The sequence below is a fragment of the Salvelinus alpinus genome, chromosome 29, assembly GCF_045679555.1.
Source record: "Salvelinus alpinus chromosome 29, SLU_Salpinus.1, whole genome shotgun sequence".
Classification (NCBI taxonomy): domain Eukaryota; kingdom Metazoa; phylum Chordata; class Actinopteri; order Salmoniformes; family Salmonidae; genus Salvelinus; species Salvelinus alpinus.
Genome location: NC_092114.1, coordinates 47,314,425 through 47,458,281, shown reverse-complemented (window position 1 = coordinate 47,458,281; position 143,857 = coordinate 47,314,425). Strand labels below are relative to the sequence as shown.

Sequence of the window (143,857 nt, the reverse complement as noted above, 5' to 3'; positions counted from 1 at the left end):
AATCCAAAGGTCTTCTAACTCCTGGAACCTCCCTGGTTCTGCTGGAGGCTCAAGCTGCCACTGGATTTGTCATTGACCCAGTGAAGAACAAGAAGCTCTCTGTAGAAGAGGCAGCCGCTCAAGGTGTGGTTGGGAACGAGTGGAAGAACAAACTGCTTTCAGCAGAGAGGGCAGTCACTGGATACAAAGATCCCTACACTGGAAACACTATTTCCTTGTTCCAGGCCTTGAAAAAGGATCTAATTGTCAAGGACCATGGAATTCGCCTTCTTGAGGCACAGATTGCAACTGGTGGAATCATCGATCCAGTGTACAGTCATAGAGTGCCAGTAGAGGTGGCGTACCAGAGAGGATACTTTGATGAGGAAATGAACCAGATCCTCAATGACCCTGACGATGACACCAAGGGCTTTTTTGACCCCAACACACAAGAGAACCTCACCTACCTGCAGCTTGTGGAGAGGTGTGTGACAGACCCAGACACTGGCCTTAGCTTACTCGTAATTGTCAAAAAAGGAGAGTTTTACTTCTTCATTGATGAGCAAACCAAGAACATTCTAAAGGCTATGACAACAACTAAGGCCGGAGGCAAATTTCAAGGACAGAAAGTGTCTCTATGGGATCTCCTCTACTCAAAATACATCACAGAGGAGAGAAGGAGAGAGCTTGTGCAGCAGTATAAATCTGGAGCAATCCCTATTGAACGCTTCATGGAGATTATCCTAGCAAATATTCAACAAAAGACTACCACCACAATAACCACAACATCTTCAGTGACAACATGTACACCACCACCCGAGACAAAGTCAGAGAAAACAACCATTACCACAACAACCACAGAGACAAGCTTCCATGGTATCAGGAAGAATGTCACCGCTGGCGAGCTGCTTGCCTCAAAAATCATTGACAAGAAACTCTATGAAGACCTAAACACAGGAAAAGTCACAGTGAACCAAGTGAGTGAAATGGACTCAGTACACAAGTACCTGGAGGGAACTAATAGCATTGCAGGTGTATATGTTCAGTCCACCAAACAGACCATGAGCATCTACGAGGCCAAATCCAAAGGTCTTCTAACCCCTGGAACCTCCCTGGTTCTGCTGGAGGCTCAAGCTGCCACTGGATTTGTCATTGACCCAGTGAAGAACAAGAAGCTCTCTGTAGAAGAGGCAGCCGCTCAAGGTGTGGTTGGGAACGAGTGGAAGAACAAACTGCTTTCAGCAGAGAGGGCAGTCACTGGATACAAAGATCCCTACACAGGAAACACTATTTCCTTGTTCCAGGCCTTGAAAAAGGATCTAATTGTCAAGGACCATGGAATTCGCCTTCTTGAGGCACAGATTGCAACTGGTGGAATCATCGATCCAGTGTACAGTCATAGAGTGCCAGTAGAGGTGGCGTACCAGAGAGGATACTTTGATGAGGAAATGAACCAGATCCTCAATGACCCTGACGATGACACCAAGGGCTTTTTTGACCCCAACACACAAGAGAACCTCACCTACCTGCAGCTTGTGGAGAGGTGTGTGACAGACCCAGACACTGGCCTTAGCTTACTCGTAATTGTCAAAAAAGGAGAGTTTTACTTCTTCATTGATGAGCAAACCAAGAACATTCTAAAGGCTATGACAACAACTAAGGCCGGAGGCAAATTTCAAGGACAGAAAGTGTCTCTATGGGATCTCCTCTACTCAAAATACATCACAGAGGAGAGAAGGAGAGAGCTTGTGCAGCAGTATAAATCTGGAGCAATCCCTATTGAACGCTTCATGGAGATTATCCTAGCAAATATTCAACAAAAGACTACCACCACAATAACCACAACATCTTCAGTGACAACATGCACACCACCACCTGAGACAAAGTCAGAGAAAACAACCATTACCACAACAACCACAGAGACAAGCTTCCATGGTATCAGGAAGAATGTCACCGCTGGCGAGCTGCTTGCCTCAAAAATCATTGACAAGAAACTCTATGAAGACCTAAACACAGGAAAAGTCACAGTGAACCAAGTGAGTGAAATGGACTCAGTACACAAGTACCTGGAGGGAACTAATAGCATTGCAGGTGTATATGTTCAGTCCACCAAACAGACCATGAGCATCTACGAGGCCAAATCCAAAGGTCTTCTAACCCCTGGAACCTCCCTGGTTCTGCTGGAGGCTCAAGCTGCCACTGGATTTGTCATTGACCCAGTGAAGAACAAGAAGCTCTCTGTAGAAGAGGCAGCCGCTCAAGGTGTGGTTGGGAACGAGTGGAAGAACAAACTGCTTTCAGCAGAGAGGGCAGTCACTGGATACAAAGATCCCTACACAGGAAACACTATTTCCTTGTTCCAGGCCTTGAAAAAGGATCTAATTGTCAAGGACCATGGAATTCGCCTTCTTGAGGCACAGATTGCAACTGGTGGAATCATCGATCCAGTGTACAGTCATAGAGTGCCAGTAGAGGTGGCGTACCAGAGAGGATACTTTGATGAGGAAATGAACCAGATCCTCGATGACCCTGGCGATGACACCAAGGGCTTTTTTGACCCCAACACACAAGAGAACCTCACCTACCTGCAGCTTGTGGAGAGGTGTGTGACAGACCCAGATACTGGCCTTAGCTTACTCGTAATTGTCAAAAAAGGAGAGTTTTACTTCTTCATTGATGAGCAAACCAAGAACATTCTAAAGGCTATGACAACAACTAAGGCCGGAGGCAAATTTCAAGGACAGAAAGTGTCTCTATGGGATCTCCTCTACTCAAAATACATCACAGAGGAGAGAAGGAGAGAGCTTGTGCAGCAGTATAAATCTGGAGCAATCCCTATTGAACGCTTCATGGAGATTATCCTAGCAAATATTCAACAAAAGACTACCACCACAATAACCACAACATCTTCAGTGACAACATGCACACCACCACCTGAGACAAAGTCAGAGAAAACAACCATTACCACAACAACCACAGAGACAAGCTTCCATGGTATCAGGAAGAATGTCACCGCTGGCGAGCTGCTTGCCTCAAAAATCATTGACAAGAAACTCTATGAAGACCTAAACACAGGAAAAGTCACAGTGAACCAAGTGAGTGAAATGGACTCAGTACACAAGTACCTGGAGGGAACTAATAGCATTGCAGGTGTATATGTTCAGTCCACCAAACAGACCATGAGCATCTACGAGGCCAAATCCAAAGGTCTTCTAACCCCTGGAACCTCCCTGGTTCTGCTGGAGGCTCAAGCTGCCACTGGATTTGTCATTGACCCAGTGAAGAACAAGAAGCTCTCTGTAGAAGAGGCAGCCGCTCAAGGTGTGGTTGGGAACGAGTGGAAGAACAAACTGCTTTCAGCAGAGAGGGCAGTCACGGGATACAAAGATCCCTACACAGGAAACACTATTTCCTTGTTCCAGGCCTTGAAAAAGGATCTAATTGTCAAGGACCATGGAATTCGCCTTCTTGAGGCACAGATTGCAACTGGTGGAATCATCGATCCAGTGTACAGTCATAGAGTGCCAGTAGAGGTGGCGTACCAGAGAGGATACTTTGATGAGGAAATGAACCAGATCCTCGATGACCCTGACGATGACACCAAGGGCTTTTTTGACCCCAACACACAAGAGAACCTCACCTACCTGCAGCTTGTGGAGAGGTGTGTGACAGACCCAGATACTGGCCTTAGCTTACTCGTAATTGTCAAAAAAGGAGAGTTTTACTTCTTCATTGATGAGCAAACCAAGAACATTCTAAAGGCTATGACAACAACTAAGGCCGGAGGCAAATTTCAAGGACAGAAAGTGTCTCTATGGGATCTCCTCTACTCAAAATACATCACAGAGGAGAGAAGGAGAGAGCTTGTGCAGCAGTATAAATCTGGAGCAATCCCTATTGAACGCTTCATGGAGATTATCCTAGCAAATATTCAACAAAAGACTACCACCACAATAACCACAACATCTTCAGTGACAACATGCACACCACCACCTGAGACAAAGTCAGAGAAAACAACCATTACCACAACAACCACAGAGACAAGCTTCCATGGTATCAGGAAGAATGTCACCGCTGGCGAGCTGCTTGCCTCAAAAATCATTGACAAGAAACTCTATGAAGACCTAAACACAGGAAAAGTCACAGTGAACCAAGTGAGTGAAATGGACTCAGTACACAAGTACCTGGAGGGAACTAATAGCATTGCAGGTGTATATGTTCAGTCCACCAAACAGACCATGAGCATCTACGAGGCCAAATCCAAAGGTCTTCTAACCCCTGGAACCTCCCTGGTTCTGCTGGAGGCTCAAGCTGCCACTGGATTTGTCATTGACCCAGTGAAGAACAAGAAGCTCTCTGTAGAAGAGGCAGCCGCTCAAGGTGTGGTTGGGAACGAGTGGAAGAACAAACTGCTTTCAGCAGAGAGGGCAGTCACTGGATACAAAGATCCCTACACAGGAAACACTATTTCCTTGTTCCAGGCCTTGAAAAAGGATCTAATTGTCAAGGACCATGGAATTCGCCTTCTTGAGGCACAGATTGCAACTGGTGGAATCATCGATCCAGTGTACAGTCATAGAGTGCCAGTAGAGGTGGCGTACCAGAGAGGATACTTTGATGAGGAAATGAACCAGATCCTCGATGACCCTGGCGATGACACCAAGGGCTTTTTTGACCCCAACACACAAGAGAACCTCACCTACCTGCAGCTTGTGGAGAGGTGTGTGACAGACCCAGATACTGGCCTTAGCTTACTCGTAATTGTCAAAAAAGGAGAGTTTTACTTCTTCATTGATGAGCAAACCAAGAACATTCTAAAGGCTATGACAACAACTAAGGCCGGAGGCAAATTTCAAGGACAGAAAGTGTCTCTATGGGATCTCCTCTACTCAAAATACATCACAGAGGAGAGAAGGAGAGAGCTTGTGCAGCAGTATAAATCTGGAGCAATCCCTATTGAACGCTTCATGGAGATTATCCTAGCAAATATTCAACAAAAGACTACCACCACAATAACCACAACATCTTCAGTGACAACATGCACACCACCACCTGAGACAAAGTCAGAGAAAACAACCATTACCACAACAACCACAGAGACAAGCTTCCATGGTATCAGGAAGAATGTCACCGCTGGCGAGCTGCTTGCCTCAAAAATCATTGACAAGAAACTCTATGAAGACCTAAACACAGGAAAAGTCACAGTGAACCAAGTGAGTGAAATGGACTCAGTACACAAGTACCTGGAGGGAACTAATAGCATTGCAGGTGTATATGTTCAGTCCACCAAACAGACCATGAGCATCTACGAGGCCAAATCCAAAGGTCTTCTAACCCCTGGAACCTCCCTGGTTCTGCTGGAGGCTCAAGCTGCCACTGGATTTGTCATTGACCCAGTGAAGAACAAGAAGCTCTCTGTAGAAGAGGCAGCCGCTCAAGGTGTGGTTGGGAACGAGTGGAAGAACAAACTGCTTTCAGCAGAGAGGGCAGTCACTGGATACAAAGATCCCTACACAGGAAACACTATTTCCTTGTTCCAGGCCTTGAAAAAGGATCTAATTGTCAAGGACCATGGAATTCGCCTTCTTGAGGCACAGATTGCAACTGGTGGAATCATCGATCCAGTGTACAGTCATAGAGTGCCAGTAGAGGTGGCGTACCAGAGAGGATACTTTGATGAGGAAATGAACCAGATCCTCGATGACCCTGACGATGACACCAAGGGCTTTTTTGACCCCAACACACAAGAGAACCTCACCTACCTGCAGCTTGTGGAGAGGTGTGTGACAGACCCAGATACTGGCCTTAGCTTACTCGTAATTGTCAAAAAAGGAGAGTTTTACTTCTTCATTGATGAGCAAACCAAGAACATTCTAAAGGCTATGACAACAACTAAGGCCGGAGGCAAATTTCAAGGACAGAAAGTGTCTCTATGGGATCTCCTCTACTCAAAATACATCACAGAGGAGAGAAGGAGAGAGCTTGTGCAGCAGTATAAATCTGGAGCAATCCCTATTGAACGCTTCATGGAGATTATCCTAGCAAATATTCAACAAAAGACTACCACCACAATAACCACAACATCTTCAGTGACAACATGCACACCACCACCTGAGACAAAGTCAGAGAAAACAACCATTACCACAACAACCACAGAGACAAGCTTCCATGGTATCAGGAAGAATGTCACCGCTGGCGAGCTGCTTGCCTCAAAAATCATTGACAAGAAACTCTATGAAGACCTCAACACAGGAAAAGTCACAGTGAACCAAGTGAGTGAAATGGACTCAGTACACAAGTACCTGGAGGGAACTAATAGCATTGCAGGTGTATATGTTCAGTCCACCAAACAGACCATGAGCATCTACGAGGCCAAATCCAAAGGTCTTCTAACCCCTGGAACCTCCCTGGTTCTGCTGGAGGCTCAAGCTGCCACTGGATTTGTCATTGACCCAGTGAAGAACAAGAAGCTCTCTGTAGAAGAGGCAGCCGCTCAAGGTGTGGTTGGGAACGAGTGGAAGAACAAACTGCTTTCAGCAGAGAGGGCAGTCACTGGATACAAAGATCCCTACACAGGAAACACTATTTCCTTGTTCCAGGCCTTGAAAAAGGATCTAATTGTCAAGGACCATGGAATTCGCCTTCTTGAGGCACAGATTGCAACTGGTGGAATCATCGATCCAGTGTACAGTCATAGAGTGCCAGTAGAGGTGGCGTACCAGAGAGGATACTTTGATGAGGAAATGAACCAGATCCTCGATGACCCTGACGATGACACCAAGGGCTTTTTTGACCCCAACACACAAGAGAACCTCACCTACCTGCAGCTTGTGGAGAGGTGTGTGACAGACCCAGATACTGGCCTTAGCTTACTCGTAATTGTCAAAAAAGGAGAGTTTTACTTCTTCATTGATGAGCAAACCAAGAACATTCTAAAGGCTATGACAACAACTAAGGCCGGAGGCAAATTTCAAGGACAGAAAGTGTCTCTATGGGATCTCCTCTACTCAAAATACATCACAGAGGAGAGAAGGAGAGAGCTTGTGCAGCAGTATAAATCTGGAGCAATCCCTATTGAACGCTTCATGGAGATTATCCTAGCAAATATTCAACAAAAGACTACCACCACAATAACCACAACATCTTCAGTGACAACATGCACACCACCACCTGAGACAAAGTCAGAGAAAACAACCATTACCACAACAACCACAGAGACAAGCTTCCATGGTATCAGGAAGAATGTCACCGCTGGCGAGCTGCTTGCCTCAAAAATCATTGACAAGAAACTCTATGAAGACCTCAACACAGGAAAAGTCACAGTGAACCAAGTGAGTGAAATGGACTCAGTACACAAGTACCTGGAGGGAACTAATAGCATTGCAGGTGTATATGTTCAGTCCACCAAACAGACCATGAGCATCTACGAGGCCAAATCCAAAGGTCTTCTAACCCCTGGAACCTCCCTGGTTCTGCTGGAGGCTCAAGCTGCCACTGGATTTGTCATTGACCCAGTGAAGAACAAGAAGCTCTCTGTAGAAGAGGCAGCCGCTCAAGGTGTGGTTGGGAACGAGTGGAAGAACAAACTGCTTTCAGCAGAGAGGGCAGTCACTGGATACAAAGATCCCTACACAGGAAACACTATTTCCTTGTTCCAGGCCTTGAAAAAGGATCTAATTGTCAAGGACCATGGAATTCGCCTTCTTGAGGCACAGATTGCAACTGGTGGAATCATCGATCCAGTGTACAGTCATAGAGTGCCAGTAGAGGTGGCGTACCAGAGAGGATACTTTGATGAGGAAATGAACCAGATCCTCGATGACCCTGACGATGACACCAAGGGCTTTTTTGACCCCAACACACAAGAGAACCTCACCTACCTGCAGCTTGTGGAGAGGTGTGTGACAGACCCAGATACTGGCCTTAGCTTACTCGTAATTGTCAAAAAAGGAGAGTTTTACTTCTTCATTGATGAGCAAACCAAGAACATTCTAAAGGCTACGACAACAACTAAGGCCGGAGGCAAATTTCAAGGACAGAAAGTGTCTCTATGGGATCTCCTCTACTCAAAATACATCACAGAGGAGAGAAGGAGAGAGCTTGTGCAGCAGTATAAATCTGGAGCAATCCCTATTGAACGCTTCATGGAGATTATCCTAGCAAATATTCAACAAAAGACTACCACCACAATAACCACAACATCTTCAGTGACAACATGCACACCACCACCTGAGACAAAGTCAGAGAAAACAACCATTACCACAACAACCACAGAGACAAGCTTCCATGGTATCAGGAAGAATGTCACCGCTGGCGAGCTGCTTGCCTCAAAAATCATTGACAAGAAACTCTATGAAGACCTCAACACAGGAAAAGTCACAGTGAACCAAGTGAGTGAAATGGACTCAGTACACAAGTACCTGGAGGGAACTAATAGCATTGCAGGTGTATATGTTCAGTCCACCAAACAGACCATGAGCATCTACGAGGCCAAATCCAAAGGTCTTCTAACTCCTGGAACCTCCCTGGTTCTGCTGGAGGCTCAAGCTGCCACTGGATTTGTCATTGACCCAGTGAAGAACAAGAAGCTCTCTGTAGAAGAGGCAGCCGCTCAAGGTGTGGTTGGGAACGAGTGGAAGAACAAACTGCTTTCAGCAGAGAGGGCAGTCACTGGATACAAAGATCCCTACACAGGAAACACTATTTCCTTGTTCCAGGCCTTGAAAAAGGATCTAATTGTCAAGGACCATGGAATTCGCCTTCTTGAGGCACAGATTGCAACTGGTGGAATCATCGATCCAGTGTACAGTCATAGAGTGCCAGTAGAGGTGGCGTACCAGAGAGGATACTTTGATGAGGAAATGAACCAGATCCTCGATGACCCTGACGATGACACCAAGGGCTTTTTTGACCCCAACACACAAGAGAACCTCACCTACCTGCAGCTTGTGGAGAGGTGTGTGACAGACCCAGATACTGGCCTTAGCTTACTCGTAATTGTCAAAAAAGGAGAGTTTTACTTCTTCATTGATGAGCAAACCAAGAACATTCTAAAGGCTATGACAACAACTAAGGCCGGAGGCAAATTTCAAGGACAGAAAGTGTCTCTATGGGATCTCCTCTACTCAAAATACATCACAGAGGAGAGAAGGAGAGAGCTTGTGCAGCAGTATAAATCTGGAGCAATCCCTATTGAACGCTTCATGGAGATTATCCTAGCAAATATTCAACAAAAGACTACCACCACAATAACCACAACATCTTCAGTGACAACATGCACACCACCACCTGAGACAAAGTCAGAGAAAACAACCATTACCACAACAACCACAGAGACAAGCTTCCATGGTATCAGGAAGAATGTCACCGCTGGCGAGCTGCTTGCCTCAAAAATCATTGACAAGAAACTCTATGAAGACCTCAACACAGGAAAAGTCACAGTGAACCAAGTGAGTGAAATGGACTCAGTACACAAGTACCTGGAGGGAACTAATAGCATTGCAGGTGTATATGTTCAGTCCACCAAACAGACCATGAGCATCTACGAGGCCAAATCCAAAGGTCTTCTAACCCCTGGAACCTCCCTGGTTCTGCTGGAGGCTCAAGCTGCCACTGGATTTGTCATTGACCCAGTGAAGAACAAGAAGCTCTCTGTAGAAGAGGCAGCCGCTCAAGGTGTGGTTGGGAACGAGTGGAAGAACAAACTGCTTTCAGCAGAGAGGGCAGTCACTGGATACAAAGATCCCTACACAGGAAACACTATTTCCTTGTTCCAGGCCTTGAAAAAGGATCTAATTGTCAAGGACCATGGAATTCGCCTTCTTGAGGCACAGATTGCAACTGGTGGAATCATCGATCCAGTGTACAGTCATAGAGTGCCAGTAGAGGTGGCGTACCAGAGAGGATACTTTGATGAGGAAATGAACCAGATCCTCGATGACCCTGACGATGACACCAAGGGCTTTTTTGACCCCAACACACAAGAGAACCTCACCTACCTGCAGCTTGTGGAGAGGTGTGTGACAGACCCAGATACTGGCCTTAGCTTACTCGTAATTGTCAAAAAAGGAGAGTTTTACTTCTTCATTGATGAGCAAACCAAGAACATTCTAAAGGCTACGACAACAACTAAGGCCGGAGGCAAATTTCAAGGACAGAAAGTGTCTCTATGGGATCTCCTCTACTCAAAATACATCACAGAGGAGAGAAGGAGAGAGCTTGTGCAGCAGTATAAATCTGGAGCAATCCCTATTGAACGCTTCATGGAGATTATCCTAGCAAATATTCAACAAAAGACTACCACCACAATAACCACAACATCTTCAGTGACAACATGCACACCACCACCTGAGACAAAGTCAGAGAAAACAACCATTACCACAACAACCACAGAGACAAGCTTCCATGGTATCAGGAAGAATGTCACCGCTGGCGAGCTGCTTGCCTCAAAAATCATTGACAAGAAACTCTATGAAGACCTCAACACAGGAAAAGTCACAGTGAACCAAGTGAGTGAAATGGACTCAGTACACAAGTACCTGGAGGGAACTAATAGCATTGCAGGTGTATATGTTCAGTCCACCAAACAGACCATGAGCATCTACGAGGCCAAATCCAAAGGTCTTCTAACTCCTGGAACCTCCCTGGTTCTGCTGGAGGCTCAAGCTGCCACTGGATTTGTCATTGACCCAGTGAAGAACAAGAAGCTCTCTGTAGAAGAGGCAGCCGCTCAAGGTGTGGTTGGGAACGAGTGGAAGAACAAACTGCTTTCAGCAGAGAGGGCAGTCACTGGATACAAAGATCCCTACACAGGAAACACTATTTCCTTGTTCCAGGCCTTGAAAAAGGATCTAATTGTCAAGGACCATGGAATTCGCCTTCTTGAGGCACAGATTGCAACTGGTGGAATCATCGATCCAGTGTACAGTCATAGAGTGCCAGTAGAGGTGGCGTACCAGAGAGGATACTTTGATGAGGAAATGAACCAGATCCTCGATGACCCTGACGATGACACCAAGGGCTTTTTTGACCCCAACACACAAGAGAACCTCACCTACCTGCAGCTTGTGGAGAGGTGTGTGACAGACCCAGATACTGGCCTTAGCTTACTCGTAATTGTCAAAAAAGGAGAGTTTTACTTCTTCATTGATGAGCAAACCAAGAACATTCTAAAGGCTATGACAACAACTAAGGCCGGAGGCAAATTTCAAGGACAGAAAGTGTCTCTATGGGATCTCCTCTACTCAAAATACATCACAGAGGAGAGAAGGAGAGAGCTTGTGCAGCAGTATAAATCTGGAGCAATCCCTATTGAACGCTTCATGGAGATTATCCTAGCAAATATTCAACAAAAGACTACCACCACAATAACCACAACATCTTCAGTGACAACATGCACACCACCACCTGAGACAAAGTCAGAGAAAACAACCATTACCACAACAACCACAGAGACAAGCTTCCATGGTATCAGGAAGAATGTCACCGCTGGCGAGCTGCTTGCCTCAAAAATCATTGACAAGAAACTCTATGAAGACCTCAACACAGGAAAAGTCACAGTGAACCAAGTGAGTGAAATGGACTCAGTACACAAGTACCTGGAGGGAACTAATAGCATTGCAGGTGTATATGTTCAGTCCACCAAACAGACCATGAGCATCTACGAGGCCAAATCCAAAGGTCTTCTAACCCCTGGAACCTCCCTGGTTCTGCTGGAGGCTCAAGCTGCCACTGGATTTGTCATTGACCCAGTGAAGAACAAGAAGCTCTCTGTAGAAGAGGCAGCCGCTCAAGATGTGGTTGGGAACGAGTGGAAGAACAAACTGCTTTCAGCAGAGAGGGCAGTCACTGGATACAAAGATCCCTACACAGGAAACACTATTTCCTTGTTCCAGGCCTTGAAAAAGGATCTAATTGTCAAGGACCATGGAATTCGCCTTCTTGAGGCACAGATTGCAACTGGTGGAATCATCGATCCAGTGTACAGTCATAGAGTGCCAGTAGAGGTGGCGTACCAGAGAGGATACTTTGATGAGGAAATGAACCAGATCCTCGATGACCCTGACGATGACACCAAGGGCTTTTTTGACCCCAACACACAAGAGAACCTCACCTACCTGCAGCTTGTGGAGAGGTGTGTGACAGACCCAGATACTGGCCTTAGCTTACTCGTAATTGTCAAAAAAGGAGAGTTTTACTTCTTCATTGATGAGCAAACCAAGAACATTCTAAAGGCTACGACAACAACTAAGGCCGGAGGCAAATTTCAAGGACAGAAAGTGTCTCTATGGGATCTCCTCTACTCAAAATACATCACAGAGGAGAGAAGGAGAGAGCTTGTGCAGCAGTATAAATCTGGAGCAATCCCTATTGAACGCTTCATGGAGATTATCCTAGCAAATATTCAACAAAAGACTACCACCACAATAACCACAACATCTTCAGTGACAACATGCACACCACCACCTGAGACAAAGTCAGAGAAAACAACCATTACCACAACAACCACAGAGACAAGCTTCCATGGTATCAGGAAGAATGTCACCGCTGGCGAGCTGCTTGCCTCAAAAATCATTGACAAGAAACTCTATGAAGACCTCAACACAGGAAAAGTCACAGTGAACCAAGTGAGTGAAATGGACTCAGTACACAAGTACCTGGAGGGAACTAATAGCATTGCTGGTGTATATGTTCAGTCCACCAAACAGACCATGAGCATCTACGAGGCCAAATCCAAAGGTCTTCTAACTCCTGGAACCTCCCTGGTTCTGCTGGAGGCTCAAGCTGCCACTGGATTTGTCATTGACCCAGTGAAGAACAAGAAGCTCTCTGTAGAAGAGGCAGCCGCTCAAGGTGTGGTTGGGAACGAGTGGAAGAACAAACTGCTTTCAGCAGAGAGGGCAGTCACTGGATACAAAGATCCCTACACAGGAAACACTATTTCCTTGTTCCAGGCCTTGAAAAAGGATCTAATTGTCAAGGACCATGGAATTCGCCTTCTTGAGGCACAGATTGCAACTGGTGGAATCATCGATCCAGTGTACAGTCATAGAGTGCCAGTAGAGGTGGCGTACCAGAGAGGATACTTTGATGAGGAAATGAACCAGATCCTCGATGACCCTGACGATGACACCAAGGGCTTTTTTGACCCCAACACACAAGAGAACCTCACCTACCTGCAGCTTCTGGAGAGGTGTGTGAGGGACCCAGACACTGGTCTTAGCTTTCTGTCTCTGAATAAATAAGCTTATAAGGATTTGTCGTAAAATCGTCATCAAAGATGTGCAGATATAATTCTGAAGTATTTTCATTAAATTTTATATGCATTCCATTATATTTTATTACATGTAATTGCTTTCGGTGTTGATGGGGAGAATTATTCTGAATATCATTTAATAAAAGTGATTTTTAAAGTGAATTTTGTTATTGTGAAGTAATCCACAATTTAATTGTACAGTGCCTTTGGAAAGTTTTCATACCTCTTGACATTTATTCTAAAATGTATTAAATCTTTCCCCCCCCTCATCAATATACAAACAATACCCCATAATGACAATGCCAAAACATTTTTTTTACATTTTTGCTAATTTAAATTAGAAAAAAAAAACGTAAAAATTTCATTTACATTATTATTCAGACCCTTTACTTAATACTTTTTTGAAGATCGTTTGGCAGCGATTTTAAATCTTCTCAAGATCTGTCAGGTTGGATGGGGAGCGTTGCTGCACAGATATTTTCAGGTCTCTCCAAAGATGTTCGATCGGGTTCAAGTCCGGGATCTGGCTGGGCCACTCAAGGACATTCAGAGACTTGTCCCGAAGCCACTCCTGAGTTGTCTCTGATATGTGTTTAGGGTTGTTGTCCTGTTGGAAGGTGAACCGTCGCCCCAGTCTGAGGTCATGAGCCATCTGGAGCAGGTTTTCATCAAGGATCTCTCTATACTATGCTCCGTTCATCATTGCCTTGATCCTGACTAGTCTCCCAGTCCCTGCCATTGAAAAATATCCCCACCACCGTGCTTCACCGTAGGGATGATGCCAGGTTTCCTCCAGACGTGACGCTTGGCATTCAGGCCAAAGCGATCAATCTAGGTTTCATCAGACCAGAGAATCTTGTTTCTCATGGTCTTAGAGTCTTTAGGTGCCTTTTGGCAAACCCCAAGCGGGCTGTCATGTGCCTTTTACTGAGGAGTGGCTTCCGTCTGGTCACTCCACCATAAAGGCCTGATTGGTGGAGTGCTGCAGAGATGGTTGTCTTTCTGGAAGGTTCTTCCATCTCCACAGAGGAACTCTAGAGCTCTGTCAGAGTGACCCTCAGGTTCTTGGTCACCTCTCAAGTCCCCCGATTGCTCAGTTTGGCCAGGCGGCAGCTCTAGGAAGAGTCTTGGTGGTTCCAAACTTCTTCCATTTAAGAATGATGGAGGCCCCTTTGTTCTCGTGGACTTTCAATGCTGCAAAAATGTTTTGGTACCCTTCCCCAGATCTGTGCCTCTACACAATCCTGTCTCGGAGCTCTACGGACAATTCCTTCGACCTCATGGCTTGGTTTTTGCTCTGACATGCACTGTCAACTGTGGAACCTTATATAAACAGGTGTGTGCCTTTCCAAATCATGTCCAATCAATTGAATATACCACATGTGGACTCCAATCAAGTTGTAGAAACATCTCAAGGATCATTAATGAAAACAGGATGAATCTGAGCTCAATTTCGAGTCTCTAGCAAAGGGTCTGAATACTTGTGTAAATAAGGTATTGTTTTTTTTTTTGCTTTGTCATTATGGGGTATTGTATGTAGATTGTTGCCCCCCAAAAATGATTTAATCAATTTTAGAATAAGGCTGTAATGTAACAAAATGTTGAGAAAGTCAAGGGGTCTGACTACTTTCTGAAGGCACTGTATACTGTATTCTTGTCAATGCCATCCTATTCAACTATTGCTGTATATATGCTATTCTATCCTACGTATTCTACAGATATAATAAATATTCTATCCACATACTGTCCATAATGTATATACATCCCATCACAGATAGATATATATTTATATTTATACTCCGGACTCCGACATTGCTCGTCCTAATATTTATATATTTCTTAAATCTATTCTTTGACTTTTAGATTTGTGTGTATTGTTGTGAATTGTTCCAGACATTTCGGCTTTTAATTTTGTATTAATTTGTACGCATTTCTAAAAACCAAATTGCACTTTGACATGATGGGGTATTGTGTGTCACAAAATCTGATTTGAATCTATATTAAATTCAAGCTGTAACATAACAAAATGTGGAAAAATTCAAGAATTGAATGTATTTGTCGTTGAATTTTTACACATTTTGTTGTGTTCCAGCCTGAATTGAATATAGATTAAATTGAGAATTTGCAACTATCTACACACAGTAATCATCATCTGGCCTACTATGGTGCAGTATTTGGACCTTTGTGTGCTATAGTGTGAGTGAACCATCATTATGTCTATTGACATGCTCTTTGGCCTACCTAAGAGTAGTGGACGTTAATACTATCCAGTTACCGACAGCTGCCACTAAGGCTCTGAAAGGCCTTCTCCGTCACGCCTGTACAGTATGACAGCTTGGGTGAGCGGTGATGCGGGCAGGACTGGGGCACAATCTGTTAGGTTTACAGTGGGATGTTAATAATGATAATGAGAACCTGACATGCAATCAGACTTCAACAGGAAATAATAACTTCTGCTAATGTCATACTGACTTTCACAGTGTGAATTTAATATCAAACAATTAACAGTGATTGAATGGAAAAGTATGTCAAACTAGTCTTAGTCTACATTCAACATTAGTAAAGTGCACGGATCCCCAAAAAGGTATGAGGCAACAACATTAGGCTAATGGTGGCAGTAAATGGCAAAATAAACACTCATGTCACATTTGTATTCTGTACACTAGATCTTATCTCTATAACATGGTCAACATTATTTTTCCAGTGATTAAGAGAAGTTTCTTAGTTGGGAGAATAATCAAAACAAAATAACAGAAATGGACCATTGTTACTTATTTATACAGGCATAGTTAGTAATCAGTTAATGTTCCCTTTTCAATTACTAAATTGTTGTAGGGCCTAGAATACATTTACTCTATGGGTCTGTCGATTTCCTGGACACAAATTAAGCCATGGACTGAAAGTGCCTTTTGGTCCATGATAAGGCTTAATCAGTGTCTGTGAAACCCCAGAACTAGCCTATCCAATCCACATTTTACTTAGTAGGCCTACATACAGAGTTTCCCACCCAGCAAACATATTGCCGGCGGGCCAGTAGCGGTCCACCGGTGGCAAAGTTAGCGGCCCACCAGTGGGCACCGCCTGCGGTTTGTCGGCTTTTTGTTCATCGTTTTTCCAGCGGACCACCAGCGGCAGCCGGCACTTTTCCGACAGAGGTCAACTACTGGGCCGCTGGTTCATAATAAGTATTTGTTGGCGGTCCATGGTCGGTCCGCCGTTCATATTTTCAGTATCTTTCCAAACAATAATGAACCCAAAATAATGTACACCACTCTCAATAATCGTTGCAAATTTATTGTAAAACACATTACAATATAAAAATATCTGCATTGAATACATGGTAATGATGAATATGCATTTTATACATTTCATTAAAAAATGTATAAGTGATATACAATTAGAAATAATAATAAAATAAATATACAGTTGAAGTCGGAAGTTTACATACACTTAGGTTGGAGTCATTAAAACTCATTTTTCAACCACTCCACAAATGTATTGTTAACAAACTATAGTTTGGCAAGTCGGTTAGGACATCTACTTAAAGCATGTCACAAGTAATTTTTCCAACAATTGTAAACAGACAGATTATTTCACTTATAATTCACTGTATCATAATTCCAGTGGGTCAGATACATACATACACTAAGTTGACTGTGCCTTTAAACAGCTTGGAAAATTCCAGAAAATGATGTCATGGCTTTAGAAGCTTCTGATAGGATAATTGACAACATTTGAGTCAATTGGAGGTGTATCTGTGGATGTATTTCAAGGCCTACCTTCAAACTCAGTGGCTCTGTGCTTGACATCATGGGAAAATGAAAAGATATCAGCCAAGACCACAAGTCTGGTTCATCCTTGGGAGCAATTTCCAAACACCTGAAGGTACCACGTTCATCTGTACAAACAATAGCCCACAAGTATAGACACCATGGGACCACGCAGCCGTCATACCGCTCAGGTAGGAGACGCGTTCTGTCTCCTAGAGATGAACGTACTTTGGTGCGAAAAGTGCAAATCAATCCCAGAACAACAGCAAAGGACCTTGTGAAGAAGCTGGAGGAAACAGGTACAAAAGTATCTATATCCACAGTAAAACGAGTCCTATATCGACATAAGCTGAAAGGCCGCTCAGCAAGGAAGAAGCAACTGTTCCAATAGCCACTGCTCCAATCAATCCCATAGACAATTTGTGGGCAGGTATGCAAAAGCGTGTGCCAGCAAGGAGGCCTACAAACCTGACTCAGTTATCCCAGCTCTGTCAGGAGGAATGGGCCAAAATTCACCCAACTTATTGTGGGAAGCTTGTGGAAGGCTACCTGAAACGTCTGACCCAAGTTAAACAATTTAAAGACAATGCTACCAAGTACTAATTGAGTGTATGTAAACTTCTGACCCACTTGGAATGTGATGAAAGAAATAAAAGCTGAAATAAATCATTCTCTCTACTATTATTCTGACATTTCACATTCTTAAAATAAAGTGGTGATCCCAACTGACCTAAAACAGGGAATTATTAAGAGGATTAAATGTCAGGAATTGTGAAAAACTGAGTTTAAATGTATTTGGCTAAGGTGTATGTAAACTTCCGACTTCAACTGTATATACACTACAGTTCAAAAGTTTGGGGTCACTTAGAAATGTTCTTGTTTTTGAAAGAAAAGCAAAATGTTTTTTCCATTCAAATAACATCAAATTGATCAGAAATACAGTGTAGACATTGTTATTGTTGTAAATGACTATTGTTGCTGGAAACTGATTATTTTTTAAAGGAATATTTACATAGGCGTACAGAGGCCCATTATCAGCAACCATCACTCCTGTGTTCCAATGGCACACTGTGTTAGCTAATCTAAGTTTATCATTTTAAAAGGCTAATTGATCATTAGAAAAGCCTTTTGCAATTATGTTAGCACAGATGAAAACTGTGTGTGATTAAAGAAACAATAAAACTGGCCTTCTTTAGACTAGTTGAGTTTCTGGAGCATCAGCATTAACATATGACAGTGCGCTAGTTATAAACTTTGGAAACCTATTCCTTTCTATTCCTATTCATTTTTCATCAATCCAAGATGGCATTGCAGTCAGACGTCCTTTGTCCTTGTCTTGTCGTGTCCCGTGTATATATATATTTACAACTTTCTTCGCATTTCTTTATATATTTTATTTTCCAAAAACTCAACTTCAAAACACTCTCCTGCAACCCGCCTCACCAATTTAAAAAAAAATGTATTATTTACCTCAAATCTGGAATCCACAATAGAAGCTAGCCAGAAGCTAACCAGAAGCTACCCAGAAGCTAACCAGAAGCTAGCCAGAAGCTAGCCAGAAGATAGCCAGTTTACTGGCTAACGTTAGTATTCAGCTAACCACGGTTTGTGGTCATCAGCTATCCTTTAGCTCGAAAAGCTATTGCCAGTTTTGTACAACGCGACTCAGACCAGAACATACCGGACCTATTTTTCTCTCCATATCCCCGGATTTCAACCGCAAGCTCTGGACATTTACACCTGGATCTCACAGTAGGCTAGCTGCTATCCGTGTGACTATTGGCTTACGTCGATCCCAAAGCAAACATCAATTATTCCGGAGCTAGCCAGCTGAAGAGTTCCATCAGCCACTCCTGGGCTACAATCACCTATCCGGACCCGTTTTACTGCCAATGCGGAGCCCCACCGGGCCTTCACGACTGGACTACCGACGTTATCTGCCCGAGAGAGTTATCCAACTGGCCCCTCCGTCGCGACGTTACCTGAACACCCATCTGCGGCTCGCTAATCGTTAGCTGCCTTATCGGCTACTATCTGAATAGGTCTATCGGACAATTTTTCTTGGGTCACTATAACTATATCTATTTTGCCAATTGGATTGATCCCCTCTACCACACGGAACCCCACTAATCTACCGACGGAAACGCACAAGGTGGCTAAAAACAGACCTCCATCCTATGCTAGCTTGCTACCGATGGCCCTGCTAGCTGTCTGAATCGCCGTTACCCCAACCAACCTCACTACTCACTGGACCCTTATGATCACTCGACTAAGCATGCCTCTCCTTAATGTCAATATGCCTTGTCCATTGCTGTTCTGGTTAGTGTTTATTGGCTTATTTCACTGTAGAGCCTCTAGCCCTGCTCATTATAACTTATCCAACCTTTCAGTTCCACCACCCACACATGCGATGACATCACCTGGTTTCAATAATGTTTCTAGAGACAATATCTCTCTCCTCATCACTCAATACCTAGGTTTACCTCCACTGTTTTCACTTCCTACCATACCTTTGTCTGTACATCATACCTTTAAGCTATTTTATCGCCCCCAGAAACCTCATTTTACTCTCTGTTCCAGACGTTCTAGACGATTTACCCTTATCCTACTCCTCCTCTGTTCCTCTGGTGATGTAGAGGTGAATCCAGGCCCTGCAGTGCCTAGCTCCACTCCTGTTCCCCAGGTGCTCTCGTTTGATGACTTCTGTAACCGTATTAGCCTTGGTTTCATGCATGTTAACATTAGAAGCCTCCTCCCTAAGTTTGTTTTATTCACTGCTTTAGCACACTCTGTCAACGTTCTAGCCGTGTCTGAATCCTGGCTTAGGAAGACCACCAAAAATTCTGAAATCTCCATCCCTAACTACAACATTTTCAGACAAGACAGAACTGCCAAAGGGGGCGGAGTTGCAATCTACTGCAAAGATAGCCTGCAGAGTTCTGTCCTACTATCTAGGTCTGTACCCAAACAATTTGAACTTCTACTTTTAAAAATCCACCTCTCTAAAAACAAGTCTCTCACCGTTGCCGCCTGCTATAGACCACCCTTTTCCCCCAGCTGTGCTCTGGACACCATATGTGAACTGATTGCCCCCCATCTATCTTCAGAGCTCGTGCTGCTAGGCGACCTAAACTGGAACATGCTAAACACCCCGGCCATCCTACAATCTAAGCTTGATGCCCTCAATCTCACACAAATTATCAATGAACCTACCAGGTACAACCCCAAATCTGTAAACACGGGCACCCTCATAGATATCATCCTAACCAACTTGCCCTCTAAATACACCTCTGCTGTTTTCAACCAAGATCTCAGTGATCCGTAATGAGTCAGCGGTCAAACGACCTCCACTCATCACTGTCAAACGCTCCCTGAAACACTTCAGCGAGCAGGCCTTTCTAATCGACCTGTCCGGGGTATCCTGGAAGGATATTGATCTCATCCCGTCAGTAGAGGATGCCTGGTTATTTTTTTTAAATGCCTTCCTCACCATCTTAAATAAGCATGCCCCATTCAAGAAATGTAGAACCAGGAACAGATATAGCCCTTGGTTCTCTCCAGACCTGACTGCCCTTAACCAACACAAAAACATCCTATGGCGTTCTGCATTAGCATCAAACAGCCCCCGTGATATGCAATTTTTCAGGGAAGCTAGAAACCAATACACACAGGCAGTTCGACAACCCAAGGCTAGCTTTTTCAAGCAGAAATTTGGTTCCTGCAACACAAACTCAAAAAAGTTCTGGGACACTGTAAAGTCCATGGAGAATAAGAACACCTCCTCTCAGCTGCCCACTGCACTGAGGACAGGAAACACTGTCACCACCGATAAATCCATTATAATTGAGAATTTCAATAAGCATTTTTCTACGGCTGGCCATGCTTTCCACCTGGCCACCCCTACACCGGTCAACAGCACTGCACACCCCACAGCAACTCGCCCAAGCCTTCCCCATTTCTCCTTCTCTCAAATCCAGTCAGCTGATGTTCTGAAAGAGCTGCAAAATCTGGACCCCTACAAATCAGCCAGGCTAGACAATCTGGACCCTTTCTTTCTAAAATGATCTGCCGAAATTGTTGCAACCCCCATTACTAGCCTGTTCAACCTCTATTTCGTGTCGTCTGAGATTCCCAAAGATTGGAAAGCAGCTGCGGTCATCCCCTCTTCAAAGCGGGGGACACTCTTGACCCAAACTGCTACAGACCTATATCTATCCTGCCCTGCCTTTCTAAGGTCTTCGAAAGCCAAGTCAACAAACAGATTACTGACCATTTTGAATCCCACCATACATTCTCCGCTATGTAATTTGGTTTCAGAGCTGGTCATGGGTGTACCTCAGCCACGCTCAAGGTCCTAAATGATATCTTAACCGCCATCGATAAGAAACAATACTGTGCAGCCGTATTCATTGACCTGGCCAAGGCTTTCGACTCTGTCAATCACCACATCCTCATCGGCAGACTCGATAGCCTTGGTTTCTCAAATGATTGCCTCGCCTGGTTCACCAACTACTTCTCTGATAGAGTTCAGTGTGTCAAATCGGAGGACCTGTTGTCCGGGCCTCTGGCAGTCTCTATGGGGGTGCCACAGTGTTCAATTCTTGGACCGACTCTTCTCTGTATACATCAATGATGTTGCTCATGCTGCTGGTGAGTCTCTGATCCACCTCTACGCAGACGACACCATTCTGTATACTTCTGGCCCTTCTTTGGACACTGTGTTAACAACCCTCCAGACGAGCTTCAATGCCATACAACTCTCCTTCCGTGGCCTCCAATTTCTCTTAAATACAAGTAAAACTAAATGCATGCTCTTCAACCGATCGCTGCCTGCACCTGCAGGCTCGTCCAGCATCACTACTCTGGACGGTTCTGACTTAGAATATGTGGACAACTACAAATACCTAGGTGGCTGATTAGACTGTAAACTCTCCTTCCAGAATCACATCAAACATCTCCAATCCAAAGTTAAATCTAGAATTGGCTTCCTATATTGCAACAAAGCATCCTTCACTCATGCTGCCAAACATACCCTTGTAAAACTGACCATCCTACCGATCCTCGACTTCGGCGATGTCATTTACAAAATAGCCTCCAATACCCTACTCAATAAATTGGATGCAGTCTATCACAGTGCCATCCGTTTTGTCACCAAAGCCCCATATACTACCCACCACTGCGACCTGTACGCTCTCGTTGGCTGGCCCTCGCTTCATACTCGTCGCCAAACCCGCTGGCTCCAGGTCATCTACAAGGCCCTGCTAGGTAAAGTCCCCCCTTATCTCAGCTCGCTGGTCACCATAGTAGCACCCACCTGTATTACGCACTCCAGCAGGTATATCTCTCTGGTCACCCCCAAAACCAATTCTTCCTTTGGCCGCCTCTCCTTCACGTTCTCCGCTTTCAACGACTGGAACGAACCACATAAATCTCTGAAACTGGAAACACTTATCTCCCTCACTAGCTTTAACCTGTCTAGCCCCCGGGTAGCGGATCCCCCCCCCACATTCCACTGAAAAGGCAGCGCGCGAAATTCAAAAAATATTTTTTTGAAATATTTAACTTTCACACATTAACAAGTCCAATACAGCAAATGAAAGATAAACATCTTGTGAATCCAGCCAACATGTCCGATTTTTTAAATGTTTTACAGCGAAAACACCACGTATATTTATGTTAGCTCACCACCAAATACAAAAAAGCACAGACATTTCTTTCACAGCACAGGTAGCTTGCACAAAACCCCCAAATAGAGATAGAATTAGTCACTAACCAAGAAACAACTTCATCAGATGACAGTCTTATAACATGTTATACAATAAATCTATGTTTTGTTCGAAAAATTTGCATATTTCAGGTATAAATCATAGTTTTTCTTCTAGCCATCATTGATCTATTTTTCATTTTCCATTGGTTTTGTCTTGTCTTCCCACACACCTGGTTTCAATCCCATTCATTACCTGTTGTGTATTTAACCCTCTGTTTCCCCTCATGTCTTTGTCAGAGATTGTTTTATGTCAGTGTTGTTTCTTGTTGTATAGGTGCGCGACGGGTCCTCGTACCCATGTTTATTTTATGTATGTACATTTTAGTGTTTGGAGCATGTTAAGTGGACATATATTAAAAGACTCCATTTACACTCCGTTTGACTCTCCTGCGCCTGACTACCCTGCCACCTATACACACGACTCTGACAGTTTTACATTGCAGCTACAATCACAAATATCACCAAAGCAGCTAAAACAATTACAGAGACCAATGTGAAATACCTAAATACTCATCATAAAACATTTATGAAAAATACATGGTGTACAGCAAATGAATGATAAACATCTTGTGAATCCAGCCAATATTTCAGATTTTTTAAGTGTTTTACAGCGAAAACACAATATAGTATTATATTAGCTGACCACAATAGCCAAAAACACAACCCATTTATCAGCAGCAAAAGTTAGCGATCGCAAAAAACCAGCAAAATATATATAATTTTTCACTAACCTTGACAAACTTCATCAGATGACAGTCCTATAACATCAGGTTATACAATACACTTATGTTTTGTTCGAAAATGTGCATATTTAGAGCTGAAATCCGTGGTTATACATTGTGAAAACGTAGCAACTTTTTCCCAGAATCTCCGGATATATTTCTGACACTCACCTAATCTGACCAAATAACTCATCATAAACTTTACTAAAAAATACATGTTGTACAGCAAATGAAAGATACACTAGTTCTTAATGCAATCGGCGTGTTAGAATTCAAAAAATAACTTTAGTACGACATACAGCTTACGTTATAGCGAGACAGCGCCTGCAATGAGGGCGGAAAATAGTACTAAACATTTTCCACAGAAATACGAAATAACATCATAAATGGTTCCTACTTTTGCTGAGCTTCCATCAGAATCTTTTACAAGGCGTCCTTTGTCCAGAACAATCTTTGTTTGGTTGTAGAATGTCCTTTTCTCCTGTCGAATTCGCGCCACAATGCTAGCCAATGTTGATGAGGTTCCCATTTTCTCTCGACGCAAAGAACGGAAAACTCCAAAAGTCCCAATAAACGTTGAATAATGATAAAACTCGGTTGCTAAAACATACTTTACGATGTTATTATCACATGTATCAAATAAAATCAGAGCCGGAGATATTAGCCGTGTATACCGAACGCTTATCAGAAGACAATATGGAGGTCCTTCGCGCCCCTAGGTAGAGAAAGGAAATTCCTGACCTGCCACTCCAAAAGCTCTTGTTCGACCTCAGATCAAGCTAGACACCCCATTCTACCTTCCACTGCCTGTTGACATCTAGTGGAAGGCGTATGAAGTGCATGCATATCGATAAATATAAGGCAATTGAATAGGCAGGCCCTGGAACAGAGCATCGTTTTCAGATTTTTCACTTCCTGTATGGAAGTTTGCTGCAAAATGAGTTCTGTTTTACTCACAGATATAATTCAAACCGTTTTAGAAACTTGAGAGTGTTTTCTATCCAATAGTAATAATAATATGCATATTGTATGATCTAGAATAGAGTACGAGGCCGTTTAAATTGGGCACGATTTTTTCCAAAGTGAAAATAGCTATTGACAAGAAGTTTTAAGCGTGTACTGTAAATGTGGTAACGGTTTGATATCTGTGATATTCTCTGAAGTTGCAGATCCAGAGGACTTGAGGCCATGTGCCACCTCAAGACAGAGTGACAGTACGTATCCAGTTGTAATTTGTTAGGGTAAACAATTGAATTGTATGAAGTATTATAGCTTTACAAACCTTTCAAAGCAACTCAATAGAATACAATTATCATCACATTTTTACATATTAGGTTATTTAAAGTCTTATTACTACTTGGTGCATAATGTTCGAACTTTCCAAATACTTGTATGGGTGAAACTTGTACTGACAACAGTAGTGAAATCACCATATTCTTCTGGGGTAAAACACAAGTGTGATGCATTGCTTGTAAATATCTGTATTTATTTGCCATCAAACTAAAAGCATTAGTTAAAAAATTATTCTTAGGATTTATTTGTTGGGATTCATTAACCTTTCCACTGAGCTCCTGACTGACATCCCTTCACTTTTTGTGCTGTGCCAGTTTCAAAAGCATGCAAAGTATGTCTTAATTATGTCCAAGTGCCAGTGAGGAAGAAGCTGGCCAAGACAGAGAATCAGAATCAGGTTTCTTTAGCCATCAAGATATTGATCTTGAAATCGTAAATGTAGAAGGTTTAAACAACAGCATGCATTTTTACTTATATTTTAGTGCAAGATCTGCCATCCCTGCTTGATGAGCCCGTGACTTCTGAGATGCCCACTGGAAACATTAAAGGTATATTATATTATTCTAGCCTATATGTTATAAAATGTTGCTTCTCTTTTATTATCAACATCAATTCCATATTGTATGGCTGTCAGCAGCTAAACTCAGCAAAAAAAGAAACCTCCCTTTGTCAGGGCCCTGTCTTTCAAAGATAATTCGTACAAATCCAAATAACTTCACAGATCTTCATTGTAAAGGGTTTAAACACTGTTTCCCATGCATGTGCAATGAACCATAAACAATTCATGAACATGCACCTGTGGAACGGTCGTTAAGAGACTAACAGCTTACAGACGGTAGGCAATTAAAAGGTCACAGTTTCGAAAACATAGGACACTAAAGAGGCCTTTCTACTGACTCTGAAAAACACCAAAAGAAAGATGCCCAGGGTCCCAGCTCATCTGTGTGAACATGCCTTAGGCAAGGAGGCATTAGGACTGCAGATGTGGACAGGGCAATAAATTGCAATGTCTGTACTGTGAGACGCCTAAGACAGCGCTACAGGGAGACAGGACGGACAGCTGATTGTTCTCGCAGTGGCAGACCACCTGTAACAACACCTGCACAGGATCGGTACATCCGAACATCACACCTGTGGGACAGGTACAGGATGGCAACAACAACTGCTCGAGTTACACCAGGAATGCACAATCCCTCCATCAGTGCTCAGACTGTCCGCAATAGGCTGAGAGAGGCTGAGGGCTTGTAGGCCTGTTGTAAGGCAGGTCCTCACCAGACATCACCGGCAACAAGACAGGACTGCCAAAAAGTGCTCTTCAATGACGAGTCGCGGTTTTGCCTCACCAGGGGTGATGGTGGGATTTGCGTTCCTTGTTTCTTGTCAATCATTGGCTTATTGATGAAATCAGCAGTCAGACAATATCTTCTTTAACTAAATCAATCAAATCTTTATTTAATGCAATTGCAGACAGAAGTTGACAATGTAAACATAGCGTGTATGTTTCAGAGTAAGTTCTGCACCCCACCTAAGGGCGCAGCTGATTTTATACATGTGATCACTCCCTAGTGGCATGATCACCTACGTCAATGTATGTGTGTATCAGTAAGCGGAGGTTACCTTATAAGGCAACCTAGTACAGTAGCTTCTCTGAACATATTAGCATTGTCCACTGTCACACAAGATCAAAATGTCAAAACCAGACAGTGGTTACTTCTCTTTATCTAGTATAGGTCTGACTCAGACCTAGTCTGCAAGCACACTCTCGCAACAGCCAGGGCTTAATTGAAACTTCTTCAGGCTAGAGTTGTTATCAAGATATCATATGAATGAAATTTTGCAATCGTGCAATTTATCCAGGATGGTATTTTGGCCTTAATGATATTTCTTTGAGTCATTCCTTATGTATAATGTTTTCCTAAGATTTTTTTTTCTAGATCTTTTGTTACTACATTCAGGAAAGTTTTGCCTAGTCCTTTGTGTAGTTTGGTCAACATTCCAGGAGATAGCGCTATATAGATAAAGTAAAAGCACTGCCTGGCTTGCTTTATTGCTTTGGTACATTTTTCACATGTGTTTATGAATTACATTTCAAGATCCATCACCAATTGAACTTCCTCTGCAAAGCAGTTTGTGAACCAAAGAGAAAGTGAAATGAGTGAAGTAATTAAGTATTACCTCAATAAAAGTTAAAGATCAAACCATTTAAAAAACGAATTTGAGCTCTGGAGAAATGAATGGAATTTGTTTGTGTACATGGAAAAACAAAACAAATTGTCCGTCTTCCAGTTTAGCTAATCCCCTTTAGCTCCTTAGATATAATTACAGAGATGTTTACATACAACAATGTGTTGACTGAGCTATAACAAGTTGAAACGAAACATTGAAATTGGTGGTGTGATTCTTGTGAATAATTACATGTGATGTCCTCAAATGTGCATATTCACTGTGGATGAAATATGTGCCTTGGTTGGTTATCAATTGCACACCCATCAAGGAATGGGGCTATAATCCCCAGGTTCCCTCAGAGTAATCCCTCACCGCAAGATTCATACATAGGACTTTGGCTTCTCTGCTCTGCTGAACCTCTGACTGAACTCCCTGCTGTCTATGTGCACAGATGCATGCTATCCTCTTCTTAATGTTAACTTTAAAAAATAAGTGCACAATCTATTTTCTTGTGGTTTATTTTGAGCACAATGCAAAGTTGTGAAATATAATTCAAAGATATGGAATATATTTAGAAATACATATTTTTTTTTTTTATTATGATATATGCATATGGTCAAGTCCTTTTTCATATATGATATGCGTGATGTGTTTTTTTTGTACTTTTGAGTAGAATGTACTATTTTTAAATCCATAAATCCTTCCCAAGAGACGGTCACCCACCAAAACTCACGGACTAGGCAAGGAGGGCATTAATCAGAGAGGCAACAAAGAGACCAAAGATAAACCTGAAGCAGCTGCAAAGCTCCACAGCGGAGATTGGAGTATCTGTCCATAGGACCACTTTAAGCCGTACACTCCAAGGAGCTGGGCTTTACGGAAGAGTGGCCAGAAAAAAGCCAAAGCCTGAAGATAAAAGTAAGCAAACACGTTTGGTGTTCGCCAAAAGGCATGTGGGAGACTCCCCAAACATATGGAAGAAGGTATTCTGGTCAGATGAGACTAAAATTGAGCTTTTTGGCCATCAAGGAAAACGCTATGTCTGGTGCCAACCCAACACCTCTCATCACCCTGAGAACATCATCCCAGGCCTCCCGTGTGGCACAGTGGTCTAAGGCACTGCATCGCAGTGCTATCTGTGCCACAGAGATTCTGGCCCATGGGGCGGCGCACAATTGGCACAGCGTCGTCCCGGGTTAGGGAGGGTTTGGCCGGGAGGGATATCCTTGTCTCATTGCGCACTAGTGACTCGTGGCGGCCGGGCGCAGTGCACGCTGACCAGGTCGCCAGGTGTACGGTGTTTCCTCTGACACATTGGTGCGTTTGGCTTCCGGATTGGATGTGCATTGTGTCAAGAAGCAGTGCGGCTTGGTTGGGTTGTGTTTCGGAGGATGCGTGGCTCTCGACCTTCGCCTCTCCCGAGTCCATACGGGAGTTGCAGAGATGAGACAAGACTGTAACTACTACTAATAGGATACCACGAAATTGAGGAGAAAAAAGGTCTAAAAAAATGTATTAAATAAATAAATTAAAGAGAATCATCATCAGTAAAGCATGGTGATGGCCATCATGCTGTGGGGATGTTTTTCATCGGCAGGGACTGGGAAACTAGTCAGAATTGAAGGAATGATGGATGGCGCTAAATACAGATAAATTCTTGAGGGAAACCTGTTTCAGTCTTCCAGACATTTGAGACTGGGACAGAGGTTCCCCTTCCAGCAGGACAATGACCCTAAGCATACTGCTAAAGCAACACTCCAGTGGTTTAAGGGGAAACATTTAAATGTCTTGGAATGGCCTAGTCAAAGCCCAGACCTCAATCCAATTGAGAATCTGTGGTATGACTTAAAGAGTGCTGAATACCAACGGAACCCATCCAACTTGAAGGAGCTGGAGCATTTTTGCCTTGACTAATTGACTAAATCCCAGTGGCTAGATGTGCCAAGATTATAGAGACATACCCAAAGAGACTTGCAGCTGTATTTGCTGCAAAAGGTGGCTCTGCAAAGTATTGACTTTGGAGGGGTGAATAGGCATGCATGCTCAAGTTCTGTTTTTTTTGTCTTATTTCTTGTTTGTTTCACACACAATAAATATTTTGCATCTTCAAAGTGGTAGGCATGTTGTGTAAATCAAATGCTACAACCCCCCCAAAAATGTATTTTAATTCCAGGTTGTAAGGCAACAAAATAGGAAAAATGTCAAGGGGGTGAATACTTTCGCCAGCCACTGTAATATGTACATTAATGTATTGTTAAAGTGACTATGCATAGATGATAAACAGAGAGTAGCAACAGCTTAAAAGAGGGGCGGAGGGTGGCGGGACACAATACAAGTAGTCTGGGTAACCATTTGATTACATGTTCAGGAGTCTTATGGCTTGGGGGTAAAAGCTGTTGAGAAGCCTTTTGGTCCTAGACTTGGTGCTCCAGTACTGCTTGCCATGCGGTACCAGAGAAAACAGTCTATGACTGTGGTGGCTGGGGTCTTTGACAATTTTTAGGACCTTCCTCTGACACACCTAGTATATAGGTCCTGGATGGCAGGAAGTTTGGCCCCAGTGATGTACTGGGCCGTAAGCACTACTCTCTGTAGTGCCTTGCGGTCGTATGCCGAGCAGTTGCCATACAAGGCAGTGATGCAACCAGTCAGGGTGCTCTCGATGTTGCAGCTGTAGAACCTTTTGAGGATCTGAGGATCCATGCCAAATCTTTTTAGTTTACAGAGTGGGAATAGGCTTTGTCGCGCCCTCTTCACGACTCTCTTGGTGTGTTTGGACCATTCTAGTATGTTGGTGATGTGGACACCAAGGAACTTGAAGCTCTCAACCTTATCCACTACAGCCCCGTCGATGAGAATGGGGGGGGGTGCTCGGTCCTTCTCTGCAAACTCAATGATGGTGTTGGAGTAGTGCCTGGCCACGCAGTCATGTGTGAACAGGGAGTACAGGAGGGGACTGAGCACGCACCCCTGAGGGGCTCCAGTGTTGAGGATCAGCGTGGCGGATGTGTTGCTCCCTACCCACACCACCTGGGGGCGGCCCGTCAGGTAGTGCAGGATCCAGTTGCAGAGGGAGGTGTTTAGTCCCAGGATCATTAGCTTAGTGATGAGCTTTGAGAGCACTATGGTGTTGAATACTGAGCTGTAGTCAATGAATAGCATTCTCATGTAGGTGTTTCTTTTGTCCAGGTGGGAAAGGGCAGTGTGGAGTGCAATAGAGATTGGATCTGTTTTTGGGATATGCAAATTGGAGTGAGTCTAGGGTTTCTGGGATAATGGTGCTAATGTGAGTAGTCATTTAGGCAGGTTACCTTAGTGTTCTTGGGCACAGGGACTATGGTGGTCTGCTTGAAACATGTTGGTATTACAGACTCAATCAGGGACATGTTGCATGCCCTGACCTTAGAGATCCTTATTATTCTCTATGTTTGGTTAGGTCAGGGTGTGACTCGGGTGGGAAAGTCTATGTTTTCTATTTCTTTGTTTTTGGCCGAGGATGGTTCCCAATCAGAGGCAGCTGTCTATCGTTGTATCTGATTGGGGATCATATACAGTATATGTTGTCATTTTCCTTTTGGGTTTTGTGGGATCTTGTTTTCTGTTTTGTTTTCTGTGCCTGACAGAACTGTTCGCTTTTGTTTTTTGTCTTTGTTATTTTGTTTTGTGTCATCAATAAAAATACAATGTACGCCTACCACGCCTACCACCAACGAGAGCCGTTACACATGTTGAAAATGTCAGTGAAGACACCTGCCAGTTGGCAGTGTGGTTGGAGCCTACATCATGGGCATGGCCGTGCTGAGTCCATGTTCTCTGCTGGTCAATGTAACTACAGGAACTTCCCTCATTGTAAGTTTCACAACATATGTTCATAGATGAAAGCATAACATAGAGCAGGGGTAGGCAACTAGATTCAGCTGAGGGACGATTGTTGTCGGAGCGGATGGTGATTATAATAGAACATTTATAATAATGTGTACACTGCAAATTGACCACAACTAAGCACAAAAGGAGATTGTATTTGAAAATAACAATGATTTCATACCTTGATATCATTGAGACATGATCATGTCTGTTTTTTGATTGTGGGAATAGTTGGTGAACAGATTTCCTCAACGAAACCCATTTTTAGCTGAATTCCTGTTGATTTGTCTTTTTGACCAAAAACTCAAATCCTAATATTAACTAAACTAAAATATAAACCCATCATGTTAAGCATTGGACCAATGTTTCATGACTTGAAATAAAAGATCCCAGAAATGTTCCATACGCACAAAAGCTTATTTCTCTAAAATGTTGTGCACATATGTGTTTACATCCCTGTTAGTGATCATTATAAAGTTGCCTCTTGTGCTGGGGAAAATAAAAGGCCGCTCTAAAATGTGCAGTTTTGTCACACAACACAATGCCACAGATTTCTCAAGTTTTGAGGGAGCGTTCAGTTGGCATTCTTACTGCAAGAATGTCCATCAGAGCTGTTGCCAGAGAATTGAATGTTCATTTCTCTAACACAAGCCGCCTCCAACGTCATTTTAGAGAATTTGGCAGTACGTCCAACCGGCCTCACAACAGCAGACTATGTGTAATCATGTCAGCCCACGACCTCCACATCCGGCTTCTTCACCTGGGGGATTGTCTGAGACCAGCCACTCGGACAGGTGATGAAATTGTGGACAACCGAAGAATTTGCTCACAAACTGTCAGAAACCGGAACGGTTTTGGTCTGCGGGCTGGCTGTTGTTGACCCCTGAAATAGAGGACTCCACATCTCATGTAAATAATTATATTACATTTACATTTACATTTAAGTCATTTAGCAGACGCTCTTATCCAGAGCGACTTACAAATTGGTGCATTCACCTTATGATATCCAGTGGAACAACCACTTTACAATAGTGCATCTAACTCTTTTAAGGGGGGGGGGGGGGTTAGAAGGATTACTTTATCCTATCCTAGGTATTCCTTAAAGAGGTGGGGTTTCAGGTGTCTCCGGAAGGTGGTGATTGACTCCGCTGACCTGGCGTCGTGAGGGAGTTTGTTCCACCATTGGGGTGCCAGAGCAGCGAACAGTTTTGACTGGGCTGAGCGGGAACTGTACTTCCTCAGAGGTAGGGAGGCGAGCAGGCCAGAGGTGGATGAACGCAGTGCCCTTGTTTGGGTGTAGGGCCTGATCAGAGCCTGAAGGTACGGAGGTGCCGTTCCCCTCACAGCTCCGTAGGCAAGCACCATGGTCTTGTAGCGGATGCGAGCTTCAACTGGAAGCCAGTGGAGAGAGCGGAGGAGCGGGGTGACGTGAGAGAACTTGGGAAAGTTGAACACCAGACGGGCTGCGGCGTTCTGGATGAGTTGTAGGGGTTTAATGGCACAGGCAGGGAGCCCAGCCAACAGCGAGTTGCAGTAATCCAGACGGGAGATGACAAGTGCCTGGATTAGGACCTGCGCCGCTTCCTGCGTGAGGCAGGGTCGTACTCTGCGAATGTTGTAGAGCATGAACCTACAGGAACGGGTCACCGCCTTGATATTAGTTGAGAACGACAGGGTGTTGTCCAGGATCACGCCAAGGTTCTTAGCACTCTGGGAGGAGGACACAATGGAGTTGTCAACCGTGATGGCGAGATCATGGAACGGGCAGTCCTTCCCCGGGAGGAAGAGCAGCTCCGTCTTGCCGAGGTTCAGCTTGAGGTGGTGATCCGTCATCCACACTGATATGTCTGCCAGACATGCAGAGATGCGATTCACCACCTGGTTATCAGAGGGGGGAAAGGAGAAGATTAATTGTGTGTCGTCTGCATAGCAATGATAGGAGAGACCATGTGAGGATATGACAGAGCCAAGTGACTTGGTGTATAGCGAGAATAGGAGAGGGCCTAGAACAGAGCCCTGGGGGACACCAGTGGTGAGAGCACGTGGTGCGGAGACAGATTCTCGCCACGCCACCTGGTAGGAGCGACCTGTCAGGTAGGACGCAATCCAAGCGTGGGCCGCGCCGGAGATGCCCAGCTCGGAGAGGGTGGAGAGGAGGATCTGATGGTTCACAGTATCAAAGGCAGCCGATAGGTCTAGAAGGATGAGAGCAGAGGAGAGAGAGTTAGCTTTAGCAGTGCGGAGCGCCTCCGTGACACAGAGAAGAGCAGTCTCAGTTGAATGACTAGTCTTGAAACCTGACTGATTTGGATCAAGAAGGTCATTCTGAGAGAGATAGCAGGAGAGCTGGCCAAGGACGGCACGTTCAAGAGTTTTGGAGAGAAAAGAAAGAAGGGATACTGGTCTGTAGTTGTTGACATCGGAGGGATCGAGTGTAGGTTTTTTCAGAAGGGGTGCAACTCTCGCTCTCTTGAAGACGGAAGGGACGTAGCCAGCGGTCAAGGATGAGTTGATGAGCGAGGTGAGGTAAGGGAGAAGGTCTCCGGAAATGGTCTGGAGAAGAGAGGAGGGGATAGGGTCAAGCGGGCAGGTTGTTGGGCGGCCGGCCGTCACAAGACGCGAGATTTCATCTGGAGAGAGAGGGGAGAAAGAGGTCAAAGCACAGGGTAGGGCAGTGTGAGCAGAACCAGCGGTGTCGTTTGACTTAGCAAACGAGGATCGGATGTCGTCGACCTTCTTTTCAAAATGGTTGACGAAGTCATCAGCAGAGAGGGAGGAGGGGGAGGAGGGGGAGGAGGATTCAGGAGGGAGGAGAAGGTGGCAAAGAGCTTCCTAGGGTTAGAGGCAGATGCTTGGAATTTAGAGTGGTAGAAATTGGCTTTAGCAGCAGAGACAGAAGAGGAGAATGTAGAGAGGAGGGAGTGAAAGGATGCCAGGTCCGCAGGGAGGCGAGTTTTCCTCCATTTCCGCTCGGCTGCCCGGAGCCCTGTTCTGTGAGCTCGCAATGAGTCGTCGAGCCACGGAGCAGGAGGGGAGGACCGAGCCGGCCTGGAGGATAGGGGACATAGAGAGTCAAAGGATGCAGAAAGGGAGGAGAGGAGGGTTGAGGAGGCAGAATCAGGAGATAGGTTGGAGAAGGTTTGAGCAGAGGGAAGAGATGATAGGATGGAAGAGGAGAGAGTAGCGGGGGAGAGAGAGCGAAGGTTGGGACGGCGCGATACCATCCGAGTAGGGGCAGTGTGGGAAGTGTTGGATGAGAGCGAGAGGGAAAAGGATACAAGGTAGTGGTCGGAGACTTGGAGGGGAGTTGCAATGAGATTAGTGGAAGAACAGCATCTAGTAAAGATGAGGTCAAGCGTATTGCCTGCCTTGTGAGTAGGGGGGGAAGGTGAGAGGGTGAGGTCAAAAGAGGAGAGGAGTGGAAAGAAGGAGGCAGAGAGGAATGAGTCAAAGGTAGACGTGGGGAGGTTAAAGTCACCCAGAACTGTGAGAGGTGAGCCATCCTCAGGAAAGGAACTTATCAGGGCGTCAAGCTCATTGATGAACTCTCCAAGGGAACCTGGAGGGCGATAAATGATAAGGATGTTAAGCTTGAAAGGGCTGGTAACTGTGACAGCATGGAATTCAAAGGAGGCGATAGACAGATGGGTCAGGGGAGAAAGAGAGAATGTCCACTTGGGAGAGATGAGGATCCCAGTGCCACCACCCCGCTGACCAGAAGCTCTCGGGGTGTGCGAGAACACGTGGGCAGACGAGGAGAGAGCAGTAGGAGTAGCAGTGTTATCAGTGGTAATCCATGTTTCCGTCAGTGCCAAGAAGTCGAGGGACTGGAGGGAAGCATAGGCTGAGATGAACTCTGCCTTGTTGGCCGCAGATCGGCAGTTCCAGAGGCTGCCTGAGACCTGGAACTCCACGTGGGTCGTGCGCGCTGGGACCACCAGGTTAGAGTAGCAGCGGCCACGCGGTGTGAAGCGTTTGTATGGTCTGTGCAGAGAGGAGAGAACAGGGATAGACAGACACATAGTTGACAGGCTACAGAAGAGGCTACGCTAATGCAAAGGAGATTGGAATGACAAGTGGACTACACGTCTCGAATGTTCAGAAAGTTAAGCTTACGTTGCAAAAAATCTTATTGACTAAAATGATATAGTACTGCTGGCTGGTGAAATAGGCTAGCTAGCAGTGGCTGCGTTGTTGACTTTGTTTGAAAGTGTAGCTGGCTAGGTAACCTCAACTGGCTAGGTAACCTCGACAATTACTCTAGACTACACAATTATCTTGGATACAAAGACGGCTATGTAGCCAGCTAAGATCAAACAAATCAAACTGTTGTACTGTAATGAAATTAAATGTAATACTACCTGTAATACTACCTGTGGAGCAAAGCGGAATGCAACTACTCGCTCCAAACCAAACCGGAAGTGCGTATCGTAGAGGGAGAGGCAATAGAAGTGTTGTTTCTTGTATTATTGTCTTTTGTGTCTTTAGAGGACTGCTTCACCTTAATTTTCCCCTTTCCCTTTTCTTCTGTCCTTATTTTGTCCCACTTTGTCCCTTCTTTGTCCCTTCTTCTCTTCTGCCAACTAGACACTCCTTGTTAGCTAGCTAGCTTCTTTCAGGAATGTCCCTAGCAACTGCCTAGCAACAGGTAAACAACTTAGCTAGCTAAGAAAACGGTATAATTTTATGAAAAATTGTTACTTTTTCAAAAGCCTTTCTTCTTTGTTTGCTGCTTGTTTGGTCTCCTATTCAGTTTGCAGTTTTCTTTTGATTTTTTTTCGATGTACTTTACTCTAAAAAAACATTTAAATTTCAATATTTGTAGGAGCTCATCTTTTCAGCTGCTGCTGCTTAATTTATGTGAATTATTAATAGATAATATTAATAGTATATTAATAGTTAATATTATATAATTACACATACGATATATAGTGAACATTACAATGGATTGAATAAGTACATTTTATACTTGTCTCTAATCTCAGGTGTGCTCCTGCATGTGAAGGTGATCATTGGCGTTATCCTCTGTGATGAAGGCCACAGCGCGGTCGTGTGGTGGGGAGCAGTGGTGTAGTTGGGCTCCTTGATGGGTGCCGTCACCATGTTTCCCTTAGTCAGTGTGTATAGTTTATTTTTGTCAGGAGACCCATGTAACACAAAGTGCCCTTGAATGATGCTCAACAAATAAGGATGAAGGGTGCTCAACAAACAACCAGGCATATTCTAAGGAAAACACATTTAATGAATTCTTCGGAACTGTCCAAAGCATGTCTACTCTATTAGTAAAATGCAGTTGAACAACTAACCAGTGAGCTGAATTCAACCAAATTGTCATAGTACAGTACAGTAAGTATATATAAGGTTCAGGGTGATTTACTATTTGTACAACAACCTCCAAATATCTTGTCATGTAACATTGGTGCTATTTGATCAGCTACCATGGGAGTCTATTTTCACTCACTAGCAGCTTGTGGATAGTACAATTAGGGACTGTTGTCAGTGCATGCAAATAATACCAGGTAAAGAGTAAGCACATATCAGGTAAAAATAAAGAACATTCAGCTCTCAGGGGGGTCAAATTCTAGCTTTTTGTAGTAGACACTACGTGTAGTAGACACTAATGTAACTACGTAACATTCCGTGTCTTATGTTCATGTGCACACAAATCCATAACAATAAATGCAATTGCAGAATCGAATGCTTCTAATCAAAAGTCACCTTACCTTCATTCATAAAACCTAAATTGATACTGTCATTAACGTGGTTCTTCAGTAATTATGCATAATACTTGGTGGATGTAATTTGGTGTCCAGCTGATTAGTTAGGCCTACACCATGATATTTTCACACATCATCTGATCTAGGAAGGAACAGATAGCACATTGGATCTAATATCCTCTAATATCCTTAGCGAATTGATGTTGATCATCTGTTTTTTTATGCTTGATTTACATCAGGGTCTAGTTAGATTTAAAAGAGAAAACATCAAGGTAATGTGTTCATGTTTTTGTGCCTCGGATTAGACACAGTATACTGTGCGCAATTGTGTAGGATAGACTATTGCCCACTTCCCAACGCTATTCCTATTAATTATTCTGGATATGACAACAAATGACATAGCCTAGTGGGTTTATTCATAATGTAATGACAAATACATTTTGTTTTCCATGTAACACTTGCAATTTTAAACAATACAAGGGGCTTGAAGCAGCCTACTTGAATTTGGAGCTCAGAAATTCAAGTAGACTAATGGAATAGGCCTACCTTGAAAATCAGACATTTCCTGAATTTGGTACTTGAAAAGTCCTTGTAATTATTGTAGCCAATTTATAAGTTATCTTGCTCCCTTAGAATTATCTGTGATTTAATTTTTGATCAGTTTTTGTGAGATATGTGGCAACTTTTGTTTGTTTCCTGCCGCTTCAATTGAAGGTTGTTGCACTACTCTGTTGTGGTAAAAACATGTGTGGTTATAATTAGGATGACATCTAATGTTGGTTCAACTTGGCTTTCCATACAAATCCTTCCTTTAAAAAAGGAAGCTGGTTTTTGGTCACTTTCTCATTATAAAAAAACGGCAATGGTGAGATTTAAATCTTGTGAGATTATTGCTACCGCTATTCATAACTTGCCTGTGTCGGCTAGAAAAATAACCAATCTATTTAGTTAGGCTGTTCTCATATTATTCTCACATATTTTAGAATGTAACAATAATTTGAATATCAATGCATTGGCAAGGCCTAAAAAATGCATTATTCTAAAAGTGGTAATGGACAACTTTTTTGACACATTTCGCATGCAAATTTTCTTTTTCTTGGGGAGTGTTCTATATTAGGCTCTATATGTACAGTTATATAAATTATACAATGGTTTAAAATTGAGGTCCTTAAATTGCTTGAAAAGAGCTTGAAACGTCAATGAATTTGACTTACCAATGTGTGTATGAGAACCCTGCTTAAACAATGTATAGTCCTAAGCCTATGTTGTTGTGGGTCAATTTGCATATATTCCATGAAATGTAATATATATATATTTTTGGGGGGGGTGGTTGGGGGGTAGATAAGCTTAATACTGAAGATAGATTGTAGCTTCCATCAATGTAATTGTCTGCATCATTTCCAATCCACCATATATTTTTTTGTAAATATATAATGTTGAAGTCGGAAGTTTACATACACCTTAGCCAAATATATTTAAACTCAGTTTTTCACAATTCCTGACATTTAATCCGAGTAAAAATTCCCTGTCTTAGGTCAGTTAGGATCACCACTTTATTTTCTGAATGTGAAACGTCAGAATAATCATCAGATCATCCTGCCTACTCTGACCTTGATTCTGCATGCCCTTCGGTACCTTTTGGATCTGAACTGGTTTTGACCCTTTTGCCTGTCCACGACCATTCTCTTGCCTTACCCTTTTGGAATAATACATATTGTAAGACTCCAACCATCTGCCTCCTGTGTCTGCATCTGGGTCTCGCCTTGTGTCATGATAATATAGCCTATATATTATATGCAGTACAAGTCAACTTTGGACACAAGGGTTTTTATATATTTTTACTACTTTCTACATTGTAAAATAGTAGTGAATACATCAAAACTATGAAATAACACATATGGAATCACGTAGTAACCAAAAAAGTGTTAAACTGCCTTGACAGCTTTGCACACTCTTGAAATCCTCTCAAACAGATTCATGAGGTAGTCACCAGGAATGCATTTCAAGGTGTCCTATGTTAATATGTGGAATTTCTTTCCTCCTTAAAGCTTTTGAGCCAATATGTTGTGTTGTGACAAGCTAGGGGTGGGGTACAAAAAATAGCCCTATTTGGTAAAAGACCAAGTCCAAATTCTGGAAAGAACAGCTCAAATGAGCAAAGTGACACGACAGTCCATTACTTTAAAGACATGAAGGTCAGTCAATACGAAATAGTAAATGTACAAATATAAACACTGTCTCATTCCCTATATGCAATCCAGATGTAACGATGTTCTTGTTTTTTTTAATGTACAGATAGCCAGGGACACATTGCAACACTGACATAATTTACAAACAAAGCATTTGTGTTTAGTGAGTCCGCCAGATCAGAGCCAGTAGGGATGAACAGGGGTGCTCTCTTGATAAGTGTGTGAATTGGACTATTTTCCTGTCCTAATAAGCATTCGAAATGTAACGAGTACCTTTGGGTGTCAGTGAAAATGTATGGAGTAAAAAGTACATTATTTTCTTCAGGAATGTAGCGGAGTAAAATAAAAATATATAAATAGTAAAGTAGAGCTGCCGCAAAAAAACTACTTAAGTATTATGTCACGTTCTTCGTCCGACGAAAGAGAGGAGGACCAAAATGCAGCGTGGTGTGTATTCATTTTAATTAGAATACTTGAAACCAAGAACAAAACAATAAACCGACAAATGAACGAAGACGCAACAGTCCCGAATAGTGAACACCGAACACAGGAACAGGAACAATCACCCACAACCCACAATACAAAACAGGCTACCTAAATATGGTTCCCAATCAGAGACATCTACTAACACCTGCCTCTGATTGAGAACCATATCAGGCCAAACACAGAAACAGACAAACTAGACATACAACATAGAATGCCCACTCAGATCACACCCTGACCAAACAAAACATAGAAACATACAAAGCAAACTATGGTCAGGGCGTGACATATTACTTTAAAGTATTTTTACTTAAGTACTTTACACCCCTGGGTGGTACACAGAAGATTGTCTTTTACCAAATATGGCTAAGTCCATATTATGGCAAGAACAGCTCAAATAAGCAAAGAGAAACGACAGTCCATCATTACTTTAAGACACGAAGGTCAGTCAATACGGAACAATTCAAGAGCTTTTAAAGTTTCTTCAAGTGCAGTTGCAAAAAACATCAAGTGCTATGATGAAACCGACTCTTATGAGGACCACCACAGGAAAGAAAGACCCAGAGTTACCTCTGCTGCAGAGGATAAGTTCATAAGAGTTACCTGCCTCAGAAATTGCTGTCCAAATAAATGTTTCACAGAGTTCAAGTAACAGACACATCTCAACATTATCTGTTCCGAGGAGACTGCGTGATTTAGGCCTTCATGGTCGAGTTGCTGCAAATAAACCACTACTAAAGGGAACCAATAATAAGAAGAGACTTACTTGGGCCAAGAAACATGAGCAATGGACATTAGACCGGTGGAAATCTGTCCTTTGGAGCCTGAATTTGAGATTTTTGGATCCAACGGCCGTGTCTTTGTGAGACGCAGAGTAGGTGAACGGATGATCTCCGCATGTGTGGTTCCCACCATGAAGCATGGAGGGGGAGGTGTGAAAGTGTGGGGGTGCCTTGTTGGTGACACTGTAAGCGATTTATTTTGAATTCAAGGCACAGCATGGCTACCACAGCATTCTGCAGCGATACGCCATCCCATCTGGTTTGCACTTAGTTGGACTATCATTTGTTTTTCAACAGGACAATGAACCAAAACACACCTCCAGCATGTGTAAGGGCTATTTGACCAAGGAGAGTTGAGTGCTGGATGAGATGACCTGGCCTCCACAATCACCCAACCTCAACCCAATTGAGATGGTTTGGGATTTTTATAAAAATTTTATTTCACCTTTATTTACCCAGGTAGGCTAGTTGAGAACAAGTTCTCATTTGCAACTGCGACCTGGCCAAGATAAAGCATAGCAATTCGACACATACAACAACACAGAGTTACACATGGAATAAACAAAACATACAGTCAATAATACAGTAGAAAAATAAGTCTATATACAATGTGAGCAAATGAGGTGAGATAAGGGAGGTAAAGGCAAAAAAATGCCATGGTGGTGAGGTAAATACAATATAGCAAGTAAAACACTGGAATGGTAGATTTGCAGTGGAAGAATGTGCAAAGTAGAAATATAAATAATGGGGTGCAAAGGAGCAAAATAAATGAATAAATACAGTCGGGGAAGAGGTAGTTTTTGGGCTAAATTATAGATATGCTATGTACAGGTGCAGTAATATGTGAGCTGCTCTGACAGCTGGTGCTTAAAGCTAGTGAGGGAGATAAGTGTTTCCAGCTTCAGAGATTTTTGCAGTTCGTTCCAGTCATTGTCAGCAGAGACCTGGAAGGAAAGATGACCAAAGGAGGAATTGGCTTTGGGGGTGACCTGTGAGATATACCTGCTGGAGCGCGTGCTACGAGTGGGTGCTGCTATGGTGACCAGTGAGCTGAGATAAGGCGGGGCTTTACCTAGCAGAGACTTGTAGATAACCTGTAGCCAATGGTATGTACAGTTGGATGACTTGGACCGCAGAGTGAAGGAAAAGCAGCCAACAAGTGCTCAGCATATGTGCATATATGGGAACTGGGAACTCCTTCAAGACTATTGGAAAAGCATTCCTCATTAAGCTGGTTGAGAGAATTCCAAGAGTGTGCAAAGCTGTCATCGAGGCAACGGATGTCCAAACTTTTGACTGGTACTGTGTATATATACACGAACGTTCAAAAGTTTGGGATCACTTAGAAATGTCCTTATTTTTTAAAGAAAAGCAAAAAAATGTGTCCATTAAAATAACAGCCAATTTATCAGAAATACAGTGTAGACATTGTTAATGTTGTAAATTACTATTGTAGCTGGAAACGTCAGATTTTTATGGGATATCTACTGTACAAAGGCGTACAGATGTCCATTATCAGCAACCATTACTCCCGTGTTCCAATGGCATGTTGTGTTAGCTAATCAAAGTTTATCATTTTAAAAGGCTAATTAATCATTAGAAAACCTTTTTGCAATTATGTTAAAACAGCTGAAAACTGTTGTTCTGATTCTTTTTTATCTAGTTGAGTATCTGGAGCATCATCATTTGTGGGTTCAACTACAGGCTCAAAATGGCCAGAAACAAATATATTTCTTCTGAAAATCATCAGTCTATTCTTGTTCTGAGAAATGAAGGCTATTCCATGCAAGATATTGCCAAGAATCTGAAGATCTCGTACTACTCCCTTCATAGAACAGTGCAAACAGTCTCTAACCACTATAGAAAGAGGAGTGGGAGACCCCGGTGCACAATTGAGCAAGAGGACAAGTATATTAGAGTGTTTAGTTTGAGAAACAGACGCCCTCAACCGTCCTCAAAAGTCCTCAACTGGCAGCTTCATTAAATAGTATCCGCAAAACACCAGTCTCAACGTCAACAGTGAAGAAGCGACTCCGGGATGCTGGCCTTCTAGGTAGAGTTGTGAAGAAAAATACATATCTCAGACTGGCCAATGAAAATAAAAGATTAAGATGGGCAAAAGACCACAGACACTGGACAGAGGAACTCTGCCTAGAAGGCCAGCATCCCGGAGTCGCCTCTTCACTGTTGACGTTGAGACTGGTGTTTTGCAGGTACAATTTAATGAAGCTGCCAATATTTAACACTTTTTTGGTTACTACATGATTCCATATGTGTTATTGCATAGTTTTGATGTCTTCCTTATTATTCTACAATGTAGAAAAAAGTACAAATAAAGAACAACCCTTGAATGAGTAGCTGTGTCCAAACTTTTGACTGGTACTGTATACTAAATATGACTGAGCGTATAATTATTTAACTAAAGATAACTTTGTAAAAGCTAAACTACACGTATGCACATTATTCGATGCAAATAATTGAGACTATAATTCAAAAAATAGTATTTATTGACAGTACATGAAGCAGAATTGGAGCCCACAAAAAAACTTTGAACAATTCATCTACATATCTGAACAATATAATTGTCATTTTTCAGTAAACATGGCTCTATGGCTTTTAAGTTTGTGGATTAAGACTTAATATAAATACACATAAACATATGCAGTTCTAATAAGGGAACTTGTGCTAGCTAAAGATACAATCAAAGCTGGAAGTATAAAGCAACAAAAAAAATGTTTCACGTATTCAGTCTAGCTATAGTGCATTCTACAAACGGAATATTGGTATTGCAGTGTATTATACAGTTAACCATTTGGTAATATGAGGAGCAACATGAAACACTTGAATAAACAGAATACATGCTATAAGAATAAATACATAAGTTCATCTCGGAGGTTTTTGATCTCCAACATGAGAATGTATTGCTTTTCACAATTGTTACCTATTCTTCGGATTAAATAGTTGTGCAGAAGAGACAAACCTTTTCCTATTACAATCTTAAATGCATACATTCTTTGAGAGACAAACGCAATACCTGCATACTGCATAGGTATCAAGGTATTATTTTAGAATTTACAATTTTAACCAAAGTGTGATGATTCCTTTCCGTTCATATCAATGAAATAATTATTGCTAATGTACGTATTATCAGCTTCCCCCACTGTCTGTACCAGCAAAACAAACCTAACAAAACTGAGTTTCAGGGATGGCATAATTAGCGTGGAGAAAACCTGCTGCAGTTGCTCTTTCCCATTCACTTAGTTTTCAAGCATAATTCTTTCCCTTAGTATCTTGTAGACAAGAAATACACAACTATGTAACAACTATGTAAAGGCAATACATTTAAATTAGCATATGGCAACCATATGAAGCATATGCAAATCAAGCATTAGCCAGTAAGCAACAGTGTTACGATCACAAACTGACTATTAGCTAATCAAGAATATGAAATGCAAACATTCCATTGTTCTAACAGGACAGAGGCAGCACTGGTACTTGCGATGAAATTTTGGCTTTCCAAAAGGCACTAGCTTGGTTGAATATCTTCAAAATCCTCTTAGCAACGCATTGCCATAGTTTTATTTCCTTAAAATAAATATACACCTGAACAGATTGAGGTCTCTGTCTTTTTCAAGGCATGTGCTTTTAATTCGCTATACTCAAGGACTCAATGTAGATGCCATTTCTAAGTCCTTAGGCCACTTGAAGAGATGACTCAAGCCACAAACATACAAAGCTGTACAAAACAGATCAAAAGTAAAATGTAACACGCAAGTAAAGCTATCAGTGGTGAGTGTGAACAAGTGCTTAATTCTCACCATGAATGAAAAAACGTGACCTCAAATTTGGTTAGTTTCCCTATACTCATTTACTTCCAGTCAAAGGCACTTCTTTTGGCTGAAATTATCTCATTGTAAAGCCAAGAATGCAATCTGAAGCTCTGTACACAAAACACACACTTAGGCATTCAATAATTTACAATATCTGCAGACAGAAGTTAAAAAACACTCCTTGGTCAACTGAAAAGCATACTTCTTGGAATTGAGCCTGGAAGGGTGCGGTGCTACATCATTTTTTTTCTAAGAGGTCAGCCATTTAATTACATTTTCAATTTCTGTACACTGGAAAATCCTCTGAAACGGAACCTTCTGAAAGGCACACATTGGATTCTGATCTTCAGGATGCTGAATCTCTTGTTTGTTCCACATAGTTGGTTTTTGGGCAGACTGTAGTCCAAGCATGCAGATGATGTAAAAATTATTGGTATGGTATTTTCCTCTTTCTTCCCCCTCAGTCCTTCTGTGTCCATAATGAAAGTGGTGCTACGCATGACTTTGGACGGAGATGCTTGAGAGGTCGTTCCTGATGATCTCATTAACTGTGAAGAAAGGAGAAGAAAGATGTCAATATCTCACAATATACATCAAAGCATCTCCGGTAGAGTTCATAGTATTTGAGAGCTATAGGTGTTTTAGCAGGTAATACGTCAAAATACGTTCAATGCGTTCAGTGTGAAAAATATAGTCATTTGTTCAAACAGCACAAAATAAATGGAGCCATGTTAACACAGATGAACAGCAGTCTCAGACGGTTTGGTTTGGAGAGGATGCAGCTTCTTGCCCTCTACAAAAGATCCAAATGCACTTGTCTCTCCTCTTTTCCAGCCTACTGCCACTCTTTCAGTGTTCGCACACTTGAGGAGCCCTGTCCCCTTTAATCAGCTGTGTTCTTTGGCTGATGGGAGGAAGTGACCAAACACCAAAGGGACCAACTGGAGATAAACAAACAATAAATGTGCCAGTGTGGGCCTTCTGATCAAGAAGAAGATGGCAATGGCAGCCATCTTGATTGAGGAGTCCACCATGAACCGCTCACCAGGAGGACCTTGCTCTCCCTTACAGTGCTGATTTTCTGGCAAGCCTTATCAGCTCTATAGAGGAGTCTGGCAATATTTCACAATCTGGTAAAACCTGAAAAACCAAGAGTTTGTAGTAAGAAAGGTCTCCTTTGTATTAGAATAAGCTATGCCCCTTTATTACTTATAAGACCACATCCCTTCAGCTGTGTTATAGTTGCTTCAGTGTCTGTATAAAAACAATACATTATTTTCCTATGACGATGATAGGATAATGGGTCAATGGTACAAGGCACTTTTTTAAATTTACACAGATGCCTGATTGAGGAGCTCTAAAATGCCTGATATATTCTTTATTTATTTTTGGGGGCCCTGGTCAAAGGTATTGCACTATATTGGGAATAGGGTGTTATTTGGTACTGAGCCTCTAACTGCCTCAGCAGCAGGTCCTCCTGGACTCAGATCTAGCAACAGGCCCAGGATGTCTCACTGCTCCACCAGAGAGCAGCCATATAGGAAATGGGTGAGAGGAAGACCCCTGGAGCCTGGCAGCGGAAGCCAAGCGCACAAGCTTACAGAGGAATTCCCTCTGACCGAACACTGGCTCTGCGGCGTTAGCTCGCTCCCGCCGCAGCCAGGAGCTGGGGCCTGGAAAAGCAACCTGGAAATGTGAGATTCCCTCCAAACAATGGAGTGGTGCTTGTTCATTTGAGGTTGTGCGGTGCAGCTGTTCCCTGTGTGACCCAGCACTGACACAGCCACTTCCTCTCAGCGTTTTTCCTTCACTTCCCTCCACAAGAAGAGTGGCTGGGTGTGCCTTGCAGTGTTTGGCTGGTCTCAGAGGACAAACCCCGGAGGTGTTAACATGGAAGTCTTTGTGGTCCAAATCATGTGCAGGTCCAACTAATTTGACATGGTCGCCACAGCTGAATGTGAAACATTAAAACCACATAAGCAACCAATAAACTAAACTAAATAACTAAAGAGGTATTCCATAACATGTACAGGGATCTCGAAGGCAAATCACTAGAATTTTGAAAATAGTGAAGTTATTTTATTTTGGCTACAGAGTACAGTACAAAACTTCCCTCTGAATCTGATCTGTGTTTGGTTAGCTGATTGACTGCTATTAATAAAGAAATAGGATCGGAGTGTTGGCTAAATGAAGGAGTAGAGTTCTCACACGCTTGTGTCATAGAAACATAAAAACACAGACACACTGAACCTATAATGTGTCGTTGAGGACAGGGGTGTATTTCAATGTGATACGACTTCATGAGTAACTTGGCAAGAGCAGATACTTGTCAGTAGAGTTACAACATTTATATTCAGGTGCATTAAATCACCTTTTCTTGATCTGTCATGATATGGTATTTAGAAAAAATGGATGACTATTCAGTTTCCAATGGTTCACCTCAGTGCTACAGTTTAATCTGTGTAATACATCATCAACAGACGGTTTCCAAGCCCATCTTTCAGATATGAATAAGGTATGTGCTATGAGAGCTGGGGCTTTTGTGAAGAGCAGACTTGCCATCTGAAGCACAGATCTTCAATCTTATTGATTGGGAATAGTCCAAGGTCTCTTTCAACAGTGTGGAAAATGTACCATATTAGGACTTCAATTTTATTAACATCTTTAGCTCTATTGAGGTATAGGTACATTATACACTGCTCAAAAAAATAAAGGGAACACTTAAACAACACAATGTAACTCCAAGTCAATCACACTTCTGTGAAATCAAACTGTCCACTTAGGAAGCAACACTGATTGACAATAAATTGCACATGCTGTTGTGCAAATGGAATAGACAACAGGTGGAAATTATAGGCAATTAGCAAGACACCCCCAATAAAGGAGTGGTTCTGCAGGTGGTGACCACAGACCACTTCTCAGTTCCTATGCTTCCTGGCGGATGTTTTGGTCACTTTTGAATGCTGGCGGTGCTTTCACTCTAGTGGTAGCATGAGACGGAGTCTACAACCCACACAAGTGGCTCAGGTAGTGCAGCTCATCCAGGATGGCACATCAATGCGAGCTGTGGCAAGAAGGTTTGCTGTGTCTGTCAGCGTAGTGTCCAGAGCATGGAGGCGCTACCAGGAGACAGGCCAGTACATCAGGAGACGTGGAGGAGGCCGTAGGAGGGCAACAACCCAGCAGCAGGACCGCTACCTCCGCCTTTGTGCAAGGAGGAGCAGGAGGAGCACTGCCAGAGCCCTGCAAAATGACCTCCAGCAGGCCTCAAATGTGCATGTGTCTGCTCAAACGGACAGAAACAGACTCCATGAGGGTGGTATGAGGGCCCGACGTCCGCAGGTGGGGGTTGTCCTTACAGCCCAACACCGTGCAGGACGTTTGGCATTTGCCAGAGAACACCAAGATTGGCAAATTCGCCACTGGCACCCTGTGCTCTTCACAGATGAAAGCAGGTTCACACTGAGCACATGTGACAGACGTGACAGAGTCTGGAGACGCCATGGAAAACGTTCTGCTGCCTGCAACATCCTCCAGCATGACCGGTTTGGCGGTGGGTCAGTCATGGTGTGGGGTGGCATTTCTTTGGGGGGCCGCACAGCCCTCCATGTGCTCGCCAGAGGTAGCCTGACTGCCATTAGGTACCGAGATGAGATCCTCAGACCCCTTGTGAGATCATATGCTGGTGCGGTTGGCCCTGGGTTCCTCCTAATGCAAGACAATGCTAGACCTCATGTGGCTGGAGTGTGTCAGCAGTTCCTGCAAGAGGAAGGCAGTGATGCTATGGACTGGCCCGCCCGTTCCCCAGACCTGAATCCAATTGAGCACATCTGGGACATCATGTCTCGCTCCATCCACCAACGCCACGTTGCACCACAGACTGTCCAGGAGTTGGCGGATGCTTTAGTCCAGGTCTGGGAGGAGATCCTTCAGGAGACCATCCGCCACCTCATCAGGAGCATGCCCAGGCGTTGTAGGGAGGTCATACAGGCACGTGGAGGCCACACACACTACTGAGCCTCATTTTGACTTGTTTTAAGGACATTACATCAAAGTTGGACCAGCCTGTAGTGTGGTTTTCCACTTTAATTTTGAGTGTGACTCCAAATCCAGACCTCCATGGGTTGATAAATTTGATTTCCATTGATAATTTTTGTGTGATTTTGTTGTCAGCAAAATTCAACTATGTAAAGAAAAAAGTATTTAATAAGAATATTTCATTCATTCAGATCTAGGATGTGTTATTTTAGTGTTCCCTTTATTTTTTTGAGCAGTGTATATCATGACATTTTCTGATACATACAAGGTGCATAGTTTACTTTCAGCATAATCTTAAATTGAGAGCACCACATTAAGTTTCTTAGTCTTTGTCAGCAAGAAAGGTGCATCTGTGTGATGATCATGCTGTTTAATGATATGCCACACCTATCAGGTGGATGGATTATCTTGGCAAAGGAGAAATGCTCACTTACACGGATGTAAACAAATTTGTTCACAACATTTGGGAGAAATAAGCTTTTTGGGCGTATGGAAAATTTATCGGATTTTGTATTTCAGCTCATGAAAAATGTGACTAACACATTACTTGTTGCATTTATATTTTTGTTCAGTGTAGAAAGAAAGTTGATTAAATCTGTAAAAACACATTGACAGAAGTTTACATGAATCAAAATGTAGGATTGATTATTTAAGAGTAAGTGTTGAGTTTAACACCAACTATATTGGTGGAAGACTCTACAGCGCTGTAGCAAGTACAATGTCCCCTTCTCTGAATCAGTGCTGTTCATTCTGACTCTGCAAAAGCAGGCTGACCTACTGACTACAAGCAGAAAACATGGTTTACCCCCACTGAGCCCATATTGTTGTCTGTATACTTACGTTGCCATGGACTACATTTCATTCTGTTGCTACATTTCATGTGAGGGATCTAATTAAAAAACGCTAGCCGTTGATCTGTGTATGTTTACGGATGACTCAGGCTCCCCGCCCTCAGCATAACACAAAAAATTGCCTCCCGTACCAAACATCAGTAGCATGTGGATCTGCTTACTTTGATGATGTTCAATACAGAATCTGGCGATAGAGACATTTAGAAAAACGATGTGTTGTCCAAACACCCCAGATGGGAATTTGTGTGAATGGCAAGGACGGCTATTGAAGGAATGGTGCAAAACGATGACTCTGCATGGCTAGAGAAACTAAGTCAGTCACTCTATTCACAATTTGTCACACCTGCTCCCGCTCTCCCTCTCTGGAGCTCGAGGGTGCGCCAGGCTGCCTTTCATTACGCACGGCTGTCACCATCATTACGCGCATCAGCGATCATTGGACTCAACTGGACTCCTTCACGTTTGGATTATTTTGGTTATTAAGTGTTCACTCCCTGTACCTGCTTCTCGTCTCCAGTGTCGATCCTTACAGAATGCTGACACCACTATACGAAGCATCAGGGAGGTTTTTGTTTTTTGTTTTGTTGGTGACATCGGGTCCGTGCTGCTGCCGCAAATGGTGCCTTAGCTGGCTCACCGGGCTCTCACGCCTTAGCTGGCTCGAGAGGTTTCCTTTACCCGGTTGGGTCGGCAGGCTCCCATCCCCCGTCATGCCTTAGCCGGCTCGTCAGGCTACTACGCCTCAGTCGAGCTCCCACGCCTCAACGGGATCGTCAGGCTTTCACGCCTCAACGGGATCGTCAGGCTTTCACGCCTCAGCGGTATCGTCAGGCTCCCACGCCTCAGTCAGATCGCCTGGCTCCCACGCCCCAGCCGGCTTGTCCAGCGCCCATGCCTTGGACGGCCCATCATGCTCGCCCAGGCGCCCCCGGGAGGGGGGGGGGTTACTGTCACGCCTGTTCCCGCTCTCCCTCCTTGGGGCTCGAGGGCACCAGGCTGCCTTTCATTACGCACACCTGTCGCCATCATTATGCGCATCAGCGCTCATTGTACTCACCTGGACTCATTCACGTTTTGATTGCCTTCCCTATATCTTTCTGTTTCCTCTGTTTCATCCCCGTGTCAGCATTATTGTCGTTTCGACTGGGGACTGGGGACCGTCGCTGGAGGCTCCGTGCCCTGGATATTTCACTGTAGGCTCCGGGCCATGGATCATCACTGGAGGCTTCGTGCCATGGATCATCACTACAGGCTCCGGGACATGGATCATCACTGGAGGCTTCGTGCCATGGATCATCACTACAGGCTCCGGGCCATGGATCATCACTGGAGGCTTCGTGCCATGGATCATCACTACAGGCTCCGGGACATGGATCATCACTGGAGGCTTCGTGCCATGGATCATCACTACGGGCTCCGGGCCATGGATCATCACTGGAGGTTTCATGCCATGGATCATCACTAGAGGCTTCGTACGTGGAGCCGGAACAGGTCTCACCGGACTGAGGAGACGTACTGGAAGCCTGGTGACCATACCAGGCCAACAGAGATAAAACACCTAGATAGGAACACCCCCCTAGTCACACCCCGACCTAACCAAAAGAGAATAAAAAGGCTCTCTATGGTCAGTGCGTGACATACACTTAGGTTGGAGTCATTAAAACTCGTTGTTCAACCACTCCACAAATGTCTTGTTAACAAACTATAGTTTTGGCAAGTCGGTTAGGACATCTCCTTTGTGCATGACACAAGTCATTTTCCCAACAATTGTTTACAGACAGATCATCATCATGTATGACAAATCCAGTGGGTCAGACGTTTACATACCCTAAGTTGACAGCTTGAAAATTCCAGAAAATGATGTCATGGCATTAGAAGCTTCTGATAGGCTAACTGACAACATTTGAGTCAATTGGAGGTGTACCTGTGGATGTATTTCAAGGCCGACCTTCACACTCAGTGCCTCTGATTGACATCATGGGAAAATCAAAAGAAATCGGCAAAGACCTCCAAAAACAAATTGTAGACCACCACAAGTCTGGTTCATCCTTGGGAGCAAATTCCAAACGCCTGAAGATACCACGTTCATCTGTACAAACAATAGTACGCAAGTATAAACACCATGGGACCACGCAGCCATCATACCGCTCAGGAAAGAGGCGCGTTCTGTCTCCTAGAGATGAACGTTCTTGGTGCGAAAAGTGCAAATCAATCCCAGAACAGCAGCAAAGGACCTTGTGAAGATGCTGGAGGAAACAGGTACAAAAGTATCTATATCCACAGTAAAATGAGTCCTATCGATATAGGACTCATTTTACTGTGGATATAGATACTTTTGTAATAACCGACATAACCTGAAAGGCCACTCAGCCACTGCTCCACTGCTCCAAAACCGCCATAAAAAAAGCCAGACTACGGTTTGCAACTGCACATGAGGACAAAGATCGTACTTTTTGGAGTAATGTCCTCTGGTCTGATCAAACAAAAATAGAACTGTTTGGCCATAATGACCATCGTTATGTTTGGAGGAAAAAGGGGGATGCTTGCAAGCCAAAGAACACCATTCCAACCGTGAAGCACGGGGGTGGCAGCATCAGGTTGTGGGGGTGCTTTGCTGCAGGAGGGACTGGTGCACTTCACAAAATAGATAGCATCATGACAATGAAAATTATGCGGATACATTGAAGCAACATCTCAAGACATAATTCAGGAAGTTAAAGCTTGGTCGCAAATGGGTCTTCCAAATGAACAATGACCCCAAGCATACTTCCAATGTTGTGGCAAAATGGCTTAAGGACAAAAAAGTCAAAGGTATTGGAGTGGCCATCACACAGCCCTGACCTCAATCCTATCGAACATTTGTGGGAAGAACTGAAAAAGCGTGTGGGAGCAAGGCATACAAACCTGACTCAGTTACACATGCTCTGTCAGGAGGAATGGGCACAAATTCACCCAACTTATTGTGGCAATGCTACCAAATACTAATTGAGTGTATGTATACTTCTGACCCACTGGGAATGTGATGAAAGAAAAAAAAGCATAAATGAGTCACTCTCTCTACTATTATTCTGACTTTTCAAATTCTTTAAATAAAGTGGTGAGCGTAACTGACCTAAGACAGGGAATTTTTACTAGGTTTATTTGTCAGGAATTGTTAAAAACTGAGTTTAAATGTATTTGGCTAAGGTGTATGTAAACTTCAACTGTATATATACAGTGAGGCAAAAAAGTATTTAGTCAGCCACCAATTGTGCAAGTTCTCCCACTTAAAAAGATGAGAGAGGCCTGTAATGTTTATCATAGGTACACTTCAACTATGACAGACAAAATTAGAAGAAAAAAATCCAGAAAATCACATTGTAGGAATTTTAATGAATTTATTTGCAAATTATGGTGGAAAATAAGTATTTGGTCACCTACAAACAAGCAAGATTTCTGGCTCTCACAGACCTGTAACTTCTTCTTTAAGAGGCTCCTCCTGTCCTCCACTCGTTACCTGTATTAACTGGCACCTGTTTGAACTTGTTATCAGTATAAAAGACACCTGTCCACACACACTCAAATAGTCACACTCCAACCACTCCACTATGGCCAAGACCAAAGAGCTGTCAAAGGACACCAGAAACAAAATTGTAGACCTGTACCAGGCTGGGAAGACTGAATCTGCAATAGGTAAGCAGCTTGGTTTGAAGAAATCAACTGTGGGAGCAATTATTAGGAAATGGAAGACATACAAGACCACTGATAATCTCCCTCGATCTGGGGCTCCACGCAAGATCTCACCCCGTGGGGTCAACAATGATCACAAGGAACGGTGAGCAAAAATCCCAGAACCACACGGGGGGACCTAGTGAATGACCTGCAGAGAGCTGGGACCAAAGTAACAAAGCCTACCATCAGTAACACACTACGCCGCCAGGGACTCAAATCCTGCAGTGCACAGCACGTGTCCCCCTGCTTAAGCCAGTACATGTCCAGGCCTGTCTGAAGTTTGCTAGATGAGCATTTGGATGATCCAGAAGAAGATTGGGAGAATGTCATATGGTCAGATGAAACCAAAATAGAGCTTTGAGGACTAACTCCACTCGCAATGTCTGGAGGAAGAAGTATGAGTACAATCCAAAGAACACCATACCTACTGTGAAGCATGGGGGTGGAAACATCATGCTTTGGGGCTGTTTTTCTGCAAAGGGACCAGGACGACTGATCCGTGTAAAGGACAGAATGAATGGGGCCATGTATCGTGAGATTTTGAGTGAAAACCTCCTTCCATCAGCAAGGGCATTGAAGATGAAACGTGGCTGGGTCTTTCAGCATGACAATGATCCCAAACACACCGCCCGGGCAACGAAGGAGTGGCTTCGTAAGAAGCATTTCAAGGTCCTGGAGTGGCCTAGCCAGTCTCCAGATCTCAACCCCATAGAAAATCTTTGGAGGGAGTTGAAAGTCCGTGTTGCCCAGCAACAGCCCCAAAACTTGCACAATTGGTGGCTGACTAAATACTTTTTTGCCCCACTGTATATACAGTGGGGAGAACAAGGATTTGATACACTGCCGATTTTGCAGGTTTTCCTACTTACAAAGCATGTAGAGGTCTGTAATTTTTATCATAGGTACACTTCAACTGTGAGAGACGGAATCTAAAACAAAAATCCAGAAAATCATATTGTAGGATTTTTTATGAATTTATTTGCATTTTATTGCATGACATAAGTATTTGATCACCTACCAACCAGTAAGAATTCCGGCTCTCACAGACTTGTTAGATTTTCTTTAAGAAGCCCTCCTGTTCTCCACTCATTACCTGTATTAACTGCACCTGTTTGAACTCGTTACCTGTATAAAAGACACCTGTACACACACTCAATCAAACAGACTACAACCTCTCCACAATGGCCAAGACCAGAGAGCTGTGTAAGGACATCAGGGATAAAATTGTAGACCTGCACAAGGCTGGGATGGGCTACAAGACAATAGGCAAGCAGCTTGGTGAGAAGGCAACAACTGTTGGCGCAATTATTAGAAAATGGAAGAAGTTCAAGATGACGGTCAATCACCCTCGGTCTGGGGCTCCATGCAAGATCTCACCTCGTGGGGCATCAATGATCATGAGGAAGGTGAGGGATCAGCCCAGAACTACACGGCATGTCCTGGTCAATGACCTGAAGAGAGCTGGGACCACAGTCTCAAAGAAAACCATTAGTAACACATTACGCCGTCATGGATTAAAATCCTGCAGCGCACGCAAGGTCCCCCTGCTCAAGCCAGCGCATGTCCAGGCCCGTCTGAAGTTTGCCAATGACCATCTGGATGATCCAGAGGAGGAATGGGAGAAAGGTCATGTGGTCTGATGAGACAAAAATAGAGCTTTTTGGTCTAAACTCCACCCGCCGTGTTTGAAGGAAGAAGAAGGATGAGTACAACCCCAAGAACACCATTCCAACCGTGAAGCATGGAGGTGGAAACATCATTCTTTGGGGATGCTTTTCTGCAAATGGGACAGGACGACTGCACCGTATTGAGGGGAGGATGGATGGGGCCATGTATCGCGAGATCTTGGCCAACAACCTCCTTCCCTCAGTAAGAGCATTGAAGTTGGGTCGTGGCTGGGTCTTCCAGCATGACAACGACCCGAAACACACAGCCAGGGCAACTAAGGAGTGGCTCCGTAAGAAGCTTCTCAAGGTCCCGGAGTGGCCTAGCCAGTCTCCAGACCTGAACCCAATAGAAAATCTTTGGAGGGAGCTGAAAGTCCGTATTGCCCAGCGACAGCCCCGAAACCTGAAGGATCTGGAGAAGGTCTGTAGGGCCAAAATCCCTGCTGCAGTGTGTGCAAACCCGGTCAAGAACTACAGGAAACGTATGCTCTCTGTAATTGCAAACAAAGGTTTCTGTACCAAATATAAAGTTCTGCTTTTCTGATGTATCAAATACTTATGTCATGCAATAAAATGCAAATTAATTACTTAAAAATCATACAATGTGATTTTCTGGATTTTTGTTTTAGATTCCGTAGAGACCTCTACATGCTTTGTAAGTAGGAAAACCTGCAAAATCGGCAGTGTATCAAATACTTGTTCTCCCCACTGTATAAACACACACACACTACCAGTCAAATGTTTTAGAACACCTACTCATTCAAGGGTTTTTCTTTATTTTTACTATTTTCTATATTGTAGAATAATAGTGAAGACATCAAAACTATGAAATAACACATATGGAATCATGTGGTAACCAAAAAAGTGTTAAGCAAATCCAAATATATTTTATATTTGAGATTCTTCAAATAGCCACCTTTTTGCCTTGATGACAGCTTTGCACACTCTTGGCATTCTCTCAACCAGCTTCACCTGGAATGCTTTTCCAAAAGTCTTGAAGGAGTTTCCACATATGCTGAGCAGTTGTTGGCTGCTTTTCCTTCACTCTGCGGTGTGACTCATCCCCATCCATCACAATTTGGTTGAGGTCGGGGGATTGTGGAGGCCAGGTCATCTGATGCAGCACTCCATCACTCTCCTTCTGGGTCAAAAAGACCTTACACAGCCTGGAGGTGTTTTGGGTCACTGTCCTGTTGAAAAACAAAGAATAGTCCCACTAAGCCCAAACCAGATTGGATGGCGTACCGCTGCACAATGCTGTGGTTGCCATGCTGGTTAGGTGTGCCTTGAATTCTAAATAAATAACAGATAGTGTCACCAGCAAAACACCCCCACACCTCTTCCTCCATGCTTTACAGTGGGAAATACACAAGCAGAGATCTGTTCAACCACAACGAGTCTCACAAAGACATGGGGGTTGGAACCAAAAATCTCCAATTGCTCATGTTTCATGGCCCAAGCAAGTCTCTTCTTATTGGTGTCCTTTAGTAGTGGTTTCTTTGCAGCAATTCGAACATGAAGGCCTGATTCACACAGTCTCCTCTGAACAGTTGATGTTGAGATGTGTCTGTTACTTGAACTCTGTGAAGCATTTATTTAGGCTGCAATTTCTGAGGCAGGTAATTCTAATGAACTTATCCTCTGCAGCAGAAGTATGTCTGGGTCTTCCTTTCCTGTGACGGTCCTCATGAGAGCCAGTTTCATCATGGTTTTTGCGACTGCGCTTGAAGAAACTTTCAAATTTATTGAAATTTTCTGCATTGACTGACCTTCATGTCTTAAAGTAATGATGGACTTGAACTATTCTTGCCTTAATGATGGCACTTGGTCATTTCACTAAATTGGACTAATTTTTGTATGCTGTTCTTGCCTTGTCAATACATAACTGACTTGGCTCAAAATGATTTACCAATGATAGAGGTCCATAAATTAACTTTTAAGAAGGCACACCTGTTAATTGAAATGCATTCCACTATCTCATGAAGCTGGTTGAGAGAATGCCAAGAGTGTGCAAAGCAGTCATCAAGGCAAAAGGTGGCTATTTGAAGAATCTCAAACATAAAATATATTTTGATTTGTTTAACACTTTTTTGGTGATTCCATATGGGTTATTTCATAGTGTTGATGTCTTTTAAAAATAAAGAAAAACCCTTGAATGAGTAGGTGTTCTAAAACTTTTGTCTGGTAGTGTATAGATATTTTTTTTCCTGAAGGAACGCAGTACGGTATTAAACTTACTCTTGAAAGTTGTAATAGTTAGAACGCACAAGGTTCAATTTCGAAATTGGGTAGTGCATCATCAATTCCTCTTGTCATGTTAGTCATTGCATACCTTAGAGAGCTCTTTATAATCTGTCAGAAATGTCCAGATCAGCAAGCCCATATCAGCTAACTTTTATTTTTATAAAATGTTTTAATAAAATGTAGCCCATAGATTTAGCTGTATTAGACATTAGACATAGCTAAATGTATAGAATGGCAGAAAATGTTTTGTAAAACTGCACGATTTTCTTTGAACCCCATCACAAAATGTGTATAATTACAGGAAATAAACTTTAAACCTGCAAAATTCTCTCCACCAACAAAAGGGGTGTGAACAGTTTGTGTCATGAACAATGCTTGTGCCCATAGAAATAGACGTGTGTGCGTGAGATGTTCCCCAATGCTGGATGGGGGGCCCAAGTAAAACATTTGAGAACCCATGCTTTAATCTACTGTATCTCACCATTTTAAAATAATACAAATCCAGGAAGCATGACTTCAGCAGCCAACTCTAATGAGAATTTTCACAAATCAAATTTCCTGTTAGTGCTGAATCAAATAAGTTACTAGCCCATGGACAGTAGGATTCTCTGCACAAAATAAAACGCTTTCTATTTGTTTATGTGGGCTTCAACATGTATGGTCGACAATGAATTAACATAACACCACACCTGAGTGAGTCTATAAAATACAAATCCACATGTAACCGTGCCAAAAACATTTGCTGAAGTGAGAAGCCACATTTGATTGGAACGCCTAGTGTTTCTAAAAATCCTATTTGCCAAAATACACTGTGTAATTGGGAGGCCTTTCTCCTCAGAAACTCACATCCTGTTCTCACATCCTGTCCAAGTATACCACTCCTGGTCCAAATCCACCATTGCTCACTAAGTATACAAGAGAAGCACAAGTCCTGATAAATGTGGTTAGTGATGACATGATTATTAGATGAGCAATGTAAATAACCTACCACAGCATGAGCTCTGCTGCTCGATTTTCCCCAGACAGACAGAGCAGGCTAACAGAGCTTCAGTCAGTGTGTTATTTACCCAGACTGTTAGCAGGAAGGGGACCATGAGAATGGTTGGACCGTAGCGCCAGCATAATAACCAATCCACCAGGGCCAGGAAGCCCCAGCCCAACATTTGAGCTCAGTTCAGTGGGGGGTGGGGTCTGGTCAAAGAACTCTAATTTCACTGCTGCTGATAGCTGCTGGTTAGCAACTCCACATCTCCAGCTCTGAAGGATGGTTTCCTCCAAGTGATTGATATTGGGACAGGCAGCACTGTTGTCTAGCTAACCCCAGGGAAGAGAATGTATTCCATGTATTTCAAATCAGCAGCACACAGCCCAGAACCCTTAGAGATGGTGAATGCTGGAATCCTAGACCAGTGAGATCATAATTCTGGGTTTCTAAAAATCCCCAGCTTGCAGTCTACTTGGGAGGAATAAAAGAGGTAGAGGAGGAGAGATGTTTATTTTATCAGGGCTTTTAAAAGGCCTGGCCATTATTCATGGGGTTCAAAGTACAATATTTCCATCACAGACCTACCAGGGTTCTATGATTTAACTGTAAATGCCTGTTCTAGTCAGCTGATAGCAGTGGGAGGACAAGGACCAGAGGGTGTTAATCATAAAAGCCTTTCTCACCAAGTTCATGAGAAGGCAATTGCTGTAAATAGTAAAAGAGAGTAGAATAACATAGTATTGTATATCAAGTGTGCATTTAGGTAACTTCTAAGCACCTGGCTTTACAAGAAATAATTTACCATATGACAAGAATATGACTTACTGTATGTTTCAATAGTGGCTTTGATTGTCACAGTGATCCACAATGCAATAGGATCATCTGGAGAGGTGTATGATTAATAACTCACCATCATCTAGGTACATCTGGTCCAGTTCCTGTGGCTCCTGTTTGATGTTGATAGCCAGCGTGGGGCTCGACGAGCGGCCGCCTCTCTCTGGCACTTTGGGTAGCTGTTCGGTCACTGGGCTAGAGCTGCTACTGATGGGCTGGGGCGGCGTCAGGCAGTGGGTGGGGGAGAATGGGGCTTCTGGGCCGCTGGTGCCAGGGGTAGAGGGCTGCGAGCCTGGGGAGGATGAGGCACTACTGGGTGGGTAGAGGACAGGTTGTGGCTGGTAGCGTCCAGGAGTCTCCTGGATAATGGAGACATGTGGGATCGGAGACTGGGATGGGCCTGCTGACAGGCACTTGGAGAAGGGCGTGGTGGGTGACAGGTCATGCAGTTTGGGACTGGTGCTGGGGGAGGATGAGGAGGACAGTGAGGAAGGCTTCCCTCCCAGTCTCTGTTGGCAAGCGGGGTAGGCACCCCCCATGCACGGCCGGAGTTCTGTGGGTATCATGGAGGTCATCACCTGTGGAGTGTAGTAGGGCTTGGGGTGTAGCGCCAGGCCAGGGCAATGCTTGGGACACACCTGAGGGGGGTCGCAGTCATCATGCGGCTCCATTTTTATCATTGGAACTGAACAAATTAGAAAAAGGAGAGGAAAAGGAGAAAATGTATAAACATGCGGTTCGATCTCCTGTCGAGCGTGAGCGGGTGAGAGAGTGAGCAAGTGTCCGTGAGTGAGTGAGTGAGTGGGTTTGTGGCTAGGATACCCACAGACAAACAAACACTCTCATCAATGAGACTCTGTGTCTGGGCCTAAGCGCTCCCACCCTGCTGAAAATATTTTTACAAGAAAAAAAGGGATGAATCATCACCACAAGAGACTTCCAGCTGGTTCTATAATAAAAAGGCCTATTTTCCTTGGATCTGACCCAAGCACTAGTATCCTGTAAATGTGACCGATCGGCTTGATTCGGTATTATGTATCAAAGTTTGAAATTGTGTTTTTTTACATTGGATAAAAATATAGTCAGAGCTAGAACATTGTATATCATACACTACAGTTGAGGAACAATAGGGAAGTAATTCTGCTTTGAAAGTTAATAAACTTGTAACCTCAATTTTGAAAAAATGGCCTTTGAATGTTTTGGTACACCTATTCAGCATCACTCTTAAGCTTTAACCCTGGCCATCTCTTTAAGGATTCAGATGTGATGACATATACTAAACAACCAAAGATTTCAAGACTAAAGGCTGGTTTACACTACGGCAGTGGCGACCCGTCATTCCGGGCAGGTGGGGCAGAGCCCCAACTGTTTTGAGCCCCACATTTTTGCCAAAAATGGGCTTGCCTGTTTTGCATGTTATTTTGGCATTAACTTCTTTGGGACAAGGGGGCAGTATTGAGTAGCTTGGATAAAAAGGTGGCCAGAGTAAACTGCCTGCTACTCTGTCCTAAAAGCTAGAATATGCATATAATTAGTAGATTTTGATATAAAACACTCTGAAGTTTCTAAAACTGTTTGCATGATGTCTGTGAGCATAACATAACTGATATGACAGGCAAAAACCTGAGAAGAAATCCAACCAGGAAGTGGGAAATCTGAGGTTTGTAGTGTTTCAACTCTTTGCCTATCCAAGATACAGTGGAAATGGGGTCATGTTGCACTTCCTAAGGCTTCCACTAGATGTCAACAGTCTATAGAACCTTTTTTGATGCTTCTACTATAAAGGAGGGGGGAATGAAAGGGAATTGAGTCAGAGGTCTGGCAGAGTGCCACGAGCTGGCCATGCGCATTTACATGAGATGTAGCTTGCGATCTATCGCATTTCTGAAGACAAAGGAATTCTCCGGTTGGAACATTATTGAAGATGTATGATAAAAACATCCTAAAGATTGATTCTATACTTCGTTTGACATTTTTCTACAGACTGTAATATGACTTTTCGTCTGAACTTTCGCCTGGACCTGCCAGTGCGTCGTCAGTTTGGATTGTGTACTAAACGCGCGAACAAAAGGAGGTGCTTGGACATAAATGATGGACTTTATCGAACAAATCAAACATGTATTGTGGAACTGGGATTCCTGGGAGTGCATTCTGATGAAGATCATCAAAGGTAAGTGAATATTTATAATGCTATTTCTGACTTTGTTGACTCCACAACATGGCGGATATCTCTTTGGCTTGCTGGGCTCTGAGTGCTGTACTCAGATTATTGCATGGTGTGCTTTTTCGGTAAAGTTTCTTTGAAGTCTGACACAGTGGTTGCATTAAGGAGAAGTTTGTCTAAAGTTCCATGCATAACACATGTATTTTCATCAACATTTATGATGAGTATTTCTGTAAATTGATGTGGCTCTCTGCAAAATCACCGGATGTTTTGGAAGCAAAACATTACTGAACATAACGCGCCAATGTAAACTGAGATTTTTGGATATAAATATGAACTTTATGGAACAAAACATACATGTATTGTGTAACATGAAGTCCTATGAGTGTCATCTGATGAAGATCATCAAAGGTTATTGATTCATTTTATCTCTATTTATGCTTTTTGTGACTCCTCTCTTTGGCTGGAAAAATGGCTGTGTGTGTGCTTTCGTCGTAAAGCCTTTTTGTAATCTGATACGTTGGCTGGATTCACAACAAGTGTAGCTTTAATTTGGTGTATTGCATGTGTGATTTCATGAAAGTAAAATTTTTATAGTAATTTATTTGAATTTGGCGCTCTGCATTTTCACTGGATGTTGGCCATGGACGCTAGCGTCCCACATATCCCAGAGAGGTTAATACATGTCACATATCAGTTTGCAAACAATGTAAATATATATATATATATCACTGAGTTAATAAAGCCGCATACAAACATCGTCTCTTTTGTTTTTTGAGTAAGGCAGTTCCAAAATACAGGTGTTTCAACCTACCTCAGTGCTTTCTGTGGTGGTAGGGCAAGTCAGCAGAAAATACATAGCATTGGCTCAGTGTGATTGGCTCAGTGTTCTGTCACTCATGGGGACACTACATCACCGCAAAGTTTAAGGGTAGAGCTTGAAAATTCAAACCCCTTGGGTGCTGCCATAGATATACAATAGAAGTGCCCATCCAAGAAGGCTCAAGGTCATTGGTCACAGATAAATTACGTCAAATCACAGTAGCTACCGTTATATCTACGGTAGCTCATACTTTCTAAATCTCAGCTAGCAGTCGTCATTATGAATCAAGTTGACAATCTACTGGCAAATCCTTGTTAATCCTTGTCATATGAAGAGACATAATGAAGAGAAATTATAGATAAAACGTATTGGTGCTCATACAAAAACATTACACAAGTTGGAAATCGCAAATTCAACAATGACTGATTTGGAAGGAATCAGTGGCGAACTGCAAGCTTTGCAAAGCAATTATTAACATGCTATTCAGTAGAGAGGCTGTGTGGTCACAAGTCTAAGATTAAGGGTCTCTTTTCCTAGTTTAAAATTATTAGCATTCAACATTGGCCATGCTGTCAATGAGCATGATTTGTGCCGCGCTCAAAACAACTGTTAACTCGGAACTACAAAATCTGACTTTAGTGAGTTCAAGACAACTGGGAACTCTTGCCTCTTTCTAGAGATACGACCTGAAGATCACTGACATCATCATGATTCAACCTTTTTTCAGTTGTCTTGAAAGCACCATAAATCCAGAGAATGCCAGACTTTGATGACAAAGTTTGCCCACGAAGGACCGCCGCGCCACCTTTAAGTGAGCAAAGCACAACAAGGTAAGTTCAAAAAGGTATTGTATGCTGCTGCATAAATGATGTAATATGCCAGGGAGATATGTATACTGTAGCTAAGAAAGTAATAATAAGTGTATGTTGTGTAGTAAGCTGTTAGTAGCTGACCCTAATAATTTGGTCTATTTTCACCTCTTAATTTCGCCTACTGTTCTGATTTGGTGGTGCACATGTTTTTGAGAAATGTAATAATTTTGTATTGTAAGAGCTTTCATCGTCTGCTTATATGTCCCCTTTATTTATCCTGCGGTTCTGAATTGGTGTACAGGTAGAACACTGTAAGAACGGCCCATGTTCTGAATTCTGTCTCTGTACAATTCAAAAGTGCCGAATAAATAGTTAATGACTACGTCTGTCCTAGCTCGCTCATTAACGTCTTAATCGAAATTACGAATTTCCACTTATCCGCTTGTCATCCTCTTATGCCAAAGTTTGTACATCTCAAATGTCAGTAGAAACCACATTTGTTTAAGCAAGTCAGCCATATTAGCTATGTTTTTTGAAAAGGCAGTAAACAAGACTGAATGAACAGTTTCGCTGCCAGACAAGGCTCTGCTGATAGCCAGGTGTAGCAGTGGTATAGTGCAATCAATGTATTGTTTAGTGTTGTGTAGTGACTTTGCTGGTATGCATCCCACATTTAAAAATATTTGCCGCAGCGAGATTTACATGCTAAAATCACCACAGACTACGGGTGTGTTCGTAAATTTAATCTGAAGTGTCAGAGTGTGCTCTGGGCATTCGTATCACAGCATTGTCATATTGTCCGTTTGTAAATTCAGAGCATTTCGCTGTCGGAGCACTCAGAGTGCACACTGGACGCCTTGGCTGAGGAGTAGGGTTAATCTGAGCATTCTGTCCTAACAACAGCAGTCAATCACCCAAGCTAACTGGCTAATGTTGGCTAGCTTGCTAGCTACTTCCAGACACAAATGAGAGAACAGCTCACTCTGACCATTTTACTCGCACTAGCAGAGCTGGTTATGCTGTTTTTATGTTATCCAGAGCATTGGTGACTGCAACTGTGCTGCTGGCAACAATTTAATTATGCTTTTTTCCAACGTTTATTCACACCGGCTATATTCAACGGACGTTGGACATTCGTAAATGTGTCAGTTATTCTGTGCTCTGGCACATTCAGACAAGAGTGCTTTGAAATCAGAGTAGATAGACGTAGCTGGTAAGTTTACTCTGGCTATCAACAGTTGTCCCAGTAACATCATGAACATTCTATTCTATTTTTAAGAGAAGTAGCTAGCTAGCTAGCTAAATACTGAATGGATGGACGCTACTCCCTCTCTGTTACGGATGCCATGGTTGCCATTAGTTTAAAGATGTTTTTTATTTTCTTTAATTTCATGTTTATTTAACCAGGTAGGCCAGTTGAGAAGAAGTTCTCATTTACAACTGCGACCTGTCCAAGATAAAGCAAAGCAGTGCGACAAAAACAACACCACAGAGTTACACATGGGATAAACAAAAGTACAGTCAATAACACAATAGAAAAATCTATACACAGTGTGTGCAAATGGAGAAAGGAGGTAAGGCAATAAATAGGCCAATAGTACCGAAGAAATTTCAATTTAGCAAATTAACACTGGAGTGATAGATGTGCAGATGAGGATGTGCAAGTAGAAATACTGGTGTGCAAACAAGTAAATAAAAACAATATGGGAATGAGGCAGGTAGTTGGATGGGATATTTACAGATGGGCTGTGTACAGCTGCAGCGATTGGTAAGCTGCTCAGATAGCTGATGCTTAAGGTTAGTGAGGGAGATATGTCTCCAACTTCAGCGATTTTTGCAATTCGTTCCAGTCATTGGCAGCAGAGAACTGGAAGGAAAGGCGGCCAAAGATATGTTGCCTTTGGGGATGACCAGTGAGATATACCTGCTGGAGCGCATGCTACAGGTGGGTGTTGTTATGGTGACCAGTGAGCTGAGATAAGGCAGAGCTTTACCTAGCAAAGACTCATAGATGACCTGGAGCCAGTAGGACTGGCGACGCATATGTAGCGAGGGCCAGCCAACGAGAGCATACAGGTCGCAGTGATGGGTGGTATATGGGGTTTTGGTGACAAAACGGATGGCACTGTGATAGACTGCATCCAGTTTGCTGAGTAGAGTGTTGGAGGCGATTTTGTAAATGACATCGCCGAAGTTGAGGATCGATAGGATAGTCAGTTTTACGAGGGTATGTTTGGCAGCGTGAGTGAAGGAGGCTTTGTTGCGAAATAGGAAGCCGATTCTAGATTTAATTTTGGATTGGAGATGCGAGTCTGGAAGGAGAGTCTGGAATGACAGTTTACAGTCTAGCCAGACACCTAGGTATTTGTAGTTGTCCACAAGTCAGAACCGTCCAGAATAGTGATGCTCGTCAGGTAGGTGCGGGCAGCGAACGGTTGAAGAACGCGCATTTAGTTTTACTAGTGTTTAAGAGCAGTTGGAGGCCACAGAAGGAGTGTTGTATGGCTTTGAAGCTCGTTTGGAGGTTTGTTAACACAGTGTCCAAAGAAGGGCCAGATGTGTACAGAAAGGTGTCGTCTGCGTAGAGGTGGATCAAGGAATCACCCGCAGCAAGAGCGACATCATTGATATATACAGAGAAAAGAATCTGGAGACTCTCCATCTCCTTAGCTATCATATTCTAATTCCACTGATTTCATAAACTCAGTCCTCCAGAAAGTGGAGAGCAACACTTATGCAGTTCTACTACGTGATATCTTTCAAAAAAAGCTACACATACTGACCAGCTCAAATAGAAAGAAGCCTGCTACACGGCAGACCAATCTGAACTCATCTCTTGGAATGTCCAGCCCACTCATTATCTCAGCCAATCGGGTTGCTGTCTTTTTCTTTTGCTAAACCAACTAGGCTTGTAATTCAACAATTTCATTCATATTTACAGATGGAATACACGTTTGTTATTAAGGCACATGAAAGTTCACATGTTCCAATTGACATTTCTGCCAACAAAAGCATTTAGATAAAAAAAATAAAAAAAGACATACACCTAGTATCCTGAAACGAGTCACAAATGTGCATTATGAAATATGTTGCTGCTGCAGAAGCTTCATACTGTACCTCACTGAGATCTACAACTTGAAATAAATGACTGCGCTCTCAAAAACACACAAAAAACGGTTTTACTCAATATACTACATAGTGCTGTGCTCCTTCAAACGTGACAGACCACACTGCTTGTTTCGTGAAGAGACTCTAGAGTCTAACCCTTTAAGAGATACTGACCAGGCCCAATGTCACCTCTCTCTCCCCTCTCTGACTCTCACCCGAGGCTGAGGACAATGCTGCACTTTCAGAGGGGACAGAGACTGAGCCACATCAGTGCCCACATACAGGGCTGGGACCGCAGTTAAATCAGAGCTTTGAACCACCCACTGGATGCTAGCTAGCTCCAAGCCGGCTACAATTAGAAGTGTTTTATTTTTATACAATGGAGCTGGTGTGGCTTTTTCATTTAGTCTGGCAACAGGTTGGCTAGTCAAATAACACAGCGTTCCCATATCCCTTCTCCACCCTGGTGCAGTTCACTCCATGTGTTCTTATAGCTACAGGTATGGAAAAGAATAGATTTTATTGAGGTGCCTTTTTACAATGGGAATAACTCAAACCATCACTTTGTTCCACACTTGAACACCACCAGACAAAGAGGGAATACAGAATGTTTGTGTTCTTTTCTTCAGATGTAAAAATTGGTGCTTAAAGTTGTATTATTGGTCTGGGATATGAAAGGACAAGGATAGACAAAAAGAGGAGTAGGGGATAGGGTGATGGTAGAGAGACACAGAGAGAGAGAGACGGAGACAGAGGGAATGAAAGAGAGTTTACCATTGGCAGGCACATAGGTGAATCCCTGGTGCTGGCTCCTTTTCCTCTTGCCATTGCACACATAGAAGTTCACCTGAACAGGACTGGATATCCTCTGGTTCCGATAAGGAGGGATTTCAATGCGAAGAGATGTCTGCAATGCAAAGTCAAAGGCAATGCCATCCATAGTGAGACACAACCGAGACCCATATACAGGCACAGAGATGCAAACAGAGACTGTTAGTTACGCATACATTCAGACACACAAAAATGATCAGATATTTTAAAAGATGTATTTTGCGAACCAAGGACACATCTGAGATGTGTCACAGGTTTGCCATCAGGTGTCTGTCTTTAACTCATGCTTTTATTGTGTTGGCACAACAGCCATTTTATTCTGCACTGTCATTTTATATCCCATTCATGGAGTGCATGTGATACTCCAGTCCAGATGGGGAATACAGTGGCAGCCCGTACGTGAGGTAAGCTTAGACAGTAAACCACGGTTGTTTTTATGGTGAGTAACTATAAATTCATCCAGGGAGTATCCAGATGTTTCATTTCCCCCAGCACTGCTCCCTGCTGTCTACGAAGTGAATGCAGGCCAGAACTGAACGTGTGTGATCGGGTTCAGCTCAGTCTGTGACGAGACAACAGTGCTACGCTGCATGGAGTTTTACAGACCTGGGTTCAAATACTATTTGGAATCATTAAAATACTTGTAGTGTTTGCTTTAACCTACCTGGAGTGCCTAATGGGTGGGACTGGTGCTGGTGCAGTTTTGAGACAATTTTATTGGATCCATTGCACCAGGAAAGCTCAGTCAAGCCCAGCTCAAGTATTTGAAATGAATTTGAATAGAATTTGAACCCATGTCTGGAGTTTAACTCAATCTATTGCAGACTGATGGAGGTGCTGAGCAGTAGCCAGACTGGAAGTTATTTATTCTTGGCATTAGGCTTTGGAGGAAGGCTGGGCCTGACAGGTTCAGGTGAGGCCTGACACACTTTATATTAAATCAGTACAGCCGTAAACTAAAGTAAAGCCAGATGAAGCACTTCTGTTGCATAGCATGATCCGGCTTCACTCCGCTCTAGCCTGGTCCACCCTGATAATACATCAGAGGACTAGTTAATGAAAAAGGGTCAAAATAGAGTTTACTGTTTTAATCTATCATACTTTCAGTCGTGAACTGTGTCTGGGAAGCTAGGGACCGTGGACAACATTTATTTCATAGTGAGGGTGGGAAACAATAAGAACGTTAGCAGGGAGGTAGTTATTGAGAGAAACAAAAACATACACATTAATTCATAATATTTTCATTCACATTCCTACCAGATTGCTATTGCGCTACAACCACTACTTTTCTGTTTGTCAAAAAACTTTTGAGTTAATCGGCAATGACATCTTCAATTGCACACCTTATACCTAATTTGAGTAACTCCCGTCACAAAAGAAAATTGTCTATATGACTAACCCTAGACTAAACAGTGACATAGCCGAGATGGAGAAGTTAAAATAGGCCTGATCATACAATTATTCACAAGTAACACGTCTAAATTATGGTTTATTCCCTTAGGGGAAGGCAGGACATTGACTGATGCGGTGACGTGTTTAAAATTCCTCAGTGCTGAATGTGCCGTTTCGTAGCTTTGTAGCACAATAGGCAGAGGTTAAACCTGGCCAAGGGTCTGTCGGTGTTTAGAATGGGACTGATCCAGCATTCTGGCCTGTAAAGAAAGACCCTTGTTTATTTGAGATTCACACAGATTTGTCCCAACAGCAACAGTGAGCGTGTGCCCTACTGAAAAAAACTGCATAAACCAGCATAGGCTGGTGACAAGACTTCACTGTGTTTTCTCTGGTGACCAGCCTTCATTATGTTTTCGCTGGAGACCAGCCTTCACCTGCAAAACCAGCATCAAGTCACATAATTATTATTCTTTCCTTTATTTAACGGAGTCACCATTTTCAGAAGGGAGCCCTGCCCGATACAATTCACAAGATAACATCAAATCTAAATCAGATATAGTGCAAAAACAAACTAACATATAGCACAACACTGGCTTGCAAAGTGATGGCTAATTCCTATTTGAATCAAACCTGAGTGGAAATATTCAACAATTGGAACATTTATTCACCGACAATCTACAATCAGAATGACTACTCTTCTTCTGTGGGTTTTATGGTGGACAACAACCCCAAAAGGTGTATTGCCACCACCAACTGGATGGGTTGAAAAAACAAAACAAGGTAAAAAGAAAATCCATACGTGATAGGGAAACTAACTTAATCCACCCAAATAAAAATTGTACATTGAAAAAACCAAACCTAAACTCACACTTCTTCCTTCTTTCAAATCTCCATATCTCCCTTCTCAGGCTCCAGGGCCTGAGAGGGTGGTATGACTTGTGACAATATTCCATGTAACTCCTCCGCTGAGAAATCTTTCAGTCCCAGGAACCGCTCCACCCGATCCACAATGATATCCATCTTCCTGGACCTTCTCTCCACCTTGGCAGTGCCATCAATCAGTATAGCTATAAAGGCCACAAAGTCCACCTTCTTAACCTTTAAAATGTCTCGGCTTCTCCCTTCTGCAAACACTTGAAACATGATCAAAAACTTTACAATGATCACACTGTATTGGTCTTAGGATAAATGCTCTGAATCTGTAATTTATATACCCCAACTGCACTTGAGTAGGGAGAGACTCCATATCAAAAAACAAAAAAACAGATAGACTTTTCTTCATTCACCACATTCACTTTTTCTTCATTCACCACACGATTCATCCAACTTGCATCAATCACTCCAGGAATATTTTTCATTTCTTCAACATCAACTTCCCACGAGATGCCAGATATAATTCCCTTGACGGGTGCTCTGTTTCAAAGAGACACACACAACACTTCAAACGTATCGAATCGAGTGAGACGCAACACACGTTCCTTCGGATCCGCAGAAGCACAAAATATCTAAACAAGCCCGCCTCTCGTGATCCTCACAGCCTTCACTTTACCCAGCACTCTCTCCACCAGTTTGGATAGCTCAAATGGATTCTTTAGGATTGGTAATCCGATCAGCTGCTCCTCATTAAAAAAAATACTCCTACAAGATACGAAGGGATATTGTACACTACTTTTCTCCGTTTTCCATTCTTTTGGACAATATTCTAATTCACCTTGATTCTACCACCATTAGATTCAGAATCTACTTCATCATCCTCTTCCACCATCTTTCTCCCGACGAGAACAACTGCGCTCAAATTCCTCTAGCGCGTTCAAAGAAACCACTGGCAAGTCGCAATCAGAATGATTGCCAGGGTTAGACAGATAAATTAATGAGACTAGCTAAACCATCTAAACTGGAAAAAACATTTCAGTAACGGATGCAACTAACAGATTGGATTAGTTTAGAAAAATGTATGTTATCTATCTGTTTCTAGCATAAGATATATTAATTGATTAATGAATCAATTAATGTGCATGCCAAAACATAGATATGGACACAAACAATTCTAAAAATCAAACTTCAATAGAGCATGCTGAGAAATACAATAATAATGGGCGTGGTTTTGCAGACCAGTTTGACCAGACCATGCTGGACAAGCATACACTCAGCATACAAAAAAATTCACAAAAATAAAAGGTTCTTGAGGGGTGAGGGTCAGGGGTGAGGGTGATATTTGTAACAATTTTTTATTTGCATTTCAGTAAAGGTTCTTTACTGCTTTGATGGTTGTGAAGAACCATCCTGTGCTTTCCCTCTCCTCTGTGTTTTCCTTTTATACAATAAAATGCTACACTGTTAAAACATTCCTGTATTTTTAGGGTATACTACAGGCTATTGGTTGCAGTGAAAGTATGGAAAACAACAACACATTACTGAATTTGTAAAGCTGAATTCAGGTGTTATTTCTGTAAAAGGCAGTATGCTGCTGAATGCTGGTTACTTGAAACTATACCTCATTTAGGATTTGAATTCACAACCTCTTGGTTGTTAATGTCCTGAATGTCATCCTACGCCACCAGGTCTGTGGGCATGACAGAGATTGGCCACAGATTTAATGGTAAAAATACATTTATACACTGCTAAAAGTTGCCCAGAATCAAGTCAATAATTGTCAGAATATCTGACAACACCAACACCAACATAAAAAATTGCAGTGCTCAGGGACACTTGATGTAAAGCGTTCTTAACTTCTTATGGCTACAGGGGCAGTATTGAGTAGCTTGGATGAAAGGTGCACAGAGGTGCCCATATTAAACGGCCTGCTCCTTAGCCCCAGTTGCTAATATATGCATATTATTATTCATATTGGATAGAAAACACTCTGGAGTTTCTAAAACTGTTTGAATTATGTCTGTGAGTATAACAGAACTCATATGGCAGGCAAAAACCTGAGAAGTTCCACTTCCTGTTTGAAATGTTTCTGAGGTGTCAGATTTTCAACCATGCTCTCAATTGAAATGACAGCGAGATATAGATGAGTTTTCACTTCCTACAGCTTCCACTATATGTCAACAGTCAACAGAACTTTGTCTGATGACTCTAATGTGAAGGGGGGCCGAAGGAGACAGGAATGAGTAATCACTTCCACGAGCTGATCACGCATTCACCATGCGCCTTCACATGAGTAGGACGTCCGTTCCATCGCTCTTCTGAAGTCAATTTAATTTTCCGGTTGGAACGTTATTCAAGATGTATGTTAACAACATTCTAAAGATTGATTCAGTACATCGTTTGACATGTTTCTACTGACTGTTACGGAACTTTTGGACATTTCGTCATGTTATAGTGGAGGTGCTTTCTGACTTTGGAATTGTTTACCGAAGGCGTGAACCAAAGTAGCTAATTTGACATAAATAACGGACATTATCGAACAAATCAAGCATTTATTGTGGACCTGGGATTCCTAGGACTGCATTCTGATGAAGTTCATCAAACGTAAGGAAACATTTATCATGTATTTTCTGGTTTCTGTTGAGTCCAACATGGCAGCTAATTTGGCTATTGTTCTGAGCTCCGTCTCAGATTATTGCATGATTTGCTTTTTCTGTAAAGCTTTTGGGAAATCTGACACAGCGGTTGCATTAAGGAGAGGTATATCTATAATTCCATGTGTATAACTTGTATTATCATCTACATTTATGATGAGTATTTCTGTTGAAACAATGTGGCTATGCACTATCACTGGATGTTTTTGGAACTAGTGAATCTAACGCGCCAATGTAAACTCAGATTTTTTGTTATAAATATGAACTTTATCAAACAAAACATGCATGTATTGTGTAACATGAAGTCCTATGAGTGTCATCTGATGAAGATAATCAAAGGTTAGTGATTCATTTAATCTCTTTCTGCTTTTTCTGACTGCTATCTTTCGCTGGAAAAATGGCTGTGCTTACTGTGGTTTGATGGTGACCTAACATAATCGTTTGTAGTGCTTTCGCTGAAAAGCATGTTTGAAATCGGACACTTTGGTGGGATTAACAACAAGAATACCTTTAAAATGATATAAGACACATGTATGTTTGAAGAATCTTAATTATAAGATTTCTGTTTTTTGAATTTGGCGCCCTGCACTTTATCTGGCTGCTGTCATATCGATCCCGGTAGCGGGATGCAGCCATAAGAAGTTTTAATGTGGACCTTAGTCATAATAACCAGCTGAGACTAGTAGGAGTGTATCGCTCTCCTTCTGCTCCCTCATGTGTGAGTAACAATTTATCTGAATTGCTATCTAAGTCTGGTAAATCTGAACTATTTATTATGGGCAATTTTAATATTGATTGGAGGAAGCCAGTGAACATGGCCGAAAATCTATTTTTAGGCCCTATCCGGCATGATGATATTGATATTGATATATATATTAATGATATTTGCTCTAAACTAAACCTGTCTGAGCTGAGCCAACACGGCTGAATCCTAAATATCCATCGAAATCTACCCTGACTGATCTTATGTTGACAAATACGTTGCTAGTGGGACTTTCCCAACTGAATTTTACTGCCCAGTTGTCTGTGTCAGCGATGTGAAAATGCATAAATCTAAGCCTTATGTCATCACTAAGAGGAACTTTAGTGAACAAGCTTTTTTACATGACCTTTATATTGATTATATCTCTGCTATCCCTGAATGTGATTTAGCTTTAAGATTTTTTTGTAATGTCTTCAATACTATTGTAGATAATCATGCCCCCTTCAAAACACATCGTTCCATCTCCAGGCTTCCATGTCTAGCCAAGATTCTCAAAACTTTGATAAATAAGCAACTTTGCTTTTTTATTATCTTCATTTTTTATATCAATCAATCTGGGCTTAGGCCAGGGCACAGCATTATCACAGCAACCATATTGGTTGTTAATGATATTTTCAATGCTTTAGATGATAAAATTAATTGTGGTGCCTTGTTTGTAGACCTGTCAAAAGCGTTTGAAACTGTTGATCATGATATTTTATTGAACTATTTGTCCTCGATTGGCCTGGGCTCCTACATCTGCTCTTGTTTTCATGATTATCTTAGTAGATTAAAAAACATGAGCTGGAGCACACCCAGAAAGATGTGTGTGGAGGTGCTGACTAACGGCGAATAAACTATCAAAATAAAGAAAGTTGCACACTCCATATATAAACTCCCAGCAATTTAATGGGTATTTACCAACGTTTCGGCATCATTGACCCTGAGGAAGGCACAGTGATGCCGAAACGTTGGTAAATACCCATTAATTTTCTGGGAGTTTATATATATGAGTGTGCGACTTTCTTTATTTTGATAGTTCATGATTATCTTAGTGACAGAACTCAGGCCATCGTGATTGATGGGGTTAAGTCTGAATTTGTTGAAATACATAAAGATGTTCCGCAGGTGTCTATGCTAAGACCTGTTTTTTTTTCAATATTTATGTACATGCTATTGGTCAATCTGTTGAAAAAAAATATTTAACATACAGTGGGGAGAACAAGTATTTAATACACTGCCGATTTTGCAGGTTTTCCTACTTACAAAGCATGTAGAGGTCTGTAATTTTTATCATAGGTACACTTCAACTGTGAGAGACGGATACTAAAACAAAAATCCAGAAAATCACATTGTATGATTTTTAAGTAATTAATTAGCATTTTATTGCATGACATAAGAATTTGATCACCTACCAACCAGTAAGAATTCCGGCTCTCACAGACCTGTTAGTTTTTCTTTAAGAAGCCCTCCTGTTCTCCACTCATTACCTGTATTAACTGCACCTGTTTGAACTCGTTACCTGTATAAAAGACACCTGTCCACACACTCAATCAAACAGACTCCAACCTCTCCACAATGGCCAAGACCAGAGAGCTGTGTAAGGGCATCAGAAATAAAATTGTAGACCTGCACAAGGCTGGGATGGGCTACAGGACAATAGGCTAGCAGCTTGGTGAGAAGGCATCAACTGTTGGCGCAATTATTAGAAAATGGAAGAAGTTCAAGATGACGGTCAATCACCCTCGGTCTGGGGCTCCATGCAAGATCTCACCTCGTGGGGCATCAATGATCATGAGGAAGGTGAGGGATCAGCCCAGAACTACACGGCAGGACCTGGTCAATGACCTGAAGAGAGCTGGGACTACAGTCTCAAAGAAAACCATTAGTAACACACTACGCCGTCATGGATTAAAATCCTGCAGCGCACGCAAGGTCCCCCTGCTCAAGCCAGCGCATGTCCAGGCCCGTCTGAAGTTTGCCAGTGACCATCTGGATGATCCAGAGGAGGAATGGGAGAAGGTCATGTGGTCTGATGAGACAAAAATTTAGCTTTTTGGTCTAAACTCCACTCGCCGTGTTTGGAGGAAGAAGAAGGATGAGTACAACCCCAAGAACACCATCCCAACCGTGAAGCATGGAGGTGGAAACATCATTCTTTGGGGATGCTTTTCTGCAAAGGGGACAGGACGACTGCACCGTATTGAGGGGAGGATGGATGGGGCCATGTATCGCGAGATCTTGGCCAACAACCTCCTTCCCTCAGTAAGAGCATTGAAGATGGGTCGTGGCTGGGTCTTCCAGCATGACAACGACCCGAAACACACAGCCAGGGCAACTAAGGAGTGGCTCCGTAAGAAGCATCTCAAGATCCTGGAGTGGCCTAGCCAGTCTCCAGACCTGAACCCAATAGAAAATCTTTGGAGGGAGCTGAAAGTCCGTATTGCCCAGCGACAGCCCCAAAACCTGAAGGATCTGGGGAAGGTCTGTATGGAGGAGTGGGCCAAAATCCCTGCTGCAGTATGTGCAAACCCGGTCAAGAACTACAGGAAACGTATGATCTCTGTAATTGCAAACAAAGGTTTCTGTACCAAATATTAAGTTCTGCTTTTCTGATGTATCAAATACTTATGTCATGCAATAAAATGCAAATTAATTACTTAAAAATCATACAATGTGATTTTCTGGATTTTTGTTTTAGATTCCGTCTCTCACAGTTGAAGTGTACCTATGATAAAAATTACAGACCTCTACATGCTTTGTAAGTTGGAAAACCTGCAAAATCGGCAGTATATCAAATACTTGTTCCCCCCACTGTATATGTGGATGATACTATTATGTAAACAAGTGCTGAACTGGCTGGCTACAGGATATTCAGCTTTTAGTTTTCATACTCCACATGTTTGGGATGACCTCCACAATACATTTAGAATAGATGGGTGTGACCCTAGGACAGTTCAGTCAATGAACAGAGTCTTTTTTATAATGAAGAATGTGTTTGTTTTAGTTGACTGTGTTTTGTGTATATTTATGTTTGTCTGTGCAATATGTGTTGTGCTGTATTTGATACATTTTATATTGTCTTTTTTAAGTATTTTATGAAATTGTATATGCAGGGCTCCCTTGTAAAAGAGACAGTGGTCTCAATGGTAATTCCTTGATTAAATAAAGGTAAATAAATGCTTTGGAGATTTAAACTTGCAAGCTTTTGGGTGGATGTGCATGAATGTTTCAGCAGTGCCACCAGGTAATCTTTATTACCAAGAACATATAGTATATCCACAAAATCTCAAAATTAGGGTACAGTGTTGTTCCCTAGGGTACATAAAGGTCAAAGGTACACACAAGGTACCTTCAGATGGTATTGGTCAGTTCCTTTTAGGGTACATGTGCAGATAATGTAGCATAAATGGTACATTTTTCTACCCAATATTTTGAATATACGGTAAAATTATCACTGTGTTTTGAAATGTACACTAACATTCAAATGTTTGGGGTCACTTAGAAATGTTCTTGTTTTTGAAAGAAAAGCACATTTTTGGTCCATTAAAATAACATCAAATTGATCAGAAATACAGTGTAGACATTGTTAATGTTGTAAATGACTACTGTAGCTGGAAAGGGCAGATTTTTTATGCGATATCTACAGTACATCGGGGTCCCGCTAGCGGGACAACTTCCGGTGAAATTGGAGAGCGCATAATTCAAATAAATTCTAATATTTATATTAGATTGTAAACATTTAGGTACACATACAGTTTACATACACTTAGGTAGGAGTCATTAAAACTCGTTTTTCAACCACTCCACAAATTTCTTGTTAACAAACTATAGTTTTGGCAAGTCGGTTAGGACATTACTTTGTGCTTGACACAAGTAATTTTTCCAACAATTGTTTACAGACAGATTATTTCACTTATAATTCACTGTATCACAATTCCAGTGGGTCAGACATTTACATACACTAAGTTGACTGTGCCTTTAAACAGCTTGGAAAATTCCAGAAAATGATGTCACGGCTTTAGAAGCTTCTGATAGACTAATTGACATCATTTGAGTCAATTGGAGGTGTATCTGTGGATGTATTTGAAGGCCTACCTTCAAACTCAGTGCCTCTGTGCTTGACATCATGGGAAAATCAAAAAAATATTAGCCAAGACCTCAGAAAACAAATTGTAGACCTCCACAAGTCTGGTTCATCCTTGGGAGCAATTTCCAAACGCCTGAAGGTGCCACGTTCATCTGTACAAACAATAGTACGCAAGTATAAACACCATGGGACCACGCAGCTGTCATACCGCTCAGGAAAGAGGCGCGTTCTGTCTCCTAGAGATGAACGTAATTTGGTGCAAAAAGTGCCAATCAATCCCAGAACAACAGCAAAGGACCTTGTGAAGATGCTGGAGGAAACAGGTACAGTTCAGTCAATGAACAGAGTCTTTTTTATATCCACAGTAAAACAAGTCCTATATCGACATAACCTGAAAGGCCGCTTAGCAAGGAAGACGCCACTGCTCCAAAACCGCCATAAAAAAAGCCAGACTACGGTTTGCAACTGCACATGGGGACAAAGATCGTACTTTTTGGAGAAATGTCCTCTGGTCTGATGAAACAAAAATAGAACTGTTTGGACATAATGACCATCGTTATGTTTGGAGAAAAGGGGGAGGCTTGCAAGCCAAAGAACACCATCCCAACCGTGAAGCACGGGGGTGGCAGCATCATGTTGTGGAGTTGCTCTGCTGCAGGAGGGACTGGAGCACACCACAAAATAAATGGCATCATGAGGGAGGAAAATTATGTGGATATATTGAAGCAACATCTCAAGGCATCCGTCAGGAAGTTAAAGTTTGGTCGCAAATGGGTCTTACAAATGAACAATGACCCCAAGCATACTTCCAAAGTTGTAGCAAAATGGCTTAAGGACAACAAAGTCAAGGTATTGGAGTGGCCATCACAAAGCCCTGACCTCAATCCCATAGAAAATTTGTGGGCAGAACTGAAAAAGCGTGTGCGAGCAAGGAGGCCTACAAACCTGAGTCAGTTATACCAGCTCTGTCAGGAGGAATGGGCCAAAATTCACCCATCACATTGTGGGAAGCTTGTGGAAGGCTACCTGAAACATTTGACCCAAGTTTAAATTGTTTAAGGCAATGCTGCCAAATACTAATTGAGTGTATGTAAACTTCTGACCCACTGGGAATGTGATGAAAGAAATAAAAGCTGAAATAAATCATTCTCTCTACTATTATTCTGACCTTTCACATTCTTAAAATAAATTGGTGATTCTAACTGACCTAAGACAGGGAATTGTTACTCGGATTAAATGTCAGGAATTGTGAAAAACTGAGTTTAAATGTACTTTGCTAAGGTGTATGTAAACTTACGACTTCAACTGTAAGTGTCTTATATCGGCTGAAAGTTTAAATTCTTGTTAGTCTAACTGAACTGTCCGATTTACAGTAGCTATTACAGCAAAAACATGCCAATGCACCCAACATCAAAATATTTTTCCACCGGCACAGGTTTCGTACATACACATATAAAGATTAAATATCCCTTCCATTAAAAATCTGCCGTTTCCAGCTACAATAGTCATATACAACATTAACAATGTCTACTCCATATTTCTGATCAATTTGATGTTATTTAAATGGACCAAAAATGTGCTTTTATTTCAAAAACAAGGACATTTCTAAGTGACCACAAACTTTTGAACGGTAGTGTATGTGTGTATGCATCTTTGTGTGTATGAGTGTGTGTGTCAGAAAGAGAGAGTGAGTGTGTGTGCACATTTGTGTATGTGTGCACATTTGTGTGTGTAGGACTGTGTGTGTGTGTGCGCACATGTGTGCTTGCATCTGTGTGTGTGCGCATCTGATTGTGTATGTGCAGGGGAGAACATGGGGAGCAGGTGCACTACCTCACATATAAATATGCTCTAATCCCCCAGTCTCAGACCCAGTCTCCCTGAAGAACAGAGTGCTCTGGGTGACTCACCCGGTCCAGAGAGAGAGAGAGACGCAACAGAGTGTCTTCCAACTAATACAAACATTGCTGTAAAATACCTATAAAAAAATGCAGAATGTCATGCTTATAAGACTTACAGATTTGGAGGAGTCCTTGTCAACCTTGGCCTCTGTCTCCCATAGGTGATGACCATCTATAGAAGGGAGAGTAGAGAAGAGTGAGGGTGATCATGTGGGAAAATAATTTGTGAGAAATGTACCAGTATTCAGACTTCCACAAATGAGTAACCACCAAAAATAGCTAGACTAATGAGATCCCTCATGTCAATGTTGACATATGATGCTGTTAACAGTGTGATTATTAGCTCTGTCTGACATCAGTAATCTATAAAACAGCTCCAACAGAACCAAGGTTATCACCAACATCAGTTGAGACTGATGATGAGCTCATATCTTCAGTCTCAGTCTAGGCTAACCCACTCGGGCCGAGGGGGCCGATCTGATGCAACTCTGAGACCTGATCCATAGGCCATACCAAAGGGATGAGTGACGTCTTTGGTCGATGAGAGAAACCCTGACTTCATTCCTTTGTGGAATCCCAAACGGAATGACCAATTGTGACTCGCGTGCTTGTTAATGAAGTTAAAAATCCGGGGTTCCTATAACCAGTGGGCTGTGAATAACTGAAAAGTGAAGCCTTGGCATAGTCTCCCTCCCTAAGCCACCGTCAGTCTTTTCAAATAGCTGATTTTTAAATATCGGTCCTTTTGTCATGCTCATTAAAGTATTATTAAATGTTTTATTTGTTTTATATTCTGTTAATACACTTTAACTTTGAACTTGTCGTAACAAACTGGCTACCCATCAGGCAATAAAATAGGGCATCACAGCTGTTGAAAACAATGGTCCTAAAAAATATCCTATTTTGCTATTCTTCTATGAGACATCAGCAAAAAGTAATTTTCACACAGTTTATAAGAAAAAGGGTAAGCACTGCACTATTTTCTCTTACACCAATGACTCGTTAACAAAGCCTGAAATAGAAATTAAATCACATAAAAAATGTCCTTGGTGAGAATGAAACTTTCTACGAAGTCCCTTGCTAACAATTCTGACCATTCTTAAAGCTGAGATATGTGAAACAGCGTCACAGGCCGCCACCCCACCACCATTGTTATTGTTTTTATTGCTGAGTTGAGGAGTGTCTCGCAGCATGGTAAAATAAATTGCAGCACAGTGGTTCGTCATTTAAAAGCTGCAGCGTACTGCGGCACTGCTTGCATGGTGCCGCAGAATTCTGTGGCAAGTTATTTAAGTGCCAACCACTGGTACCATTAATGCTAGTTAGTGCTAGTTTGACCACCAGAGGGCATCTTTGAGAAGCATTTGATAGCCTTCAATAGTGGCTGTACTACAGAATTTAAAACCTTTTTTTGTAAGAACATAGTATATGGGATTGATTTTAAGAAATGTTGCTTAATTAATTTGATTAATATTATAGTGTTTCTATAAAAATATAAATAAAACCCCTCTGGGTTTCCGTTAGGATGGAACGGAAAATATGGCGCTGTACAACATGACGGTCGGGAGTAGGCTACAGTACTGGGCTATTTAGCTAAAGTATCCCCGTATCGTACGGGCACGAAGGAGACCGGGGTTCAATTCACCGACGGGGAGGAAGGAGTAGGCTGTCCTTGTAAATAAGAATTTGTTCTAAACTGACTTGCCTAGTTAAATAAAGTTTACACTAAGAGCATAACATTTCTACACCCTAATTGTAGTCTAACCAATACCCAAACGGAGATTCAGTGAAAATAACAATCTCATTGATTTATCAAGACCAGTCCCTATGCTTGTCTCAGAGCAGTGCAAAACAGTGCTAAAATAGTTGTAGGCTATTGCTTCAAATCCTATTGCTTCTAACTTCAATTTGCTCTTTAAATAAATAAGACTTACACCACTAAATTTTACCCCCTTTTTCTCCCCAATTTTCGTGGTATCCAATCGCTAGTAATTACTATCTTGTCTCATCGCTACAACTCCCGTACGGGCTCGGGAGAGACGAAGGTTGAAAGCCATGCGTCCTCCGAAGCACAACCCAACCAAGCCGCACTTCTTAACACAGCGCGCCTCCAACCCGGAAGCCAGCCGCACCAATGTGTCGGAGGAAACACCGTGCACCCGCCCCCCTTGGTTAGCGCGCACTGCGCCCGGCCCACCACAGGTGTCTCTGGAGCGCGATGAGCGCAAGGATATCCCTACCGGCCAAACCCTCCCTAACTCGGACGACGCTAGGCCAATTGTGCGTCGCCCCACGGACCTCACGGTCGCGGCCGGCTGCGACAGAGCCTGGGCGCGAACCCAGAGACTCTGGTGGCACAGCTAGCGCTGCGATGCAGTGCCCTAGACCACTGTGCCACCCAGGAGGCCCCACACCACTTTTAACAGCACATCATTCAACACTAGTGAGACTCATGTCGCCTACGGTAGGCCTACAGTAAATCGAAAAATATGATGTGACTCTCCGACAATAATTACATAGAGGATTGGAGGATATTTCTGTAATTCAGTGACATTTATTCCCATAGTAATTAGTTATGGATCCATAACTAAATAAACATCGGCATTTTGAAAGAGTATTTTTATCACTATTTTATTAACGAAAGCATAAAGATGCCATTATTAGTTACATTGTTTTAGTTTGAACGTGCAGACTGGCACTAAGAACAGTGGGAACGTTTCCCTAGTCAGCGCCAAGGGGGGGTCCACCCCCCTTCCTTCTCCTTCCTTCCCCATGGGCTAGGTCTGTCTTCTGTGCGAGGCTCTGCGGCACATCCCGTGCCCCCTGCCCTTGTGCCTTGAACCTCGTGTGCTTTCAGTGGATACAGCTGGAGAACTGCATTGTGCGCCACTCGGGAGCCATGACCAATATGACCTGTTAATAATATGACAATATCCAACAGGCTTTTATATAGTTCTAAATGAATAATAACAAAAAAGCTTTGTTTAAAAAATAACAATATTTTTGAGATTATTTAATTTTCAAATAACGTAAAATGAGTGAGAAAAAGGTCATTCTTGAACATGGGGTGAGACTTTGTTACTAATTTATAAACAAAGCCGGTTTGTTATTTAGAATCACTTATTTCGGTTTTTAGAGGGAGAGAAACCAAAAACCTAATGTCATCTCATGGGTCTCCCAGTCGAGGCCGGCACGGGTATTGAACCAGCATCTGCATCTGTAGCAACACGGTTTGCACCTGCTATGCTGTGTCTTAGACCGTTGCACCACTCAGGTGCCGTACAACATGACCGGTCGGGAGTGGGCTACAGCTCTACAGTAAGAGCAAAATAATCCTAACAAAATAAAATAATAGAAACCTTAGTGTAACAACAGTTTTAGTAAGTAATACTGAAGTCGTGCACAATTATCAGGTTCTATTTAGGTTTATAATCGCAAAACTTTCAGTGGAACAACCACTGAACATATTGTGCTCTTCTATTGCATGTGCAATGTGTTCGATGCTTGCTGTAACTTTTGTTGTTGTTGTAATATTGCAAACGAACGTGGCAGTTTTATCATTAAGGATTGCAGCTTTCTTTAACATCACATATAGAAGCACTCTTGATTAGGTCTATATTACGACAGGTTATCTTGAAGGCTGTCTGGTCTTATGAATTGAGACTGAGACTGAGAGGTAGACACAAACACAGGCTGGGAAGAAGACAGCCCATTGCAGACAAGGCACCCTTGGTCTGGGTCTGCTAGGGCTGTGATGTGGCAGAGGAAGAGACTGAAGCTGACACTGATGCCCAATGCCTCCCATTATATCTGGAGACTAGAGGCAGGAGGGAACCTCTCCGGCTCCATCTCCACTCACTCGCTCTCTCTCTCTCTGGGAACCACTCCAAAATGGAAACCTTAGAAGGCTACGTCAACCCGCCACCAGAGATTAAAAAAAACTATTTCAGAACTCCCCGTCTCCCCCCGTCTCCCCTTTCATAATTATTTTTTTTTTTTTTTTACTTGCTCTCTCTTTCACTCACTCTCTCAATTTTGTTTCACTGGCCACACATTCATGCAGAGACAAAACATTAAATTGAGCAATTTGTTGTTGCCCATTTGCCAGGAAATGTTTCTACAGAGCATCACATGTACCTTTACTTTGATGGCGAGAGGTGTTGTGCAGAGTGTACTGAGGAACTGATGACCACAGAATGTTCCATTCCATTGGGCCTTAACAACATCTGCACAATTCCTCTCACCATCAAAACCCTTGGCAACAGTGCCAACCAGACCAGACCAGTCCCTCTCCTCAACAAACCCAGAACCTCTCACAACTCCCCCAACCCTTTTTCTTGGCTTGATTCCAACATTGCCAAAGTTAGATGACCAGTCGACAACCCTCTCTCTAGTTGTGGTCTACAGGAGTAATTACCTTTCATAAGGCAGACATAACACAGGGTAGCCAATAGACACAGCACTGGTGGTGTACTACACTGTTACGGCAGCCAGAGTTGGGTCAGAATAAAGTAGTATACAATACAGATATTTGTTATGCAGAGTTTATAAAGGGAATCAAACAGCTCCTTGTGCTCTTTAATTGGGGTGGGGTGGAGTAAAACTCTAGTGTCCAAAGCCAAACAGCGGGGTGGCGTATACCCAAAGCCCTCATAACGTACTGTAAATATACACACATGCGCTATCCAGGCCCATGTGGAATGGTGAAAGGGAGCCCTTGTCCTTGGTCTGATGACTGTAAGTTCTTCCTCCCACCGCTACCCCCAGAACACGTGGATTGTGGGTATTGCATGCAAGCGTACTGTCTCAGGGAAGGGCAGAAATTGAGGGAAGCCATCTATTCAAACTGAATCAATCAATGGCTGATGGGGGGACACTGTATTTGCTAAAGTGAAGTTCACAACTCAATAGAACACAGTTTTGAATCCTACATCTGCATCTCAGCACAGCACACCGCCTGTCTTCTAAACACAGCAAAAAAAGAAACGTCCTCTCACTGTCAACTGCGTTTATTTTCAGCAAACTTAACATGTGAAAATATTTGTATGAACATAACAAGATTCAACAACAGACATAAACTGAACAAGTTCCACAGACATGTGACTAACAGAAATTGAATAATGTGTCCATGAACAAAGGGGGGATTCAAAATAAAAAATAAGTCAGTATCAGGTGTGGCCACCAGCTGCATTAAGTACTGCAGTGCATCTCCTCCTCATAGACTGCACCAGATTTGCCAGATACCCGCCATGTTGTGGAGTCAACAAAAGTCAGAAATAGCATTATAAATATTCAGTTACCTTTGATGATCTTCATCGGAATGCACTCCCAGGAATCCCAATTCCACAATAAATGTTTGTTTTGTTCGATAAAGTCCATCATTTATGTCCAAATACCTCCTTTTTGTTCGTGCATTTAGTCCAGTAATCCAAATGCACAAGGCGCGAGCACTAAGTCCAGACGAAAAGTCAAAAAAGATATATTACAGTTCGTAGAAACATGTCAAACGATGTATAGAATCAATCTTTAGGATGTTTTTATCATAAATCTTCAATGATATTCCAACCAGACAATTCCTTTGTCTTTAGAAATGAAAAAGAACGGAGCTCGCGCATGACTAAACTCAAGGCATTCTACCAGACCCCTGATTCAAACAGCTCTTATTCGCTCCCCCTTCACAGTAGAAGCCTGAAAGTTCTAAAGACTGTTGACATCTGGTGGAAGCCTTAGGAAGTGCAATCGGACCAAATTTACACTGTATATTGGATAGGCAATCACTCGAAAAACTACAAACCTCAGATTTTCCACTTCCTGGTTGGATTTTTCTCAGATTTTCACCTGCCATATGAGTTATGTTATACTCACAGACATCATTCAAACATTTTTATAAACTTCAGAGTGTTTTCTATCCAAATATATTAATGATATGCATATCTTAGCTTCTGGTCCTGAGTAGCAGGCAGTTTACTTTGGGCACACTTTTCAACCGGACGTGAAAATAGCGTCCCCAAGCCATAAGACCGACAATTCCACAAGTGCATGTTCATTAATTGTTTATGGTTCATTGAACAAGAATGGGAAACAGTGTTTAAACCCTTTACAATAAAGATCTGTGAAGTTATTTGGATTTTACGAATTATCTTTGAAAAACAGGGTCCTGAAAAAGGGAAGTTTCTTTTTACATTACAATAGTTTACATTACAATATATCACTTTACACTCTGTGCCATCATCAGTTCTCTGGTTTTCCTCAAATATGTTTTTATGAACAGTACGCTGTAATTTATAAAACATAAACTCCCTGTTTATGTGCGCGTAATTGATTTGTTTATGAAACCAGCCACAGTTCTCTGAAGTGTCGAGGCCGGCCAAACTGCTGAACGGTTTCAAAGTGGAAGTCATTATTTTGTAAATGCAATGAATTGGATCCAGAAGCACTGACCAGTCATGTAACACAGAGTAGAGCACCCCTCCCACAGCTAACCGTTACTTGGAGAAAGACCCCTGAACCGCTAACCAAAAAAAATACAATTAATCTCTGTCGAAAGAAACACTATTCACTCCACTTTCATCCTCCTCAGGCACTTTCAGATTTCCCTTCTATAGACGGATGGTTATCTATCATTTTCTTGGGTAATTCCACCACCTGGCAAGGTTCTTGAAGTTTGATCATTCTCACAAAATTCTATTTGGAGGTCCTCAATCATACTGTAGACATAATAGACACCTCTGGCCAAGAACACCCAGGCCTGTGTAGGTTTGTTGCCGTTCCAGGGCAGGTCTGTACAGTACCTGGTTGGACTGACTCTCCTCATTGGCTCTGACTCATAGGGAGACGGTGAGCTTTGGGTCATGGGTCACAAAGTAGTCGGTCGGTTCATGTAGGGGAAACTGGTGAAACTGGAGGCTTGTGGGTCTCTGACTCTGACACAGTGACACAGTGACAAATTATCCATGGTTACTTCTAGCCTGCCTACAGTAGACCAGGCAGCCAGCCAGTCCCAGATGTGAAAGCACTCTTTTTATAAGGGACTTTCTCTCCACGTCTCTTTCCTGCTAGGAGGATACCCTCAAATCTCCTTTGCTCTCACTCTCTCTCAGGCTTAACTCATGGTGGTTGGGAAATGATGTGCAGACACAGACACACACCATCGAGATACTCTTACAGTAATGTGAACACAAGCACACAACTTGACACACAACTCCACATGCTTAAAAAATAGGTTTCACCATTTTGAAAAGGGTAACATTCTGCATGACTTATAGTTCTCATTAAAATGTCAGAAGTGCAAATGAATCTGGTGACTAACCTTAACCTATCAATCTTGGTCTGGAGATCCAAATCCAAACAAAAGCAATCTCAATTTTTCACACCTTTACATAATGTTGTGTTTTGAGTCAACAAACTTCAGCCGCCAACATCAATTTGAAAACAAATTCAGGGGCAAAACCTTGAGAAAGTGACGGCTAAGCGATTCATAATTTCTCTAAGTGGTACTGAGGTTTATCAAAGAGCCCATCTCTGGGCAGGCTGAGGCTGGAGAGAATGGAAAGCAAGGTCAGATTGAGGCAGTTTCACATTACAGGCTGATGTCTGGGAGATCTAAGGGCTGTAGTGTAATCTCCTATAAGGATCTCCGTGCTCTACACCAGCGGTATTCAAACTTTTTCAGCGGGGACCCCATTTTTTCCCTAAGAATTTATTGTGACCCCACCCCACCCCAAATCTAATGGCACAACCTTAAAATCAGTCAAACAAATAACCTTAAATTCATTTAATTTGTATCTTTTATTAACAAATGAATACACATTTACTCAATAAAATTTTATTTGTCAAATTATCTTTCTCAAAATGTTTTGTATATTGTCCCATACCATAATCGGTACTCCTCATTTTTTGTTTCCTCTCCCCCCAAAATAAAAAATATATAATTTCATTGGCGACCCCACAGCAGTTCCCCCAACATTGAACACCACTGCTCTACACTGTAACCACGGGTGACAACTGCATTGATGTTATCTCTGCTCCCTCTAACTGTGCGGCAACAGACTGGACAGGAGCTCTGAGGCAGGACTGTGTCGTCATAATGAGCTGCTGCTTATGGAGCTGGACTGGTTCTGAGAAGCAGGTGAATGTCAGTGTACCTCACTACAGGGACACAGGGATTCCTCCTGTATGAAGATATATTTTTTTGGGGGGGGTGAGGCTATGGTGACCAGTGAACTGAGATAAGGCGGGGATTTATCTAGCAAAGACTTATAGATGACCTGGAGCCCGTGGGTTTGGCGACGAATATATAGTGAGGGCCAGCCAACGAGAGCATACAGGTCGCAGTGGTGGGTAGTATATGGGGCTTTGGTGACAAAACGGATGGCACGGTGATAGACTACATCCAGTTTGCTGCGTAGAGTGTTGGAGGCAATGAGTCACTGAGTACAACACTCTCTTACCCCTCTGTACACACACACACACACGGATGTGTGCACCACACATGCGTACTGACATACACAAAGTTATATACACACACGACCTATACGATATAGGCTAGTTATTCTCTAGAGTAGGAGCCTCAAAAATCTGGGAGTTGTTTTTTGGAATATTCATAGGAAACTTTTCCATTGGTAAAATGGGTAAACCCTCTGTGGCAACAGAATCCCCTATTCAGGATTTATGAGAAGGATTGTTAAACCGTTTTTAGACCTCGGCCTTGGCATGGACAAAACAATAATAAAAAAACATTCCAATTAAAGATGCACTAGGCAGAAATTGCTCCGTCGTTTCTTAAGGCTGGCTTAAGGGTGTTTCCATGGGAGCATCAACGCCACCCCAGAGGCTGTGCTAGGACCTAAAGACAGTCTTCTTAGCTTCAACAGATCTGAGGGGGCTACTGATCTTCTTCAAACTGACACAAATTTAAAAATATATATATTTTTTAAACATTTAATTAGGCAAGTCAGTTAAGAACAAAATCTTATTTATAATGACGGCCTACCCCGAACAAACCAGGACGACAATGGGCCAAGTTGTGTGCCGCCCTATGGGACTCCCAAACACGGACAGATGTGATGCAGCCTGGATTCGAACCAGGGACTGCAGTGACACCTCTTGGACTGAGATGCAGTGTCTTAGACCGCTGCACCACACAAAACTATAAACCAAAAAGAGAGTTATCTAGAATTCTGGGCAAGGTAAATATTGAAAATATTTAAAATTTCACATACATAAATTAATAGCAATAGAGATTAGGAGAAATCAAGAGATGTAGAAAGATATATAGCAAAGCTTTCACACAATCTCACACTACTATTGTATGATAATGGGGATGATAATGGGGCTCGAGCCCCCACCCAACAAACCTACAATTCCTCTCCTCACATAATGGCAACAGGTTCCCCTCTGCTCTGAGTGACTCATGAGCCATATGATCAGATGTGTTTACATAGCACAACCTTGGCCCAAACCATACCTCATGTTGCCTTTCTAAAGCTAATCAAGGAAATTGCTGTTAGTAAACCCTAAGCATCAACATCTGGGAGCAGTCCCTCCCTCCCTCCTTCCTAACAGAGGGCTTAGAGAGAAGAGAGGAAACAAATACTGAACTGTGAGGGACAGCACAGCAGCCTACATGGCACATAGTGCATTTGTGATCCATTCCTATTCTGAACAGGCAATGGAAACTTCTGCAAATGTAAATCTGCTGGGTTAAAAATACAGCGCATTAATGTGCACCACATGTGGCACTCTGGCAGGATGGGGGATATTTTGATGGCGGGGGAAGAGAGAGGGAGTAGCCCTGGGGTTTCTCAAACCCAGAGGGGGAAAGAGGGAGAGAAAGTTAGAGCACAAACACACACATGAGTGCTAGCACACACACATGTGCGCACGCACAAACACACACACACACACACACTCGTGTTCCTATCCTTGTGGGGATCAAAACAATTGATTCAAAATCCTATTTTCCCTAACACCTAACCCTTAACCTAAATCCTAATTCTAGCTCTAACTGTAATTGTAAACCTAAATCTAACCCCAAAGCCTAAAATAACCTTTTTCCTTGTTTTACTATCCTTGTGAGGACTTCTGGGCCCCACAAGGATAGTACACACACCACACACACACACGTAGACACATACGCACATAAATATGCACACTAAGCCACACACATCTGCATCCAGCTCCAGCTTCAGGTCCTACCTTGGGCTTTCTCCATGAACACCACTTTGGAATCGTGCTGGAAGTTGTGTCCGCTGAGGAGCATCTTCTCTCCCCCAGCAGCAGGGCACGTCTGCAGGGTCTGCTTATCCACTAGGGGCAACTCCTGGGCTGATCTCTGGGCTGCAGGAGGGGGACAGCACTGTCTTCACTACAGAATCATTACAAACCCACTCCCCCTTCAGCCCCGAGTATCCAGACAAAGTCATTTTCACAAGCTTGACAACTCTTAAAGAATCCTCACCACAAACAATGCCAAGAGCCATTAGCTCTAGAGACATATTATTCCTCTGACCTAACGGTGAGGGAATGGATCCATTTAGTATTTGTTATTGTATAATTTTCTCAAATTATTGTTTTTACAAATATCATACGAAGGCCATCACCTCCTGGTTAACTTCAACCGCCGTAAAGTGTGTGATATTCTTTAATAAAACTCAGATATTTACAAATAAAAAATTGATCTGGCAAAGAATGTGTCCGACAATTACCCTTGACAATGAAAAAAAGAGGCTTGGTCAATAACAGTTTTGTGGCAGTGTATCAGCGACCAACAATGGTCTATTCTTAAGAGCTGAGATCATGGTTTAACCACATTTCTCATTTACCTCATAGCACTTGATCTTTGTGATGTGATTCCAGCTAGAAACCCATTAGATTAGCAGATCTGCTCAGATTTCTATCTAGCGCTTTGGTGCTTAATGATGCAACGTGTGCTTATCTACCAAAGTCAAAATGATCTGCCATGTTAAACCACCCCCACCCCCAGGCCTGATAGTGAAGGTGTACTCACAGCACTCCATGGGGTTGGATGCAGCCTGCAGGGACAATGTTCTTCCTGTGGGCTGGTTGATGTGAACCCGGAACACCATCCTCACACGTGTGTTTTTACGCCCGATGTCTGTCTCGCCCTTCCGCAGCTCGATGTCCGAGTTGCGAAGTTTCAGGATGCCGGAGCAGTCAATTCTACATTAAACAGATAGAAAATAAACTTAGTTAGACCTTTAGAGAGGCTCATAGATAAACACATTCGATAGACACCATCGTTATTGAGATCTCAAATCGTTATCCCTGTGACAGTTACCACATACATAGACAGTCAGCTTATTAAGTTCCCTCCGGCACCAGAAAGGGATTTCAGTATAGAATGACTCAATAGTCATCAGACAACAGTATTTCAGCAGAAGATTATCACACGTATCCTCAATGAAAGGTTTCCTGTGTACTCAGCAACTACTGCTTTCAGGTCTAATCCCAACCATCCAGCAACTCAAATGCTGTGAATGTTAATAGTTTCATAAATAGATTTTTAATGGACCAAAAGAGAACACCCATGGGATACTGGTCTAACCTTGATCCCTCTACGGCTCTACCAGCCAACCTATTGGCTGTAACTATGCTTTTTACGGAGTCTTCATCAGACACTTTATAAATATCTAATTTCTCCACCCCTCCCATCTATGCTGTGCACTCACTTCTAACATTTCAGACTTTTATGGCATTAGCCTTTCCAACCAAAGTTTTTCCATGGCTGTGCTCCTCGACGCTGCATTCCTTATAATGGAGTTAATGTAAACTGTTTCACTAACTGAACACTCCCAAACTTTCTTTGTCAGACACTGTGGGATGCGCCGCTGGTGAGGCAATCAGGTGTTGAGGCTAAGGATTCCCAGCTGGTCAGCCTTCCCTTCAGGCTTTTGTCAAAAGTAGTGCACTATATAGGGACTAGGATGCCATTTGGGACACAGATGAAGTCTCAGTCAGCTGTGCCAAGGGATCAACACAATGCAAATCTCAGGAGAAAAAGAGTGTTTGGCTTTTGAGTGTATTCGCTCATTGGTAACAAAAACATTGGAAGAGGGCTGTCACATGTTGAATGGATCTCTAATCGAGTCAAATTAAGTTGTCAGCATTGGTGCCTTACACACACGCACACACACACACACACACACACACACTATCCAGCTGGGACTGATCAGCCGTCATGGACAAAACTCTACAGATGTTCACTCATCATTTGAGTTGCTTGAGGAGGAGCTTAAATGTCTAACTGACTGATAGGCACAACAAAAAAACAGACAAAGGCTAAAGAAATACACACACACACACACACACACACACACACACACAGTACTCACATGGCGCGCATGTTGTTCTCGGGCAGCAGTGGAATCTCCAGCACCTTGGTGTTAGACTGCAGGGTCTCATGGCTGGGGGTGGAGACAGTCTTGCCAGTGATGCGGTGGACCTGGTAGAAGGCATGGGGCCGCAGGAGACGGTCGTCTGCCGTGCCAATGAATAGCTGCAAGATCAGGGGCTCGGTCTCCATGTAGCCGTGGAGCTGGAAGGAAGACATATAATTACATTTAAAAAAATGTATTGCCAATCAACAATGGTTGATAGGAATTTGTTCCTCCAGTACTTATGTCTAATCAAAAACAAAGTATCACACACACACAACTCGACAACCCGTTAAAAAACCCAGAAATACCTTTCAAACACAGTTGACATTTTTCTGAGGAATCTTTATCCAAGGCCAACAGCCCATACACATATTTCCTCCATTAATATCAGTTCCTGTCTGTATTGATGGGCTGAGGCACAGAATGATCCTACAGTAAGTATCTCCATCCCCAGGGTCCCACCAGCTGAGACAAACAACCCAGGACAGTGTACTAAAGGTTACGCTTACGTCTCAAATGGAATCCTATTCCCTACATAGTGCACTTATTTTGACCAGAGCCCTTTTAGGCTCCCGAGTGGCACAGTGGTCTAAAGCATTGCATCTCAGTGCTAGAGGCGTCACTACAGGCCCTGTTTCGATCCCGAGCTGTATCACAACCGGCCGTGATCGGGAGTCCCATAGGGCGGTGCACAATTGGCCTAGTGTTGTCCGGGTTTGGCCAGGGTAGGCAGTCATTGTAAATAAGAATTAGTTCTTAACTGACTTGCCTAGGTAAATAAAGGTTACATAAAATAAAAAAGTAGTGCACTACTGTATATAGGGAATAGAGGGTTACTTTTATTTATGTAATTATTTATTAATTTCATTGTTTTCTTTATTTTATTTAAATGTATTTAAAACAGAGAACCCGATGGAGACCAAGGCCTGTTTTTCAAAAGAGCCCTGCAATTACACCGCAATAAAAGCATACAATATTTACAAGCAATTTAAGAGGGGAAAAACTATTTATATTAAAATCCCATTCAGTGCTTTCAGAAACACCTCTGGACTTTTTCCACATTTAGTTTTGTTACAGCCTGAATGTAAAATTGATTACATTGACATGTGTCACTGGCCTACACACAATACCCAATAATATCAAAGCGGAATTATGTTTTAAGAAATTTTAACAAATAATAAAAAATGAAAAGCTGACATGGCATGAGTCAATAAGCCCACAAAAGTCATCCTTTTGAGCATGGTGAAGTTATAAATTACACTTTGAATGGTGTATCAATACAGCCAGTCACTACAAAGATACTAATCAAAATCAAATCACATTTTATTCGTCACATGTGGCAAATACAACAAGTGTAGACCTTACAGTGAAATGCTTACTTACAAGCCCTTAACCAACAATGCATTTTTTTAAAGTACGAAATAAAAGTAACAAATAAAGAGCAGCAGTAAAATAACAATAGCGAGGCTATATACAGGGGGTACAAGTACAGAGTCAAAGTGCGGGGGCACTGGTTAGTTGAGGTAATTGAGGTGAGTAGCAGCAGCGTAAAGGGGGGGAGGGGGGACAATGCAAATAGTCTGGGGTAGCCATTTTATTAGATGTTCAGGAGTCTTATGGCTTGGGGGTAGAAGCTGTTTAGAAGCCTCTTGGTCCTAGACTGCTGCTCCGGTACCGCTTGCCTTGCGGTAGTAGAGAGAACAGTCTATGACTAGGGTGGCTGGAGTCTTTGACAATTTTTAGGTCCTTCCTCTGACACAGTCTGGTATAGAGGTCCTGGAAGGCAGGAAGCTTGGCCCCGGAGATGTAATGGGCCGTACGCATTACCCTCAGTACTGCCTTGCGGTCGGACGGCCGAGCAGTTACCGTACCAGGATGGGATGCAACCCGTCAGGATGTGCTCGATGGTGCAGCTGTAGAACCTTTTGAGGATCTGAGGACCCACGCCAAATCTTTTCGGTCTCCTGAGGGGAAATAGGTTTTGTCGTGCCCTCTTCACGACTGTCTTGGTTGGCTTGGACCATGTTAGTTTGTTGGTGATGTGGACGCCAAAGAACTTGAAGCTCTCAACCTGCTCCCCTATAGCCCCGTCAATGATAATGGGGGCGTGCTCGGTCCTCCTTTTCCTGTTGTGCACAATCATCTCCTTTGTCTTGATCACGTTGAGGGAGAGGTTGTTGTCCCCTCCTCCCTATAGGCTGTCTCGTCATTGTCGTTGATCAGGCCTACCACTGTTGTGTCATCGGCAAACTTGATGGTGTTGGAGTCGTGCCTGGCTATGCAGTCATGAGTGAACAGGGAGTACAGGAGGGGACTGAGCACGCACCAGAGGGGCCCCCGTGTTGAGGATCAGCGCGGCGGATGTGTTGTTACCTACCCTTGCCCCCTTGGGGGCGGCCCGTCAGGAAGTCCAGGATCCAGCTGCAGAGGGAGGTGTTTAGTCCAGGGTCCTTAGCTTAGTGATGAGCTTTGAGGGCACTATGGTGTTGAACGCTGAGCTGTGGTCAATGAATAGCATTCTCACATAGGTGTCCCTTTTGTCCAGGTGTGAAAGGGCAGTGTGGAGCGCAATAAAGATTGCATCATCTGTGGATCGGTTTGGGCGGTACACAAATTGTAGTGGCTCTAGGGTATCCGGGATGATGCTGTTGATGTGAGCCATGACAAGCCTTTCAAAGCACTTCATTGCTACAGACGTGAGTGCTATAGGTCGGTCGTCATTTAGGCAGGTTACCTTAGTGTTCTTGGGCACATGGACTATGGTGGTCTGCTTGAAACATGTTGGTATTACAGACTCAGACAGGGAGAGGTTGAAAAGGACAGTGAAGACATTTGCCAGTTGGTCAGCTCATGCTTGGAGTACACGTCCTAGAAATCTGTCTGACCCTGCGGCCTTGTGAATGTTGACCTGTTTAAAGGTCTTACTCACATCGGCTGCGGAGAGCGTGATCACACAGTTGTCCGGAACAGCTGATGCTCTCATGCATGTTTGTGTTACTAGCCTCAAAGCGAGCATAGAAGTAATGTAGCTCGTCTGGTAGGCTTGTGTCACTGGGCAGCTCACGGCTGTGCTTCCCTTTGTAGTCTGTAATTGTTTGCAAGCCCTGCCACATCCGACGAGGGTCGGAGCTGGTGTAGTACATGTTCAATCTTAGTCCTGTATTGACTTTGTGTCTGTTTGATGGTTCGTCAGAGGGCATAGCGGGATTTCTTATAAGCTTCTGGGTTAGAGTCCCGCTTATTGAAAGTGGCAGCTCTACCCTTTAGCTCAGTGCGGATGTAGCCTGTAACTCATGGCTTCTGGTTGGGGAATGTGTGTACAGTCACTGTGGGGACAACATCATCGATGCAATTATTGATGAAGCCAGTGACTTATGTGGTGTACTCCTCAATGCCATCAGAAGATTCCCGGAACATATTCCAGTGTGTGCTAGCAAAACAGTCCTGTAGCGTAGCATCTGCTTCATCTGACCACTTTTTTATTGACCGAGTCACTGGTGCTTCCTGTTTTAATTTTTGCTTGTAAGCAGAAATCAGGATAGAATTAGGGTTAGATTTGCCAAATGGAGAGCTTTGTAGGCGTCTCTGTGTGTGGAGTAAAGGTGGTCTAGAGTTTTTTCCCCCCTCTGGTTGCACATTTAACATTCCGATTGAAATTAGGTGAAACAGATGTTTCCCTGCATTAAAGTCCCCAGCCACTAGGAGCGCCACCTCTGGATGAGTGTTTTCCTATTTGCTTATGGCAGTATACAGCTCATTGAGTGCGGCCTTAGTGCCAGCATTGGTCTGTGGTGGTATGTAGACAGCTACGAAAAATACAGATGAAAACTCTCTAGGTAGATACAGTATCTCACAAGCTGTAGACCACACTATCTCAGACGAGCAAAACATCAAGACTTCCTTAGATATCGTGCACCAGCTGTTAACCGATATTCATAGAACACTACCACTTGTCTTACCAGAGGCTGCTGTTCTGCCGATACAGTGTGTAACCGGCCAGCAGTATGTTATTAAATGTCCTCGTTCAACCAAGACTAGGTGAAACATAAGATATTACAGTTTTTAATGTCCCGTTGGTAGGATATATGTGCTTTTAGTTTGTCCAATTTATTATCCATCGATTGTACATTGGCCAATAGTACGGATGGCAAAGGCAGATTAGCCACTCGTCGCCTGCTCCTCACAATGCACCCAGATCTCCTTCTGCAAAATCGCCGTCTCTTTCTCCTGCGAAAGATGGGGATGAGGGCCTGTTGGGGTGTCTGGAGTAAATCCCTCTCATTAAAGAAAAGTATTCGTACAATTCAAGGTGAGTAACCGCTGTTCTGAAGTCCAGAAGCACTTTTCAGTCATAAGAGATGGTAGCAGCAACATTATGTACAAAATAAGTTACAAACAATGCAAAGAAAACTAACAAAATAGCACAGTTGGTTAAGAGCCAATAACAACAGCAGCCATCCTCTCCGACGCCATTACACAGCCATATATGCGTCCTTCCTAATACAGTTGCCGGAGAGGAAGGAAACCGCTCAAAGATTTTACCATGAGGCCAATGGTGACTGAAACAGTTACAGAGTTTAATGGCTGTGATAGGAGAAAACTGAGGATGGAACAACAACATTGTAGTTACTCCACAATACTAACCTAAATTACAGAGTGAAAAGAAGGAAGCCTGTACAGAATAAAAATATTCCAAAACATATATCATGTTTGCAATAAGGCACTAAAGTAATACTGCAACAAATGGGGTGAAGAAATTAACTTTATGTCCTGAATACAAAGCGTTATGTTTGGAACAAATCCTACACAACACATTACTGAGTAGCACTTTTTGTATTTTCAAGGATGGTGTTGGCTGCATCATGTTATGGGTATTGCTTGACATTGGCCAATACTACAGAGATTTTTAGGATTAAAAAAAAAACAGGATAGAGCTAAGAACAGGCAAAATCCTAGAGGGAAAACTGGTTCAGCCTGCTTTCCAAAAGACACTGGGAGAAAATGCACCTTTCAGCAGGACAATGACCTAAAACACAAGGTAAAAAAATATATATATATATATATATAGTGGGGCAAAAAAGTAATTGCAAACTTTTGTTTGCAATTACAGAGATCATACGTTTCCTGTAGTTCTTGACCAGGTTTGCACACACTGCAGCAGGGATTTTGGCCCACTCCTCCATACAGACCTTCTCCAGATCCTTCAGGTTTCGGGGCTGTCGCTGGGCAATACGGACTTTCAGCTCCCTCCAAAGATTTTCTATTGGGTTCAGGTCTGGAGACTGGCTAGACCACTCCAGGACCTTGAGATGCTTCTTACGGAGCCACTTCTTAGTTGCCCTGGCTGTGTGTTTCGGGTCGTTGTCATGCTGGAAGACCTAGCCACGACCCATCTTCAATGCTCTTACTGAGGGAAGGAGGTTGTTGGCCAAGATCTCGCGATTCATGGCCCCATCCATCCTCCCCTCAATACGGTGCAGTCGTCCTGTCCCCTTTGCAGAAAAGCATCCCCAAAGAATGATGTTTCCACCTCCATGCTTCACGGTTGGGATGGTGTTCTTGGGGTTGTACTCATCTTTCTTCTTCCTCCAAACACGGCGAGTGGAGTTTAGACCAAAAAGCTCTATTTTTGTCTCATCAGACCACATGACCTTCTCCCATTCCTCCTCTGGATCATCCAGATGGTCATTGGCAAACTTCAGACGGGCCTGGACATGCGCTGGCTTGGGGCGGCAGGGTAGCCTAGTGGTTAGAGCGTTGGGCTAGTAACCGAAAGGTTGCAAGTTCAAATCTCCGAGCTGACAAGGTACAAATCTGTCGTTCTGCCCCTGAACAAGGCAGTTAACCCACTGTTCCTAGGCCGTCATTGAAAATAAGAGTTTGTTCTTAACTGACTTGCCTAGTTAAATAAAAAAGGTTAAAAATGTAAGTCGCTCTGGATAAGAGCGTCTGCTAAATGACTTAAATGTAAATGTTGAGCAGGGGGACCTTGCATGCGCTGCAGGATTTTAATCCATGACGGCGTAGTGTGTTACTAATGGTTTTCTTTGAGACTGTGGTCCCAGCTCTCTTCAGGTCATTGACCGGGTCCTGACGTGTAGTTCTGGGCTGATCCCTCACCTTCCTCATGATCATTGATGTCATATATAAATATATATGAGGAGTTGCTTACCAAGACGACATTGAATGTTCCTGAGTGGCCTAGTTACAGTTCTGACTTAAATCGGCTTGAAAATCTATGGCAAGCCTTGAAAATGGATGTCTAGCAATGATCAATAACCGACTTCACAAAGCTTGAAGAATTGTTAAAAGAATAATGTGCAAATATTATGCAAAGCTCTTAGAGACTTAACCAGAAATACTCACAGCTCTAATTGCTGCCAAAGGTGTTTCTTGGGTTGTGAATACTTACGTAAATTAGATATTTTTGCATTTCATTTACAATAAATATGCACGGATTTCTAAAGACATGTCTTTACTTTGTCATTATGAGATAGTGGGTCTATATCAAGTATTAGGGAAGAACCAGATGCAGACAGTGTCAAAGTAACAAAAGTGTATTACTAGAACAGGGGGCAGACAAAAGTCCAAAAGGGAGTCCAAAAGGTACAGAACGGCAGGTAGTCTCGGAGTCAGGGCAGGCAGAGGTCAATAATCCAGGGTGGTGTGACAAGTACAGAAACGGAAGGCAGAATTGTCAAAACCTTGAAAACAGGAACTAGAACAAAGACAGGAGCAAGGGGAAAACTACTGGTAGCCTTGATGAACAAAATGAACTGGCAACAGACAGAAAACACAGGTATAAATACACTGGGGATAATGAGGAAGATGGGTAACACCGAGAGGTGGGTGGAGACAAGCACAAAGACAGGTGAAACAGATACATTTTGAAATCAGGCTGTAATACAACAAAGTCAAGGGGTATGAATACTTTTTGTAAGTACTTTATAACCAAAAGCACAACAACAACAACAAAAAAATTGGGAAAGTGATATTTAGGGAACATGATGCCACAAGAGTTGATTTCACATATACAACCCCCCCCCCATGGGTGGCTATATAAACTCATAAAAAAAATAAAAGATAAGCTTCAAAGATAATTCGTAAAAATCCAAATAACTTCAGATGTTAATTGTAAAGGGTTTAAACACCGTTTCCCATGCGTGTTCAATGAACCATAAACAATTAATGAACATGCACCTGTGGAACGGTCGTTAAGACACTAACAGCTTACAGACGGTGGGCAATTAAGGTCACAGTTATGAAAACTTAGGACACTAAAGAGGCCTTTCTACTGACTCTGAAAAACATCAAAAGATGCCCTGGGTCCCTGCTCATCTGCGTGAACGTGCCTTAGGAATGCTGCAAGGAGGCATACGGACTGCAGATGTGGCCAGGGCAATAAATTGGAATGTGAGACGCTTAAGACAGCATTACAGGGAGACAGGACGGACAGCCGATCGGCCTCGCAGGGGAGACCACGTGTTACAACACCTGAACAGGATCGGTACATCCGAACATCACACCTGCGGGACAGGTACAGGATGGTAACAACCACTGCCCGAGTTACACCAGGAATGCACAATCCCTCCATCAGTGCTCAGAATGTCCGCAATAGGCTGAGAGAGGCTGGACTGAGGGCTTGTAGGCCTGTGGTAAGGCAGGTCCTCACCAGACATCAACGGTCACAAAGTCGCCTATGGGCACAAACCCACCGTTGCTGGACCAGACAGGACTGGCAAAAAGTGCTCTTCTCTGACGAGTCATGGTTTTGTCTCACCAGGGGTGAATGTCAGATGAGTTTATTGTCAAAGGAATGAGCATTACACCGAGGCCTGTACTCTGGAGCGGGATCGATTTGGAGGTGGAGGGTCCGTCATGGTCTGGGGCTGTGTGTCACAGCATCATCGGACTGAGCTTGTTGTCATTGCAGAAAATATCAACGCTGTGCGTTACAGGGAACACATCCTCCTCCCTCATGTGGTACCCTTCCTGCAGGCTGATCCTGACATGACCCTCCAGCATGACAATGCCACCAGCCATACTGCTCATTCTGTGCGTGATTTCCTGCAAGACAGGAATGTCAATGTTCTGCCATGGCCAGTAAAGAGCCCGGATCTCAATCCCATTGAGCACGTCTGGGACCTGCTTGATCGGAGGGTGACGGCTAGGGCCATTCCCCCCAGAAATGTCTGAGAACTTGCAGGTGCCTTGGTGGAAGATTGGGGTAACATCTCACAGCAAGAACTGGCAAATCCGGTGATATCCAGGAGGAGGAGATGCACTGCAGCACTTAATGCAGCTGGTGGCCACACCTGATACTGACTGTTACTTTTGACCCCCCCCCCCTTTGTTCATGGACACTTTCCATTTCTGTTAGTCACATGTCTGTAGAAATTGTTCAGTTTGTTGCATTTGTTGAATCTTATGTTCACACAAATATGTTAAGTTTGCTGAAAATAAACGCAATTGTGAGTGAGAGGACGTTTCTGTTTTTGCTGAGTTCATAGCACATATATAGCCACCCATTTTCAGTCTGTCACACCTGAAGATGTTGTAATCAGCAATGTCAATGTCCTTATCCAGGATCAAGCTATTTAGCCAAGCTCATGCACCCAGATATCAAGAAGGTTGATCTTTGACATTAAACGTTGTACGTTTATACGTGACAGCCCAAGCCCTCTACCAGATTTGAAAACAGCGGGGGTATCCATATTTATAAAAAAATATATTTCACCTTTATTTAACAAGGTAGGCTAGTTGAGAACAGGTTCTCATTAACAACTGCGACCTGGCCAAGATAAAGCAAAGCACTGTGACACAAACAACACACAGAGTTACACATGGAATAAACAAACATACGGTCAATAACACAATAGGGAAAAAAGTATATATACACAGTGTGTGCAAATGAGGTAAGATAAGGGAGGTAAGGCAATAAATAGGCCATAGTGGCCAATTAATATAATTTTTGCAATTAAACACTGGAGTGATAGATGTGCAGAAGATGAATGTGCAAGTAGAGATACTGGGTTCAAAGGAGCAAAAAAATGAAATAACAGAATGGGGATGAGATAGTTGGATGGGCTATTTACAGATGGGCTATGTACAGGTGCAGTGACCTGTGAGCTGCTCTGACAGCTGATGCTTAAAGTTAGTGAGGGAGATATGAGTCTCCAGCTTCAGTGATTTTTGCAATTCGTTCCAGTCATTGGCTGCAGAGAACTGGAAGGCGGCCAAAGGAGGAAATGGCTTTGGGGGTGACCAGTGAAATATACCTGCTGGAGCGTATGCTATGGATGGGTGCTGCTATGATGACCAGTGAGCTGAGATAAGGCGGGGCTTTACCTAGAAAAGACTTGTAGATGATCTGAAGCCAGTGGGTTTGTTGACGAATATGAAGCGAGGGCCAGCCAATGAGAGCATACAGGTCGCAGTGGTGGGTAGTATATGGGGCTTTGGTGACTAAACGGATGGCACGGTGATAGACTGCATCCAATTTGCTGAGTGGAGTGTTGGAGGCTATTTTGTAAATGACATCGCCGAAGTCAAGGATCGGTAGGATAGTCAGTTTTATGAGTGTATGTTTGGCAGCATGAGTGAAGGATGCTTTTTTGCGAAATAGGAAGCCGATTCTAGATTTAACTTTGGATTGGAGATGTTTAATGTGAGTCTGGAAGGAGAGTTTACAGTCTAACCAGATACTTAGGTATTTATAGATGTCCACATATTCTAAGTCAGAACCGTCCAGAGTAGTGATGCTGGACGGGCGGGCAGGTGCTGGTAGCGATCGGTTGAAGAGCATGCATTTAGTTTTACTTGCATTTAAGAGCAGTTGGAGGCCACGGAAGGAGAGTTGTATGGCATTGAAGCTCGCCTGGAGATTAGTTAACACAGTGTCAAAAGAAGGGCCAGAGGTGTACAGAATGGTATCGTCTGCGTAGAGGTGGATCAGAGAATCACCAGCAGCAAGAGTGACATCATTGATGTATACAGAGAAAAGAGTCAGCCCGAGAATTGAACCCTGTGGCACCCCCAAAGAGACTGCCAGAGGTCCGGACAACAGGCCCTCCGATTTGACACACTGAACTCTGTCTGAGAAGTAGTTGGTGAACCAGGCGAGGCAGTTATTTGAGAAATCAAGGCTGTTGAGTCTGCTGATAAGAATGTGGTGATTGACAGAGTCGAAAGCCTTGGCCAGGTCTATGAATACATCTGCACAGCGTTGTCTCTTATCGATGGTCAATGGAGGTTATGATATCATTTCGGACCTTGAGAGTGGCTGAGGTGCACCCATGACCAGCTCTGAAACCAGATTGCATAGCAGAGAAGGTACGGTGGGATTCAAAATGGTCGGTGATCTGTTTGTTAACTTGGCTTTCGAAGACCTTAGAAAGGCAGGGTAGGATAGATATAGGTCTGTAGCAGTTTGGGTCTAGAGTGTCTCCCCCTTTGAAGAGGGGGATGACCGCGGCTGATTTCCAATCTTTGGGGATCTCAGACGATGCAAAACAGAGGTTGAACAGGCTAGTAATAGGGGTTGCAACAATTTCGGCTTATCATTTTAGAAAAAGGGTCCAGATTGTCTAGCCCTGCTGATTTGTAGGGGTCCAGATTTTGCAGCTCTTTCAGAACATCAGCTATTTGGATTGGGGTGAAGGAGAAATGGGGAGGCTTGGGTAAGTTGCTGTGGGGGGTGCAGGGCTGTTGACCAGGGAAGGGGTGGCCAGGTGGAAAGCATGGCCTTCCATAGAAAAATGCTTATTGAAATTCTCAATTATCGTGGATTTATCGGTGGTGACAGTGTTTCCTAGCCTGTGCAGTGAACAGCTGGGAGGAGGTGTCTTATTCTCCCAAAACTTTTTGGAGTTTGTGCTGCAAGATGCAAATTTCTGTTTGAAAAAGCTAGCCTTTGCTTTCCTAACTGCCTGTGTATATTGGTTCCTAACTTCCCTGTAAAGTTGTATATTGCAGGGGCTTTTCAATGCTAATGCAGTACGCCACAGGATGTTTTTGTGCGGGTCAAGGCCAGTCAGGTCTGGAGTGAACCACGGGCTGTATCTGTTCCTGGTTAAAAAAAAAATTGAATGGGGCATGCTTAGGCATCCTCTACTGACGGAATAATGTCAATATCCTTCCAGGATACCCGGGCCAGGTCGATTAGAAAGGCCTTCTCGCTGTAGAGTTTTAGGGAGCATTTGACAGTGATGAGGGGTGGTCGTTTGACCGTAGACCCATTACGGACGCAAGCAATGAGGCAGTGATTGCTGAGATCCTGGTTAAAGACAGCAGAGGGGTATTTGTAGGGCCGGTTGGTTAGGATGATATCTATGAGGGTGCCTGTGTTTACAGATTTGGAGTTGTACCTGGTAGGTTCATTGATAATTTGTGTGATATTGAGAGGTCATCAGGCTTAGATTGTAGGATGGCCCGGGGTGTTTAACATGTCCCAGTTTAGGTCACCTAACAGCATGAGCTCTGAAGATGGATGGGGGGCAATCAATTCACATATGGTGTCCAGGGCACAGCTGGGGGCAGAAGGTGGTCTATAGCAAGCCGCAAGGGTGAGAGACTTGTTTCTGGAAAGGTGGCTTTTTAAAAGTAGAAGCTTAAATTGTTTGGGCACAGACCTGGATAGCATGACAGAACTCTGCAGTAGATTGCAACTCCGCCCCCTTTGGCAGTTCTATCTTGTCGGAAAATATGTGTTACCTATTGTTGGTAGAGGCCCGGAAATGAGAACCGGCTTGTCTGTGTGAGCATTCAGGTGCTTCTCCATCACAGCAGGGCTCCAGGGGTCCTTGATTCCGCAACCACCACATGTTATAGGAAGCTATGGAGCTTCCTAAAACCTCCATCACTGGAAGATGTGGAGAGGGTCGCTAACTAAGCTAAGGTTGGGAAAGCAATAGGCAAAACATGTCATCCCTTTGAGGGTTAAGAGCCTGCAAATGCTCTGTATATTTGTGTAAGGAAATGGGTTGCTGCCTAGCAATGCTGTTTATTTAGGATGTAGGGAGTGTGTGATGGAGTTAGAGTTAGCTCGTTTTGGCACTGGCAGTGCAGTCTCCCCTCCCTAGATCGTATTATCACCCACTAGAGGAATGTCAAGACTCTGGCCGCTCATGGCACCAGAAAGGGAGGAAAATAAGGAGGGGAGAGGGCAACCCTCTCTCTATTTCTCTCTCCACCCCTCCAGCTCCAAGGGATGGTTACACAATACACATCCTCATTTACAGTATTATCTTTGGCCAGTTTTAGATATTTTCACTCACTATATTTTACATTAGTTAATGATTTTCGCCATAAAAGAGCATTACTCAGTCTGCCATCTGCAAAATGGCGCATGTGGCTTGCAGCAGCAGCAGCCGTGGCATTCGAAAAGAACAGAAAGCTGTGCTCGACAAGGAGGGAACTGAAGCAGCTTCCAGAACAAACTCTGCACAGTTTGGTCAAGGTTTGACTCATAGGAAGAGCCAGCGAGAAGGACCAGTCAGCCAGTGTCCACAGCCCACAGAGTACCATGTAATCAGGAAGATACACTTTTAGAAAAAAAGGTTATATTTAGAACCTAAAAAGGGTTCTTCGGTTGTCCCCATAGGAGAACCTTTTTTGGTTTCAGGTATAACCCTTTTGGGTTCCAAGTAAAAACCCTTTCCACAGTGGGTTCTACATGGAACATAAAACGGTTCTACCTGCAACCAAAAAGGGTTATCCTATGGGGACAGCCGAAGAACCCTTTTGGAACCATTTTTTCTAAGAGTGTAGGGAGATTGAGCGGCCTTCTCTGAGGTTTCCTCTAACATCTCCGTCAGACTGCCAGAAACGTGTGGTTTGAGCCCGGCCTGGTCAGGCTGTCTCCATAGGAAGCCACTGTGGATGATGTCAGCATTACAGACGGGAACTTTCCTAAACAAAGGGAAGTCTGTGTGTTTGGTCAGAAGCTGGGGGAGGGAGGGAAGAGGAGGGAGGTGGAGGTTTTCAAAAGAGCACACTCTCATTTCATGATGAGAGTAACCCAGACCCCATGTCATTAAATCATTAGCACCTAATCACAGAGAAAAACTACCCAGCACAGATGTGCATGCTGGTGTTTAGACACATGGGATTGTTCAATATGCTTAGCTAGCTACGTTCCCAGGTTCCCATTCAGCCCCACTGTAGCCTACTGGTTGGATTCTCAGGGTGGTCGCAAACTTTGGGGTGTCACCGCACAAGAATATGTGAGATGTTCAACCGTCTAGATACCACTCAACACATTCTAACTTTGCCTGCAGACACCTTTGATGACTTACTTTCCCTTCTCACTGTGGTTTATTCAGAGGTTGAAATCAAGTCAGTGATGTGGTGCAATGATTGGGAAGACCGGCCTTGTAGTCCAAGAATTACTATTACTCAATACTTCTTCTGATTCGACCACCAAAGTTACTGTGGTTTAATCTCATGACTAAGCTTTACTGGTCACATTACCTCGCTTTGCAACTGTCTGCCTGCACTTGAGACATAATGGAAAAGTTTGAGTCACCCTCGTCTGGACAGGAACTGACTGAGCGGACTGGTCTGTCTAATAGCATACCTATGGTATTTCATTCAGAACTATGACGTCTTTCGAATAACTTTATAGACTTGTAATGATTTTTAAAAAAAGTTAAAAACACATACCCACTAACATATTTCAGCACTGGAGATTTAAATAAGTTGGAGAGAAAGTGATCGTAGAAATAGGTTGGAGAAAGTGGTAAGCAGAGGAGTGATAGGGCTAATGGTATTACATGCAGACTACTCTATTTTAACAGTACGGTATGTTAGTATAAGGAGGATAGCAGACCTGCACCACAGGGTGTCCTCCTGCCAGAGCCTTGACTGCCCCTCTGCTCCCTTCGGTCTCGTAGTGGGCGCGGTGGTGAGATTTGGGCTGCACATCGATCTGCAAGCTGTACGGCCCGGAGCTGGATGGCAGCTGCCAGTCAAGGGCTGGCAGAGATGGGCTAAGATGGAGAGGGTATATTTAACGTTTGCCATCTAGCAAGACACAACTGCAGATTGTCAGTGCTTTGCTGGGATGTTTCCTCATAATGGATATTTCTGAATTGACTTTAATTTGACCTCAATAAAGTTTAGTTGTCTGGAGCTGTCAACCTTATAATGAATATTATTTCAGTCAGTCAAAGTCTTGCATCAGCTTACCTGACATATTGCTTTGGCTTGGACCATGAGTATGGGTGCGATGGCACATCCAGTAACCTCCCACAGTAGTTCTCCTTCTTTAAGGGCAGGCGGGAAGAGTACTCATCCTGGCAAAGCTCCCCAGGGCTGAGCTCCTCTCCTCCAGGCTCTACCTTCAGGCAGACTGCCCCAGGCTCCAGGCTGGTCTTCCGGGCCTTCAGAGGAATGCCCTCCCCCAGGTCTGCCACACCGTCTGTGGTCAGAGCGTTGATGGCTGCAACTATGGCTGAGTTGGTGTACTGGTTGGTGTTGTTAGGCATCCAGGACTCGTCTGTGACACTGAGGCGTGGGGAGGTGTGAGGGGACGGCCCAGGGGAGTGGTTGGGGGAGTAGGGGTACTTGTAGGTTGCGGTTCCGTTGAAGCTGTATTTTCTCTTGCCACCACAAGGGGAGTTGGGCCTGGAGCCTCGCTGGCCCATCCAGCTGTCATCCATGACACTGGTGAGGGGGGAAGTAGAGTGGGAGTTATGTGGGGAGCCCGCATGGGTGCAAGCTTCACCCGGCAGGGCGAGAGAGGAGGAGCCCTTGGGCGAGACGCAGGGCGACTGCCAGGGCGAGTTCTGGGGTGAGTTTTCATAGTTGTAGGAGAAGCCCGACTCGTAGGACGAGGCCTCGGAGTGACAGCTGCGTGATGACACACTGCTGGCCGGGCTGAGGCAGCTGGGGTCCCGGTAGCCATCTGCGTTGGGCAACGTCAGGGTTACAATGGAGTTGACCTGTTTAGGCACAGGAAGGTTGTTGCTCTCTTCCACCTCCTCCTCAGGAAACTGCCCGTAGGCTGTGATCTCAATACGAGGGCTCTCGAGGACCGGGGCCTTGTTTGGATGGATGCTAGGGGATGAGTAGTAACCCACTGTCCTCATGTCGTTCTGGGCGCTGTAGCTGGGAGGCTGGCTGATGGACACTGAGATGGTGGGGCCAGACTGGAGACTGTGGTACTGGGAGGGCAGGCAGGATTTGCCCAGGGAGAGACTGATGTTGGGGGTGTGGCTGTATTTATCTGAAAAGCAAATACATAGAATGAGTTAGAATTATGGTCCATACATACTCTCATTGGCTCACACACTGAAAGACATACTGTAGTTGCCAGTGAATTACAAAGAAAGCTGCTGTGATGGTGTTGCTCATGATGGGGTGCCACATGGCTAGTTTGTTTACATGACTAAAAGGTGCAATCTGTGCCCAACAGGGGAGGTTCAAGATGCCAGCTCCCTCACTGGGTATGAGGGCATAAGAGACAGACTGACTACCCATGTGGCACAGACAGAGGAGAATGGGGGAAGGGATGTTTAAGGGTACACGGACCTGAGTAATCTTACTAGTCAGCTCTTAAAACCAGTCCAGTCTCAGACAGCATGCAGTCGCCAGAGCTCCTGTCTGCTGTGAATTAAGAGACTACTGAGGCAACCATAAAGACATGACATCAGTGCACCACCACATGACGCCCACAACATAATCACAATGTAATAACCTTTAACATCACAGTGGTGTCACAGCTTTGCAATGTCTCCATGTCAATTCTAAATGGATTGCATAGAAGATGCCATTTTACCAACGAGAACCACTGGTAGTTGTGTGCGCTCTCTGACTGAATTGTATTAAATCTAGACTTACACACTGAAACACTGTGCATTTTGGGTCAATTTCTCTTCAAATGGGGTCTGTTTACTTATGCAAGAAAAGGCAGAGAGGCATGGATAACCAATTTGAGTAAACCATCCTGAATGAGAGCTTTTGTGCCACCGCTGCCACGCCCACCACTCCCTACTCATAGGAGTGGTGCCTCATAATGTAATGTAGCTCTCATAATAAAGACCCATGTGTTTCAAAGTTCATCATTCCTTAAGGCAATATAAACATATCCCCAATATGTACAGTATAAACCATTTTTCGCCTCAATACATACAATTTAAATGGGTACTATATATAAACCTTTTGATGAAACCAAATATTTATTTCATAACGTAAGTAGCTACCATGGATATATACTGAACAAAAATATACACGCAACATGTGAAGTGTTGGTCCCATGTATCATGAGCTGAAATAAAAGATCCCTGCATTTTTTCACTAACAAAAATATTACTTATCTCAAATTGTGCACACATCCCTGTTGGTGAGCATTTCTCCTTTGCCAAGATAATCCATCCATCTGACAGGTGATGATTGTCAAGAAGCTGATTAAACAGCATGATCATTACACAGGTGCACCTTGTGTTGGGGACAACAAAACACCACTCTAAAATATGCAGTTTTGTCTCACAACACAATGCCACAAATGTTGACGGAGTGTGCAATTGGCATGCTGACTGCAGGAATGTCCACCAGAGCTGTTGCAAGATAATGTTATGTTAATTTCTCTACCATAAGCCGCCTCCAACATCATTTTAGAAAATTTGGCAGTACGTCCAACCGGCCTCACAATCGCAGACCAAGTGTAACCATGCCAGCCAAGGACCTCCACATCCAGCTTCTTCACCTGCGGGATCATCTTAGACCAGCCACCCAGGCAGCTGATGAAACTGTGGGTTTGCACAATCAAAGCATTCCCACACAAACTGTCAGAAACCGTCTCAGGGAAGCTCATCTGCATGCTCGTTGTCCTCACCAAGGTCTTGACCTGACTGAAGTTCGGTGTCTTAACCCACTTCAGTGGGCAAATGCTCACCTTCAATGGCCACTGGCATGCTGGAGAAGTGTGCTCTTCACGGATGAATCCCGGTTTCAACTGTACCGGGCAGATGGCAGACAGGGTGTATGGGGTCGTGTGGGCCAGCGGTTTGCTGATGCCAACGCTGTCAAGAGTGCCCAATGGTGGTGGTGGGGTTATGGTATGGGCAGGCATGAGCTACGGACAACAATCACAATTGCATTTTATTGATGGCAATTTGAATGCACTGAGATACCGTGACGAGTCCTGAGGCCCATTGCTGTGCCATTTATCCATCGCTATCACCTCATGTTTCAGCATGATAATGCACGGCCCCATGCCGCAAGGATCTGTACACAACTCCTGGAAGCTGAAAGAAAATGTCCCAGTTCTTCCATGTCCTGCATTCTCACCAGACATGTCACCCATTGAACATGTTTGGGATGGTCTGGTTCGACGAGTACTACAGCGTGTTCCAGTTCCTGACAATGTCCAGCAACTTTGCACAGCCATTGAAGAGGAGTGAGAGAACATTCCACAGGCCACAATCAACAGCCTTATCTACTCAATGTGAAAGAGATGTGTCACGCTGCATGAGGCAAATGGGGTTCACACCAGATACTGACTTGTTTTCTGATCCATGCCCCTACCTATTTTTTTATTCAATTTCAATTCACATGACTGTATTGATATCCACAGATTAGGACCTAATTTATTTATTTCAATTGACTGATTTACTTATATAAACTATAACTCAGTTAAATCTTTGAAATTGTTGTATGTTGCGTTTATATTTTTGTTTATGTAAATTAGGCTACGTCTTATTGTTAGCATATCCTATAATCATCTCAGTATTCAGTACGCTTCTACATTGTCATACCTGTATAATAGTAGGGCATCGAAACAGAGGAGAAACCCATTCACAGACACCTGAAGAGAAAGTGCACCACTAGACAAGACAGGCAGCTATCCAACACGCAAAATCATCCGTTCAGATGTCGATGGAATTATCGTTTATGAATGCAATATTACTCTTAAACGCAGTCTGACATTCAAAAGTAACAGGAAGAGTCTACTCACCCTCTTCAGCAGATTTCATTTTTTCCTACAGACAAGGTAACCGCACGTCCGAAATCGAACTTTGAAGACAGCCGCAGGTCTGCGTTATCCAATAGCCATAAAGCTTCGCTTTAGGTCTCTAATGATGATGGTGATGCGCTCTCGCTATATTCTAACAAAACTTCGAAACTATGCCAAATCTGCTTAATGAGAAAGAAAAAATGAATGTAGATTATTTTAAAAGCGACTCGAAGAAAAATACAAATCGTATCTGCAGAGTGAAACACTTTTGGATACAATTGGATAAAGCAAAGAAATCAAAACGCAGGGACGGGATTCAATGTATGATTCCCATGGAGAGTAAATATTATTTGAGCGACTGATTTGTAATACCTGATTGATTGTGTGGAAGGGGATCCTAGCTGGTCTGGGCATGTGTGACGCACTGCTTGGTTGCAGAGAGCTCCTTGGCGATTATAATCCCGGGGATCACCTTCAGCGCAAGCGCACCGCCCCTTGAACAGTGATGCTGATCTCCATGTCTGACCAGCAGATACGTTTAATTGAGATTCACTCCACTCACTGTGGTTTTCAGCTACTTCCACACGTGGTTGATTAGCTGGGCTGGCAGCGACAGTTGCTGTTCAGAGAGCGCTGCAGGCTAGTGGAAAATGAAATGCAATATTTACATGTAAAGAGCATGAGAAGGAAGATCAGATAATGGATATGCCATTTCTATTTCTATTTTTTTGGGATCCCCATTAACTGCTGCCAAGCAGCAGCTACTCTTCCTGGAGTTTAAACATACTAAGGCGCATCAAAAAATAATATTTACAAAAAATAATAATCTAAAAATAAAAGCTTCTTGGAGTATCCTTAGGGGTTCTTCAAATTGAAACTGTGGGGGAACCCTTATATGTTCTTCAAATAACCCCTTTTAATAGCTCCTCAAATAACCTTTTGAAGAACCTTTGGGGAACATTTTTACTACTCCCCCCTCCCCTATTATTATTAATAATAATATGCATAACAATAACACACTATTTTAGTTTTCAGTGTTTATTATGATTTTAGTGGCAAAGCAGAATTAAAAACAAAATATGAGGTAAACACCCAGCAGAGCCCCATGTCCAATGGGTATATCCTCTGACATGTTGATGTTAATGTGTTGATGTTCTCCCTAGCCATAGCCAGAATGATTTTTTGGGTGCATGGTGATCAAACAGCTTTCCTGTTATATTCATAAGAGGTGTAGATAGGGTGAAGTCTGTGAACCAAAAAATAGTAGTTACACAGATGATCAACAAAACATGCACACAACAGTATTCATACCTTGGTTTTTGTGTAAATGTGAATAATGTAGAGGCCTATGGGATGAGCAGCAGTTTAAGGCACTGCATCTCAGTGTTAGAAGTGTCACTACAGACCCTGGTTCTATTCCAGGCTGTATCACAACCGGCCGTGACTGGGAGTCTCATAGGGCGGTGCACAATTGGCCCAGCGTCGTCCGGGTTAGGGTTTGGCCGGGGTAGGCCATCATTGTAAATAAGAATTTGTTCTTATCTGACTTGCCTAGTTAAATAAAGGTTTAATACAAAATGCAATAAATACACTACCGGTCAAACGTTTTAGAACACCTACTCATTCAAGGGTTTTTCTTTACTTTTACTTTTTTCTACATTGTAAAATAATGTAGTAACCAAAAAAGGGTTACATTTTTTTTAAAATATATTTTACATTTGAGATTCTTCAAATAGCCACCCTTTGCCTAGATGACAGCTTTGCACACTCTTGGCATTCTCTCAACCAGCTTCATGAGGTAGTCACCTGGAATGCATTTCAATTAACAGGTGAGCCTTCTTAAAAGTTCATTTGTGGAATTTATTTCCTTTCTAATGTGTTTGAGCAAATCAGTTGTGTTGTGACAAGGTAGGAGGGGTTTACAGAAGATAGCCCTCTTTGGCAAAAGACCAAGTCCATATTATGTCAATAACAGCTCAAATAAGCAAAGAGAGACTACAGTTCATCATTCGTTTAAGACATGAAGTTCAGTCAATACGGAACATTTCAAGAACTGTGAAAGTTTTCTCAAGTGCAGTCACAAAAACCATCAAGCGCTATGATGAAACTGGAGCTCATGAGGACTGCCATAGGATTGGAAGATCCACCTCATCCAAATTGAGATAGTTTGGGATGAGTCGGGCCGCATAGTGAAGGAAAAGCAGCCAACAAGTGCTCAGCATATGTGGGAACTCTTTCAAGACTGCTGGAAAAGCATTCCAGGTGAAGCTGGTTGAGAGAATGCCAAGAGTGTGCAAATCTATCACCAAGGCAAAGGGTGGCTATTTGAAGAACCTCAAATATAAAATATATTTTGATTTGTTTAACCCTTTTTTGGTTACTACATGATTCCATATGTGTTATTTCATAGTTTTGATGTCTTCACTATTAATCTACAATGTAGAAAATCGTAAAATAAAGAAAAACCCTTGAATGAGTAGGTGTTCTAAAACTTTTGAGGGTAAATTCATTGAAGAGGTAAGGGAGGAGGATGGTAAATCTGATCTGCATTACATACCAATGCCAATTTGTATGTCTCCTTGTCTTTATACCTAAAGACACATACACAAAAGTGAGCAGTTCAGTCATCTGCACCAATATAGCTAGCCTTCAACATATACTTACATTTATATTTTAGTCATTTAGCAGACGCTCTTATCCAGAGCGACTTACAGTAGAGTGCATACATTTTATTACATTTTACATACTGAGACAAGGATATCCCTACCGGCCAAACCCTCCCTAACCCGGACGACGCTATGCCAATTGTGCGTCGCCCCACGGACCTCCCGGTTGCGGCCGGCTGCGACAGAGCCTGGGCGCGAACCCAGCCCAGCCTGGTCGCGAACCCAGAGACTCTGGTGGCGCAGCTAGCACTGCGATGCAGTGCCCTAGACCACTGCGCCACCCGGGAGGCTTACCTCTTTGTTGAATGGTATCCATTGAATTGTGTCCATTTTCTGTTTTAGAAAGTTTTGCACAAATATGAAAAGATAGATGGTGTCATCAGAAAACAATATAATTGTAGATCATACAAGGGACAAACCTTACCTTAAATTGAGGAGATCTTTCCATTGTTCAGTTAAGTGCCTGCCCCTGCTGTCCTTTCAAATTCAAATTCAAATGTTTCAGTAGGGAATTTAAGTTCCTGCAAGTACCCACGCCAACTAACGAGGTTCCTCGATGAACTCCACCTCCTATGGATTCTTGGAAAAAAAAATTGTGGGCAATTATCAGTGCCAAGAACCCTAAAGGTTCTTTGAAGAACTTTGAGGTTCTAAGAAGAACCCTTGTTGAACCCCTAATTTTTAGAGTGTATAACATCTTTGCACCACTACATATCTGCCTGTGTGTGTCTCTTTACAGTCCGCATTGTTCCATGAGGTGTAGTATTATTATAATCTAATTTTACTGCTTTCCTGAGTTACTTAATGTGGAATAGAGTTCCATGTAGTAATGGCTCTGTGTACAGTCGTGGCCAAAAGTTTTGAGAATGACACAAATATTAATTTCCACAAAGTTTGCTGCTTTAGTGTCTTTAGATATTTTTGTCAGATGTTACTATGGAATACTGAAGTATAATTACAAGCATTTCGTAAGTGTCAAAGGCTTTCATTGACAATTACATGAAGTTGAAAGAGTCAAAATTTTCAAGACCTCTGCAATCAGCCCTGGCATGCAGTCAATTAATTTCTGGGCCACATCCTGACTGATGGCAGCCCATTGTTGCTTAATCAATGCTTGGAGTTTGTCAGAATTTGTGGGTTTTTGTTTGTCCACCGGCCTCTTGAGGATTGACCACAAGTTCTCAATGGGATTAAGGTCTGGGGAGTTTCCTATCCATGGACCCAAAATATCAATGTTTTGTTCCCCGAGCCACTTAGTTATCACTTTTGCCTTATGGCAAGGTGCTCCATCATGCTGGAAAAGGCATTGTTCGTCACCAAACTGTTCCTGGATGGTTGGGAGAAGTTGCTCTCGGAGGACATGTTGGTACCATTCTTTATTCATGGCTGTGTTCTTAGGCAAAATTGTGAGTGAGCCCACTCCCTTGGCTGAGAAGCAACCCCACACATGAATGGTCTCAGGATGCTTTACTGTTGGCATGACACAGAACTGATGGTAGCCCTCACCTTGTCTTCTCCAGACAAGCTTTTTGCCGGATGCCCCAACAATCGGAAAGGGGATTCATCAGAGAAAATGACTTTAACCCAGTCCTCAGCAGTCCAATCCCTGTACCTTTAGTAGAATATCAGTCTGTCCCTGATGTTTTTCCTGGAGAGAAGTGGCTTCTTTGCTGCCCTTCTTGACACCAGGCCATCCTCCAAAGTCTTTGCCTCACTGTGCGTGCAGATGCACTCACACCTGCCTGCTGCCATTCCTGAGCAAGTTTTGTACTGGTGTTGCCCCGATCCCGCAGCTGAATCAACTTTAGGAGACGGTCCTGGCGCTTGCTGGACTTTCTTGGGTGCCCTGAAGCCTTCTTCACAGCAATTGATCCGCCCTCCTTGAAGTTCTTGGTGATCCGATAAATGGTTGATTTAGGTGCAGTCTTGCTGGCAGCAATATCCTTGCCTGTGAAGCCCTTTTTGTGCAATGCAATGTTGATGGCACGTGTTTCCTTGCAGGTAACCATGGTTTGCAGAGGAAGAACAATGATTCCAAGCACCACCCTCCTTTTGAAGCTTCCAGTCTGTTATTCGAACTCAATCAGCATGACAGAGTGATCTCCAGCCTTGTCCTCGTCAACACTCACACCTGTGTTAACGAGAGAATCACTGACATGATGTCAGCTGGTCCTTTTGTGGCAGGGCTGAAATGCAGTGGAAATGTTTTTTTTGCGATTCAGTTCATTTGCATGGCAAAGAGGGACTTTGCAATTAATTGCAATTCATCTGATCACTCTTCGTCACATTCTGGAGTATATGCAAATTGCCATCATACAAACTGAGGCAGCAGACTTTGTGAAAATGTATATTTGTGTCATTCTCAAAACTTTTGGCCATGACTGCAGTACTGTGTTTCCCAAAATGTGTTCTGGACTTGGGGACTGTGAAGAGACCCCTGGTGGCATGCCTTGTGCATGGGTGTCTGAGCTGTGTGCTAGTCATTTAAACAGAAAGCTTGTCGCTTTCAACATGTCAATGCCTATCACAAAAACAAGTAGTGATGATGTCAATCTCTCCTCTACTTTGACCCAGGAGAGAATGATATGCATGTCATTTATGTTAGCTCTTTGTGTACATTTAAGGGCCAGCCCTGCACCACCCACCCTCCATCGTCCCTACCACTCAGCCTTCCTGTCTCCCATCATCAATGTGCTCCTTTTTTCTCTGGCGTTGTGACAGAGTCCCTCAGTCTGTTTCCTGTTGTGTGTGGCAGTTGCCAGGTAACGATGGCAAGCCTTCAGTGGAGATGGAGTTTTCTGAAGCAGCGATTCCCCTAAGGCTGAGAGAGCACTCATAGTGAGTGGGGCTCAGCTTATAGGGTTAATGGGCCCCAAAGCCAGCATGAAGCCCAGACACAACACTGACCAACAGTTCCCTAACGTGGCACCAAACACAATCTCCACTAAACACAGAGCATGCGTGAGCATTTTATTATGTGTTTGCAGATCTTCCTTGAGCACAGAGTATAGTGGAAATACTGTGGAGACATCTTTAAACCAGAAGCCCGGCCATTATAGCTGGTCATTTTATTTGCATTGGTCACTCCTACTTAAACAGGGTGCACTGGAATTCCAGAACAAACCGGGTCAAATGTAATTAGGCTAGAGAAGCCATTTGGCCATTTAGTAACAAGATACAGTAGCATAATAGCATAATGGTAGGTCTTTCCAGCACATAAAAAGCTGAAAATGTTGTAGAAAATACAAATGACAAAATGTTCCTCCACACAGCTAACATTTCTGCGATATAAATGTTTTAGTGTTCCACCCAGGGGATTGCTAACATAATTTTGTCAAGAAATGTCAAATAGATACATCATCCTGCAGCATTTAAAATGATCTCATTCACAACCATCAAACAGAAAATAGACCTGACATATTGATTACGTGAATTTACTGTCAAGTCTAATTTTGACACTTATTACAGCTCTTTGATAAATTGCTCCAATGCTCCCTTAGTCTGTGCTGACCAATTACTGATGCTCCGCAGGATCTTCTATTTCATTCCAATGAAGGTAACTCTATTATTGAGTGTAATGGGCTTACAGTAGCTTTGACATAGGTCACTCACCTGTGTAGATTTTCCACAACACAAATCATTTTATTTGTCACATGCGCCAAATACAACAGGTGTAGACCTTACCGTCAAATGTATATTTAAAAGCCCTTAACCAACAATGCAGTTCAATAAATAATAAATAATAAACTAAAGTAAAAAACAAAATAAAAAGTAACACAATAAAATAACAATACCGAGGCTATATACAGGGGGTACCGGTACGGAGTCAATGTGCGGGGGTACAGGTTAGTCGAGGTAATTTGTACATTAGTCGAGGTAGGGGTACACCGAGTAGTAGCAGTGTAAATAGTCCGCGTGGCCATTTGATTAATTGTTCAGCAGTCTTATAGCTTGGGGGTAGAAGATGTTAAGGAGCCTTTTGGACCTAGACTTGGCACTCCGGTACCGCTTGCCGTGTCATAGCAGAGAGAACAGTCGATGACTTGGATGACTGGAGTCTTTGACAATTTTTGGCAGGAAGCTTAGCCCCAGTGATGTACTGGGCCGTACGCACTAACCTCTGTAGTGCCGTACGGTCGGATGACGAGCAGTTGCACTACCAGGTGGTGATGCAACCGGTCAGGATGCTCTCGATGGTGAGGCTGTATAACTTTTTGAGGATTTGGGGTCACATGCCAAATTTTTTCAGTCTCCTGAGGGGGAAAAGGTGTTGTCGTGCCTTCTTCACGACTGTCTTAGTGTGACTAGACCATGATAGTTTGTTGGTGACGTGGACACCAAGGAACTTGAAACTCTCAACCCACTCGACTACATTCCCGTCGATGTGAATGGGGGCATGTTCGGCCCCCCCTTTTCTGTAGTCCACGGTTATTTTCTTTGTCTTGATCACGTTGAGGGAGAGGTTGTTGTCCTGGCACCACACTGCCAGGTCTCTGACCTCCTCCCTATAGGCTGTCTCATCGTTGTCGTTGTGTCGTCAGCAAACTTAATGATGGTGTTGGATTCGTGCTTGGCCACGCAGTTGTGGGTAAAAAGGAAGTACTGGAGTGGACTAAGCACACCCCCCTGAGGGGCCCCCGTGTTGAGGATCAGAGTGGCAGATGTGTTGTTGCCTACCCTTACCACCTGGGGCGGCCATCAGGAAGTCCAGGATCCAGTTGCAGAGGGAGGTGTTTAGTCCCAGGGTCCTTAGATTAGTTTTAGAACCAGGAACAGATATAGCCCTTGGTTCACTCCAGACCTGATTGCCTTTGACAAGCACAAAAACATCCTGTGGCGTACTGCATTAGCATCAAATAGCCCCCGCGATATGAAACTTTTCAGGAAAGTTAGGAACCAATATACACAGGCAGTTAGGAAAGCAAAGGCTAGCTTTTTCAAACAGTAAAGTCCATAGAGAAAAAGAGCACCTCCTCCCAGCAGCCCACTGCACTGAGGCTTGGAAACACTGTCACCACCGATAAATCCACGATAATTGAGAATTTCAATAAGCATTTTTCTACGGCAGGCCATGCTTTCCACCTGGCTACCCCTACCCCGGTCAACAGCCCTGCACCCCCCACAGCAACTTGCCCAAAACTCCTCCATTTCTCCTTCACCCAAATCCAGATAGCTGATGTTCTGAAAGAGTTGCAAAATCTGGACCCCTATAAATCAGCTAGGCTAGACAATCTGGACGCTCTTTCTAAAATTATCCTTCGCAATTGTTGCAACCCCTATTACTAGCCTGTTCAACTTCTCATATTGTCTGAGATCCCTAAAGATCGGAAAGCTGCCACGGTCATGCCCCTCTTCAAAAGGGGGAGACACTCTAGACCCAAACTGTTACAGACCTATGTCTGTCCTACCCTGCCTTTCTAAGGTCTTCGAAAGCCAAGTTAACAAACAGATCATCGATCATTTCGAATCCCAACGTACCTTCTCCGCTATGCAATCTGGTTTCCGAGATGGTCATGGGTGCACCTCAGCCACGCTCAAGGTCCTAAATAATATCATAACCGCCATCGATAAAAGACAGTACTGTGCAGCCGTATTCATCGACCTGGCCAAGGCTTTCGACGCTGTCAATCACCACATTCTTATCGGCAGACTCAACCGCCTTGGTTTCTCGAATGACTGCCTCGTCTGGTTCACCAACTACTTCTCAGATAGAGTTCAGTAGGTCAAATCGAAGGGCCTGTTGTCCGGAACTCTGGCAGTCTTTAAGAGGGTGCCACAGTGTTCAATTCTCGGGCCGACTCTTTTCTCTGTATACATCAATGATGTCGCTCTTGCTGCTGGTGATTCTCTGATCCACCTCAAACCAGATGACACTATTCTGTATACTTCTGGCCCTTCTTTTGACACTGTGTTAACTAACCTCCAGACGAGCTTCAATGCCTTACAACTCTGATTCCGTGGCCTCCAACTGCTCTTGAAGTAAAGTAAAACTAAATGCATGCTCTTCAACCGATCGCTGCCAGCACCCTCCCGCCTGTCCAGCATCACTACTCTGGGCGGTTCTGACTTAGAATATGTGGACAATTACAAATACCTAGGTGTTTGGTTAGACTGTAAACTCTTCTTCCAGACTTAAATTAAGCATATCCAATCCAAAATTAAATCTAGAATTGGCTTCCTATTTCGCAACAAAGCATCCTTCACTCATGCTGCCAAACATACCCTCGTAAAACTGACTATCCTACCGATCCTTGACTTCGGCGATGTCATTTATAAAATAGCCTCCAAAACTCTACTCAGCAAATTGGATGCAGTCTACCACCGTGCCATCCGTTTTGTCACCAATGCCCCATATACTACCCACCACTGTGACCTGTATGCTCTCGTTGGCTGGCCCTCGCTTCATATTCGTTGCCAAACCCACTGGCTCCAGGTCACCTATAAGTCTTTGCTAGGTAAAGCCCCGCCTTATCTCAGCTCACTGGTCACCATAGCAGCACCCACCCGTAGCATGCGCTCCAGCAGGTATATTTCACTGGTCACCCCCAAAGCCAATTCTTCCGTTGGCTGCCTTTCCTTCCAGTTCTCTGCAGCCAATGACTGGAACGAATTGCAAAAATCACTGAAGCTGGAGACTCATATCTCCCGAACTAACTTTAATCATCAGCTGTCAGAGCAGCTCACAGATCACTGCACCTGTACATAGATCATCTGTAAATAGCCCATCCAACTATCTCATCCCCATACTGTTATATATTTAATTTTTGCTTATTTGCACCCCAGTATCTATACTTGCACATTCATCTTCTGCACATCTATCACTCCTGTGTTTAATTGCAAAATTGTAATTACTTCGCCAGTACGGTCTATTTATTGCCTTACCTCCCTAATCTTACCTCATTTGCACACACTGTATATACATTTTTTCCTATTGTGTTATTGACTGCACGTTTTTTTTTCATGTGTAACTCTGTGTTGTTGTTTGTGTCACACTGCTTTGCTTTATCTTGGCCAGGTAGCAGTTGTAAATGAGAACTTGTACTAACTGGCCTACCTGGTAAAATAAAGCTGAAATAAAAAATCCCCAAATAAAAATAGTGGTGAGCTTCGTGGGCACTATGGTGTTGAATGCTGAGCTGTAATCAATGAACAGCATTCTCACATACGTGTTCCTTTTGTCCAGGCGGGAAAGGTCAGTGTGGAGTGTGATTGAGTTTGAGTCATCTGTGGATATGTTGGGGCGGTATGCGAATTGGAGTGGGTCTAAGGTTTCCGGGATAATGAGCGATGACCAGCCTTTCAAAGCACGTCATAGCTACTGACGTGAGTGCTACGGAGAGGTAGTCATTTAGGCAGTCTACTTTCACTTTATTGAGCACAGGGACTACGGTGGTCTGCTTGAAACATGTAGGTCTTACAGACTTTGTCAGGGAGAGGTTGACCAGTACACATCCTGGTAATCCGTCTGGTCCCGCGGCCTTGTGAATGTTGACCTGTTTTAAGGTCTTGCTCACATCGTCTGGCTATGGAGAGCGTGATCACACAGTCGTCCGGAACAGCTGGTGCTCTCATGTATGCTTCAGTGTTGCTTGCCTCGAAGCGAGCATAAATGGCATTTAGCTCATTTGGTAGGCTCGTGTCACTGGGAAGCTCGCGGCTGGGTTTCCCTTTGTGGTCTGTAATAGTTTCCAAGCCCTGCCACATCCGACAAGCGTCTGAACCGGTGTAGTAGGACTCAATCTTAGTCCTGTATTGATGCTTTGACTGTTTGATGGATTGTGAGGGCATAGCGGGATTTCTTATAAGCGTCCAGGTTAATCAAATCAAAGTTTATTTGTCACGTGTAACGAATACAACAGGTGTAGACCTTACAGTGAAATGCTTACTTACAGGCTCTAACCAATAGTGCGAAAAAAAGGTGTGTGTGTGTGTTTAGGTAAGTAAAGAAATAAAACAACAGTAAAAAGACATTTGAAAATAAGAGTAGCAAGGCTATATACAGACACCGGTTAGTCAGGCTTATTGAGGTAGTATGTACATGTAGGTATGGTTAAAGGGACTATGCGTGTCCCGCTCCTTGAAAATGGCAGCTCTAGGCTTTAGCTCGGTGCGAATGTTGCCTGTAATCCATGGCTGCTGGTTGGGATATGTACATACGGTCACTGTATGGACGGCATCATCGATGCACTTATTGATGAAGTCGGTGACTGAGGTGGTATACTCTTGAATGCCATTGGATGAATCCCGGAACATATTCCAGTCTTTGCTAGCAAAACAGTCCTGTAACGTAGCATCCGCGTCATCTGACCACTTCCATATTGAGCGACTCACTGTTGCTTCCTGCTTTAGTTTTTGCTTGTAAGCAGGAGTCAGGAGGATATAATTATGGTCAGATTTACCAAATGGAGGACGAGGGAGCGCTTTTAATGTGTCTCTGTGTGTGGAGTAAAGGTGGTCTACTTTTTTTCCCCCCTCTGGTTGCGCATGTGACCATCTGGTAGAAATGAGGTAAAATGGATTTAAGTTTGCCTGCATTAAAGTCCCCGGCTACTAGGAGCGCCGCTTCTGGATGAGCATTTTCTTGTTTGCTTATAGCCTTATACAGCTCGTTGAGTGCGGTCTTAGTGCCAGCATAGGTTTGTGGTGGTAAATAGACAGCTACGAATAATATAGTGTGGTCTACAGTTTATCATGAGGTACTCTACCTCAGGCGAGCAATACCTCGAGACCTCCTTAATATTAGACATCCCGCACCAGCTATGCAAATTGACAAATAGACGCACACCGCCACCCCTTGTTTTACTAGACATAGCTGTTCTGTCCTGCAGCTGCACGGAAAACCCAGCCAACTGAATATTGTTCTGCTTTTGACTGATTTGACTGTCAAACTTGTAGACTGACAAAGAAAATATAAAAACCAGGGAGTCAGAGAACACATCTCCTAGTTGTGTAATTAAGCAAAAAAGGCACAGACAAAAACAAGTGGAATCAGTGTCTGAAACCCTTTATCAGCATACTCTCTTTAGTATACATTGTCAAGTACACCAGCAGTATTGTAATTTTCCAAATAACCACATAGAAAAATCTATTCTTTGTACTTATAGTACCATTTCCCTATTTGTGAATGTGAAGCTGTGAGTGAAAACAAGGGGGAGATGAAAGTGGCGTTTTCCTCACATATTTGAGCCGTCGGACTATCACATTCCTAGTACACTCGGGAGGGGAGGTAACACATTATCTTCTGCTTATTGAGCAGCTCAGGTTACCCCAAATACCGATTTTACAGTATATAGTAACCCCCTCTCTGAGGGTAAAATAGCAGAAGTCAGTGTTACTACGGCTTCAGCATCGTGATGAGTTTTGTATTGATCAAGTCATCCCTTTGTATTTACTTAACATTCTGAATAAATTACTGCCTTGGGAAAAGTTGACTAAATGGTTAGGTTAGTCCAATTATTTGGAGGTGCCTACGGAGGAATAGATGAGCCCACAGACTAGCATGAGGCAACCTGATAGGCCCATGAGGGATGGATACCACAAAGATAGTTGCAGAACTTATCCTCCACCACTGATTTTCATTTTCAATTGCTTCATCCCACAAGCCATTGTTTAGAATGGCTCGTTGCAGGACGAAGCAAACACTTCAAATGTGTAATCAAACGAATATGCTCTACAAGACTTGATTCTTAACCAACTTTAGATTCAGCTTACCACCCTGCATCCCACTGCTGGCTGAAGCTAAGCAGGGTGGATCCTGCTCGGTCCCTGGATGGGAGAGCAAATGCTGCTGGATGTGGTTTGGAGGGTCAGTAGGAGGCACTCTTCCCTCTGGTCTAAAAATACACTGCTCAAAAAAATAAAGGGAACACTTAAACAACACAATGTAAATCCCACTTCTGTGAAATCAAACTGTCCACTTAGGAAGCAACACTAATTGACAATACATTTCACATGCTGTTGTGCAAATGGAATAGACAAAAGGTGGAAATTATAGGCAATTAGCAAGACACCCCCAATAAAGGAGTGGTTCTGCAGGTGGTGACTACAGACCACTTCTCAGTTCCTATGCTTCCTGGCTGATGTTTTGGTCACTTTTGAATGCTGGCGGTGCTTTCACTCTAGTGGTAGCATGAGACGGAGTCTACAACCCACACAAGTGGCTCAGGTAGTGCAGCTCATGATGGCACATCAATGCGAGCTGTGGCAAGAAGGTTTGCTGTGTCTGTCAGCGTAGTGTCCAGAGCATGGAGGCCCTACCAGGAGACAGGCCAGTACATCAGGAGACGTGGAGGAGGCCGTAGGAGGGCAACAACCCAGCAGCAGGACCGCTACCTCTGCCTTTGTGCAAGGAGGAGCAGGAAGAGCACTGCCAGAGCCCTGCAAAATGACCTCCAGCAGGCCACAAATGTGCATGTGTCTGCTCAAACGGTCAGAAACAGACTCCATGAGGGTGGTATGAGGGCCCGACCTCCACAGGTGGGGGTTGTGCTTACAGCCTAACACCGTGCAGGACGTTTGGCATTTTCCAGAGAACACCAAGATTGGCAAATTCGCCACTGGCGCCCTGTGCTCTTCATAGATGAAAGCAGGTTCACACTGAGCACATGTGACAGACGTGACAGAGTCTGGAGACGCCGTGGAGAACGTTCTGCTGCCTGCAACATCCTCCAGCATGACCGGTTTGGCGGTGGGTCTGTCATGGTGTGGGGTGGCATTTCTTTGGGGGGCCGCACAGCCCTCCATGTGCTCGCCAGAGGTAGCCTGACTGCCATTAGGTACAGAGATGAGATCCTCAGACCCCTTGTGAGACCATATGCTGGTGCGGTTGGCCCTGGGTTCCTCCTAATGCAAGACAATGCTAGACCTCAAGTGACTGTAGTGTGTCAGCAGTTCCTGCAAGAGGAAGGCATTGATGCTATGGACTGGCCCGCCTGTTCCCCAGACCTGAATCCAATTGAGCACATCTGGGACATCATGTCTCGCTCCATCCACCAACGCCACGTTGCACCACAGACTGTCCAGGAGTTGGCGGATGCTTTAGTCCAGGTCTGGGAGGAGATCCCTCAGGAGACCATCCGCCACCTCATCAGGAGCGTGCCCAGGCATTGTAGGGAGGTCATACAGGCACGTGGAGGCCACACACACTACTGAGCCTCATTTTGACTTGTTTTAAGGACATTACATCAAAGTTGGATCAGCCTGTAGTGTGGTTTTCCACTTTAATTTTGAGTGTGACTCCAAATCCAGACCTCCATGGGTTGATACATTTGATTTCCATTGATAATTTTTGTGTGATTTTGTTGTCAACACATTCAACTATGTAAAGAAAAAAGTATTTAATAAGAATATTTCATTCATTCAGATCTAGGATGTGTTATTTTAGTGTTCCCTTTATTTTTTTGAGCAGTGTATATATCCCAATGCCCCAGGGCAGCGATTACCCTGTGTAGGGTGCAGTCTTCAGCTGGGACTTTAAACGGGTGTCCTAACTCTCTGTGGTCACTAAAGATCCCATGGTACTCATCGTAAGAGTAGGGGTGTTAACCCCGCTGTCCTGGTGAAGTTTCCAATCCGATCATAATGTCCACATCATCCCCAGCTTCCAATTGGCTCATTACTCTCCCTTGTAACTATTACCTGGTTTAACAAAATATTCAGTGTCAGGTCTTTGCCACCATCTTGTGGTCAAAAATTATTATCCCGCTGCATGAATACAAACAATACTGAGGGTTATCAGTATTATAACCAAAGACAACCTAGCTACTGTACTTTCTAAACTGTGATAAACTATATATACATTTACCACTCATATCAGAAACAATTTAACCAGAAGAGATTACTGAGCTATAAAACACCTACTTAGTTCCTTGAGCATGCCTTTGGGGAATCCTTGTCAAGCAATCACAACATACGATAGTATTATTTGTTAAAATGTCAGTTTATTGCATTAATCAATGGTAATACCATAAATAGTCATACTTTTAGAAATTGCAGTCTATGACATGGAAAGCAAGTCCTCGACAGATTAAACATATACAACACCATACAAGCAGAGCACACTTATCAACAGAAAACACATTGTCAGACGATTGGGATCAAGTTACCAACTTCTATTAAAGTGACACAGCCATGTCCATTCGTCCTTCATAAATAAACATAACAGCCATGTCTGCCTCATGCAGCATTGCCATGTACAGTACATATGGTTGCCACATTTCTATTCAGATTATTCAGGAATGATTTACCCGAGTTCAACTTACTGTACAGACAAAAACAATCAGGAAAAGAGATGTGTGAGCATGATGATACATTTATTCAATTGGTGTTTGGACTAGAAACCTATATCTAACCTATATCTATATCACACTCACATAGCAAGAATGATACAACTTATTCCTAGAAACGGCTGTCAGGTTTCGTCTTTGCATCCATAGGTAGTTTCATCTCAAGCCCAGATGACATGATCAGAGCTTAATAAAGAAACTGTCATATTAGTAATTGTCAGAGGATGACTACAAAACTACAGCCTTAATATTCTGTGGTTGTTTGTGTGATTGAGAGAGAACAGTATTGTCATTGTAAAACATTGTCAGAAGTGAGTGCTTACAGCAAGGTAGATCCCCTGTGCTCAAACCGCTGGCCCAGGAGATCTTCCAAATAAGAGACAGAACACACTAGCTAGTCTAGTTAATCCTCTGATTGACATCCGGATTTATGAGAGACGATATCCAAACGGAACAATCAAAGCAATGAGGCACAAAAGCCCTATGGCATAATACACTGCTCAAGAACAGGATGCACAGAACACAATTGCCTAAATCAAAGTAACTATGGAGTGCTGGTTTCATACTATGAGGTAGTTTATATGATATTCAACTTCTTTTACTTAATGTAAAGGACTTGTTGTAGAAAGAGAGAACATCCTAAGCCAGTTGGGTGTTGTTCCCAGAACAAATGATTTGTGAAACGTAGCTAATTTTGGTTAATGTAAATTTCCCCAGGTAAGTACAGTTAAGTGTCAGGGTACAGTAGTAAAATGCTGTACATGTTAAGTTGGTATTTACAGTGCTTGGGAATCACAACACAAAAGTAGAAAATCCAAATTAAACCATCATACTAGTATCTCTACTCATTAACGTTCAAAGTAATAAAAAAAAAACATACAAAAAGTTAAATGCGGAAAGCATAGTCAGAGTTAAAAAAAATTAAAAACAGTAGGCAAATTGACCCAAACGTTCCTGTCCAGTGCACCAAAGGGCAATTTGTTCAGTTTTTACCTCTTCCCTCAGTCCCTTTTTGGTTGTGTGCTCACACAGTCTTTTCAAGTATTACCACATTCCAGTGACAAATTCAGAACATTTTCTCATCATGTTTTTGCTTCTAGTGGTTCCTTGACCTCTAGAGTAAGAAAAATATTTGAGGAAGCGTGTAAGTAGGAGAGAGCTTAAAATGGCTATGAGGACAGCTTGGAGTAGCTGGGTGGTGAGAACTTTCGCTTCAGATATTTGATGATATAGAGAGGAAGACAGCTGACGACGGGGATCACTGACAGCTTCCACAGGAAGGCTGGCGTTGTGATGAAGGCCAGGTCTGGGTGAAAAAACAACACAGGTTAGAAATCTGTCCAGATATCAGCACATTCAATGTGACAGACACTAACGTGTTGATATACATTATTTTGCTATCACAATACCGTTCAAAAGTTTGGGGTCACTTAGAAATGTCCTTGTTATTGAAAGAAATGCAAATTTTTTTGGGGCCATTAAAATAACAGCAAATTGATCAGAAATACAGTGTAGACATTGTTAATGTTGTAAATGACTGTTGTAGCTGGAAACGTCTGAGTTTTTTATGTAATATCTACATAGGCGCACAGAGGCCCATTATCAGCAACAATCACTCCTGTCTTCCAATGGCATGTTGTGTTAGCTAATCCAAGTTTATCAATTTAAAAGGCTAATTGATCATTAGAAAACCCTTTTGCAATTATGTTAGCACAGCTGAAAACTGTTGTTCTGATTAAAGAAGCAATAAAACTGGCCTTCTTTAGACTAGTTGAGTATTTGGAGCATCAGCATTTGTGGGTTCGATTACAAGCTCAAAATGGCCAGAAACAAAGAACTTTCTTCTGAAACTCATCAGTCTATTCTTGTTCTGAGAAATGAAGGCTATCCATGCGAGAAATTGCCAAGATACTGAAGATCTCGTACAACGCTGTGACCTACTCCCTTCACAGAACAGAGCAAACTGGCTCTAACAAGAATAGAAAGAGGAGTGGGAGGCCCCGGTGCACAACTGTGCAAGAGGACAAGTACATTAGAGTGTCTAGTTTGAGAAACAGTGGCCTCACAATTCCTCAACTGGCAGCTTCATTAAATAGTACCCGCAAAACACCAGTCTCAACGTCAACAGTGAAGAGGCGACTCCGGGATGCGGGCCTTCTAGGCAGAGTTGCAAAGAAAGCGCCATATCTTAGAATGGCCAATAAAAATAAAATATTAAGATGGGCAAAAGAACACAGACACTGGACAGAGGAACTCTGCCTAGAAGGCCAGCATCCCGGAGTCGCCTCTTCACTGTTGACGTTGAGACTGGTGTGCTCTTCAAATTAGCAGACGCAGCTATTTCAGCCATACCCGTTGCGGACAGGTGTATAAAAGCGAGCACACAGCCATGCAATCTCCATAGACAAACATTGGCAGTAGAACAAAGTGGAAAAGTAGCCAATTGTCATACTTGAGTAAAAGTCACACAGTAAAATACTACTTGAGTAAAAGTCTAAAAGTATTTGGTTTTAAATATACTTAAGTATCAAAAGTAAAAGTCATTTCAAATTGCTTGTATTAAGCAAACCAGACGGCACAATTTTCTTGTTGTAAATTGTTTACGGATAGCCAGGGGCACTCCAGTCTCAACACACAGACATAATTTACAAACTAAGCATTTGTGTTTAGTGAGTCCGCCAGATCAGAGGCAGTAGGGATGTTCTCTTGATAAGTGAGTGAATTGGACAATTTTTTACCTTAATGTAACGAGTACTTTTGTGTGTCAGGGAAAATGTATGAAGTAAAAAGTACATTATTTTCTTTAGGAATGTAGTAAAATGAAAGTTGTAAAAAAATATATAAATAGTACAGTAAAGATACCCCCAAAAAACGACTGAAGTAGTGGTTTAAAGTATTTTTACTTAAGTACTTCACACCACTGGTAGAATGGCCTTACTGAAGAGCTCAGCGACTTTCAATGTGGCACTATCATAGGATGCCGCATTTCCAACAAATAGGTTCATAAAATTTCTGCTGTTATTGTGCTGTTATTGTGAAGTGGAAACGTCTAGGAGAAACAACAGCTCAGCCGTGAAGTGGTAGGCCACACAAGCTCACAGAACGGGACCGCCAAGTGCTGAAGCGCATAAAAATAGTCTGTCCTCAATTGCAACACTCACTACCGAGTTCCAAACTGCCTCTGGAAGCAACGTTAGCACAATAACTGTTCGTCGGGAGCTTCATGAAATGGGTTTCCATGACCGAGCAGCCACACACAAGCCTAAGATCACAATGCTCAATGCCAAGCGTTGGCTGGAGTGGTGTAAAGCTCACCACCATTGGACTCTGGAGCAGTGGAAATGTGTTCTCTGGAGTGATGAATAACACTTCACCATCTGGCAGGCCGAAGGACGAATCTGGGTTTGGCGGATGCCAGGAGAACACTACCTGCCCGAATGCATATTGCCAAATGTAAAGTTTGATGAAGGAGGAATAATGGTCTGGGGCTGTTTTTCATGGTTCAGGCCCATTCGTTCCAGTCAAGGGAAATCTTAACACTACAGCATACAATGACAATCTAGACGATTCTGTGCTTCCAACTTTGTGGCAACAGTTTGGGGAAGGCCCTTTCCTGTTTCAGCATGACAATGCCCCCGTGCACAAAGCGAGGTCCATACAGAAATGGTTTGTTGAAGATCGGTGTGGAAGAACTTGCCTAGCCTGCACAGAGCCCTGACCTCAACTCCATTAAACATCTTTGGGATCAATTGGAATTCCGACTGCAAGCCAGGCCTAAACGGGCAACATCAGTGACGACCTCACTAATGCTCATGTGGCTGAATGGAAGTCTCCGCAGCAATGTTCCAACATCTAGTAGAAGGCCTTTCCAGAAGAGTTGAGGCAGTTATAGCAGCAAATGGTGGACCATCTCCATATTAATGCCAATGATTTTGGAATGAGATGTTAGACAAGCAGGTGTCCACATACTTTTGGTCATGTAGTGCATGTGTCACATCAAATAGGGCTGCAAAAGACATGGTCAGAGTATGGTCACAGAAGGAACATGAACAGGGCTGAGCAGTCACAGCACGGTCAAAAACAGTGATTAGAGGAAAGATTGAAAAGGAGGTGGAACAGAAGATAGGTAGCGTTTCCACAGTGCTGTACAGCTACCCAGAAAAGCTCCAAAGGACACCCTGCCTATGCCTGTCCCAAGGCCACATACAATGGGAAAAGAGAGGACAAGTAGCAGAGAGAAAGCGAGAGAGAAAGAGACAAGGTGAAGTGCCAGCATGAGAGAGAGAAAATAACAGGGAGCGAGAGATACAAAAGAGAGCGAGGGAGAGAGACAGAAGACGGCAGACACAAGCAAAGCACAGACCTCCAAGGTTTAATTGGGTTAACTCATAAACATAAGTGCAAAGTGCATCAAACTAAAACACAAAAGCTGTAGTGTGGTGCAAAGGGTGATATTGTTACTACAAGAGTAAAGTGTTTGGAAAACCAGCCTTCGACATAACAAAAAGCAACTTAAGAAAAAATGATTATTTCCCCTCAATACTTCTGAGCACAATAGCAAACAGCATAATAAAAAAAATAAGGGGGGATAAATAAAGTTGATTTGAGTTGTTTTACTCCTCAGGTAAAGAATATTTGCTTACCAAAGTACTCGTTGAGGAAGGCGAGCGAGGCTATGTAGCAGCCCAGACTGAGGAACTCTGCTAGCACCATGAGCCAGGTACAGATGTTGTGCGCCACCATGAGCAGCTCGGTGAGGATCAGCGCAGTGAAGGAGATGGCCACCACGTGCACAAACTCCGACTCAAAACAACAGCAGTGCACCGTACATCAGGATGCCACCAGGGGGCGCCACAAAGACGTGTCCGTGACGTAGTAGCGGTTGAGTAACTGTTTAAATCAGCTTGAGAAAGAAACTAGAGAATTGATCAACTAGAAGTATTCTAGTAATCAACTAGAATCAATTTGTTTCTAGTTAATAACGATAAGACCTAAAAATACAATGAATTGGTTTATTATTTTAGGGGACGAAATATGTACGTTAGGCCTTTGTTTTGGTTTATTTCAAGTTACTTTGATCCTCAATGGGGAAAGATGGATTGTCACGGCTGTTGAAAGATGAGTACCAAGGTGCAGCGTGGTGAGCATACATTTTCTTTATTTTAATCAAAATGACACCGAACAAAACAATAAACACTACAAAAAAACAAACCGTGAAGCTCAAAGGCTATGTGCCCTAAACAAAGTCAACTTCCCACCAAGACAGGTGGAAAAAAGGGCTACCTAAGTATGGTTCTCAATCAGAGACAACGATAGACAGCTGCCTCTGATTGAGAACCACACCCGGCCAAACACAAAGAAATACACAACATAGAACACCCATCCCAACTCACGCCCTGACCAACCCAAAATACAGACATAAAAAGGATCTCTAAGGTCAGGGCGTGACAGGGATACCTAGTCAGTTGTAGAACTGAATGCATTCAACTGAAATGTGCCATCCACATTTAACCCAACCCCTCTGAATCAGAGAGGTGCGGGAGGCTGCCTTAATCGACATCCACGTCATCAGCGCCCAGGGAACAGTGGGTTAACTACCTTGCTCTGGGGCACAACAACATATTTTTACATTGTCAGCACAGGGATTCGATCAAGCAACCTTTCAGTTACTGGCCAAACGTCCCTACCCGCCAGGCGGCTACCTGCCTCCCCTTCAATGCTCACTGAAAGTCTGTTATTCAATGCATGTTCATTGACACACCAGACAGAGTCCACCTATTAGGATTACAGTAAGTCTGAAGACACAGGATTTGACGCTCTTTGATTGTGGACATAATAGGGGTGTACCTTCTTATTACTGGGTCTAGTTTCTTCATTTTCAAAACAAAGTAGTCAATAGTGAGATACAGGTATATTACTGGTAGGCATTTTCTACAATCTATTTTATAATTTGGCATTCACTGTACACAGATCATTGTAGCAGTTCCGTATCTCATACAAAGGATGAGAGTGGTTAGTTGTTACAGAACCTCGGCCATAGGTGAGCCCCTTTCCACCTATGGCACAGGGGCTCACCTATGGAACAGGTTCTGTTGGCTGTGTGCTGCTTGAGCAGGTGGACGATCTGGGCTTTCTGAGTAATTGGAGCAGCGACAGCAGACTACCGCTGGACACTGACACGCCAGCTCCACAAACTCATGCTCATAGTCCCGCAGACACACCTGTGGGAAGAGAAACATATGGATTTGGAAAATGCAAACACATCTGGACCCACAAGCACATTCACATATTACTTACTGTACCATCTCTTCAGATCAATGGTGATAAAATGTAGTTTGTTTTGCTTATAAAATCATAATTGATGTGCTTTGTTGCTGTTTTTGTGGTTTTGGACTCAAAAGGTTTTAGTTTTGACACCGGAATATTTTTGGCTGCATCTACAGTACCATCTTGAGAGAAGTGTGTTGTGTTGTAGTACCGCCAAGGGGTCTCTAGAGATGACCAGAGCACAGTCGTGTTTCCTTCTGAAGGCATTGCGCGCCAGATGGGCCTCTCCACCGTTGGATACCTGCTCGAGAGCCCGGCAACACAATTAGTGGATGGACAGATACAAGACCATTTCCTCATTCCTTTAAAACACTCATAAAGTGACAGATTATTATTTTAACATTAAAAAGAAAGAGAAGCGTACCAATCTTCCCTTCTGGACACCAAATGGGAGCTTTTAGCGATACAAGTAGCTGTCTCCAGCTTATCCCCAGTAAGCATCCATATCTGAACAGAAAACAAAACCATGACATGGAATCAGTGACAGAGTATCCGCAATGGCATTAACAGGACCATCTTGCAGTATTTCATATTATACAAGGACCAGTCAAATTCTATGGAGTACCTCTTTTTCACAGCTAACATTATACTGTACATGGAAACAACAGCACAATATAAATGCAGCCAACATGAACAGTACGTTCACAGTTGTAGTAAAACACAGAAGGATAGTGTGGTCTCACACCTTGATTCCAGCATTGCTGGGGAGCTCCAGGATTGGCCTGACATTGGCCTGTAGTTGGTCCTCAACCCCAGTCAAACACAGAAGCTCCATCTCTCTCTCCAGACTTTCTACCACCGCTGACACCTTCAGAGCCCGGTCATGCATACTCAGCTTGGCCTGGTTGTACCAGTTCTACACCAACACAGAGAGGGAAAGAGAGACCATCAGTGAGGGAGGAAAGATGAGAAAGGAAGTGATAATTAAAGAGAGGTAGGGAGGTACAAATAGATAGTCAAAGGGAGAAATCTGAGATAAATAAATAGCTATGACAAGAGAGAGTATAGTGCAAGAGAGGAGAGGAAATAAGTGGAACAAGGGAAAGTAGGCAGCGCATTGGGTTTGTAGGTTATTTTGAAATCAGCAGGACATTAATCCTCTAGTCTAAGCCTGGGTGGGGATTCTATTACGCTAACATATGGAATTGTTTTAAGATGGTCATACAAAGGATCATTTAGATATTTGACTTTGCATTTTAAGAGCCCTTTAGGCATCAAAAAAATATACAGTACCAGTCAAAGGTTTGGACCTATTCATTCAATGTTTTTTCTTTCACCTTACATTAAAACTATGAAAAAACACACATGGAATCATGTAGTAACCAAAATAGGGTTAAACTAATCAAAATATATTTTTGATTCTTCAAAGTAGCCACCCTTTGCCTTGATAACAGCTTTGCACACTCTTGGCATTCTCTCAACCAGCTTTATGAGGAATGCCTTTCCAACAGTCTAGGAGTACCCACATATGCTGAACACTTGTTGGCTGCTTTTCCTTCACTCTGCAGTCCAACTCATCCCAAACCATCTCAATATATATTTGCGTAAAAAGAGGGGTTGGCAGGTGGTGGGACACAATGCAGATAGCCCGGTTAGCCAATGTGCGGGAGCACTGGTTGGTTGGGGCAATTGAGGAAGTATGTACATGAATGTATAGTTAAAGTGACTATGCATATAAGACAGAGAGTAGCAGCAGCGTAAAAGAGGGGTTGGGGGGGCACACAACGCAAATAGTCCAGGTAATCATTTGATTACCTGTTCAGGAGTCTTATGGCTTGGGGGTGAAAACTGTTGAGAAGCCTTTTTGTCCTAGACTTGGCCCTCCGGTACCGCTTGCCATGCGGTAGTTGAGAGAACAGTCTATGACTGGGGTGGCTGGGGTCTTTGAAAATTTTTAGGGCCTTCCTCTGACACCGCCTGGTGTAGAGGTCCTGGATGGCAGGAAGCTTTGCCCCAGTGATGTACTGGGCCGTACACACTACCCTCTGAAGTGCCTTGCGGTCAGAGGCCAAGCAATTGCCATACCAGGCAGTGATGCAACGGGTCAGGATGCTTTCGATGTTGCAGCTGTAGAACCTTTTGAGGATCTCAGGACCCATGCCACATCTTTTTAGTTTCCTGAGGGGGAATAGGTTTTGTCGTGCCCTCTATACGACTGTCTTGGTGTGTTTGGACCATTCTAGTTTGTTGTTGATGTGAACACCAAGGAACTTGACGCTCTCAATCTGTTCCACTACAGCCCCGTCGATGAGAATGGGGGCATGCTCGGTGCTCCTTTTCCTGTAGTCCACAATCATCTCCTTAGTCTTGGTTATGTTGAGTGATAGGTTGTTATTCTGGCACCACCTGGCCAGGTCTCTGACCTCCTCCCTATAGGCTGTCTCGTCGTTGTCGGTGATCAGGCCTACCACTGTTGTGTCATCTGCAAACTTAATGGTGTTGGAGTCGTGCCTGGCCATGCAGTCGTGGGTGAACAGGGAGTACAGTAGGGGACTGAGCACGCACCCCTGGGGAGCTCCAGTGTTGAGGATCAGCGTGGCAGATGTGTTGCTACCGACCCTCACCACCTGGGGGCGGCCCGTCAGGAAGTCCAGGATCCAGTTGCAGGGAGGTGTTTAGTCCCAGGTTCCTTAGCTTAGTGATGAGCTTTGAGGGTACTATGGTGTTGAACGCTGAGCTGTAGTCAATGAATAGCATTCTCACATAGGTGTTCCTTTTGTCCAGGTGGGAAAGGGCAGTGTGGAGTGCAATAGAGATTGCATCATCTGTGGATCTGTTTGGGCGGTATGCAAATTGGAATGGGTCTAGGGTTTCTGGGATAATGGTGTTGATGTGAGCCATTACCAGCCTTTCAAAGCACTTCATGGCTAGGGACGTGAGTGCTACGGGTCTGTAGTCATTTAGGCAGGTTGCCTTTGTGTTCTTGGGCACAGGGACTATGGTGGTCAGCTTGAAACATGTTGGTATTACAGACTCAGACAGGGAGAGGTTGACAATGTCAGTGAAGACACCTGCCAGCTGGTCTTCACATGCCCGGAGCACACGTCCTGGTAATCCGTCTGGCCCCGCAGCCTTGTGCATGTTGACCTGTTTAAATGTCTTGCTCACGTCGGCTACGGAGAGCGTGATCACACAGTCGTCCGGAACAGCTAATACTCTCATACATGCCTCAGTGTTACTTGCCTCGAAGCGAGCATAGAAGTGATTTAGCTCGTCTGGTAGGCTCGTGTCACTGGGCAGCTCGTGGCTGTGCTTCCCTTTGTAGTCTGTAATAGTTTGCAAGACCTGCCACATCCTACGAGCGTCGGAGCCGGTGTAGTATGATTCAATCTTAGCCCTGTACTGACGCTTTGCCTGTGATGGTTCGTCGCAGGGCATAGCGGAAGTTCTTGTAAGCTTCCAAGTCCCGCACCTTGAAGCGGCAGCTCTACCCTTTAGCTCAGTGCGAATGTTGCCTGTAATCCATGGCTTCTGGTTGGGGTATGTACGTACAGTCACTGTGGGGACGACGTCCTCGATGCACTTATTGATAAAGCCAGTGACTGATGTGGTGTATTCTTCAATGTCATCGGAAGAATCCCGGAACATGTTCCAGTCTGTGATAGCAAAACAGTCCTGTAGTTTAGCATCTGCTTCATCTGACCACTTTTTTATTGACCGAGTCACTGATGCTCCCTGCTTTAATTTGTGCTTGTAAGCAGGAATCAGGAGGATAGAGTTGTAGTCGGATTTACCAAATGGAGGGTGAGGGAGAGCTTGGTACGCGTCTCTGTGTGTGGAGTACAGGTGATCTATATTTTTTTTCCCTCTGGTTGCACATTTAACATGTTGATAGAGATTTGGTAGAACTGACTTAAGTTTCCCTGCATAAAGTCTCTGGCCACTAGTAGCACTGCCTCTGGGTGAGTGGTTTCCTGTTTGCTTATACAGCTGACTGAGTGCGGTCTTAGTGCCAGCATCTGTTTGTGGTGGTAAATAAACAGCCACGAAAAGTATAACTGAGAACTCTCTAGGCAAGTAGTGTGGCCTACAATTTATCACAATATACTCTACTTCAGGCGAGCAAAATCTAGAGACTTCCTTAGATTTCGTGCACCAGCTATTGTTTACAAATATGCACAGACCGCCTCCCCTCGTCTTACCGGAGTGTGCTGTTCTATCCTGCCGGTGCAGCGTATATCCCGCTAGCTGAATATCCATGTCGTCATTCAGCCACGATTCCGTGAAACATAAAATATTACAGTTTGATGTCCCGTTGGTAGGATATTCATGATCGTACCTCACCTAATTTATTGTCCAATGATTGCACGTTGGCGAGTAATATTGACGGTAACGGCAGCTTTCCTACTTGCCTTCTCCGGGTCCTGACCAGGCATCCAGCTCTTCGTCCTCTGTACCTGCGTCGCTTCCTCTTGCGAAAAAACTGGGTTGTCTGCCCTGCCAGGTGTTTGGAGAATGTCATGGGAGTCTTGCTTGTTGTTGAAAAAAATCTGTCTAATCCGAGGTGATTGATCGCTGTCCTGATATCCAGAAGCTCTTTCTTGCCGTAAGATATTGTTGCAGAAACATTATGTACAAAATAAGTTACAAATAACGCAAAAAAAAACACATAATAGCACAATTGGTTGGGCGCCCGTGAAACTGCTGCCATTTCTTCCGGCGCCATTTTAGGTTGTTGCCCACAAAGTCAAGGCATTGGAGTGGCCATCACAAAGCCCTGATCTCAATCCTATAGAAATGGTGTGGGAAGAACTGAAAAAGCGTGTGCGAGCAAGGAGGCCTACAAACCTGACTCAGTTACACCAGCTTTGTCAGGAGGAATAAGCCAAAATTCACCCAATGTATTGTGGGAAGCTTGTGGAACTTGGGTAACGTTTGACCCAAGTTAAACAATTGAAAGGCAATGCTACCAAATACGGGTACCGGGCTACCTTCAGGCGAGTCTTGTGATGCTTGTGGGCGTCCTAGAGCAAAACAACCGGCATGTTCGTGAGAGACTCAGGAGTCATACCACCCTGCATTCCACTGCTGGCTTGTCTCTGAAGCTAAGCAGGGTCGGTCCCTGGATGGGTGACCAGATGCTGCTGGAAGTGGTTTTGGAGGGCCAGTATTTATTTACATTTTATTGAACCTTTATTTAACTAGGCAAGTCAGTTAAGAACAAATTCTTATTTACAATGACGGCCTACCCCGGCCAAACCCTAACCCGGACGACGCTGGGCCAATTGTGCGCCGCCCTATGGAAGGCACTCTTTCTTCTGGTCTAAAACAATATCCCAATGCCCCAGGGCAGTGTTTGGGAACATTTCCCTGTGCAGGGTGTCGTCTTTCGGATGGGACGTTAAACGGGTGTCTCTGTAGTCACTAAAGGTGCCATGGCACTTATTGGACGAGTGAGGGTGTTATTCCTGTGTCTTGGCTAAATTCCCAATCTGGTCCTCATTCCATCATGGCCACCTAATCATCTCCCCTGTAACTATTCCCCAGGTTGTTGCTGTAAATGAGAATGTTCAGACAACTTACCTGGTAAAATAAAAAATAAAAAAATAAAAATATATATATGAGTCCGTAGCCCATACTGTTCGGATTCAACAGACAGAAGTTGGCAGAGCGGCAGTACGACTTCATACGAGTCCCGTGATGCTTGTGGGGGTCGTAGAGCAAAACCACTGACATGAGTCTCGCCTTTCCATAGTGGGGTCATAATAGTTTATAGGCCAAACCGTTCGGAGACTACAGACATTTTTCGTGAGAAGACCAAGACCAACAGAAATCAATGGGGAATAAAGCCACCTCGGGGCTAAATTCAGAGGACACAAAATCCACAGACGGCGGTTTATTTTTTATATGAAACGCCAATGAGCTGAAACTGACACGCTGATTGCTTATTGACATGGTACCCATATAGCACCACTGCTTGGACAGTCTACGGGATATTACAGTCAATGGAACATCATTAACACTATTGTTAGGAATATGACATACTGGAAGCGTCCCAAATGGCACCTTGTTCCCTATATAGTGAACTGATTTATATTAAACCACAGCCTTGGTCAAAAATAGTACATTAAATAAAAAACAGGGCACAATTTGGGAGGCAGACACTGTAATGCAATTCATGTAGGTCACTAATTAAATCGAAAACAGCCTCTGGTCATAAATGACTCAATACTGCCAATACAATTATGAACATACAGTAACTGCACACCCAGTCATGGGTGTGCCTGTTGATCTTGTGATGAATGAATGTCCTGGTTAACAATTGAGGTAATTAGCCTGCATGTGTTAGATACATTTTTTTCATATAATACAGCCTGGATGGAAGCCTTACCTCCTCCTCCAGCCACTCATTGTACTGCACGATACTCGTCATGGCAACATCAGTGCCCTTAATAAAAATGTGATGTCACCTGTGGTCTCCTCCTAGAGCAAAGTATGAAAAAAATTATAGATGTTTAACCATATAAAAAGCATTTTTAGTGCCATATCATACTAACAACAGACCTGAATTCAAATACTACTTTAAATCCTTCAAATGAGTTGAATGTTTGTGTTAACCTGCCTAGATGGGGTTTGCACTTTTCTGACTTATTGGTTCCATTGCAACAGGATAGCTCAATCAAGCACAGCTTAAGTATTTTTAAATATTTCAAATAGTATTTAAACCCAGGTCTGACTAACACACACACATAGTTACCACACATGTAATGGTCATCAAAACTAAGTCCATACCCTGACGATGATGACCATCCTCTTGCTCTCGGAGGTGAAGGTCTGCATGATGTAGTAGGTTAGGATCTGTCCTGCAGGGGTCTTCAGCAGCAGGGAGTTCAGGTCCCTAGTCACCAGTCAGGCCTACGCTCTCAGTCCACCGCACCGGTGCCACCTAAAGAGGAGCAACGCACACACAGTAAGCTCAGGAACACACCCGCACTACTACACAGACCCAAGCCCTCTGCTCCTCTCATTAGGGGCTGGCTATGGGTCCACATAGAGGATTCGCAGGTCAAGGTTAGGGGCTCTGTGTATGCTCACAGGGTCAACTTCCTGATCGCCCTGAATCAAATCAAAACACATGAATGTAACTGGTTCATTGTTAAGTATCATTCACAGCTGAGAGGGAATACAATGAGACACAGAAGGAGGTTGTTAGTCCTTCTGTCACTATGAGGCTAACTATAACTCAGTGGCCAATTATTACACAATAGAAGGAGCAGAATGGTGAATAATCCTGAAGTCATAGGCTATGCTTTAGATTACGACATATGGTGAAGGGACCAACACCAATATAATATACCTACTGTAATATATCTAAAATAATATACCTACCAATAACATATATAGACAGTTTCCAAGGGGGAAACTCATGTCAGGAAGTACACTAATGCAATTTGTCAAATGTGTTATGCAGGATCATTACGATGCTAGATAAGCAGAAAAATATGCACATTTTGATGATTTGTTTGTCCAATAATCTATATAAAATGACCCTAAGTATCACTTGTGGTCAAAAAGCATGGTCAATAATTGAAACAGAAAGGCATGCGCTAAAACTGGCCTCTACTTAAAGCTGCAATATGTAATGTTTTGAGTGACCCGTTATGAATCGGTCATTCTCAATGAAAGCTAGTTTAAGAAGTGGTAGATCTGTTCTATGTGTGCCATTTCTATGCTTCCCGATCTTGTTTTTTTTTACCTTTCAGTTTTGTACACAAGCTTCAAAACAGCTGAAAATACAATATTTGGGGTTATTGAAACAATATTGCACAGCAGTTTAGATGGTACATTGATTCTCTGCACTATACATTGCTTGTTTTGTGTCACATGAACTGAAATTAGGCAAACTATTATAATTTTTGCAACCAGGAAATGGCGGAGCGATTTCTGCATATATCTGAACTAACAAGTTTATCATAATGAAATGGGGATCTTTGTGGCTGTGTGTGTGCTACCGTGCGTGTCCCTTCCCCCCAATAATAATAGGGCATACACTCAACCGCAGCTTCAAAATGGTGTTTAGTACACTATTGTCATCACTTTACTGGATATAACCCAAAATCCTGAATCATCATCCACTGTCGTAATATTGATAGTTCGTTGCCTTACAAATACTATGTATACAATGGTCTAAGTGCCTTATCTCTGGAGTCTGGACACAGTTCATACACAAACAGAGGAGTATATTTCTATTTGTCTTTTCCCTCCCACCAAGTGAGCGTTCAGCTACACGACTCAATTCTCCACGTCCTCATTTTTTATTTGCTCACTCAAAAGGTTGATATTACTGTATACTCCTGACCTACAAATAGGAACTGATTGCTTTGAGGACCATGCTAGGCTGGCTATATTTACTTCATACACATCTGTGGATCATAATCGATTTGGCGCACGTGTGGCAAGAACGTGTGTACGTGCGCACGCACACAGTCAGGATCATTAGAGTCAGGATCATACATCCCTGTGCTCAAGTTAGGTACACATCTCTCATCCCAAGGCCGATCTACCCCCCCACCCGTTTGTAAACACCTTTGTTACAGTGTAGACTTTGGGTCCCCAAAGGTTGACAAGCAGCCACCTTCTGACACTTTCCATTTACCGTGGTTCGGTCCCAATATACTGGGAGGTATGTCAAGTGTTTACTATCTGTCAGAAATGGGGGAGAGATTAGTGGCGTTGGAAGAGTATCCAACCGTCCAAAACTCTGAGCCACATGTTTCTTAATCACACTCTGCAAGAGATGTGATGCTATCATCACAGCAAATTTCCCTTCTGGCGATGTGGCCTCCTGTATACAGGGATCGGTTGCTATTCTTTCAGGTGTTATGCCTTCTGTGACAAACTCATTACTGAAAGTTGACAATAGTGTCTGGAATGACAACGCTATTTCTTCTACTTTCACCATTATCTGTATATGTGTAACGTACAATTAAATCCCCATATTGTGAACAGTTAGCTGCTCTCCTATGAGCCATCTCCTGCAACAATATTCAGTCTCTGGGAATGGAATGATACCCCTAATGCATTTTCTACATTTACAAACATATTAACACCTTCTGAAATCAAATATTCAATATACATCATTCCCTCCTCTGGAACAATGAACACCCTCATGTTCCACGAAACCTAAAAACATATTGACTTGAAAAGAAAAGAGAAACAAAGTACATGTTTAATAACTCAGCACCACTCATTGTTGCGATCTAACAGAAAAACTCTGAATACAGGGTAAAATAAAGAAAATGTTCATATTAGTCCCAAGCTATCCTCCAGTCATAACTCTTCTCATTACAGCTCCCCTTTGTCCCTGTTTTCCTGCCATGAGTGGTCTGGTAAAGAAAAATCAGTATCTCAAAGCATTTGGTTTAAATAGTTAGCAGGGCGTATTCCACCCCCACCCCCCCTTCCATCACCCGGCACTTATCATTCTAGCGTGTTTTCTTCAGATATCGTTTACAGTTTATTTTCCCAACGGCTCACGTAACTTTTGCCTGTCACATTTCATGGCCCTTGAGAATGTCCCGATTTTAATATCCAATTCGATACTTCCGTTTCCCCCACGTACACGACTCTCTCACCTGAACTTGTTCTCTCTCTCTCCACGCTCACTCAGCACTCCGGCCCTGTTTTATGGCTTGGACTCAGATAGGAGTGATAAAAGTCATTGTCTAACATAGCACGCCTTTGTCGCTTTTTCTTCAGCCGGTTAGGGAGGGTTTTGAAGTTGATACACACGGTCTATGGTCAAATTATTTCTACCATGCATTGAAACACGATCTGACGTCACCTTCCATGATAACCTAAAAAAAAACACAGATCAGAACAACAGTTAAGTTCATTACATTTCTGTTTCAGGAAACTAGACAAACATTGACTATATGTCGAATTATGACATTAAACATTTCTTATACCATCTCTAAGACAAATATCAAAAAAACATAACATAATGTTACTGTTAAAAAAACAATTTTCTAAATGAGTCCATCCCTTATTCTATTGGTGACCTCTAGGATGGTTACCAGATCATGAAGATAGCAATACATATTTCACAGTCCATTTGAAGTTACTGTTATCTGTTATTAACATATTTCCCATTCTAAATGCAGCCTGAACACAGTACCACTGTATAAGTACCCCAACGACCAGTACCTCAGGGAACTGGTAATTTACCCCTTTCAAACACGTGATAAAAAAAAAAAAAGAAAGTGAAATCAAAAATAAACTATTTAGAATTACAACTCTTTATAACTCCCTACAGAAATAATAATAATAATCTCCTAAAGTAATGGTACAATTTGGATAGAGAATGGTGTTTCTCATGAATTTTATGCTGAAACCCCCCTTCTATTTAATTCCTAATGAAGTTGATCATTCTTCATTAGGGATTTTTAATATTCAGGGCTATCGTCACGATTAAAATGTTCCCTCGCCCTTTTTCCCCTGTCCTTCGGAAACCATTTAAATACCTCTTCAAAACATTTCATCCTCCTGCATACCCATTTTAACTGAATTGAAAAGTCTCCTTCCAATAAATCCCACAACCCGGCGATAGTATCTCTCCACCGAGTCTAACGATTCACTGGTCTCCTTTTCCCCATGATTCTCCATAACATCATACCATATATAAAAAATGAAAGTTCATTTTAGGTTTGGTACCACAATGCTACTTCCTCGCTAATTCCTCGTGACCCCTCTACCCTTTCGTCCATTCTAGAATCCCATTCCAGAATAAGACGACATCAAATGTAAATTTATTTAAAAATAGTTTATATGCATCCTACTTAAGACACTCCTCTTCCTTACAGTTTATGGCTCCACAGGAAAGAAGGTAACCAGATAACAACCTTGATTACTCCCTTAAAGGGAACTGACCTCACCCCTCACCTCCTGACCCACAGATATCCATCCGTCTTCCCTATATCAACACATCGCTCTCCTCTCCTCCATCAAACACATTCCAAAGCCCTCTGGCTTTTTTACAAACTCTTTCTATTCAAGGCTTTGTCTTCATCATTTATTTAATATCTCAATGTTGAAAGTTTAGCCGATCCCAACAACGACAATGGCAGACGTAAACTACCCAATCAATCATTTGAATACCATTCCCAACGTTCTAGTGATCATGTACATCAAAATGAAATGAACAGCAGCTAAGCATTTCATGATGAATATGGATCTGTAATAGCTCAATTCTTCCCACTGTCATTACCAATCAAAACTAGGATTTTAAAAGCACTTGTTGATTTAGGGTGGTCAACATTCAAGATAACGTGTAGCAGTAAATTGTAATTATCACATTAAAACTACGCATGCATGTAAAACATTCATACATGCTGACTGACTCCATAGATAAACGTCCATCTTTGCAGTTTTATTTGGTCACCTATTGAAAAGGGTCAATCAGGGACTTATTTGCGCAAGTGATAATCCTCAACGAGCCAAACAAATTCTTCCTTCGCCTGGTACTCCCATTGTGGTCCACTTTTGCTATCCGATATAAAAGACAGTGGGGAGGACAAATAGTGAATGAGAGAGAGTGAGAGAGACATGTGAGGGAGAGATGGAGCAGAAACGAGAGAGGGAGACAGATAGGGGTGGTGGGGGGACTGAACAACCACATACCCCTCTTATCGTCTCTCAGAGAAATGTAATATTGATCAATCCAAGCAGTGCCAGACAATAGAGGGAGATAGCTCCAAGTGTAAAGGGAAATAAATATACACATCAAGGTGGGACAGGATGGACGAGCAGGCAGGCAATTCCAGAGCAAACAAAAAGGGAAACCGAGATTGACATCTTTTGTTACCTTTTTATCTTAATTTTGACTTTTAGTCTGGGCTGGGCTCGAGCCTAGTGCAAGCCAAGGTAAGTTCCACAAAGGCTTCACAAAATCATTGTGCCATGGGTGAAAAACACTCCAATGGCCCTGAAAACTGTACTATATGAGGGGGATTAGCGGTCCTTTGATATGTATTGAATATTTATGACAAAGTTATATGACGAAGACTCCTCCTCGCCTCTCCTTGTTCCCTGTGTGTATTCGATATTCATCTAGGACTTTCTTGGAATTCTCTAATGACAGCGGCCGTATTCCCATCAGAACGGGCAGTAAATAATGGGGTACGCAACACCTGGCTGTCATAAATGGTCCTACTTTAGGATTACACAGACAGGCAGAGGAAGGTAACGCCACGGGACTGCCGTTTGGGGTTGTTATCAGTCCAGATTCTTCCTACAATTAAAGCTATAAACTCTAAAGGACACAAACGCCACTGATTAAAATAGCTTAACCTCAGACAACTTTATGATCTCTGAGTTAATGGCCATTCCATGAGGCCCAGGTTATGACAAACTACAAAGGTAATTTAGTGTCGAAGGCGGAAACATCAGAGAGAAGCCAGGGTCGTAATTCAGTAGTCACAAAACTGAATAAAACAGACTGAAACAGGGAGGGACTACCTGAACTTGCAAAGCCTTTCGCTACAGTGTGCCTTATGAATACATCTCTGTGGAGTTCAGAGCTGACCTTGTCATCACTGAAGTCCTGGTCGGCCTCGGCGGCAGTGGACTCAATCTCTGGCGCAGGACTCATAGACGTGTGTGACGTTGTGGCACAGCGCGACGGCCTTCACTGCCTCGTGGATATGGCTGCTGCCACTCTTGCGGACCTTGGGGCTGCGGGGGCTGCGGCTCACTTCCTGGACGGGGTGGAGTTGGTGCTACTGTTGCTGCCGTTGGACTGCTGGGTCTGGGTGCTCTGTGTGGAGAAAAGTAAACCACCTTTATTATTCTGCATACAGGGAGTGGACTATGATGAAATGAAAAACAGATATTCCCTGTAGGGAATGCCACATACCACTGGACCACATTCAGTTGCCAAACATTCTTGAACATTGTAGATAGAAATGCCATGACTAGAGTTGTCATGATTCCTTGTTCTACGTCGGATGAGCGAAATATGTTATGTTGAACAAACATGCCCATCTGAACGTTCCAAAATGTTGTGTCCTGCTGACTATGTTTGAAATAAGACCATTGATACAGTAGACAGGTATTGCAGCGACTTTCATAGGCTGCAATCACCCTGCCAACTCTCACTAGCCTGAGAAAATCCTGACAATGCCATAACTGAGGTGTTACAGTACAACACCAGCACTCCGTCTCCCTCCCCCACTAAGCAGTGAAGTAGCTACCAGGTGATTAAACCCTCACTCGGCTCAGGGCACAATTCACTTGACACGGTTGTAAACTAAATGACAGAGCGGCAGGGAACCGCTGTATCATCATCTTTATTGTGTCATATCTGGTTTGGGGGCTTTTGCATCTTCTCCGCCCTGACAACGCCCATCAATTCAGCTCAGTGGCGTCGCACGGACAGTCCACTGTGCCAGCTAGGTTTGACAGGGTTGATGTGCTCCACTGGAGCGGGTGATATCGCCTTATTAACCATTGTTGGCGCTAAAGAGAGAGAGACTCCTATAAAAATTCAAAATGACAAGCCTTCAGCAAGCCTACAACAGAGCTCTCACTTCACTATGAAAAATGGGAGTGGTAGCCAGTCAAGTTATGAGAGCTCCTTCTATTGCCAGCTGCCCTTAACTTCATGCTTCATCTCACCCTCCTTTCAGACTACCCTTCACTGCTACATTATCTAAATTTCTCTGTTTTAATCCCTTACACCGAGGTGGGTAAATGCTTGGTCTCCTTTGAGGTTTAAACCTCTATATATATATTCTTATATGAATCCTGCATTTAACAGATGACTTCCCGAGTTGGCAGATCTGTACACAACTGCCCTCTATACTGTGCATTCAACGTAACAATGGCATCACCATGGCTCTGCACGTGATATTGAAATGTATGTATTCCTATGAATTACATCATGTTTACAGATGCCTACAATTTCACACATTGATATCCATCTATATGCCCTTTGTTCCTCACAAACTATGTCATACAGGGACCTATAATGAGGTTATGATAGATTTTAATGTAGCGTTTACAATCGATCTCTGTCACGCTCCGTCATCTCTGTAATAAAAGGAACATGAAACACACCAGCACTACAAATCATTGGGGCTGAAGCGTTAGCTGCTGTTGAGTAGTGTGCTAAAAAGACTCATCTTTCATTAGCCGGGCTTAAACAGAGTGCAGGCAGATGGTTCCATCCTCAGCACAGCTGTTAGGGGGTCTGCCCGAGTGTGAACAATATCATTCTTTCGCGACTTCAGCTACAGATCAACCTCAACCACCTAGAGGAAATGCTGGTTTTGAAAGTATGGCGGTGTAATGCTTAAGGACTGAGCATGAATGAACAATGAAAAAGGCCAAGAGGAGAAGTAGCGGAGAGAGAGGTTTAACTCAATGACTCTTTATGAGAAGTCGTGAGCCATGATCTCTCCTGATCTTGGAAAGTTAATGAAGCAAAGAGATCAATAGCTAATCTTTCTCCTGCTAATTCCTATAATTGATAAGTGATGTTTGCACATGTTTACTGAGGCTACTCAAATTCAGTGAACCATTTAGGACAATACTAAGAATGTGACCCTAGTCGAGTATGATCACCTGTGCATATGACTGCACTATATGGCTCTGGATCTCGTCCATGGTGTCCGTCCCATAGGACACTGTCCCCAGGTGCAGCCGCTTGAAGATCATCTCGTTCTGTGTTAGAGTTCCATCAATTCAC

The 143,857-nt window shown here is 43.2% G+C and overlaps 2 protein-coding genes and 1 pseudogene across 2 annotated transcripts; 1 reads left to right on the top strand and 2 right to left on the bottom strand.

The window, feature by feature from the left end:
* Positions 1 to 5: 5 nt before the first annotated feature.
* On the top strand, positions 6 to 13,396 carry eppk1 (epiplakin 1; the record flags this gene model as incomplete). Its single annotated transcript, XM_071374424.1, has 1 exon — positions 6 to 13,396. A coding segment is annotated over one exon (13,218 nt), but the record flags the coding sequence as incomplete, so codon positions are not given.
* Positions 13,397 to 42,476: 29,080 nt separating this feature from the next.
* On the bottom strand, positions 42,477 to 108,307 carry LOC139558853 (nuclear factor of activated T-cells, cytoplasmic 1-like). Its single transcript, XM_071374362.1, has 10 exons — positions 107,895 to 108,307; positions 104,126 to 105,164; positions 103,767 to 103,926; positions 89,894 to 90,096; positions 88,549 to 88,721; positions 87,738 to 87,878; positions 77,657 to 77,712; positions 65,829 to 65,961; positions 58,224 to 58,832; positions 42,477 to 44,365 (listed from the first exon to the last, which is right to left on the bottom strand). Exons 1-10 carry the CDS (start codon positions 107,911 to 107,913, stop codon positions 44,310 to 44,312), a joined length of 2,589 nt encoding a protein of 862 aa, XP_071230463.1. The 5' UTR covers positions 107,914 to 108,307; the 3' UTR covers positions 42,477 to 44,309.
* A 14,634-nt stretch (positions 108,308 to 122,941) lies between these two features.
* On the bottom strand, positions 122,942 to 143,841 carry LOC139558921 (probable phospholipid-transporting ATPase IIB; annotated as a pseudogene).
* Positions 143,842 to 143,857: the final 16 nt, after the last annotated feature.

Excerpts from the sequence above, each read along its gene's own strand:
- LOC139558853 (XM_071374362.1), bottom strand. Across the intron at positions 88,722-89,893 it reads GAGAACAACATGCGCGCCAT|AATTGACTGCTCCGGCATCC; the intron begins GTGAGTACTGTG and ends TGTTTAATGTAG. Across the intron at positions 44,366-58,223 it reads CCAGATGTACCTAGATGATG|TTAATGAGATCATCAGGAAC; the intron begins GTGAGTTATTAA and ends CTTTCTTCACAG.